This window comes from Canis aureus, chromosome 5 (assembly GCF_053574225.1).
Source record: "Canis aureus isolate CA01 chromosome 5, VMU_Caureus_v.1.0, whole genome shotgun sequence".
NCBI classification, from domain to species: Eukaryota; Metazoa; Chordata; class Mammalia; order Carnivora; family Canidae; genus Canis; species Canis aureus.
In genome coordinates this window covers 61,015,140-61,157,516 of record NC_135615.1, presented here as the reverse complement: position 1 = coordinate 61,157,516, position 142,377 = coordinate 61,015,140, and the positions used below count along the sequence as shown (strand labels likewise).

At 49.2% G+C, this 142,377-nt stretch overlaps 3 protein-coding genes across 4 annotated transcripts; 1 reads left to right on the top strand and 2 right to left on the bottom strand.

The window, feature by feature from the left end:
* Positions 1-12,897: 12,897 nt before the first annotated feature.
* On the top strand, positions 12,898-60,453 carry SLC6A2 (solute carrier family 6 member 2). The gene is made up of 14 exons (XM_077898388.1): positions 12,898-13,450; positions 24,061-24,192; positions 26,102-26,339; positions 38,227-38,365; positions 46,107-46,241; positions 48,085-48,188; positions 49,400-49,524; positions 50,307-50,419; positions 51,636-51,764; positions 52,267-52,366; positions 53,711-53,811; positions 54,231-54,398; positions 55,782-55,853; positions 56,450-60,453. Exons 1-14 carry the CDS (start codon positions 13,177-13,179, stop codon positions 56,471-56,473), a joined length of 1,854 nt encoding a protein of 617 aa, XP_077754514.1. The 5' UTR covers positions 12,898-13,176; the 3' UTR covers positions 56,474-60,453.
* A 9,342-nt stretch (positions 60,454-69,795) lies between these two features.
* On the bottom strand, positions 69,796-99,274 carry CES1 (carboxylesterase 1). The gene is made up of 14 exons (XM_077898382.1): positions 99,051-99,274; positions 94,603-94,807; positions 91,103-91,247; positions 89,118-89,251; positions 86,754-86,907; positions 84,946-85,050; positions 83,859-83,963; positions 81,096-81,134; positions 77,389-77,529; positions 76,105-76,185; positions 75,683-75,830; positions 71,454-71,585; positions 70,394-70,466; positions 69,796-70,157 (listed from the first exon to the last, which is right to left on the bottom strand). Exons 1-14 carry the CDS (start codon positions 99,100-99,102, stop codon positions 69,974-69,976), a joined length of 1,698 nt encoding a protein of 565 aa, XP_077754508.1. The 5' UTR covers positions 99,103-99,274; the 3' UTR covers positions 69,796-69,973.
* An 11,056-nt stretch (positions 99,275-110,330) lies between these two features.
* CES5A (carboxylesterase 5A) lies at positions 110,331-140,827 on the bottom strand. 2 transcript variants are annotated; one of them, XM_077898380.1, is made up of 13 exons: positions 140,561-140,825; positions 139,233-139,437; positions 137,231-137,369; positions 135,549-135,682; positions 132,442-132,595; positions 130,709-130,813; positions 128,785-128,889; positions 127,289-127,429; positions 124,722-124,790; positions 120,897-121,044; positions 113,624-113,773; positions 110,912-110,984; positions 110,331-110,778 (listed from the first exon to the last, which is right to left on the bottom strand). In XM_077898380.1, exons 1-13 carry the CDS (start codon positions 140,661-140,663, stop codon positions 110,547-110,549), a joined length of 1,758 nt encoding a protein of 585 aa, XP_077754506.1. In that variant the 5' UTR covers positions 140,664-140,825; the 3' UTR covers positions 110,331-110,546. The 2 variants fall into 2 exon arrangements, with proteins under 2 accessions (XP_077754506.1, XP_077754507.1); XM_077898381.1 differs by lacking the exons at positions 132,442-132,595; positions 135,549-135,682 and having other exon boundaries at positions 140,561-140,827.
* Positions 140,828-142,377: the final 1,550 nt, after the last annotated feature.

The following is a 142,377-nucleotide window of genomic DNA, read 5'->3' as shown; positions in this document are numbered from 1 at the left end:
TGAGAAGAAAGGCCATCCTTCGATTGCACTGGACACTGTTTGGGCTGGAAGATGGTCCCCAAGCCCAGCTTCCCTCTGGTGAGATGGGGATCAGCCGTGAGACCAGGTTGGAACTTGCTTTTCAGCAGTCAAGGTTAAAGGGACCGGGAAATGTGGCCAGCCTCTCCCCCAATCTGATTCTAGGTCCCCCTAGAGCAGGACTGGTGTGGCCCTCAACCATGGACCCTCTCAGTGACTGGCTGGGCCACTCTGCTTCAGGAGAGTGTGGTGAGGCCCCTCTAAGCTCTGGCTGCCCCAGCCTCAGGGTGATCTGGAGTGTCAGAGGAGGTCCTGTTAGGAGTGGGGTAGAGGACAGGGAGAAAAAAAAGGAGGGAGTATTACTAACAAAATGAATAGCAATGATTGGTGAAATTTGGAAAACCTTGGGGAGAAGCATCGTGCCCTTGCACGGCCCCTTCCCCAGCCCCAGGACTGCCAGGAAAACTGTCAGGCAGACAGTCCCCACGCTGGGATTTGTTGCCACAACCTAGGTAGCACTCAGTCAGGCCTCTGGGGGCAGCCTTGGCTTCCCAACGCACCCCCTGAAAGCCTCCTGTGCTCCCGGGCCCCGGGCTCTGAAGCCCTGCAGCAGGTGTCCTGGGCTCCGAGGCCCTGCTCTTGGGCCACACACAATAGAAGTACGGTCTCCCCTTCTCTCTGACGGCCTGTCCTCTGAGGCCAGCAGGTCGGCCCCGCATGAGTCACTCCCCACGCACGCACAGCGGGTGCTGGGGCAGGGCTGGGGCAGCACCAGGGCGATCGGAGCTCCAGCCCACACCTCTCCGTGGGCAGCACGCGACTGTCCCTTGGAACAAGCAGGAGTGACCCGATGCTGACCTCTCTTGGGCTCCATCAGCACCCAGATCCGGCCCGTCTGAACATTCTTGGCCTGGCTCCGCATCTCAGCTTCCCCATCCCATGTCTCCTGCCCTCAGGTGTGCCCAGTCTGATAAACGCCCCACAGAGAGGCTGTGGGCTGTTTGGCTGTGGGAAGAGGAGCCCTGGACCATGTGTCAGGAGCCAGGGTCCAGGTTCCTGTTCTGTCACTAACCTGTGTGACTTGGGAGGCAGGGGCAGGGTGCAGGAGGCATCGAGGGGAGGGTTCTTGGAGCTGCAGGAGGAGGGGAAGTGAGCAGGACACAGCACTAAGTGGAGGAGGCTTGGACAGATGGGAAGGACAGCGATGGGGGGCGGAGAAGGAAAACAGGAGAGAGGGTGGTGTTGGGGCAGGCCCCAGAGGCAGTGGGTGCGGTGGGTGTCGGGGAGCGGGGTGGGAGGAAAGACTGGAGAAGACAGTGGCTACCAGCAGACCAGGCTGGGGTTCAGGCTGCATCAGCCACAGACTCCAGGTCCCCAGCCACAGAGGGAACAGGGCCCTGCTGAGATGGGGAGCTAGCGTGGTGGTGGGGGGACAGTCAGGAGGTGGGGAGGATGAGGAAGGTGGGGACCGGAGATGGAGATGCTGAGCCACCAGAAAGAACAGTGAGTAAGAGTGTGTGCCCTGGAGCCAGCCCAGACCTGGGTTCAAACTCCCCTTTTCTGTCCCATCCTATCCATGCAACCATGAACAACCATGAACCATGAACCATGACATTTAACAATTGCCAGCATCAAGTCTTTAAACTGTAGAATGGGGGGGGGGGGGCGGGCGTGGTAGGAGAACCTGGGTGGCTCAGTGGTTGAGCATCTGCCTTTGGCTGCCTTTGGCTCAGGTCCTGATCCTGGGTCCTGGGATCAGGTCCTACATCGGGGCCCCCACAACAAGCCTAATTCTCCCTCTGCCTGTGTCTCTGCCTCTCTCTGTGTGCCTCTCATGAATAAATAAATAAAATCTTAAAATAATAATAATGGTGAGTGTTATATGAAATAATACTTGGTACTTACAACCAATAAATGCTCAATGAAGGAAGGACTGCCAAAAATGTTGCAAGGACCCATGGGTATTTAGTACGTGCCAGACACTGCAGAGGCACTTCATCATCATGAGGCTTTCACGCCTTGCAACTACTCTGTGAGATAAATACTACGATAAGCCCCACTGTATATAGAAGAGAAAACGGGCACACGTCAGCCCAAGGTGACACAGCCAGTAGGCGACAGGGCCAGGATCTGAAGCCCCCACTCAGTTAGTGTGGAAGTTAGTGTCACTGTGCTGGCTTATCATATCAGGGAAGCCAGGGCTCAGCAGTCTCCTAAAAACTAGAAGGTGGGGCACCTGGGTGGCTCAGTCGGTCAGGCTCAGGTCATGATCTCAGCGTCCTGGGATCAAGCCCCACATCGGGCTGAACAGGGAGTCTGCTTGTTCTTCTGTCCCTCTCCCACTTGTGCTCTCTCTCTCTTTCTCAAATAAGTAAATAAAAATGTTGGGAAAAAAAAGAAACTAGAAGGAGACCGTGATGGTGTTTGCCATGAAGAGGGGGGAGAGAAAAATCACTACCCTGAGCCCCACTCCCTAGTTTCCCTGCCCTTGCCCCAAGACCACCTGCCCTTGCCATAAGACCACCTGTCCCTGCCCTAAGACCACCTTCTCTTGCCCCAAGACCACCCACTCTTGTCCTAAGACCATCTGCCCTTGCCCTAAGACCACCTACCCTGGGGTTAAGACCACCTGCCCTGGCATTAAGACCACCTTCTCTTGCCCTAAGACCACCCGCCCTGGTGTTAAGACCACCTTCTCTTGCCCCAAGACCACTTGCTCTTGCCTTAAGACTTACCTGCCCCTGCCATAAGACCACCGGCCCTTGCCCTAAGACCACTCAGCTTTCACCTTGGGGGTAGAGGGTATAGAAGGAGGAGGAAGATATGCCTCGGGCAGGGGGTGCTCTTTGTGAGGTCTACAGAGTGTGGACTACTGCTTGCCCTGCCATCACTGACCACCTTCACATTCCCACCTCTGTCCCCTCGCCCATCCCACCCACCTGCTCTGGGGACTTTATGGCCTATCCTGGTACTTCCAGGTCTGTCGCCCTGAAGATGAGCATGAAGCAGCTTTTCTCCCATCCATGCCCTAGAGGGCACCCGTTCACGCCTCCCGGGAACGGACAGCTCAGCTAGGAAGTGGCTGTGTGCTTTTTGCTAAGTGCAGCCAGAGCAAAAGGAAGAAGTACCAGTTTGAGAGAAAGAAGGCACTTCGGTCAGCAAAGCAGGTGTAAATTGCTCTGGCCACGCTCAGCCTGGCACTGCGGTCATGAAACGCGACTCTGACACTGGAATTCTTTTATTTTTTTTTTAAGATTTTATTTATTTATTCATGAGAGACAGAGAGGCAGAGACACAGGCAGAGGGAGAAGCAGGCTCCCTGCAGGGAGTCTGATGAGGAACTCAATCCCAGGACCCCGGGATCACACCCTGAGCTGAAGGCAGACGCTCAACCACTGAGCCACTCAGGTTCCCTGAATTCTATTTTTTTTTTTAACAGGAATTAAACATGTTATAAACATGCAGATTCCAGGACCCCACTGCAGATCCACTGAATCCAAATTTCTGGGATAGGAGCAGTTTGCTAGACTAGTGTGATCTGCAATCTGGAAAAGTGGCAAAGAAGACAAAACCCCTAGGAAGCAGCAGTGACCTCTGGGGACATGGCTGCAGCTGGCATCACAGAGTCCTGATAAATGAGTATCTTCCACTAGTGTAATCAAAGTCCTCATCATCAGTTAGTTTATCAAACAGGCATGTTACCCCATTTTGCAGGTGAGAAAACCAAGGCTTAGGAACCAAAGTCACTCTGCATGCAAGTGGTGAAGCCAGGCTTTGAACCCACCCAACTTTTTTTTCTTTTTTAAAGATTTATTTATTTATTTATGATAGACAGAGAGAGAGAGAGGCAAAGACACAGGAGGAGGGAAAAGCAGGCTCCACCCTGGGAGCCCGACGTGGGACTCGATCCCCGGGACTCCAGGATTGCGCCCTGGGCCAAAGGCAGGTGCCAAACCACTGAGCCACCCAGGGATCCCCCCCACCCAACTTTTTAAAAAAATTTCCCATTCTGGAACACATGGGTGGCTCAGCAGTTGAGCATCTGCTTTGGCTCAGGATGTGATCCCGGAGTCCTGGGATCAAGTCCCATGTCAGGCTCCCTGCATGGAGCCTGCTTCTCCCTCTGCCTGTGTCTCTGCCTCTCTCTTTCTGTGTCTCTCATGAATGAATGAATGAATGGATGGATGAACAAATATAAATAAAAATAAAAAATTTCCCATTCCCCACTCATAATTATTATACCAACCTATATCTGCTATGCCATCCCAGTCCCAAAATGCAGAGTCCAATAACCCTATCTTAAAAATCTGGAGAACAGGGGATCCCTGGGCGGCTCAGCGGTTTAGCGCCTGCCTTTGGCCCAGGGCGCGATCCTGGAGTCCCGGGATCGAGTCCCACATCGGGCTATCAGAGGGTCAGAGGATGAGAGGGAAGGAGGTGGGAGGTTGCTGTAAGAATGGATCCATATGCATTACTGGAAAAGAGGGCATGGAGACCGGCAAGCAGTAATGTTAAGAGATTGTGGGATGGGTTTCATGTGGGAATCTGCAAATCCCCCCAAAATCTGTTTATAATGCTGTGTATAGGGTCGCCTGGGTGGCTCAGCAGTTGAGCGTCTGATTTGGCTCAGGATGTGATCCCGGGATCTGGGATGGAGTCCTGCATCAGGCTTCTCACAGGGAGCCTGCTTCTCCCTCTGCTTGTCTCTACCTCTCTCATGAATATATAAATAAAATAGTTTAAAAAATAAAAAATAAAATGCTGTGTACATTAAAGATGGGAAATACAGGGAGATATGTGCTGTGTTCCTGGACAGAAAGGGACAGAAAGACTGAATACAGTAGAAATGTCAGATGTCCCCAAACTGATCTATACATTTGGTGTAATCACAGTTGAAATTCCAATGGGATTTTTCAAGGAACCCAGTAAGCTGATTCTGAAATTTGTAAGGAAGAACAACGCCAAGATGCTCCTTTTTTTTTTTTTTTAAAGATTTTATTTATTTCTTTATTTGAGAGAGAGAGAGAGAGAGAGCACAGGTAGGGGAGAAGGAGAAGCAGACTCTCTCACTGAGCAGGGAGCCTGATGCAGGGCTCAATCCCAGGACCCTGGCACCATGACCCGAGCCGAAGGCAGGCACTTCACCCACTAAGCCACCCAAGCATCCCGTCAAGACATTCCTGAAGAAAAAGAGCTGGAGAAACTTGCCCTATCAGATAGAAAAACACATTATAAAGGAACGCTGTTTGTTTTCCCAGCTTTATTGAGGTATAATAGACAAATAAAATTGTATACATTTAAAGTATACAATGTGTTTATTTGATATACATATACATCATGATGTGGTTACCATAATTAGATTAATTAACATTTCCATCACCTCACATAGTCACCTTTTTGTGTATGTATAGGGAGAGCAAGTTAGATCTACTCTCTTAGCAAATTTCAAATACATAATATGCTGTTGCTACTATAGTCACCATGCTGCACTTGAGATCCCCAGAACTTATTCATCCTATAACTGAAAGTCAGTACCTAGAAAGTAATGTTAGTTAAACCATTGAAAGGCAGTATGAAGGGAAAAATTGTCAAATTTTAAATTGTAATTAAGGAAAATATCAGGTAGGGAAGGATTTCTTCAATGAAACACAAATACATAAACCAAAAGAAAAGTTAAAGTAAGGGGATATTAAATCACATTAAAATTAATAACCTTTATTCATCAACATCACCATATAGAGAAAAAAGACATAATACAACCAAGAAAAGATGTTTGCAATGTACCTAACAAATATTCATGCTCAGAATATTAAGAACTTCTGTGCATCAAGAAGAAAAGACAGACAAATCAATAGAAAATTATACAAACAAAAAATTGCACAAGCGACGTGCTACCATTTTAATAGGAGAAAAAGAAACACAACTGGCCAATACGCATGTAAAAAGATGTTCCACATCATTAGACATGCACGTTAAAGTCACATTTAAAAGAGTAGTAAAAATTTAAATAACACCAAGGGTTGGGGAAGATGTGAAGAAAATGGAAGTGAAGAAATAACTCTGCTAGGGAGTTTTCATTGGTACAACCATCTTAGAAAGTAGTTTGACATTCCTTGAAAAAGCTGAACAAACTAGCAATTTGCAAAGGATAGAAACTCTAGAAACTCTTCTATACGTGCATAGGAGTTGTCTGTACAAAAGTTTATAGGCAGAGTTGTTCAAATGTAAAATAACTGGAAATAATCCAAATGTCATTACACATACATTATTACACATACAATAGAAGGAACATAGGCAGCCATGAAAATGAGCAAACTCAGAGCGCCTGGGTGGTTTGAGCATCTGCCTTTGGCTCAGGTCATGATTCCCGGGGCCCCGGGACGGAGTCCTGCATCTGCCTATGTCTCTGCTTCTCTCTGTGTCTCTCATGAATAAATAAATTAATTAAATCTTAAAAAAAAAAAAGAAAGAAAGAAAATGAGTGAACTCCACCATCATGGGTGTGTCTCAAAAATATTACAGTCAAAGAAGTTATAAAAATATCTGTAGTGTGATTCCTTTTATATAAAGTTCAAAGAAGGACAAAATTTAATCATGTATTGTTAGGGAAATATTTGCAGGTGGTAAAGGAAGACAAAGAAATGACTAGCTGCTGAACACAGTGCGGTGGTGAGCAGTGGTGGGGAGCAGTGAAGGGGTACGCTGGGGGAGGGGTACACAGGGCTGGGAGGGTCCTGGGACTGGAAATGCTCGGTTTCTTTTTTTTAAGTATGTATGTATGTATGTATTTATGGAGAGGCAGAGACATAGGCAGAGAGAGAAGCAGGCTCCCTGCAGAGAGCCTGATGCGGGACTGGATCCCGGGATCCTGGGATCACACCTTGAGCCAAAGGCTGACCCTGAACCACTGAGCCACCCAGGCGTCCCGAAATGCTCTATTTCTTATCCCATGGATAGGGGTTCTTATATGTTCATGTCATTAATATTATTTACACTGTAAAACTGTTCATACTTGCTTTATATACTTCTCCTGAAGTGTGATACAGTTCAACTAAATTAGAAGTGCTGTCGTGTATGTGCATATTTCTGGGAGATTCCACGTTTCATCAGATTATCTAAGGAGAGACTAGTCTTCTAACAGAGGGCAGCTGGGCATGAAGGTTTCTGGGGCTCCCTCCTGCTCTGATATTCCCCGGAAGGGCAGAGTCCATGTGCCAACCTGACAATGGCTCATCCTGGTCAGCCAATCGCAAGTCCCCTCTGGCCTGGAGATAAACGCAGACTAAGTGTGACCATAACTCACCTGTCACCGTAACTCATGTGACCACTGTAAGGCCAAAGGATGTGTTAGGGGGCTCCTGCAGAGGAGAAAGGGCCATTCTTTCCTCCCCAGAGGCTGAATCCCTTTGCCTTGGACCTCTCCTTCCCTGTCTCCCTCCCCAGCTCCTCTCCTGACCTGCCCTCTGTCTTCTCCCTGCAGTCCCCATGTTGTCATTGGACTTGCCCATGATCCCAACACCTGAAACCAGCAGAGCAAGAGTCAGGACCTGGGTGCTGACTCCCCAGCCCAGTGAGCAATCTTTCTGCTACACCACCTGATGATCCTGTTCTCTTTTGGCCCAGCCCCTCTGTCCTTGTCTGATTCCCATGCGTCCCCACCCCCGGGGGCCATGGGGTTTGGCTTGGGTTTGCACTGGCAAGTCCACAAAAGGATGCGTTTACTCATTTGTCCATATCACCCATGGAAGTACTTTGGTTTTATTCTGAATGAGACAGGAACATGAGAGAGATAGAGAGGGACAGGATCTGAAGTGGTTTCCAGAAGGTCTGGCAGCTGCGTAGAGCTTAACCTTCAGAGGCAACGGGAGTATAGGGGAGGCCACTCAGAGGCTGTGGAGTAATCCGGGCTCCGATGGGGGCAGACCATTCCCCGTGGAGGCTGAGCAGAGGTAAGGCAGCTTGGACCCACAGAGCTTGTAGTCTCATTGGATGTGGAAGTATGAAAAAGAGGAGTCAAGGCCAACTCCAAGGTTTTTTGCGTTGAGAAGCTAGAAGAAAGAAGATGCCATCACCTGGAATGAGGGAGAAGCTTGTTTGTGGGGATCAGGAAGGGGAGCATAAGAATTCTCTCATGGACACAGTAGTTCCAGATGCCTTTTATCACCCGTGTAGAGACATGCAACCTGTAGTTAGAACCAGGCAGAGGATGTAAACACATACGTCAATGACAGATGGATGTGCTTTAATGTCAGTGCCTGGATGTGGCCCATTGGTGTAGGAGCTCAGCAGAGAAGAATCTAAGGCCTGAGCCCCTCTGGGTAATTTGGAAGCTTAAGGACCAAGGTGGCTCCTGTGGGACAGGTTCTGGAGGAGACAGATTTCAGCCTATGGGAGTCTTTTATTGATATTATTTGTAAATGCAGTCAGTATAAGTTGTATCAGGGACCGAAGGCCCGAAGGCAGTTCAGCTGCAAGGATGTAGGTCTAACGCTGTGGTTCAAAAAAGAAGAAAAAAAAAAGAGAGAGAGAGAGAGGAAAGAAGGAAGGAAGGGAAGGAGGGAGGGAGGGAAGAAGGGAGAAAAGGAAGGAGGGAAGGAAGGCAATCTATAGGCAAACCTCTCCTCTTCTCTGGCCTTAGTCCCTCCATCACTGCAGTGAAGGTACGTATCCTCAAGACACCCCCAGGACCCAGCCCCTTGGATTCCAAATGTCCTCCAGCCTATCCTTTGTGTGTCAGGGTCTTGGCGTCTGCCGGGAGATGTCCCCAGAGCTGGACTGACAGCACTAGCCATCACCTTGTGCCCATGGCCTGTGTCACCAAGTGCCATGGTAAGTGGAAGTGACGCCTCCCCAGAGATCAGGTTAGCTCTGATAATGCTCCAGCCGTCTGCCCACCCGCTTGCCCTCAGGCCACCTGGAAGGGCAGTATGCAGGGTACAGAGAGAAGCCACATGGCCCCATGGCTCTTGGAGTGATGGTCAGGGAGTCTGGGCCAGAAATGGAGAGAAATGCCTTCCCCTTCAGCCCAGCCTCAGCCTGGCATTCCCACTGCTGTTCCCCAGAAGTCTCAGAAACACCAGGCGAACTCTCAGGGCCTGCTGATTGGCCCTCTGAGGGCATGCATGAATGGGGGGATGCCTCCCTCTGTCCCTGTAGCAGACACTCCTGTGCCCCTCCCACCCTGTTCCTGCCAATGCACCCCACCACCAGCTCCCTACTGCCAGTACCTAGGACTCTGCTAGAAGAAGCCTTTTCCTGGCGACTAGAGCATGCTCAGCCCACACACCAGGCAGGCTGGAAATGCTGGCAAGTTAACACCCTGGGCACAGACTAAATGGATAAATATTCCAACTTCCTTGCCCAGGAGTGGGACAACAGAGGCATGCTCTGCGCGGTCTCCCAGAGGTCCCCGGCAGGACTGAACACCAGCTGCCCACAGCTGCAACTGCTCCTTCATGTCGGCTCTGTGGGTTCCCTTTCTTGTCTGCCCTCCCGGCTCTCTACAAGCGCTTCCAGGAACTGTCTCCTAAATAAAGTGCTCAAATTCAAATCTTTGTTTCAGATTCTGCTTCTGGAGGAATCCAACGTAAACAACCGGAACCAAAGATATCAAGCCCAACCAGTGGTGGAGATCTCTTCTAGTTCTGTTTTGTACACACTTCTACAGCATGAGCTATGTGGCAGGATATATTGGGCACCGTCCTTGTCCCTAGTAGGGAAATCACACAGATAACTGTACTAGACAAATATATAAAGCATGATAAAGAAAGTGGTGGGGAGGTGGTTATCAGGGAGGGCCTTACAGTGGAGGTGACATCTGAGGTTTTGAAGGATGAATAGGAGTTCTCCAGGTAGACAAGAGGAAGATGGGAATAGCATAGTTAACAATCCAGAGGTGTAAAAAGGCACAAGGTATAAGAGATTTGATCAAACAGACAGAGAATCTTGTCTGTACTGCTAAAGGTATTTAGATATTATCTTGAAAAGATAGGAGGATTTTAAGAAATTGTGGGTTATCTTTTTCTGATTGCATAAGCATCAAATGCTCATTGTAGACAAGTTGGAAGATAAATAGAAGTATAAAGAAGAAAATAAAATTACCTTAAATCCAGGGTTAATTAAATCACACTGGTGTGTTGTCTCTCGGGGGAGGAGAGGAGGAGGCAGAAGAGTGAGGTGATCAGACTCAAGTTTTAGAAAGAGCTCTGGTGGCTGGTGAACATCATGCGGCTGGAAAGATACTGGACGTGAGGTGGCCGGCTGGGAGGATCCTCCACGGGGATGCTGGGTGGGGGGAGGGGGGAGGCTGGACTTCCCAGGGTGCTCAGAGGTGGGAGTCTCTGGACCAGCTGGGTGGGGCATGGGGTAAAACAGAGGAGGGAAACATGATCACTAGAGAGACTCCGAGGGTCTCTACCCGTCAATGGGTGGGGGTGACAGGGGCTGGGAGCCAGGAGACCTGGGTTCTCATTGCAACTTTGTCATTTCCACTCTGTGGGACTTCAGGCAGGTCCCTTGAATCCTCAGAGCCACACTTCCCTGACCTGAAAATGGAAAGACTATTTCATTCCTACTTTCCTCACGGGCTTGTCAAGATAGTCCATGGGTCAAAGGGGACTGCCAACCTTGATGGATGAGAACCTGTGGCTCCAGGCTCTCCTGAAACTTTGGCTCAATCCTTTCCCTGATCTTCTCTGCCTCTACTCACCAGCCCCTAGGAGGCCAGGGCAGACTCACCATCCACTAATTTTCCCTCCCTCTCTACATCCTTCACAGAGGATATGTCTACTCTTCCCTCTGGCAAAAAGGCTCTTGACACCCCCATGCACCACCATGAATGCATTCAGTTTCCATACTAATTGGTGCCCTAGTATGTTCCAGGTGTTAGGAATACAGTGGTGTACAGGACAGTCAAGATCCCTGCCCTCCTGGCGCTCATATGCTACCCAAGGGGAAACATATCATAAACAGATAAATTTGTATACTGATGTAGTGAAGGGGGTAAAATAGGATGGTGTGATACAGAGAGTGGGGTGTATTTTAGACTTGAGTGGTCCAGAAGGGACCACTGAACTAAGATCTAAACAATTCAGGCAGAGGAAGTGCAAGTGTAAAGGTCCTGGGGTGGATTTGGGCTTGGACTGTTTAAAGAACAGGAAGGTCAGCACTCCTGGGTTTGTCAAAACTCCTGCCCACCTCCCTTAAGTGTTGTCACCTCCGTGATGCCTTCTTGGATTATCCCCTCACCCCCAGTCACACACACACACACACACACACACACACACACACACACACACACATCCTTATCCTTTACTTGCTGATTCAGCTCCAGCCAGTGTCCATACCCCTGCAGTTACAACCAATCCTCACCACACTGGGTTGTGAAGGACTCTCCGCACACTAGACTGGCAGCTCTTTGAGGCAGGCACTATCTCCAGGGCTCCGCTAGCCAGCACTGTTCGGGCACGTAGCGGGTGATCATTTGACAAATGAAGAAACTGGCCAGTAGAGAAGTGAATACCAGGTAAAAGAGCTCACTCCTTTACTTGTTTAAATGCTGCCTTCTCCAGCTCCCTGAAGAGCTGCCTCGTCCCTCCCGCTACCCCACTCCTCATGCCCTTACCATGCTCCACTTTCCCCTTTGCACACATCACGGTCCCACATACCACAGGCCGTGTTTATTTATCATGCTACCTGTCCCACCCACCTCCTCACACGCACAGAATGTAAACCCCACCCATCAGAGTTTGGGGTTAAGTTGTGCAGGAATGTACCCCAAGAGTCTAGACCAGTGCCTGGCACATAGCAGGCATATGTAGGCACAGATGCGCACGAGGTAAGCGAAGGCGTGGATCACGGATGGGTTTCTCGGCCTCGGCCTCGCGGAACAGGAGGCACCCCTGCAGATGCGCGCTAGCCTGCCTCTAACAGAGGAGGTCAGGGCTGGGGGGCGACCCCTCCGCCCCGCGCCCGCCGCCCGCCCGCGCGCGGTCTGCGCACCCGTAGGCTCTGGACAGAACATTCCCACTTTGTGGCTGGAGAAACTCCAGCGGGGCAGTCTAAGTGGCCCGAGGCGGATGGCAGAGCGGGTGCTGGCTCGGGTCATCTGCTCTCCCTGCTCTCTCCCGGGTCCCTCGCCGACGCCGCTCTGACCCCGGTTCCGCGGTGGGAAGTCGGAGCCGGGTGCCCCCCGGGAGCTGCGCCTGGCGCGCCGCTGCGGGCTGGAAAGGGAGCGGGCGCCGGGTCCCCGCGTCGCCCCGAGCCCGCGCGCGCCCCCGCCCCTGCCCAGCCGCGGCCAGGCTGTCAGTCCCCATTAGCGCTAACAGGCTCCAGACGGAGCGGGCCCGGCGCGGGCTTAATGCAATCGGCGCGTTACCTGGGGCGCAGGCTACATTACCAGCCCGGCCCCCGCCCGGCGCGGCCAGAAGCAGCCAGCCCGCGCCCCGCCGGCCGCCCCGCGCCTCCCGCGTCCTCGGGCCGCGCCCGAGCCCCACGCGGCGGAGCCCAGCCCCGGCCCGCGCCCCGCGCCCCGCGCCCCGCGCCCCGCCGCCCGCCGCGGCCAGGCGGGCACCGGGATCGCGGCGAGGCCCGACACGTGAGTGCGCCCTGCGCGCCGCGGCCCAGGTGCGCCGGGGAGGCCCCGGCCGAGGGCGCCGAGCCAGAGCCGCCGCGAGTTTGAAGTGCAGAGGGGTGAGTGTCCGGGAGGCTCCCGGGGCCGCTGCACGCGGCGCAGATCGGAGCTGGGGGCGGGGGACAGGGAGCGGCGACCGGCACCGTCTTGGTCACCGCCCTGGGCAGCGTCTCAGCCTCCGCGCGTCCCGGCCCCGCCATCTGGGGGCGAGAGGGAGCGGGCGCAGGAGCGACGCGCGGCGGGTCCCGGGCCAGACCCACGGGGCGCGGCGCGGCCGTCTCCGCCTCTCGGTTCAGTCTCCGCTCCGCGCGCCGCTACGACTGTTCCCAAATTCTTCCGACAGACGCGCTCGGGTTTGGCGATCCCCGCGCCCGCCCGTGCGCCCGGCCGCTGTGTCTCCGCGCTCCGGGGGTGTCGGGAGGCGCAGGCAGGGCGGGATGGCCCAGTGACCGCGGCTCTTCCCTCCACCCGAGCAGGACCTCGGCGTGCTCCCAGGACCGCTGCGGTTCCCCTCGCCGACCGCACCCATGCTTCTGGCGCGGATGAAGCCGCAGGTGCAGCCCGAGAACAGCGGGGCGGCCCCGGGGCCGGAGCCGCCCGGGCAAGGGCGCAAAGCCGTGGAGCTGTTGGTGGTGAAAGAGCGCAACGGCGTCCAGTGTCTCCTGGCGTCCGGAGCCGGCGACGAGCAGCCCCGGGAGACCTGGGGCAAGAAGATCGACTTCCTGCTGTCGGTGATCGGCTTCGCGGTGGACCTGGCCAACGTGTGGCGCTTCCCCTACCTCTGCTACAAGAACGGCGGCGGTGAGCCCCCCCGATGCGCCGGGGTTGGACTGGGGAGGCCACCTGCCCGCAGCGGCGGCCCGGCCGGGACAGGGGCTGGGATGGAGGAGCCGGGACGCGCCGCGGGAGAAGGGAAGCACGTGAGCGAGTCTGGAGCGCAGCAAGGGTCTGGACAGGGCTCAGGGCAGAAAGGGATTGGAGTTCCCGATGGAAAGGGGGAAATGGAGGCTGGTCCCCGGGCAGTGATAGGCGCACGGGTAGAAGGACAGAATCTGAGACCCTGAAATGGGCGAGAGACCCTCATCTTTTGGTGGTTTGCAGGAAGAGGTGGAGATCTGGAGAGCTCTGGAAGGGGCGCCAGAAGTGCTCAGGATGTGACAGCCAGACACAAAAGTGACCCTAACTCCAGCACCCTGAGCCTTGGGGCAGGGACCTCTGGGCCAAAAGGGGAGAGAGGATGTGGGTTCCCTGACGGACTTGGGAGGCCCTGCACTCTTGGGGACAAAGACTCTGGAACAGACACACACCAAGAGTGGCTAGTGCCAGAGGGAACTCCACTCTCGGCTTGGTGGAGGCACCAGAGTGCCCAGCCTAGGTAGGATGTCGTCATTAGGTACCAGAAGCTGGCCCGATCCTTGAAGCAGGAGGCCTGGGGGTTTGGGATGAAGGCTTTGCCTCCTGGGGTCGTGGCCACGTGGGAGAGGGGCCTGGAGGAAACTCCAGGGGAAGTAGCCAGGCTCTCTCCCCTTTCCTGAGCAGGGTGACAGATGACCTACCTGCCTGGGGTGTGAGTCTAGAGACCAACCACAGCACAGTGAAAGGGTCAGAGCCCTGGAAAAAGTGGCTTGAGGGCGGAATACAAGGTGCTAAGCCCCTAGCTCCTTCTTGAGGTCCCATAGGCTCTGGGACCCAGCTGTTTGCTTCAGAATTTTCCCTGGACACTTGCTTTGGTTGAGAAATGGGAAGCATGATCCCAAGGTGACACTCTTCCGTGTGTGGTTGGCCCCGGGGAGGGAGGAAAGGCAGATTCCATGTATTTTTAGCAGATGGGGAAATGATGAATGAAAGACACACTGAGGCCCTAAGTTGCGCCACCCAGCATGTCCCCAGTTACTATCCGAGACAGTGTGTCCCTAGATAGCAGGAGGCCGTATCATTAATCAGCAGTAGTTATCAGGTTCCTCCCAGGGTGAGGCACAGTGCTAGGCTCTGCAGAGGCCACCTAGATATATTCATCACCAGGTCTGCCTGCAAGGAGCTTTAGTCACCCAAAGTGTCCCACCACCACACGCCATTTTCACGGTTTTAAGTATTCGTTGAAACTAAAAGCATCCCAGGTAGCCAATTGGACACATCGGCTAGCTGGATGTTTTGCAGCTAACCCTGGGTGCTCCCTCGGCCATTGCCACCAACTGTGAGCGCCTGCTGCATGCGTGCAAGGTGATACTCCAGGTGCTGGGGACACAGACACAGCCGATTTGTCACAGGCTCCAGTTTGTAGGCAGACTTGGCGGGAAGCTTCTCTCCTCGGAACCTGGCACATCACCCCACCCAAGTTGTTCGGTCACTTATCTCTTTGTGTATTGGTCACCCAAATAGACCGGGGCACATAGATGTGGCTTGCTCCTCCCTCTATTTCGAACACCCCAAATAAGGTCTAGGTCCTAGGAATGTGGTAGCAGGTACCCAACAGACTTCCACTGAATGAGTAAATGAATGAAATGATCCAAGCCCTCAAAGCCTTATGCCCACCCAGAGACATCGGGCACCCCGGCAGTAACTGACCAAGAGAGGGTGCTGCTGCTGGGCGGGGGGTAGTCTAGGGGTTCGAGGCCTTGGCTGTGCAGTCCCTGGTTCCAGCTCCTGCCAGTGGGACTTGGGGCGGCCTCATATGCCCCAGTGTCCTCATCCATCAAGTGGAAAGAATGGTTTTCATCTCTGAGGGTGAGGATGGGATGTCACACGAGGCTCGTGGAGAGCTGGGCATGGAGCAGGGCTCCTAGTAAAGGTAGCGGCAACTCTTTCTGAGCAACATTTTGATGATGTGGGAAATGGATGTGAGAGGTGACCGGTGCTCTAAAGGCCTGAGGAGGGGCTGTGTGGGCAAGATGGGGAGGGGGACTGTGCTTGGAGCTCAGCCCCTTGGGGTGGGAGGGGCATGGACAAGCCTCGAGAAGGTGGGAGGCATTCTTGTCGTTGGAGAATGCACACGGGATCATCTCAGAGACGAGGGGTGTGGGCTGGCCGGAGGGCAAGCCAAGTGGAGATAAGGGTGGAGAGGCAAGTCGGGGCCCAGCCCAGGAGACCTTGAATGCCAGGCTAAGGGGTGGGGAAGTTGTACCAGTGAATTTCCATTTCTGGCTCCGCTGTCCATGGTTGACACAACCTCCCCCTCCATCTCCTACTCGAAGAAGGTGGCTCCTTCTGTAAACTACTCCTCGGCCCCTGGGGGAGCTCAGCTGGCCGCTTCAGAGCTTTATCTCTGCTGAGCCCTCTGGGCTGCTCCTTCGGAGATCAATTCTTAACCTTGATTCTAAAGTCAGTCCCTGACATGGGCCAGCAGGTTGCACAGGTGGGTATCCTATAATCGTGGAAGCAGCCAGAAGACCCCAGTTTGAATCCCAGCTCCATTTCTCTGGGCATGGCCCAGCCTCTCTGTAAGCCCAAGCTTCCCGCTACAGCTAAAGATGAGCTTAGACGACCCCCAAGAGCTGTCCTTCTCTAATGGCCTAGCTCGGCACCGCACCCAGGCCGGGCCTCACCCGCCCTGTTACTTACTAGCCTGTGTACTCCTCTGGTTCCCGTTTGAACATAGTAACCTCCCAGCCTGGCTGTGCACACTGGCTCAGACTGGAGGATGTTTGGAGATGTTAGAGGTGCCAATAGTCTAGGCCCCCGGCTAATACTTTCTGAATAAATTCCTGGGAACCATCAGCCTGTCTGAACATCTTCCCATAGGCCAGCTGCTGGGACGACGCACAAGTGCAGGAGGCTGCCGACAGGGAAGGCCAGTCTTGGAAATTCCAGGGCTTTGTTCAGAACCTTCTCCAACAGAGAGACACTGCCAGGCCGTGGGGCTATTTTCAGAGTGCTAGAATCTCCCTTGCACCTGTGATCTTGGGCCTGGCCTGTGCTGGTCCCCAGGGAGGCGTGGGCAGCTCTGCTGGGTCCCTATGTCTGCCTCCCTGACAGGGAAGGGGTCTTGGCAACGGCTACTTCTGAGATGAGTCCTGTGCTGTCAGGCACGTGGTCCCTGGGTTCAGACAGACCCGGGTTGAATCTAAACCTGACACTTCCTGGAAATGTAGCCTTGGACTCATCCTCTCTGGGCCTCAGTTTTCTTGTGCAGAGAAGGAGAAAGAGTATACCTTCTGGCAGGGTGATGACATAGATGACATAAACGAAGGCCTCAAAATAGTGTCTGGTGTGTAGAAAGGGCTCAGTAAACGGACCTGTTCCTATTGTTGTTATCGTTTGATGATTTTTAACTACAGGCTAGAACCAGGAGGTCCTGAGTCTGGAGGGAACAGAACTGATTCTAGGAGGAAATTGAGGAAGGAGGGTAAGACTGGACAGCAGGCACACCGGGGAGGCCCGGAGAATCAAGAATCAAGAGCTGAGCTTTGCTCCGTGTTCTGACGGTCTAAGCTCATCCCACTGTGCTTTGCTCACCTGGAAAATGGGGACTAACATTCCCTGCACAGGGTCCTATGAGATGGGGCTCTGGTCCCGAATAGGGCTCTTCTCCTTTCCCTAGTAAGCTGAGGGGTTTGGTACCCACAGCCCACGGGGGTGGGAGCCCTCTTGGCCAAAATATCTGGGCCTCTGGAGGCTGGATGTGAAATGGTGGCTGGTACAGAGGTCAGAGGCTTGTGAACTCAGTGCCCTCACACCCAGCTGGGCCATGGGAGGCCGTCTACAACCCTGAGTGTGCCAAGCCTGGCTCCTATTGTTCAGCTCAGTTGCAGGGGAGCCAGCCAGCTGGCGTGGCCCTCCACTGATGAGTTTGCAGGAATGAGGTGCTCGTCAGGGGCTAGAGCTGAGACTTTAATCTGGGGTCATCAGCGTGATGTGGCTCATTGCTCTAAGCTGGCCAGGAAGATCTAAAGAAGCTGGTTTCCAGCAAGATGGGTTGCCATGGGGATAAATGTTCCACCCTTTCCTGTGGTCCCAGACCCAACTGCCTAAGTCAGGATTAGGTCACAGTGCAAGTGAAGGAAGGCCCTGGGGCTTTCCTTAGCTGCATCCTCCATGTGAGTCACTGCTGGGAGCCACTGATTTCATGAGAAAGCATTTGCAACATGCCCACCATATGCCAGGAACACAGAGATGAGCAAAAGGCAATCCCCCTCCCTCAGGGAGCTCATGGTCCATGGTAGATATCCTAAAAATCAATGTCATCTTCAATTCTGTTATTGGAAGTGTTGTATCCCGAATGAGGGAGACAAGGTTCTTTTGGTTTTTGGTGGGTAGTACTTCCCTCCACAGTGTAGTTCTGAGCATCCGGAACACCCTCTTAGTTCATTTTAATGAGGCCGGGACCGAGATGGGAAACCAGAACCTTCGAGGAGCTATAGGGAGAGCCCCAGCTTCATTCATAAAAATCAGGTCAGATGCTATGAGGTTGACAGCAGAGGGAGAGTGGTTAGATGAGGAGGAGTAGCCTCAACGCTAGTTTCCCTGAATTTCACCCCCATTGCCCTCCTTAAAGGAGCCAGGGGGGTTGATCAGGAAGGGGGCATGTTTCCTCACTGGGCATGTTCTCCGGTCTCAGAGACAAAGTCAGCTCCCAGGTCAGCTGGAAGTTCCTAACCTGAATGTGTAGATCACTTGGTGTGAAACTTCCTCCTGGAGCAGCAGGAGCTTCTGCAAAGGCGTGTGTCCATGCTCCTGGCTAATCTCAGGGAGAGGCAGGAGTCAAGGGCTGCAAGACTCCACCTGGGCTGAGGTTAGGGGGATCCTGAGGCCAGCGAACAGGAGCCCATGGGGGTCCTTGAGGCCCCCAAGGAGAAGACAAGTCTTGGGGAGGGGAAAACACAAGTTGTCACTACATGGTTCCAATACCCTACCCTAGAGAGAGTCTGGGTTGACAAACTTGAATGATCTGGGCTTGGTTTATTACAAGAACTGGAGTGTTTGCCTGAAGAAATGGCCGCGTGAAGCCAGCTGTTTAGCTGGCAAAGGCTCAGAAGGGGATGCTATGCCTGACCCCCGGGGTGCAAAGCATTGCTTTGGACAAGACTGATCAGTTTTGTTCTACAGGGCTCTAAGGCCAGAAGGAAGGCAGAAAGTGGAGGCTGCGGGCAAGGGATTGAGGGAAGGGGAGAAGGGGGAAAAGCAGTGTTGGCTAGATGGAGAGGTTGGCTGCCAAGTTCAGCAGGGCCTCAGCTGACCATGGGGACCTCTGAAACTGGGATGGCCCCACACACTTGTCCCAGGTTGAGGTGAGGAGGCTGAGACTATGTCCCGTAGTCAACAGATCAGTGGATACCAGCTGCCTGGGGAAGGGGCTGTGGCCTTGGGTGAGGTGGCTCTCTTCACCTGAGGCACTTGCCAAGGGCCTGTGACAGCTGAGGACAGAGCAGTGCCAGCTGCGGGGAAGCAGGTCCGTCATTCCTGAGGGGCTCTGGACAGCACTGTGGGACCCCTTTCTAGTCATGGGCTGCCCAGAAGCCCCTCAGTTATCACAGCACACCAGGATGCAGAGGCTGTCACCCGTACTTCCCCACACTGACCAACTCTCCAGGCCCCAGCCAGGTGTCCTACAATTCAGTCCTGACACCTGTGACCTGGATTTGGCAGGCCCCACAGGTTAAGGGCTCAGTTTCCGAAGATTGCCCCCCACCTCAGATGCTCGTCACAGGTCTCCAGCTGTCACCTGTGTTTCTGACCAACTGGCTATAAACCAGGGGTTTCCATGATCCCCTCGTCAGGTTCAGAAATTGGCTATAGCAGCTCCAAGAACTCAGGGAAGCGCTTACTTACATTTACCAGTCTGTCATGAAGGGTACGATGAAGGATACTGATGGGCAGCCAGATGAGGAGGTCATGGGGCGAGGTCTGGAGGAGTCCCATGTGGGGGGGTCTCTGCCCTTGTGGGCTGTGCCATCCTCCTGGAACATGAGTGTGTTCACCAACCTAGAAGTGTTCCAAATTCTGTAGTTCAGAGATCTTTCTGGAAGCTTCATCACGTGGGTGTACTCGATATTAGCTTCATCTCTAGCCCCTCTTTCTTTCCCAGAGGTGGGAGGCTGGGCCTGAAAATTCCAAGCTTCTAATCAAGGCCTGACCTTTCTGGTGACCAGCCCCCACCCAGGAGCTCGCTAAGAATTGCCTCATTAGAACAAAAGACACTCCTAGCACCTAGAAAATCCCAGGAGCTCTGTGTAGGACACTCCTATCACTCTCACTTGGAAAATTATAAGGATTTTTAAGGGCTCTGGGGCAGGAACCCAGAGCAGAGACCAGATATCTATATATCATATTAATGTCACTGGGTGGGTCTGCTCTGGGTCGTGCTTTATTTTTATTTTTTAGTTCTTTTTTTAAAAAATATTTATTTATTTATTTATTTATTTATTTATTTATTTATTTATTTATTTATTTATTTATTCAGAGAGAGTGAAAGAGAGGCAGAGACACAGTGGGCAGAGAGAGAAGCAGGCTCCATGCAGGGAGCCCGATATGGGACTCGATCCCGGGTCTCCAGGATCACACCCTGGGCTACAGGGGGCGCTAAACCACTGCGCCACCGGGTCTGCCCTGGGTCATGCTTTAGAGGGCCCGTTTCTGCCCTCCTGCCCTTCTCACCAAGGCCAGGGCCAAGAGGGCCTGGCCACCCAGAACACTGCCTCCCCACACCACCCCAGGCACCGGGGCCCTGGAATTCCCTGTGCGAACACCACAGCCCCCTTCTGGGTCTTCATGGGCCGCTCACCTCATTTCTTCTGCCATATGGATTGTGCTGCAGGTATGCAGGCCCTGGATCCAGGGGAGGCCAGGGGCCCGTTGTCTGCAGGGGTGTGGAGACATGCGGATGCGAGACTCCACACGTGTGTGCAAAAGGCCTTGCATGCCGCTGGACAGCCCTGTGGTGGGGAGGAAGTACACAGGGCAAGTGGGGCTCCCCCTATGCTACCACATTGTGGTGCAAAGCTATAGGAGAGGAGGGTTCCAGAATTGAAGCTTGTAACAGAACCGTCATGAAGGTTTAGTTGTCGAGGTAAGAAGATAAGGCACATGTGATTTAAAAGGTATGGCTGATTTATTGAAAAAGGTGGCCACATACGGCGTACTCTTGCCCCGTACTCTTGTCCCGGCCCCAGCCTTGCACCTGCTGGGAGCAGCGCTGTCTCCAAAGGAAGCTCACCCTCTCTGGCACCCTTACATCTGCTCTGCCTTTGGAGTGTTCGGAGAAGGGGCACAAATCTGGCTACCCTTGGCACTGGCCAAGATTTTCATGGAAATCTGGTGCAAGCTGTAGGCAGTGACCATCCATAGCTGAGCTACAGGCACCAAGGAAACAGCTCTGTGGGTTTTCCCTTGTTGGTATATCAGGGTGTGGCCACAAGGCACAGTTTGAGGAATCTGAGCATTAGCAGACTGGGAAGTGGGTTCCACTAAGCCTCAGGGGACTCTCTTTGCCTTCTTGCAGCCTGTTCCTGATCATACTCTCTCCACCTCACCCCAAATCCCCAGCAGGCCCAGGGCCCCACCGCCACTAGCCAAGTCCCCTCTAGGCATTCACTCCCCTTTCCTGAGCTCCATATCTGCCCTGGTGCATCCCACTCAGAACTTAGTGAGCACTGGGCTTCCTTTCCTGAGGACTTGGCTTTTGCACAGAAGACTCCAGAACCCCTCGGTGACCAGTAGGGTCACTCCGTATAGTAACGGGATTGTCAGAGTGCACCAGGCTAGAGGAGATGGGACAGATGCTTTCCTTACAAAATTCATCCAAAGGCCATTTATCAGAGCCCCTTTCACAGCTGGTAGTTCTTTTCCTCGTGTGTTTGTGTGTGTCAGGGTGCAGAAGGACCATGAGTGTGCACAAGTGTGCATCTGTGTACATGCATATGTGCTGAAGGCTCAGCAGGTATGCCCTGGAGGCATTTCTCCAGGTCTGCACACCAGCACCTGCACAACCAGAGCATTCTAGAATCAAGACGGGATCCCAGGCTGTGGCCCCTGAGGTTCTCAGCTCTCAGACCCGTGCAAGGCTGTCATGCATGAAGATACAGCTGGGCCATGGGAATGTGGTGGCTATAGGCCTTGCAGGGCATTAGCTTCCAGAAAGTTTGCAATCAGGCCTCAGTTTCTAGGACCTGCTGCCGGCCTGTTTCTAAGAGAGGCCTCCTCAGCTGACCTCGGTTGGCTGCCCCCGACATCCCTTACCGGCCCTTCAGCTCTACCCCAGCTTCCTCCAGATCATTCTGCAAGGGCACTTGGGCCAACTGTCTGCCTCAATCCCTCTTTGGCTCCATCTCCTGGGGGCCATAGCAAGTGCCACAGAGAGGGACTCAAAGAGATCCAGGTGTGACCCCCAGCTGCATACTTCCCAGTCTGGACAAGCTACTTGACCAAATCGGTGGTAATCATCTCTCAGGGACGGTTTTAGATGCATAGTTAGCATGTGGCTTGGCACATAACAGGTGCTTACTGATATCACCATCACCGGTGACCTCCATCAGCATCACCAGCCTCAGCGCCGTCCCCCCCGGGATGCTGTCCTACCGTGGACAGACGTGGGTTCAGGTGCCAGATCAGCCCTCTCTGTGTGTGAGAGGGACAGGGCTGGAGTTTGAAAGCAGATGAGGAGGGGAAGAGCGAGGTGGGTGCGTGGGCATTGCCAAGTAGTCCAGTGTGGAGCAGCGGATGGAGTATCGGACCACTGCAGGACCAACAGACTAGATGGCTAAGCTGGCTCCAGATCCCCAGTTTCCGAATATCCTCCCCTCTAAGACCCCGTTCAACTCATGTCCTTCATTTAGCCAGAATGTTCTGGAATCTGCAAAATATGTTGGGAATGGCTCTGGAGCTCTGGAGGCAGGCAGACCTAGGCCCGAACCCCAGTCCATTACTGGCTAGCAAGTGCTACCTCAGATGTTTCTGGATAAGGTAGCTGAGATCATAGATGTCCAGTGCCCAGTGCCTACTTGATACATAGTAGGGACTCACTTTCTGGGACTTTCCTGTGCCCACCATCTGTTGCTACAGAAGGGGAAGGGTTTCTGAGCACCGGGGCCAACCCTTCATGCTTTGTCCTTAAGAGCCCTTGGCTTCCTGAGGAGAAGCCCTGGGAGGGAAGACTGGAACTGACAGTCTGAGTAGCCGGGTGCCATGTGACTCTGCCGTAATTCTCTATAAAATCGAGATGGTCATCATCTCTGCATCTTAGAGCTGGTGTGAAGATGGAATGAGACCTTGCCTGGAAAGTGCCTGGAACAAAGCACAGGATGCTGCACTCCTCATGCTACCATTATGAAATATTTCCCAGTTTTCTGCACTTTGCTGGTGTGGGCGGGCCAGAGAGTGTTTGGTTTCCAAGGTTACGGCATCTCAGCCAAAGGCCAGAGGCGGGATGAGTGTGGATCTGGCCTGGCCACCTCCAGCTGCGTCAGGAAAAGGAGCTGGCATTTTGCTTGGGTCACGCTTGTAGCCGGGGCTGACATGGCACGTATCCCGGTGAGTCACCTTGCGGCTTCAGAGCCCGGTAAGCTCACCCGGGCTGCCGGGCAGAAGGAGACTCATCTCTGAGACTCACCCATGTCTCATCCCACCAGGAACTCTCTCGGGGATGAGTCGCTGCCCGTTGCCAGGGGCCTCCTCTAGGGCCCCCTGACTTCCCTGGTCAGAGACTTGTTCCCGGGTTTACCTACCTTCGGCTGCCTGTAGCAGGGCAGGGAGCCTGACATGTTGGAAGACCTGAATGCGAATCTTGCTTCTGTCACTTAACAGCAGCACAAGAGTTCAACTCTCTTCTCTGCCCTCATTTTCCTCCAGGTGGCGTGGGGCGGGGGGCACATAGTGACCCAGTCTGGTTATGTCTCTTAGTGAAACTAAGAATCCAGTGAGATCGTGTTTAGGAAAGCCCCGCGTGACATTAAAATGAGACAAATACAAGCAAAGTTAGAAATTCAATCATACATAACTTTGGGCTCTGTCTCTCCTGCTCTCATCTCAATTTTCTGACCTATACTTGGGGTGACTGGCATTCCCCAGAGTGACAGTTCATGAAAGAAAAGGTTCTGCAGTTACATGAATTTGGTGACGACTGTACCTGTAAGCGTCCTCGTGGTGCTTCACAGTGTGTGCTCAGGTATCGAAGGCCAGAAGAATCCTGCAAGGAATAAGCCCATTCAGCTTTGATGAGCCAGATTTTACTGAACCTCATTTTATAGAACCTCATTAGCATGGGTGGTGGTTATTCTTGGTGCCACAGCAAAGATTACTACTGTGACAATTATTTGTAATCATTGTGCTGCATAATTCTATTTATTTACCACAGAGCACCCCATGGGAAGTGGCTGGGGAACAGGTGAAGAGAACCCAGAGACACTCTACAGGGGGTGTGGGGCTGGGCACAAGGCTGGGCAGGGCCCCAGGGAGTCACACTCTACCTCTGTGCCTTCCAGGTGCCTTTCTGATTCCATACACCCTGTTCCTTATCATTGCTGGGATGCCCCTGTTCTACATGGAGCTGGCTCTGGGCCAATACAACCGAGAAGGGGCAGCCACGGTGTGGAAGATCTGTCCATTCTTCAAAGGTAAAGAATGGGTTCTGGGTGGGGGTGGGGTGGGAGGGTTGGGTGTCAAAGGTTGTCCAAAAGATTTCCTTGGAGAAACTGTTCCAAAGGTGGGATCTCAGGTAGACCAGCTCTCTTGTGGGATTCACAGCTATTGGTACAGTCAAGAGCATCCACCGTTCAGAGTGACATGGAGAGCATTTGGTGTGTCAGGAGCGGCTTAGCCTAGAAAGTCTAGAAATCTGGGTACCAGTCCAGCCTCTACCACTGAATGACCGGAGGGTGTCTGTTTTCCGTATAGGAAATACTTACAGAAATGTCAGAAGTACCCAGCACACATACAACTACTCTCCCCTCACACTCCCATGGCAGACGTGGTAAACTGATCATGGGCCTTTCTGGGCTCAGCTAGAAACCTGTCCCACAATCCTTAATATAACAGCCATGACTGATTGACCACATCTGGGATAGGTGATGAGGCCTGCTTGCATTTGACTAGGAGCACAACTGTAGAAACTAGCCATAGCAGCTGCCATTTCTTGGCCCCTGTACATCTGTAAGGGCATGGAGGCTGATTTAGTGCCCCCCAAGCATTGGTTAGCAAACCGGGCCCAGATGGTACAGAGGGCCATGATTCCTCTGCACCTCTTCTCAGCTGGCACATGTCTCCCGACTCTACCTTCTATGTACTCAGTCCCGTAGTAGACATGGGCTGGCACAAGAGGCTTATTAGAAGTGCATTGGTTAGGAGTTTTTAGTTTAATTTCCAGAAAGCCCACTCAAAGTGGCTTCAATGTAAAAGAGAATCGATTGGCTTATGATACAGTAAAGTCCAAGAGTTTCTGGTCAGCTTCTGGTGCAGCTTGATCCAGGTCCTTGAATAGTATCTGGACTCTCCACCTCTCTCCATCTGAAGTCAGTGTTAGCATCATCTCCAGCATATTCTACTCAGGCGCTAGCAGAACTGGCCATTAGCAACGACAAGATGAACTCCTACCAACTTTAACAGTGACAAAATAAATCAATGATACCTTCTGTCCTCATTAAAGTTTCCAGAGAAGAGTCATTGGTTTTTACTTGAGTCATATGCCCATCTATCAACTGATCCTTGTGGCTGTGGGGAAGCAGAACTCTGACTGGCCAGGCCTGAGGCATGTGCTTACAGCTAAATCAAGGAGATAAGGGATTAACCTCACAAGCTAAGAATGCTTAAGGCTACTCCCTTAAAGCAATGCTACACAGGGGGAAAAAAAAAAAAAAAAGTATACTACGGGTAAAAGCCTAGAACGAGCTAGCCCAAGAGGAGCTTCCAGTATATTTAGGAAGATGAGATTGGCACATGCACGAAACAGATGGTTGAAAGTAGGGCCCAGAGAGCACACAGGGCTGAAGTACTAATCAGGGAGTTTGTTTGGGGTTCCCTGGAGGGTTCTGAGACAAGGGTTTGTGTAGGGAATTATTTTGGGAGGTGATTCTAGGAAGCACTGTTAGAGGACAGAGAAGGGGAGTCAGCCAGTAAAAGGTATGTCACCGAGCCAGTTCCACCAGGGCCCAGGGGCTCATCCCACTGGGAGAGAGTATTAATGTGCCTCACTGTTATTCTGCCCAAGGGGTCAGGGACCTGGGATACTTACACCCTAGTGTCTCCATATACTCTAGTGCTTACACTCTGGTTGCTCCCTGGGAGCATTAAGGTCCTGGCACTTCTGGCCTGCCTGATAGGTGGGCCAAGGGGCTCCAGTGGCAAGAGAGAGCACTCAGGCAAAGGGATGGTGGGTTCCCAGGACACAGAGGTGGGCTCTGACAATCTGACACAGGGTGCCTAGGGGTCTGGTCGTGCAGTGCCAGTTGGAACTGGCTCCCCGGGAGACATGGCTCTGGGACTAGGCCTGGGGAAGCCCCTGCCTGACCCCTCTCTGCCCCCACACAGGAGTTGGCTATGCTGTGATACTCATTGCCATCTATGTTGGCTTCTACTACAACGTCATCATCGCCTGGTCGCTCTACTACCTCTTCTCCTCCTTCACCCTCAAACTGCCCTGGACTGACTGTGGCCATTCCTGGAACAGCCCCAACTGCACGGATCCCAAACTCCTCAATAGCTCCGTGCTGGGCAACCACACCAAGTACTCCAAGTACAAGTTCACGCCAGCAGCAGAGTTCTATGAGTAAGTCATCAGCTCCTCGTCCTATTCACACGGGCACACCAAAACCTGTACTGGGTAGGACGTGGGCCAAAGACTAATGAAAACCACAAGAGAGGAGGGGACACCCCAGCCAGCATTTGTAGGGTGCACTGAGCAGCCACTGGAGGCCTGACCCTGGGCTAGGAGCTGAAGATACGGCCATGGACAGGGCAGTGGAGGACCTCGTGTCTGGCACAGAAGTACCACAGTGGAGAGAAATATAGGTAGGGGAGGTAAGCAGGTAGGGGAGGAAGATCACTTTAGAGAGCCAGTGGACCCTTCAGGAAATGAAACACATTTTAGGAAGCGCAAGTGCTCCTAAGGAACTGAGACCAGATAGGTATGTGGTAGAAAGGGATGATGGGGGAGAAAGGAACATTGGCTTGGGTGGTCAGGGAAGGCTTCTCTGAGGAGGTGCATGAGAACTGATGAAGCCAGCCAGGGGAGCATGTAGGGAGCTATAGCTTGAACCCAAGTGGGAACTGATCCTGATGCTGTCGCCTGACCCACCCCATGCTGCCTTCTTTCTCTGGGGCTTCCGACGGGGCAAGCAGCTGGAGCTTGTGAATGAAATTCAGGAAGCGGGAGGCAGGCCAGCTCTGTGCAGCTCGGGGGAAGTATTTGGACCACGTGTGCATGAGAGTCACTGACTGGTGGTAGAAGACAGGACATCTTTTTTGAAAAGACACTTTTTCATGATTTCAATATTGAAATCATTTCAGACACAGAAAATTCATAAAAATAACACCTAGAGCTCTTCTTGTATACCCTCCATCCACCTGGCACCTTATGTAACCATAGCACAATGATTGAAATCAGAGAATTGATGTTCATATACCGTTAAAGACCTTTTGTTGAATTCATCAATTTCCCACTCATGTTCTTTTCTGGCCCAGGATCCAGTCCAGAGTGTCGCTTGCCCTTCATCTCCAACCTGTGAGAATCCTTTGCGCTTTCCTTGGGTTTCATGACCTTGACACTTCTGAAGAGCACTGGTCAATTATTCTGTAGAATAGCCCTCAGTGTGGATGGGTTGGCTGTTTTCACCTAGATAAAATGAAGTTAGGCATTTTTGACAAGAATACTGTCCTCGGGCACCAGATCGGGGGTATGTGACGTCAGTCTCTTATTACCAAGGGTGTGAACTGTGATCACTTGGCAAAGACGGTAGCTGCCAGCTTCCTTCCGTGTGGAGAGAGCATTATTCCTTTTGTCCAAGTGTCTTCCAGGGAACCACCTGATGTTATGTAAATATCTTGTTTCTCATCATACTTTTACCCACAATTCCTGAGCATCCATCAATGACACATGCGAGGAAAGATTATTGTTATAGCATATATCTAATTGTGATTTCCTATTTCCATCATTCCTTCCAGATTAATTGATTGGAATTCTCCTGTAAGGAAGAGTTGTCCCTTTCTCCCAATTTATTTATTCATCTGATCACTCATTAACTTATTTTTTTGAGATATAATTGGCATATAACATTGTTAGTTTCAGGTGTACAGAGACTTGATACAATGATATATTGCAAAATGGTGACTACAAGAAGTTTAGTTAACATCCATCACCACACATAATGACACATTTTTTCCCCTTGTGATAACTTTTAAGATCTAGTCTCTTGGCAACCTTCAAATCTACGGTATAGTATTGGTAACTGGAGTCACTGTGCTGTACCTGGCATCCCAGGGACTTATTTATTTTATAGTTGGATCTATAGTTTGTATCTTTTGACCCCTTTACCCTGTTTGCCAACCCCCAACCCCTGACTCTGGCAACCAGCAATTTATTTTCTGTCTATGAATTTGTTTTTTTTTTTTAAATTAACATTCCCATTAAATGGGATTATATAGTATTTATCTTTCTCTGTCTGACTTATTTCACTTAGCATAATACCCTCAGGATCTGTGCATGTTGTCACACATGGCAGGATTTTCTTCTTTTTTTTTTTTTTTTTTTAATTTTTATTTATTTATGATAGTCACACAGAGAGAGAGAGGGAGGCAGAGACACAGGCAGAGGGAGAAGCAGGCTCCATGCACCGGGAGCCTGATGTGGGATTCGATCCCGGGTCTCCAGGATCGCGCCCTGGGCCAAAGGCAGGCGCCAAACCGCTGCGCCACCCAGGGATCCCGATTTTCTTCTTTTTTATGGCTGAATAGTGTGTGTATTTATGCCATGGTACGTGTGTGTGTATGTGTGTGCATGTCACACTTTCTCCCCCCAGAAACACACACACACCATCATTTTTTATACATTCATGCATCCACAGATGTCTTGTTTCCGTGTCTTGGCTCTTATAAATAAGGCTGCAGTGAACATAGGGGTGCAGATATCTTTTCAAGTTAATGTTTTCACTTCCTTCAGATAAACACCCAGCAGTGGAATTGCTGGATCATAGGGTAGTTCTATTTTTAACTTTTTAAAAAAGATTTTATTTATTTATTTGACAGAGAGAGAGCGCGTGAGCGAGCATGAGTGGGGGGAGAGAGAGGGAGAAGCAGACCCATCACTGAGCAGGGAGCCCGACATGAGCTCTATCCTAGGACCCCAGGATCATGACTTGAGCATCCCCACCCACAGTGCAGGAGGGGTCCCTTTTTCCATCCTCACCAGCTCTTGTCTTATTTTTTGATGGTGGTCATCCTAACAGGTATGAGGTTATGATACCTCATACTGGTTGCGATCTACATTTCCTCATTCATTCATTTATGGCTGAACAGGCTTGTGCATGGTTATTTAATTCTGTGGTTTTAATCCAGAACCATCTACATTGATCTTGTGGTTCCCCTGGATCCTGTCATCCTCTAGTCCATCCTTTTATGTCTTCAGGTGGGTGATGGTCAGCTTGTCTTCAGCCACCTAACGAAGAATGTTTGCTCGTTGGGCTCTTGAGAATGTAGCACATACTGTCTCTATACCTCGGGTGGGAGGTGAGCCCCCCCCACCTTTAGCAATCTCGGCACAAGTGTTAGCAGATAGGCAGGAAGTCCTGTTACAAGCTGTGGGATGGGACAGGGAAATCCCATGGGGACCTCACTTTCACAGTGTCCATGGTCTGCAGGAGGGTCTGGCAAAACTGTTCTTTGAAAGACCAGATGACAAATATTTTAGGGCTTTGAGGGCCTTATGTCTCTTTCATATTCTGCTTTATTTCATTTTATCCTTTCAAAAGATAGAAGCCATTCTTAGCTCACAGGCCACAGCCTGGACTTGGCATGAGGGCCATAGTTTGCTGCCTCCTGTTCTAGAGCAAGGCTGCGCTGCGGTGATAGAAAACTTCTCCATCTGTGCGGTTTAGTGAAGGAGCCACATGTGGCCAGTGGAGCTGTTGAAACATGGCCAGTGTGAGTGAAGAGTTAAATTTTTAAATTTTATTTCTTTTTAATCAGTTTACCTTTAAAGAGCTGCATGTGGCCTGTGGTTACCACATTGGACAGTTGAGGTCCAGAGGATGAGAAAAGACAGATTCATAAAAGACGAAATGCTAGGACCATCAATCCTATGGATTCTCTGCTCCAAGGACCTGGAGTGAGTCCTGATTATCTGGAGATTGGGGTCACTTAAGGACAGTTTCCACCCTTGCCATCTCAGGGCAGTGGGGTCAAGGAGATATGGTTTGGCTAAAAGTGGCCTCTGGAAAATTTGCTGCTTCCTGAGGCTTGGGGGACTGAGGGGCTTAGGGCCCAGGATCACCCTCAATGAGCCCTCACAGCAAATTTGCTAAGGGTCCTGGCCGTTCCTGTCTACCTCCCTCTATACGTGCTCCTTGAGACCTCCAGCAGCCATGTTCAAAACCATATAGGTTTCAGGATTTGAGGGGAGAGGGGCCATAGTTGTCATAAAATTCGAAGCACATCTGCAGCCCCCCGAGGGTGATGCACTGCTGTTCCTTGCAGTGGACATCTCTTTGCCCAGCAGCGTCATTCCTGTCCCCCTCACTATCCCATGAACAGCTTATCACTTAACCATACGTGTCCAGCTTTCTGCTGACTTCCTGGTATGTATTACTTCAATTGAAGTCTCACCACCAGCCCCACAAGGGTTCCGTCACTCTTCCCCCAGTACCCACACAAAGGGGCTGTGAATTTTAGCTTCATTTGCAGATGAGACCATGGATTTCTGGCCCACGGCACCATGGCCAGTGCTGTGCAGAGCCCAGATTCGGGCCCAGGCAGCCCAAGGTTGCAGGACTCTCTTGCACCTGCTTCCTCTTTGCCCCCCTAAGCACCCTCTCTCCCCACCCCAGCCCCTGCCTCACCAGGCAGTGAAATCCAGAGCCTGCCATCCTGACCTCTGGCTTGTATTGCCTTTCCGCCTTTCTAAATGGCTATTATTTACAAACATTGTCATCATCACAATTCACATTTGTCCAGCTTTGATTATATCCCAGGCATGGTGCACAGTGCCTTTGCATTCTGACCACTGTGGTCTAGAATTATTCTTGTTCTATGAATGAGGAAACAGGCACAAGCAGGAAATGACTTGTCCAGGGTCACACAGTTTAGAAGTGGCATCTGAAGTGGGTTTGAACCCAGGTGGTCTGGGTGGAAGGGCCAAGCTCCCAGCTCAGTGGAGCGATTCAGAACCACCCAGAGAGCTTTAAAACACACGGATGCCTGGACCCTACCATCCAGAGGCCCTGATTCCACAGGTCTGTGTGCAGCCAGGGCACGGGGACTCCACAGCTCCCGTGGAGACCCTGGTCTCTTAGCCACTGTGCTTTCCTGTCTCGGAGCAAGATTCTCCCTGGTTCAGGCTGACATCCCAACGGTGTCCTGTAGTGGGAAATCCAGGCCCTCCTTCCCCCTTCTGATGAGCGCGGCCTCAGAAAATCCCCATGCCTTGGGAAGCTCACAGGGCAGGAGTGAGCTTTTAGGCCTCCCTGGTTTATGAGTGTGGTTGGGACCAGGAGACAGCAAAGAAGCAAGGGCAGAGGCTGCTTCTGATACATGTTGTAGGCTCCACACTCGCCCCTTCACCATCTCGTGCTAAAGGAGAAGACGTGACTCTTCTTTTTGCTCTTGGCAACCCTTGTCCTTGTAAATTAAAATGGAAAATGATAGTGCCTGTTGTCTCTGGTCTAGTCATTATTTGGTTCCTCCGCTGGCGCCTAACTGGCCAGCAGGTCTGCCCCAGCGGGGACGCCCAGCAGGAGAGAGTGGCCAGTTGGGTGTGGAGACCCAGCCCCACAGTCCCCCAGGCCCAGCCGTGAGCAGAATGTGGTGGAGGAAGATGATTTTCTCCTTGCGGGCCAGGGCTTGGGGCATGCGGTGGGGAGCAGCCCCCCCGCCCCGGGGGGGGGGATTACTCCTATCTCACAGATAAGAAGGTGGCAGGTCAGGTTTTTAGGGAAGTGGTGGAGCAGGGATCCCAGCCCCGGTGGTCTGGGCCAAGGCTCCCACCTCCACACCCCAGGCTTTCCTGTCTTCCTCCCCCACCCACTCGGGATGGGACGAGTGTGCGGGAGTCTCTGCAGGTGGATAGAAGCCCTTCTTATGCCCCTCTTTCTCACCTTAAGCTGGCTTTTGTGTGCTTCTGTGTCAGGAGCTGCCACTGGATTTTTTTAATGGCACTTTTTTTTTTAATGGCACCCTTTTATCTAAACGTTTCTGCTTTAAAAGAGTCACCCCAGCTCAGTCTGGGGAGCCAGCAAGTAGGACTCTCAGTGCCAACCCGGAGGAGTCTAGGTCCTTTTTTCTCCTTCCCCAGAGCCTGCTGGCCAATTTTGTTGCCATCTTGTACTCATTTAGGCTGATAGATTGGAAACCTCATCCAAGGGAACAAAACCAGTCTCCCCAGGCCCCAGGCCTGAAGCCAAGGAGCCGGCAGCTGAAAAGAAAGCATGATGCTCTGTAACTTTATCTGTAAAAGGGCCCCATTGGTGAACATGTTCGGGAGACGGAAAACCTCTCCCCCCTGCCTGTCCCTGATGGGGCAGAGAGGTCCCCCTCCAGCCCAGCACTAACCCTCTGGGTTCAAATGTGAAGCAACAAATAGCCCGCTTGGCCCACAGACTTCAGAAAGCCTGGACCGTATACTTACGATGATTCATTTTCGCTAAACGGCTGGAAAAGTATAACAAATCCAAGTTACTGGTACTAGCCCTGAAGCTTGGCCTGCTGAGGAGAGGCTGGGTTCACATTTCTTTTCCCAGGAATCAGCTCAGGAGTCTGACCTTTTCACTGGCAAGAAGTATCTAGACCAGCCCTGAAAGCCTGAATGTGGACATCACATGAACCGTGGGGGCCTTTCAACTGTCCGGCTGGACACTGGTGTCATTTTAGCATGTTTCAGGCCAAGTACAGTTGGTCCAGTGCCTTTCTTCATCATTTTAATAGTCAAGTTGGCCAAATGGTTAGCAACACCACTCAACACTCAGCCCATGATACAATGAAGAAGCCAGAATTAAGAGGCAGATGGGTTCAGCACCTGATTCTGGCTCTCTATCTTTTTGAATTTGCCTACCCTCTCTTCTTCTTTGTTTTCTCTTCCCTTCAGCTGTTTCTCCCCTTCCCCCTCCATCTCCCCCACTTCCCCCAACCATCTTCTGGCCTCCCTCCATCTCTTTGTCTCTCTCAAGGCATAAGAGAGGAGCCTAAGTGAGGGCATCATTTTGAGTTGAGACTAAACCAGGCAGACAAATTGGGCCAGGAAGTGCATTCTAGATGGAAAGGAACAGAAAGTTCCAAGGCCTAGCGCAGTAGGTGCTTCATATGACGGAGAAACGACAGTGGTTGGCCATGGCCAGGAGCCCAAGGCAGGATGTGGTGAGACGGGGGATGCCTCGGGCAGGGGACAGCTAGGAAGGGCCTCAGGTTCTGGAAGGCTTATGTTTTTGTCCTTTAGATTGGGATTTCGTAACCTCTACCCCTTTAGTGCCGCAGGTTGGGAAATTCTCTGCTGGGGGCAGGGCAGTCCTGTGCACTGGGGATGTTTAGTAACATCTCTGGCCTCTGCCCACAAGATACAAGCAGTATCTCCCTCACTCCAGATGTCACAGCCCAGACATTGCCAAACATCCCTGGGGAGGCAGGGGGCAAAACTTCCCCCATCAAGAAACACTGAGGTGATGAGGAGCCTTTGAGGACCCAGGGGTGGGAGAGCGACATATTAGAAGGGCACGACAGACAGATGGATGGCTCTACAGCAGCGCAGCCTGGAGTGCAGCGGGGGAGTGGGGAGAGGGGGAGACTTCTCTACCAGCCCTGGGGGGGAGGGGGGCGGGGGGGGGGGAGGAGAGTGTGGGTCTGGCCTGGGACAGGCTGAAAGGGCGGGGGCATCGGTAGGTAGAGACCAGGAAGCAGGGTTAGGAGGGGCCAGGCACGGAAACTGATTGCATGGGGAAGCTGATGCAGGGTGAGTAGTTAAAGCCACATCTGGCCTGGGGGCCGCAGGGCTGGGAGCCGTCCGGGGAGGGGTACGTGGGCCTTTGTGGGCCGCACAGCTCTGCCCATTCACTCACACTTGCTCACCTGCTGACACACGTGTCCGTCCACACCCCCTCCTGTCCGTCTCCCTCCCCCCTCCTCCTGCCACACCTGTGCACTTCCTCTTAGCTCACCTGCTCTCGGGCACCCAGCAGAGATGGCACCCACCACCCCTCAGGGGAGCCTGCCAGCTGACTCCCTGAGGCTAACTCCCTCGGACATTTTGGGGGCACTCCTTAGTTCCTTTGCTGCTCCTTGAAGGCTAGGACGAGATTGTGATAGTTACGATGACCATTTGTGGAGCATTTCTTGAGTTCTAGGCATGGTCTTGCGTTCTGTGATTTCATCCTCATGAAAGCATCATATTGAGAAGGGAGAGGGCCCAAGATGGAGAATATTTGCACCAGCTTCTGTGCACCCCCCCCCCCAAACCCTGCAGGAGATCCTTGTGGCCGGAGCCAGCACCTGCTTGTCCACAGCCTGGCCCCCAACACTGCCTGGCTCACCGCAGATGCACAGAACGAGTTTGCACAATCAGTGAAAGGATGCAGGCCGCCCGTCGCTGGTGGCAGGGCCAGGGCGGGAGCCCAGGTCTGTCCGACCCCAGTTAGGGCCCGTGGTCTTCTATTTGCCTTCATGTTCTTGCAAATAATAGACATGACAATCTGAAAGGGTGAATACCTGAATGTGTGAGTTCGTGCACAAGGTCAGTGGTGGCCTCCACAAGTGCAATCACCTGCCCAAGGATAAGATAACCAGGTTTCCAGACTCAGGGTACAGTTTTCCCCACAAGTGCAGCATCTCCCACTGTCATATGCACTGCTCCCAGGGAGCGCAGCCATCTGCCTCTGATTCTGTGGGCTCCTCTGACACCCAGGCATACAAAATTTTCCAAGCCCACATTTTATGAGCCTCTCTGAGCCTTTTTTCTTTCCCCTTAGGCACAGAAAGCCAATATTATTTTGCCGGGAAAGCAAAGACAATTTCTGGAAGACTCAAGCTTGCTCTAAAGAAAACCTGTAATTTAGGCAGAACCTCTTGTTCGAAGGGTCTCAGCCTTGGCTGCCCAGTAGAATCGCCTGGGGAATTGAAAAGACGCTGGCACTCTGCATGGGTTCTGAGTTCATTGGTTGAGAGTAGGGCCCAGACATCCGTAATTGTTAAAAAGATCTCCGCGTAATTCAAATGTGCAGGTTCAGAAGCTGATAGGGCTCCAAGTTACATTCTCCATACCTCGTATTTCTCTTTTGGGGGGAGTGGGTAAGTGAGGAAGAGGAGGGAAGGGAGGAGGGTTGGTAGGGGGAGAGACTGATACAGATAGGCAGGGAGACGACTGACTACCCCCCAGTTTATCCACTGTAGGTGTGCAAACTTTTGCAATTAGTGATGTCCATCTTTTGAGTTAAAGCCCTCCTCTAGGAAAGGACAATATATATTAAACTACTTTAGCCTTTAACAGTAGTGTACATTTATCAATCAGCTGCTCTCTGAACAGACCTCTGGCTGAGAGCAAAGTGCTATAGGATGAGACACAGGGAAGTTAAGTTTCTTCGTTGGGGGGAGTGGATGGTCGCCCTGGACAGTGTGAGGAACGTGAACGGAAGGCTGAGGACCTCTCCAGGTTGGGGAAGAAGCTGCTGAGAGAAGTGAGGGCATGAGAAGCTGAACCTCTGTGCTCCCTGGTTCCTCATGAGCGGGCCCTGGGGTCTCATTTTTTAGAAAATGGATTATTGAATTTAGCAAGAAAGGGTGTGAACAGGTGTTTCTGATCCAACACTCTGCTCTGAGCTAACAGGCCTGGATGTCAGGCCTGGGCTTATAACTGGGACCCAGAAATGGCTCATTCACCTCCTCACCCTGAGAGAGCCTTACATGCAGCCAGCCCTCACGTGGTAGGAGCAGGGATGGGTTGGGAAATGAGACAAGAGCCACAGGAACTGGAAGGATTGAAAGATCCATGCCAAGAGTAATCATGGAGGCCTCCCAGAGGAGGTGACATTGGAGCAGGGCCTTGAATGGTGTTGGTAGTTTTCTGGCATCTGAGTGTAGGGTGCAGTGGAGGATGGGCAGGGACCAGTTCTGGGTGCCCTTGAAGTTCTCTCAGTTCCCAACACTATCCTTTTAATGCTGTGTCTGGTGCTAGAGTATAAGCCCGCCATGCAAGGCACTGTGTACAAGAGTCCCCAGTGTATAGCTGAGGCCCTGGATGAGCCTGCTCCCAGTGGGCCCTCCCTGACAGATGAATGACCTGGGTGCGGGGCGGGGGGGGGGCACCTTACCAAGCTGTCCTCTCTTCTGCGGAAACAGTTCGGCTTTCTTTGTCTTGCAAGGATGCTGAATTGTGAGAGGGTCCTCCTGCCCCTGGGATCTGGTCTACTATCTTAGCAGTTGGTCTTAATCGACCTTTGGTTAAATTCTAAGGTCTTTGATTAGATTAGTAGCAGCTGGTCATTTTGTGTGCAATTCTATTTACTCCTTCTTCACTGTAGATTGTAGGAGAGACCCCAGTAGTCTTAAACCTCATTTTATTCTTTTTGTCTTCCTTACTTTAAAATACCCCACTTTTTTTTTAAGATTTTATTTATTTATTCATGAGAGACACAGAGAGAGAGGCAGAGACACAGGCAGAGGAAGAAACAGGCTCCCTGCAGGGAGCCTGATGTGGGACTCCATCTCAGGACCCCAGGATCATGACCTGAGCCAAAGGCAGATGCTCAGCAGCTGAGCCGCCCAGGTGCCCCTAAAATACCCCACTTTTTATTGAAGGATACCATATTAGAAAGAAGTGCATATCCCTAAGGGAAATGTCAGGAATGTCACAAACTGAATGCAGCCATGTTACCAGCACCCAGATCAAGAAACATAACCAGTATCCCAGAAGTCCCTATGGTATCCCCTCCTATTCAGCAACCCCGTCCCCACCTAGGATGTACCTGCACTTCCTGACTTCCAACTCCTTAGATTAGTTTTGCCTTTTGTAGTTTAAATGAGTGTAATTAGACAGAATTAGACTTTGGCTTTGGTTTTGACTTCTTTCTCAAAGTATTTTGTGTGAGATGTCTATTCATAGAGAACTAGTTGCTTTATGATATTCCATTTTATGAATATATCATAATTTATCCATTCTACTGTTAATGGATATTGGAGTAACTTTCAGTTTGAGGCTATTGTTATTAATGCTACTTTGAACATTCTAGAACATGTGTCTTGATGAACATATGTACACATTTCTATTGAGTAAATACCCAGGAATGGAATTGCTAGGACACAGGGTATGCATACCTTTAGCTTTAGTGGATATTACCAAATAGAAGAAACATTTATTCTCATCTTAGTCCCTAGACAGGGATCTATAAACTCAGCAACATGAAAGTCTGGGATTAGATAATTCCTTTTTGTTGTTAAAGATTTTATTTATTTGGAGCACGTGGGTGGCTCAGTCAGTTAGGCATCTGCCTTCGGCCCAGGTCATGATGCCAGGTTCCTGGGATGGAGCCCTGCATTGGGCTCCCTGCTCAGCAGGGAGTCTGCTTCTCCCTCTCCCTCGATGCTCCTCCCTGCTCTCACTCTCACTCTCACTCTCAACTTGAGATTGAGAGAGAGAGAGCATGGGAGAGAGCACAAGCAGGGGGAGGACCAGGAGCCGGGGGAGGGGAAGAAGCAGACTCATCACTGAGCAGAGAGTCAGAAGGGGGGGCTGACCCTGGGACCATGACCTGAACCAAAGGCAGACACAAAGGCAGAGACAGAGAGGCAGGCTCCTCATACAGAGCCTGATGTGGCCTCTGATCCCAGGACCCCAGGATCATGACCTGAGCTGGAGGCAGATGCTCAACCACTGAGCCACCCAGGTTCCCCAGGACTGGATAATTCTTTATTGCTAGAGGCAGTCCTGTGCACTGCAGGATGTTAAGGCCATCCTGTACATTGTAGGATGTCCCCAGTCACGATCTTCTAGCACGGCCTCCTCCCTAACTCATGACCATCAAAGGTGTCTCCACACCTTGCTAAATGTCCCAGTGTCCCCCTGGGGGCGGGGACGTCAAAACTGCCCCATCACTCCTATTGAGAACCGCTGCGCTGCCGTGAGTGCTCTCAGGGCCAGGACTTTTCCTGTTATTTTACCACCATCTCCCCAGGACCAGGCATGCAGGTAGCACTCAAGAGATTTTTGTTACATTGAAAATTTTTGTTAAAAAACAGATGTGAGCGGGAAGACTTGCCAGACAGATGATTTGCAGGCCCAGGCCAGGCCAGTCCCCGGCACAGGCTATGACTATGCGGAACAGGCCCAAACAATGCAGGGCACTGGCCGGGGCAGCCCAAAGCTGGTTTCCAGCAGTTTGCGCCTTCGGGGACTGGCCTGTGGGCCAAGGCCTTGGTCATCCTGTCTGACGACATTGTCTCCCTGGTCCCCTCTCCTCTCCTCCGGGCAGGCGTGGCGTCCTGCACCTTCACGAGAGCAGCGGGATCCATGACATCGGCCTGCCCCAGTGGCAGCTCCTGCTCTGTCTGATGGTCGTCGTGGTCATCCTGTTTTTTAGCCTCTGGAAAGGAGTGAAGACATCAGGAAAGGTAATCTTTGTTTCTATTTAAGTTGGGAAGTTGGCCTAAAAAAAAGATTTTTTTTTTCTAGCTGTAACTAGGTAGTTGGCAAATAGCAAATGTGGAAGTGGAAGTAGAGAGCTGGGGTTTGCACACTCCCCAGCTCTGCCACTGGCTAAGTGGGAGACCTTCCCTAAGCCCAAGTCTCCCAGCAGTAGGGTGGAGGTGTGCATCAGGGCTCCATGCTTTTCCACCAAAGCTCCCAGGGATTGGGACACCCCAAGTGTCTCAGGCAAAAACCTAAAGCAACCTATTCTTGTGTATTGGATAAATCATGAATTCTGGCCTAGAACTTGATGCAAATTTGCATCCTTCTCTGGAATATAACCATCTCCTTCACTATGAAACCAGTGTACTTCATCCAGCAGAGTGGTGAGTGCCTGCAAAGAAAGGTCTAGGTTTCCTGGGAAGAGGGCTATGGGGAGGGGGCCGGGGACATAAGAGGGCCACCAGAGTCTGCATTCTGACCTGTGTGACGCTTCCCCACCCCTGTATGGAGCCCCTCATCTCATGGCCCATGTTGATTCTGAGCCTGGGGAACATCATGAGAACAACCGCATTTGGACCCTATGGGGTCCATGTGGAGCTTGACTGGTCCTAAAGAAGCTATCATTGAGAAATTCTCCTTGTATTGTGATCAGCTACTGCTGCATAACAAAACACCCCAATGACTACCCCAAAGATGTAGTCGTTTAAAATAACCATTTTGTTCTCGTGATGGTGTGGGTTGACTGGGACCAGATAGGTGGGTCCTCTGCTCCTTGTGCTGTTGCCAGGCTCCATATCTGGGGGCATGGCTGAGCTGGAATGTCCAAGATGGCACACACTCATGGATGGTGGTGAGTACTGGCTGGGAGCCCAGCTGGAGCTGTCAAGCGGAGCGTCTTGGGTAGTTTCCACAAAACCTCTCCAAGTGGCTTGGGCTTCTCACAGCATGGCGGCTGAGTTCCAAGAGCAAGTTCCAAGCAGACAAGCCCCAGTGTGCAAGTAGCTCTTCCAGTCTCTGCTTGCATCATGCTTGCTGTTGGCCCAGTGGCCAAGATAAATCTTATGGCGAAGCCCAGAATCAGTGTGGGAGGAGACTCACACAGCTGTGGGTTCACTGGGGGTCATGAGGCCAACAGTCTACCATAATCAAGTAAGTGTGAATTTGTAAGGAGCTTCATTAGACAAGTGATTTGGCAAGTGGCATGCGTCAGGGGAATGTCTGGTATTCCTAGAGTCCGTGGGTATGCCAGTGAGAGCAAAGACAGTGACAGGGAACCAGCAGCCAGTGGGGATGAAATCAGTCAAGAAAGGCTTGAAGTGGAACTTCCTAACAGCATGGTGGAGACCCAGAGTGTACCCCAAGGAGGAGCCAAATAAAATGCAGACCAGGGCTGCAAGAAATTCTGTGATAGGGCAAAACCAGGCTAGGACCCCTACCATTCTAGCACCTGGTATAGAGTAGGTCTTAGTAAGTATTTATTGAAGCATTCATGAGGAAAGGAAGGAAGGTAGGAAGAAAGGGAAAAGGGTGGGTGGATAAATAAGTTGGGGAGCCTCACTGAGTGTTCCTTCAAATTCAGTACAACTTATTAAGCATTTATGGACATTTATGGACGCACCTGCGACATGCCAGGCTTGATACTAGTATTAGTGACTAAAGAATAAAGACCAATTCCTTCTCCAATTGCGTATCTTCTTATATGTATTACAGACAGGCATAGGTCAACCCGTGTTGCTAGTTTCTTGAGTCTTCATCCAGAGACATGTGTGTCCTTCTCTAAATAAACAGTAATGGTCACAAACTGTACAACATACTATTCTAGGTCTTGATTTTTTTTTTTTTAATTTTTGACTTTAAGATCCTTTCATATCAGGGAGTCAGGTTACATTTTAACTGAAATACAAACTGTATTTTGCACCAGCCCTTGAATCAATTTAGCGGATCGCGACAATTTTCTAAGAAGGAAATGGACTGGAATGCATTGTGCATGGTAAAGGAGCAGCTGGCTTTCGGAGTTTGGATTTTAGCTATAGCCATCCGCACGTGTGTGTGTGTGTGTGTGTGTGTGTGTGTGTGTATTTTGTGTCGATCTACAAGTTGTTTGTTAACATGAGTTGTCATGGTGAAAAAAAGTGAGAGATCCTGCATTAGAATTAGCTCTTTAAACCAAAGACCATGGAGAAGGTGGCATTTGGCCTAGGTCTCTAAGGACAGGAACAGATAGGGATGCGGAGAGGGAGGGGGTTTTCAGCGGAAGGTTTTCAGCGTCAGTGAAGCCACTGAGGTGCCGGAGCCCCAGGCCAGCCTCGTCCAGCCCCTCAGCTCCTCTCCTGGGTCTCAGGAGCACGGCTCTCTTGGCCTCTGCAGGCAGCAGAATTGCAGACATCTGAGCTTTACTACTCTCCTGGCGTGGGCGCGAGGCCACCGCAGCTCCTGATGTTGCATTCCAAGATTAAGTGCCCTAGAGCCATTGCCAGGGCGAGTACAACCGGCCCCAGCTAGTGTAGCACTTGGTCCGATGGAGCAGGAGTGGCTGATGGGAGATTGATGGGAAGAAGGAGCAGAGCTGAGCATGCTCAGTTCCTCTGTGCAAAGGCACCTTCAAGGAGTCATGCCCCCCCTTCGGCCCCTAGGGGAACCCCACCCCCCACCAGGTGGAAACTTGTCAAACTGAAGCCACAGCCCACATTTTCCATAAATCCCCCCAAACCAAAGCCACAGCCCACATTTTACGTAAATCCTCCCCCAGCATTCTGCTGGCGGCTGAGCAGGAAAGGGCCCCTGGCTGTCCATGGGGGAGGGAGCTTTCCAGAATAGGGAGCTTCACTCAGGACATTCCTGTGCCCGGTCTTTAATTGTTTTTATAAACTGGCTCAGGAGAAAATCAAGAACACTGCTGATTTCTGGCCAGACTACATCTGGAACAGGACGGAGCTTTTCTTAGCAGGCTTCCACAGCCGCAGAGCAGCCTGAAATGAATTGCGAATGTTCACACTTCCCGGCTTGGCAAATGAGGGCTCTGTGCCCGGGAGGAGATGTGACTCCATTCCACGGTGGCAGCAGGGATGGTGGAGGGCGGGGCACAGTCTGAATCAAGGTAAGGGGTGACCCCACATCACGCACTCTGACCTTGCCCATTGACCATCTCAGGGTAAAGGGCAGAGGTTGGAGTGGGGAGTTAGCCTCCAGGGAGTCAGTTAGGGAGCATGCGTGCTGCTGCTTGCAATTCTAGAGTCCTGCCTGCCTCTCCCATCTCCCGAGTCTTTGGCTGAACTGGCTTTTAGATCATCAGCCTAGTCACCGAGCCCCTAAATGTCAGACAGAAGGCACACAGAGGCCATCTACGCCAACCAGCTCATACACATGGGGAGGCCGAGGCCTGGAGGGGGACAGGGTGTCACCAAAGTCTCTGGCATGGCTAGGACTTGACCTTGACTCCCAAATACACAGGGAAGTGAGTGATTAAGAACATGGCTTTGTGACCAGAGCACCTGGGTTGGAGTCCAGGCACCACTGTTTCCTGCTGGGTGACCTTGGAATTAATGCTGCTCCCTACGGAGGGCAGTTAGTCATCGTGCCAACCTCCAGGGTCATTGGGAAGATGAACAGGAGGTCCTTGGTCCAGGGCTGGCAGATGGAAATTGCTCAATACATGATCCTTGTCCTGCCTTTGTGTCCTTCCTCAGCACCCCTTCCAATGCTCTGTCCCCACCCCAGAGGTTTGCAGACTCTGCTGAGGAGGCTCAGCGCAGCTCTGGGGGGAGTGGCGGGCCCAGGCTCCTACCTGCTCTGCCTGAATTTTCAGAAGCCTTGGGCTCTCCTATGCCTGGAGATAAACCAAGACAACAGAACTGGCTAGAGATGGCCACCACGTTCCGCCACTGCACTGCCAGGCTGCCGGCTGTTTGGGGGACGGTAAAAGACAGAGCACCTCTCAGATTCTGGCAAGAGTGGTAGGGTTGGGGAAAAAGCCGGACCAATTAAAAAAAATGAGTTTTAGAATTTTTAAATAGAAAGGTCATTTTGTTGTTTGTGAGTTTCAACACCTAGTTCTTCTACCCAAGTCTTCCCACTAATGGTTCAATACAAGCTGGTCCTGCCTTGCCTTAGCTACTTAATTGAGCCCATTATTGGAACCATCGGTGGGTCCAGTTAGTGACTTAATTGGACCCATTGCTCAAATGCAAATGATATTTTTATAGTGAAGAACATCATTTGCATGGGAGTGATGAATATGCTAAAATATTTACAGATCAGCATTTTCTTAATGTAACATCAGTACAAGCCCTCACCCCATAAATCTTGTATATTTTCATTATTTGTGCAAATGTCCTTAAAACCCAGTTCAGAAGATGATACATTCTGAATCATTAGAGGCTAAATCAGTGCAGTTTTGTACTGATAAAGCACAGACATTTAGCATCCCTGTGTTAGAGTAGACCTTCGTGGTGACCCCGCGCAGTGCTTCTCAACCTTTAATGCAAGTAAGAATCACATGGAGGGAGGGCTTGTCAAAACTCAAGAATGCTGGGTCTCTCCTTGACCGTCTGATTCCACAGCGTGGGAATTTGCAATTTTGACAAGCTCCTTAGGGGTGCTCATGTCTCTGGTCCATGGGCCTCACCTTGCTCTAGGCAATCTTGTGCCTAATGCCTGGATCTCTGGCAATATTTGCACTTTCAATGATGGGGGCCTCACCATCTCCGCATCTCTCCTGGAAGCTCATTCTCTCTTTAGAGAGCTCTGTTCACTGGAAAGTTCTTCCTTTTATAGAGCGAAGATTTTCTTCATTGTGATTATCAGCTGTTGGTTTGAGCGTGGTACCCTAGAGCCAAACAAATCCTAGCCCTGATCCGTAGAAACACAAGGTGGATGAGAAGTTGGATTGAGGTGATAGAAAGCAGTGGCCTCCCTTGGGGACTGAGGACATTTGGCTAAACAACGGGCTGCTCTTCACTCTTTTCACGTCCTGCTCAAAGATGGACTAAGTCTGGCTTTTTGTGGCCAGAGATGCACTGCAAGTTAAAATTTTGAGAGCAGAGAAGCCTAGGGTGGAGATGACAAGAGCCCAAGTGTCCCTTCCCTTTGCCCAGTTTGCATACTGGGCACACGTCAGTAGGAGCTAGTGGTTGTCCAAGGATCCAGGGAGCCTTCCTTTTTGCACAAGATTTTAGGCAGCTGAACTCACTTCCACTAGCAATTCTGAGAACTTTCCATAAGACTCAGATGATTTTCCTTTCAATACATGTGCAAGGACAGGACAAGCTCCTCTTTCTTTTTTTTTTTTTTTAAGATTTTATTTATTTATTCATGCGAGATACACAGAGAGAGGCAGAGACATAGGCAGAAGGAGAAGCAGGCTCCTCTCAGGGACCCCGATGTGGGACTTGGTCCTAGGACTAGGATCATGCCCTGAGCTAAAGGCAGATGCTCAACCTCTGAGCCACCCAGGAGTCTCCAGGTTCCCCTTTCCCTGGTGCAGTCAGGGTCAGCTCCATCATGCCCTGATGTTCATTGTGTCCTCATATGTTCCAAATTAAATCCACGTTAGAATCTCAGACAGGACCAGTGAGTGCTGCTTGCAGTCCCCCTGGGAGATTCCTTGGAGTCAGAGCTGAGGATGTTTTTTGATGGTGGAGTATGGTCTCACCTGGCCTGCTGGGCCAACCATTGGGCCTGCAGCTGTTGACATGAGTTTTAGGGGAACACAGGTTAGGGCTCAATACAAAGATATGTGAAGGCTCCTCCTGTGCCTGTCACTAAGCACTCGTTTGTCCCAGTTTGGGAGAATAAATCCAGGATTGATGTGAGGTCAACCAGTTGCAATGGCTCCACTTTCCAAGTCATGTTTTCCTTCTTATTTGTTTTTGGCAATTTGTCCTCCTGTTCCTGCACTTCTGAAAGAAAACAGAGAGCTAAAGCCTGTATCCACAAAGACTACCCCTCAAAATAGAATGAAGGAATGATGGAGGAACAACTGGATACCATGAAGCAGAGGAGTCTGATGCCTCTTCTGATTCCCTGAGAAGACATGACCAACTATTGAGACGTTTAATTACTCCCTGACTCATTTGCTCATTCATTCACTTGCTCATTCTTTCATTTGTTCCTGGACTAACTGACCCTCAGAATTAACACTGACTCACTCATCTGTCTACCCATCCATGTGCTCAACAGTGTACTTACCTACCATCCATCTACCATTTAACTATGTATCCAACCATCCAATCATCCATCCATCCAATCATTTATCTATACAACTGTCCAATCACCCATCCAATCATTCCTCCATTTAACTGTCCACTGATCTGTCCATCCATCCATCCATCCATCCATCCATCCATCTGCCCATCCATCCATCCAGTCATTCATCTATACAACTGTCCAAGCATCTATCCATCCAGTCACTTATTTATACAGCTGTTCAATCATCCATCCATCCATCCACACATCCAATCATTCATCTATGCAACTGTCCAGTCATCCATCCCTCTATCCAACAAATGCTTCTTAAGCACTCATGTATGCCATGTGCTAGAAATACAAGTTTGAAAAATGTAGGGATTTTGTGTCCAAAGAGCCCCTGGTCTAATGGGAAAGACAGACAAAGAGGATAAATCCCAGTCTTCAATGTAAGCATGGAAAACAGAACTTGGTTTTTCATATTTCATTTTTTGTGTTGAGCCCACATCTTTCTATACCAGTAAAGAACTCTACCCCTAGTCATGTTTCAGGCTTCCATATTCCCCCCAGAGATATGTAAAGATTCTAAGGGCTGCATAGTGCCAGGACTTTGGGAAGAAGGACCCTCTGGCCCTTAAATCATGTGCTTTCTTTTGTTTTAGCGGAGTCTTCTTGGGTCTGGCTAACACAGCCCTGAGCAAATTCTTTTGCTGGGGGCACTGTCTTCTTTCTGCAAGGCTCTCCATGGCTGCATCTGCCTATTGCAGTGATTTTTAACCTTGACTGCACATTTACATCACCCGGGCGATGTCGTGGACTGGAGCTTTCAAAACATACTGAAGTGCAGGCCCCACTCCAGACCAATTAAATCAGAAATCCCAAGAATAAGATCTGAACTTTGACATTTTAAACTACAACTTTCTTCAGAGTATTCTAATGTGTAGTCGGGGGTGAGAAGGGACAGCGAGGAAGCCCATACAACCTTCCCCTCTCCCTACTTTTCGTCTCTATTTTTCCAGCTTGGGCAAAGGGGTGAGAGAAATGTCACTTTTTAGTCTAGGGATAATCTCTTTCTATATGGGGTTCTGGATGAGACAGTTTGTCTTTGTCCAAAATCTGACCCAAGATAAAGAACAGCCAGAGATTCTGCTTTCTGCCCAGCCACACCCCTTCTTGGACAATGAACCCCTTCTTGGCCAATGAGTTGGGAGGATATGTTTGAATGAAGGTAGATGGAGAGAGGCGGGAAGGACAGACTGGAGGGAATGCGGCAGTGGGGAGCATAACGGTGGGTGCTTGCCTGGGGCCACTTGAAGGGGTCAGTAGAGGCAACTCCTAGAGGAGGAGGTGCTGGGTGCTGTGAGAACCTAGTCTTTGTCCTGGCTGCAGGGCCGCCTCCACGTGCGGCTCTCCCGCCTGGTTCCGAGCTGCTGGAGGGCATGGCCTCGCCTGGAGATGGAGCTTGTGGCCCATGCACCGTGTGGCCCGTGCACCTTCCCAGGCGGGGGCCGGACCCACAGCAAGCCTGTCCACCGCCAGGTTGTGTGGATCACAGCCACGCTGCCCTACCTTGTGCTGTTTGTGCTCCTGGTCCACGGCATCACGCTGCCCGGCGCCTCCAACGGCATCAACGCCTACCTGCACATCGACTTCTACCGCCTAAAAGAGGCCACGGTCAGTGCCCAGGGATCACCCACGCTCGGGCCGGGGTTGGGGCGGGTTCTCAGGGCAGTGGTAGGAAATCTGGTCCCAGCTCTGATGCAAATTTGCGGCGCCGCCTGGGACGGTGGACGGGGCTACAGCTTCTCCATCTGACCGATGCCCGTTTGATTTGCACCTGACGGTCTCCCAGCTCTGATGGCCCGGGACGCTGTGGCTCCGTGGTGTCCTTGACAGACCCCTCTTTCCAAGGGGAGCAATACCCTGTCCTAGTCCTGACACCTGCCATGGCCTCCTAGTCCCCACTGAGTCACCCCAGCCTAATTCTACGCTCTAGTCCTCGCCCTGCCCTCTGCTGCCATCTCACGGTGTTGGCAGAAGCAGCCGCCTCCACAGAGGGCTCTGGGCCCTGCTGATTCCCTCCAGGCTGCCACAGCCTCCTCCACTCACTGTCCTGCCCAGAGACATGAACTAAATGAAGATGGGATGATGTGGAGTGCAGGGGGATGAGGTTGGGATCAGAGACAGTGTCGGAGGTACCCAGGGCCTTGAGCATCTTCCAGCCATGGCCGAGATCATCTCTGCCTCCTCCCTGAAGCCTGTGTCAGTGACAGCACCTCAGCACTTCCCTTCACTATTCCGAAAGGCTTCTTTTTCTTTTTTCAAAGATTTTGTTTATGTGAGAGAGAGAGAGCGAGCGCACACAAGCAGGGAGGGGGCAGAGGGAGAGAGAAGCAGACTCACCACTGAGCAGGGAGCCAGATGTGGGGCTCGATTCCAGGACCCCAGGATCATGACCTGAGCCAAGGGCAGATGCTTAACTGACTGAGTCCCCCAAGTGCCCCCCAAAGGCTTCTTCACACTCTCTGAAACCACAGTAATCCTGGCAGGTGGGAGCAACATAGGAGGGGCACGTCTCAGTACACACCTCCCATAGCTACAATGTCCCAACACACCAGTGTTACAGTCCAATGACCAAGAGGGAAACCTATTTCCTTAGTAACCGTCAGAAAGATAACGGAGCCTAAGACTCGAACCAGTCTTGTAAATCCTGAAACAAGTCAGAGTTCTGTTTGTTTGGCACCTGTTCAAATATCCTGTTCTTTCTGATGAGTAGAAACGGAGCCTGCATGCCATCTCCGGGAGCAGACCTATCCTCCTCCATCGGATTGCTTCTCTGGGTCCAGCCTCTGCTTTAGAGTAGGGGAAGCCTAGGATAACATGGTGACAGAAAACTTGCAAGTCCAAGTTGCGTGGGCCTCTCTGTCCCAGTGGGCTGGGTGTAATTACCCCCACTGTGCAGACAGGTGAGATTGGCCAGGGCTAGAAACTGGCGGGAGTAGGGGTGGGAAGGGTACCCAGATCTCCGGGCTTCCAGCCATGTGCTTTCATCACCCAGTAGTTGGAATAAGTAACCCCAGCATCCCACCTTCCCCGAGGAGTCAGCGCTGGCTGTGGGCTGGTTGAAGCTGCTGGGAATCCTTGTCCCTTTCCTGAGGATGCTGTCTGTGCAAACCCTGAGATGGTCAGACCCTTTGCCCTCACTCCATCCACGTTCTAGCCTAGAACTGTGAGTTTAGTCATTTTCTTTGAAAATCTGGGCATCAGATGACCCAGTGAGTTCCTCCAGGTTGAGCTCGTTCATGGCCACCAGAGCCAGGAGCTGCTGGAGAGGCCGTGGTCTTCTCTCCACCGTAGCTTCACGCAGGCTTCTGGGGAGGAGTTGCGTGGCTGCCCATCGCTGGTTCAGACCTCACTTCCTTGGGTCTCAGACACGCCCCGGGGCTCCCCAGCCTTCCTGGAGCAGCCTTCCCCACTCTCTAGGAAGCAGGGGGTGATGGCTCTTGGCCCATTTCAGGTATGGATCGATGCAGCAACCCAGATATTTTTTTCCTTGGGGGCTGGATTTGGAGTCCTGATTGCATTTGCCAGTTACAACAAATTTGACAACAACTGCTACAGGTAAGATCCTGGCCAGGGCTCCGGAAAGCCTTAGATCCTGGGGACTGACCCCTGCAGGGATGGGAGGGAAGATTCTGGTCTGTGGACAAATGAACTCTTCTAGGGACCTTCCATGAACTCCAGAGGGGGTGTTCTGTGCACTCTGGCGTGGCCTGTGGGGGTCCTAAGGAGGGCCTCCCAGTCCAGGACACCTCTTAGACACTCAAGGTGAGAGGCTGGGAAGGTTGAGGCTACTAATGCTGGGAGGTCATGGGGACAGGGAGTTGACACAGAGGAGCACTGTGTGGCTCTCAAGAGCAGACAGCATTGTCTGTCTGTCCATCTGATGCCCAGACAGGCAAGGGCTGGTCACGCGAGAGGTGAGGGCCTGGCAGGAGCAGAAGTAAAACCGCAGGGCAGACTGGGAAGTCCACCCGGGCGGCAGAGTCAGAAGACCACATCCCGGCCCGGGTCTAGCTCAGCCTCTGACTCTGCCTCCCGAGGGCTTCGCGCTGCGAGGGCTCCGCACAGGAGCATGTGTTGGATCCGCTCCCGTCACTCTGTCGAGGGCTTGAGATGGAATCACACCACCCTCTGGCATGGGACAGAGTGAGTGGGATGAGCGCATGCCCGGGGGTCAGGCTGGAGGCCGGCCCGGGAAGTGGGGGATCAGCCTCTGCAGGAGATCGGCAAGAGCAGGGAGGGGAGGTGGAGGGGAACCTTGGAGGACAGTTGGGATTGTGATGGGTGGCCACAGAGCAGACGGCGTGCACGGTGGGGACAAGCCCGAGAGGAGCCAGCGAGGTGGGATGTCTGTGGGCCAGTGAGTTACTGGTCTGGGTTGTTCCAAGACTGCGTGCTGGGGAGTCACGCACGGGAAGGAAGCCCGGAAGGAAGGTTGGGTCGTCTCGACAAAGCTCTTGAAGGCCTGGGTGAGAAGCTGAGAAGCAGCAGGGAGCTGCGGACAGTTTTGCTGAAGGAGGAGGCTGGTCATGTGGTTCCCCAACAAGAGTTTGATACCGGCCTCTGGTCTCAGAGTGACCCCTGGGAGCTGTCAGTCTGTTCCCTGCACCTGCAGGTCCTGAGCCAGTGGGGCGCTGGGGTCCCCGTGGTGGCAGGGAAACTGACGAAACGGTGGCATTGGAAGCAGCGGTCCCATAGACAGTGCGGGGCTGGGGGAGCCGGGTGGGGGTGTCGGGGGACTTAAGCAAATGGTGCCTTCTCTCCCCCAGGGACGCCCTGCTCACCAGCACCATCAACTGTGTCACCAGCTTCATCTCCGGGTTCGCGATCTTCTCCATCCTCGGCTACATGGCCCATGAGCACAAGGTCAACATCGAGGATGTGGCCACTGAAGGTGGGTGGGCAGAGCCACCCGCCGACGGGAGAGGGGCCAAGAGAGCCGGGAAGGGGCTTTCCCGAGGCCGTGGGAGCACGAGGGCTGGACCTGGAGGCTTCCACGCTGTCCGCTTTCTCTGAGGCCGTTGGTGGCCGTTCCAGGCCGGCCTGGCTCCTGCATGTGCCACAGAACCTTCCCCCCGTCAGGCTAGCGGGCCGGACTGTGGAGCCCCTGTGCTGAGCCCCTGGCATGCCTGCTTGCGTTCTCACGGTGCTGTGAGGCACGTGTGAGTCAACTCACTTTAAAGGTGAGAAAGCTGAGACTCAGGCCCCGTGAGTTGTCCCAGGTCACCCAGCCAGTGAGCCATGGTGCTAGCATTCAGGCCCTGAGCCATCCGACTCTGGACTCTGCCCTTCCCTCCTGTTGCTCCTATTCTTATGGCCACGGAGAAGCTGAGGCCTGGGAGGAACTCATATGGACTCTGAGGACCACAGGCTTTTGAGAGTTAGAGGCTCCCCGAGGGTGTACGGGGTGCAGGGCTTGCAGCCCATAGCCTACAGCTGTCTGAGTGAAGCCCAGCTCTCAGGCCTGGCTGCTGGAGGTGAGCCTCCTTGGGACCTAAGAAACTAGGAGCTGGAGCAGCCGGTGGCACCTGTCATCCACAAACCCTTGGTCTGCCCCAGGTGACTGACCAAATATTGTGGAGTCGGCTGGGCTGATTGGGCCTCGGCTACTCTTCCGCCACCCGCATCTCAGACCCGAGGAGCCCGTCACTGACAGGTCCTCGGTGCTTCTTACAGGAGCTGGTCTGGTTTTCATCTTGTACCCAGAAGCCATTTCCACCCTGTCAGGATCCACGTTCTGGGCGGTCGTGTTCTTCATCATGCTCCTGGCTCTGGGGATTGACAGCTCAGTGAGTGACCCTGCTCAGGAGACCACGCCACACACACTGAGGGAGGGAGGCAGGGTGGGGGTGAGGTGGGCACACTGGGCCTGACCCTCTTCACCCCACCCCACTGACTACTCGGCCTGAAGTTCCCACCTGATTCCTAGTTTCCAAGAAGCCCTAATTAAATACAAGATAGTGAGTCCTCATTCACAAAAGCAAGACTTAGATCAAGGCCGAGAACCCATAAAATCTCCAATGGCATCAAGAAATCCATACCAGAAGCTTCCATCAGATGAGCCAGCCCAGTGCCCTCCTCTCACACCTAGGGAAACTGAGTGCAGAGAGGGCGTGGGTGGAACTTTTCTCGCACCAAGCACTGTTTCCATTAGAGTTCATCACCAGCCACCAACGAAAACACTTGGCGTCTCATTGGTTTCTTAGAACCTTTTATTGTACCCACACGCAAGAGTAGATTTCCTGGCCTCTCTGTGTCTGTGCCCATCTTTGGTAAGTTTGCAAGAAGTCTTGGGGTAGCGCTGGCGAATGAGGGTCCTCTTACGCCTCTTCCTTTCGTCGGCCCATCTGCCGGGAGCAGTGTGTTGAGTAGGATTGTGAGGCCTCTTCCAGGCTCATAGGAAGGAACACTGAATGTGGGTAACATGGTGTGCGGAGGGTAGAGGAGACGCGTAGAGGTGGCATGTGTGCTTCCTGTCTGCCATCCCAGGCGTGCGGTGTCACTTAAGTAAGCACATGACTGTTACTCACCGGTGACCCTTTCAGACTGGCCTTTGAGATGCCCTTGCTTGACAGTTGGAAAGGCAGCCAGAAATCCTTGTCAGACTCTGCTGCCTAAAGTTCCAGGAAGCCTTTTACTTATATGCAAATAGATTACAGGGGTGAGTGGTTTGGCATTTTACCCTCCCCCCGCCCCACACACCCTCCTGGGCTCATCAGTCCCCCTCTCAGGTCAGGCAGGGCCTGGGGCAGGAGACAGGGACCTGCTGATCAGAGGGAGACAAGGGTTGCCTCTCCAGCCTCCTTCACATAGTTTCTGAGTTCCAAGTTGGGTTGAGAGCAAGGCAGAGTGGGGTGAAGAGGGGGAGGAGGGCGAGGCTGCCACCAGGGTGCCTGAGTCCCCCTACCCCCCAAGGCTTCGGGAGGTCGGAAGGAGCCTGGGACCTGAGACTCAGGTGTGGGCAGCCCCTCATACCTGCTCCTCACTCTGCCTGGCTCCGTCCAGATGGGAGGCATGGAGGCCGTCATCACCGGCCTGGCGGACGATTTCCAGGTCCTGAAGAGACACCGGAAGCTCTTCACATTTGGTGTCACCTTTGGGACCTTCCTCCTGGCCCTGTTCTGCATAACCAAGGTGAGGGGGCCTGGGCTCTGGGTCACCTGGAGCTCCTGGGGCTGCAGTTCAATCCAATGCAGCCAGGAATTCCCAGTCTTGGGGCTAGGGAGGGGGTCAGGGTGAGTTCAGGGGAGACCACGACGTGATGGTGGGACCTGGCAACCTCAGCCCTGCAGCCTGACCACCCCCCTAACCCCCGGCTACACCCAGGCGTCCTCAGTCTCCCAGCTCTGAGCCTGAAGAATTCCAGGCAACTCTTCCCAACTGCTGATCTGTTTGAGGGGCAGCAGAAGCCCCTGTGAAAGCCAGCTCACTTGTTACTGGCGGAAATACCCAGCCTCAGACCTTTGCTACAATGCAAATAAGTAACATCAAGACAATACCCCCACAACCCTGTCACCCGCCTTCTCGGACAGGGTTCTGAGCCAGTGGGACAGCGGACAGGTGAGTCGGGATGGATGTGACAGTCGGTGGCCATTTCTGGCCCGCACGGCCTCAGGCTCTGTGTCCCCATGCCCAGGGTGGGATGTACGTGCTGACCCTGCTGGACACCTTTGCGGCGGGGACCTCCATTCTGTTTGCTGTGCTCATGGAAGCCATCGGAGTCTCCTGGTTCTATGGTACGTGGGGGGCCCGGAGCGCGTGGAAGAGCCTCAGTCACCACCTGGAGATGCGAAGGGGCTGTCCATTTCCAGGGGAGCCACTGCTGATTCCAGAGCAGAGCAAGTGGCTTCTTGGATTCAGCTCTCCCACCCCCCAGCTCATCTTTGCATTTTAACAGGAAGCTGCAGAAACCTCCAGGGGCACCCAGTGCCAGCTTTTAGGGAGCAACGCCCAGGAAGCTGCTGCTCCCCAAGCCGTGCAATCCCTTCTAGAATAGGGTTGCCACACTTAGCAAATAGAAGACAAGACACCCAGTTAACCTTGAATTTCAGATAAACAAAGAGTAATTGTTTTAGGGTGAGCGCGTCCCAACTATGGGATGCACAACTAAAATTGTTTTTGCTGTCTCTCTGAAATTCAGCCGTAACCGGGTGTCTCGAATTTTCTCTGGCAGCCTTATTCTGGAGGTGAATGGGGAGCACGTGTCACAAATTGTCACATGCGTCCCAACTGTTCCTTTCTTTCCCCCACGGGTCACACCAAAGAGTTAATCAGTGTGAGGCTGGACTCTTCTGTCAGAGAAAGGGCAGGCCAAGAGCCGTGCACGCTGCGGTCACTGTTCTAAGCGACCCGGAGCCAGGCTGCCCGGCTCTGTTACCTGGGCATGTCCTCCCGCTCCCGGGGCACTGCTCTCCCTCTGGAAAAATAAATCGGAGTGGCACATAAAAGGCGATATGGTGTATTTTTTAAAATCTTTAATTGAAGTATAGCTGACCCAGAGGGTCGCGTTAGTTTCAGGTGTGCGACGCAGTGATTGGACACCCCGTACGTCCCTCGGCGCTCGCCACGCCGAAGGTGTTACCATCTGTCACTCAACGGCTTTCCCGCAGTGTCAGTCTTCTCTTCCCAGGCCCCACGACTGACTTATTTAGAAGCTGGAAGCGTGTGCCCCCTCATCTCCTTTATCTGTCGCTGGTGCCCCCCCACCCAGCTCCCCTCTGGCCACCACCAGTTCATTCCATGCAGTGAAGCCTCTGGTTTTTTGTTTGTCTCTTTTTTGCTTTGTTCCCTCGTTTTGTGGTTTAGATTCCACCTATGAGTGAGGTCACGCGGCGTCCCCTGTCTGTGACTGACCCACTCCACGTAGGGGCGTCCTCCACCTAGGCCCGGCTGTGTCCTCCGCGCCTGCCGGGTGGCCGGGCCCGGGTCTCCTAAGTGCCGGGGAGCCGGGGTCTTGCCCCACACCCCACCCCCTCCAGGGGCCTGGCCCTCACGGAGGGCAGCACGGGCGGCCCCTGGGGCTCTTTGGGGCAGGGGGTGGGCCGTGTGACCGGCCCGCCCCGTGTCCCCTGTGTGCCCAGGTGTGGACAGGTTCAGCAACGACATCCAGCAGATGATGGGCTTCAAGCCGGGCCTCTACTGGAGACTGTGCTGGAAGTTTGTCAGCCCCGCCTTCCTCCTGGTGTGTACCGGTGGCCGTGGGGGCTGGGTCCGGGCTGGGGACACGGGCATCTCTGCTTCTTAGGGAGGAGGTTCCGGGACGCAGAGCCTCCAACCCCGGTCACGCCCGTGGGTGCTCCCAGCCGGGAGGCTTCCACGTGGCCGGGTCTCAGGGGGCCGGGTCCCCAGGGGGCTGTGCGCGCCACCCCTCGGCCGGCTCCACGGTCGCCTTCTCATTGCTCTTGTGTCCTTGTAGTCATCATTTGCTTCTTGCTCTCTTCCTCCTTCTCCACCTCCTTTTCTCTGTTCCCGCCTCCCTTCTTTGCTGCCCTTTCTGTGCTCCCTGCGCCCACGGCCTCGCCTCCCGGGCTCCCCCCCCCCTTTCTGTCGCCTCTCCCCATCCCGGTCTCTCCTCCCTCCGTCCTTCCTCTGTCCCCGCAGTTTGTGGTGGTGGTGAGTGTCATCAACTTCAAGCCGCTCAACTACGACGACTACGTCTTCCCACTCTGGGCCAACTGGGTCGGGTGGGGCATCGCGCTCTCCTCCATGGTGCTGGTCCCCGCCTACGGCATCTACAAGTTCTTCAGCATTCGGGGCTCCCTTCGGGAGGTGAGCTCGGGGCAGGGACTGGGAGGGCGGCCATCGCCAGTCCCCCGGTGACATGAGAGAGGGTGGACACCCCGACGCGGACCCCAGAGCCCCCCCCCCCCCCCCCGTGTTCTCACGCGTAGAAGTACGGACCTGGGGAAGAAGAAGGGAGCGCTTGGCAAGGTGCCCGCCAAAGACGGGGTTCACCGCCTGCCCCCTGCTGTCAGGTTCTGTGTCACAGGAGCATATGGCCTCCTGCGTCCCTGCCATTGTATTTACATGAGGAGGGGCCACTCACCCCTCGAGCCCCCTTCTGAGGTTTGTCGGGTCCCGCATGTCCCCATCTCCCAGTCTGAGCTGAGCTGGCGGTGGCCTGGCCATCTCGGCTTCTTGCCCGCCTCCTTCCTGAACCTGACGCCTTCCAGCCTGGACCAGAGATTTCCAAAATACATCTTCTTCTTTTACTTGTGTGCACGTACACGGAGAAGGGTTTAGGAAAGAGTGCCTTTGCTCTGAAACCATGTCTGTCCTATTTGGTTTTCTAAAAATGCCCTTTCTTTTATAAATATTCGTGCCAGTCTTCGCCTCGCGTCCTTACTTTGCAAGGTGAAGCGTCCACTCCCCCACCGCCATGCCTCACCTCCCAGCTCCTTGCTGCCAGGCTGCTGGGCACTAGATGGAGCCCCCAGAGCTCACATTCTAACCAGGGGACGGGCAGACAAATGAGGACGTCAGGAAGCCAGCCGGCCAGGGCCAGGGACTGAGGGAAGAGGGTCCGGGCGGGCTGTGTCTGCCCCTCCCCCAGTGCCTTGTGACCTGTTCCTGCCCTTGAGCCTCTGGGCCACCAGGGGGACCTGTGTTCTGTGAGCTCATCCTGGAGGTGGGAACCAGCATCTGCCTTGAGCTTTTCCTTTTTCACACTCCGGGAGGGCTTCCCACCGGGCCAGGATGTGTCATTGATCCAAAAGCATTCCCTGAGTCCCCGCCGTGGGAGGCCTGCCCGACCCCCTGTACCCCCACTGCGCTCCCAGCTTGTCCTCTGCAGCATCAGTCCCGACCGTGGTTTCGGAATTGCCCGTGTGTTTCCGTGGCCCAGGGCCAGCCCTTCCGAGGCACCGTGGGCTCCCCCAGAGCAGAGGCCGCGTGCGGCTCCCTGGCTTCTGGGGCCCCAGGGCCTCACCTAGCGTCTGACCGCAGTAGTTGGCCCGATAAACCTTGACTGGGTAGTTGACTCAAAGGGGACGCACCTGCGCCACAGACAGGGCCAGGACGTGTCTCGTACGGACCTCACACGCTGTTCATGCGGGACTTCAGGGCCAAAGAGCAGGTGGCCTTTATCCGGGGGTGGCTGCTGGGCTGCCCCTGGGCCTGGCTGAGACCTCCTCCCCGTCCATCTTCTCACAGAGGCTGGCCTATGGCATCACCCCGGAGAACGAGCATCACCTGGTGGCGCAGAGGGACGTCAGGCAGTTCCAGGTAGGTGGCGGCCGGGGCGTTCTGCGGAGGGGGCTGCGGCACGGGCCCTCCCTGCTGCCCGCCGTGTGCTGGCCGCACACCCACCCGCTACAAACCCCGGCAGCTGTGGGCCGAGCCTCGGGGGTGTGGTGCCAGGAAGGGGGGGCTGTCTTCTGCTTCCACCAGCTTCTGCCTGCCCCCCTGCTCCTTGGTCCTGGGAACCAAATGCCCGATCTTTCCTAAGCTGTATTCTCCCTCCGAGTGGCCGTCGCACCAGGCTGGGGATCTCTTATCTTGAAGGAAGAGCGGCAGGTGCATCAGTAACACGTTGACCTAAGCCCTTCTCCCTTAAAGTCCTTGGGGCTGGGAAGTGGGGGAGGGTCCTGGTGAGCCCCCTGTTTCAGACTTGCCGTGTGACATTAGGAGGCTGCTTCGCCCTTTCTGGGCCTAAGTGACAGTCAGGTAACCAGCCTGCGTGTTCCCGGGGGACTTTGGAGCGAGTGGGTGTGTCCCCCGCCTGTCCCGTGCTCCTGGCTGCCCTTCCCGGCGGGCCCCTGGTCCTCTGGGTCCCCGGCCGCCCTGGCCCTGCCGTAAAGGCCTGTCGTCTTGGTCCGCAGCTGCAGCACTGGCTGGCCATCTGACCCGGCCCGAGGAGGAGGCTGCTGTGCCCACGCCCAGGTCCAAGGCTTCGCTACCACCCCGGACACAGCCTTGGCAATCCTCTCCTGAAAGATGTTCTTTCCGTCCTTCTTCCTCTTTCCCAGTTGCAAATGGTTCAGTGACCTGGTTTTTATTCACCTTCTGTTCATCTGGCCTGGGGGCTTTGGGTTTCGATTGGAAAAGCCTCGAGGGAGAAGAGGAGGGGAGGGAACAGGATGAAGGACTTCTGCAAAACCTCTTTTGTTTTGAGAAGGTCTCGCGCAGCCTGGGATCTGGCCCAAGCTGAGCCCCAGGCTCGGGAGCGTTGCCCACCACGTTTGCTTGCACTTTGGGTCACAGGAGAAATCCTGTCCGCCAGGTCAGAGAAGGGATGTTCCCTTTGGTCAGATGCCATAGAACCAAACACAGACAAAAAGCCCAGCTGGGTCTAAGGCAGTGGATCCTCTTTCCCTTGCCACCCAGTCAACGCTGTGGATCTGAACGTTGGTCAGGGAGCTTGGGTTGGTTTGTCCCCATCAGGGGCCTGTGGACAGGTGCTTTGGGGGATCGTGAGCAGAAACCTTCATAGTTAGTTTTCACTCTGGCTAAGCTGAGTCTGACGTGTGTGTGTTCTGGAACATTCTTCCAGCTTCTGGTGGTCAGATGGTCCAGAGCCATGGATGTCACGAGGCAAAAATGTAGATGAGCCCCAGTGAGCAGGTTCTGCAGATACTTCTGAGCTCAGAGAGGCCACATGGGGGTCTTGCTCTGTCGGGCACACAGGGCCCAGAAACCCATATGTGGCTTCTGAGACCATCTGGGGGACTTGGGACAGGAAGTCAGCAGAGCCAGAAGTGTGTCTCTACCATGGAATTTTCTGCCATCCTCACAGGGCCAGGCGGATGCCCAAGGGCACCCTGACAGGCTCTTTGTTTATTTGTTGTCCACAGACACCTGCAAAGCCTCCCCTGGGGGATCCCACCCAGCAGGGTCCCCGGCTCTCACGTGATGGGGGGTTGGCCCTGAAAACTCTCTTTGTGTCTCTTCGTGATCTGGACTTGGCATCTGAGGGCAGAGTGGAGCCAAGTACATAGCAACCGGGTCATTCAAGTCAAGGGGAGAATATTCTGAGTTGATGGAGCAGGTGGGTGGTTTTAGAGAATTTCCAGCTTGACTTCTGCTACACTTCGCGCCTGGCGCCCTCTGGTGGTGGTAGTGGTTCGTTTCAGCTCATTCAGAGTACGGATTCGGAGTTTGGAGGCATCTGTTTGGGGTTTCTGTTTGGGGTTTGAATCTCTTATGCCCTCGCTAGACATCGAGATTCAGAGGTTCTTGTTGTGACTGTGGAAGCCCCTGTTGAAGACTCTTGGACCATAAATAAATAAAGAGGCCATTCATCCTGGGAGTGTAGGCAGACACACATCTGGAAGGTGCTTTGCGTAAAGCTGGGGTGTCCCTGAGCCCATCAATCAATCGTCCAGTTTGCAGAAGAGGGTTATGTGGGGGCCAGCTGGGGCAGGGAGACGGTTTTCTCTCTGAAGGTCTTGAGATTTCCCTGCTAAGTCTGTGTCCTTGGGTTTTCTTCTTTTCTTTTCTTTTCTTTCTTTCTTTCTTTCTTTCTTTCTTTCTTTCTTTCTTTCTTTCTTTCTTTTTCTTTCTTTCTTTTTTTTTTGAGAAAAGAGGAAAAATCAGAAGACTTTTGATCTTTTCATGTAAAAAGGCCAGCTCAAAGTCTAAGGCAGTCCAGGTGGCAGGGGTCTTGGACCACTATGGAAGGGGGGACCTGGGAGTGAGTGGAGCATCCCACAGAGTGGAGCATCCCACAGAGTGGAACAGTAAGGTGGGAGTTTGGGAGGCAAGGGTAGGGTGACCCATCATGGGTGCGGCCTGGTCCCCTAAGTGACTTTGAATCCTCCTGTGCAGGGCAACTGCTCTCTTGGTGTTACAGCTGGTTTTCCACAAAGTGTTTTCATCCCTGTCTCCTCCCATCTTCTCAGTGAGGACAGCAGGGCCGGTCTCTGCCCCCATTTCCCAGATGGGAACACCAAGGCCCAGCATTTCGGGCACTCTTGGTCAAGCTTTCTCAGCTACCAAGGGGTCAGTCAGACCCACAAGTCAGATCCCCTGCCTCTCAGCCCAGAGCCCTCTGAAATCCCCTGCACACTATGGTTTACACCACCCAGGGCTGTCGTTAAAATTAAAACCCCCAGTCAAGCGGCCAGGGAGGGTTTCTTAGCAAAAGAACAATGTGTGGGAGGAAGGGAAGAGGGGAGAGGATGTCATTTGTTCTCAGCTAGCTGGTTGCCAGAGGAAACCATGTAGCTGCCCCCTTTTTGATGAACGCGATCGCTCTGGGGAACAGCGGGGTGTGCAAGCTGAGTCTAGCTGGCTGAAATGAGGGTGAACAGAAAAACCTGTAAATATATCAGAGTCGGGACACACTACAGAGAGAACCTGCAGTTTTCTCTTTGCCACCTGCCCGCGGCCTTTCTGCTGCCAGACATTTGTCCCAAGGGTGAATCGGAGATGTGGTGCTAGCTGACCCAACACCAAACCAACGCAATGGTGCTGCTTGTGGCAGGAGTTGGCTCCTGAGCCTGGAGTGAGGGAGGGTCTGGTCCCAAGCCCAGGACTCCCCCTGCGGGGGTAGGACCCAGGAAGCCCTTGGAAGTTCTCATGGAGGTGCTGGCAGACACTCTGGGCTCACCTTCCACCCACACTTAATGGAGGGGAGTATGTCCTTTATCCTAAGTAATGTTTGGCTTCTTTTTTGTGGCCTTTTTTTTGATAGCAGAGGTGACCCGACACGAGGGTGCTCCTGTGTACTGTATATGACCACTTTTGCATTATATCAGATTTTTAAAGGATTATTATTTTCCATGAAACGTACAATATCTGTTTAAGACCACCGCCGTTAGCATCTACTCAATGTCTAGTGCCTCCGTGTCCACCTGTTAGTGGGTCTTCCTTCTAGATGCAAATGAGACAAAGGAGAAAGGGGGAGCTGCTAACTCTTGCCAAATGTCCTGCTGAATACAAGTCCCCGAAGCTGCCTTAATTCTCAGGCGGCGGCCCCGCCCATGGGGTCAGCGGCCTCTGGGGCCTCTGGGCGTAGGACCAGTGATGCGGCCCTGTGATGGAGACCGGGGCATTCTTACCAAAGAAGTCATTTCTTAGCAGAGAAGCCCGCTGAGCTTGTTTCATGTGTTTATTTCCTTTGAAAGCCGTGGGATGGAGAAGAACAGAGAGAGGTGTGGTGCAGTAGACCCAGCACAGCGTTCAGAGCTGCTCGGGTCTGGATCTGCAGCTGCCCAGCCGGGCTCCTGGGGAGGGGAGAGCTTTGTCTCTCGGGGCTTCAGGGCTCTTTGTCTGCACAAGCAAGGGTTGGATCAGATAATCAAAGGTCCCAACCGGCTAAAAAAAATTCTTGTCTCCATGACAATGTTCTTGTGCTAAATTTACAGTGAGGGAAGCACATCGTTTATTGTAGGACTTTCCAGAATGATCTGGTGACCAACAATCTGTTGAGTAGAGAAATGCCAGATTTCTGACCTCCAAAATTTAGATTTTTCTGGACATTTCAGTAGTTCTTCCTTCTCCGATATGTTTTCAACTGATGCCAGAAACACTTGGTATTAAAAAAAATCCAACCCTTTTGTTTTGAGGATTTTGAGGGTGACATGTCATGCCCTTGTGAGTCCCAGGATCCATAGCTGTGCGGGTGTCAGCATAGTTACCGCTGCAATGTCAGAAGCCACCAAGACACTGGTGAATGTGAAGTTGCTTTTAGGGTACCTGCCCTCATCCCTCTGTTTCTCCACTTCTGTGTAAATAAGGATTGTTCCAGGGGTGCCCTCTCTGTGTCACAGACTGTTCCAATGTCATGCAGGTTTTATGTCTGGTGTGGATTTATTTTAAAAGCTGTTCTCTTCGTGGAAAAATAAGTGTACAGAATAATAAAAGATATTTCCTGTGCCATGTATCTGGTAGTGGGTTCTTTCTGTCATGGAGGTAAAATGCTATGAATTATGTAAGGCCAAGAGGTGTGTCTGTGATCGGCCTCCAGCTAGTAAAGAAGAGCTTCTGGTCATAGTGGTCCACCTCTCACCCAAATAACTCTTTGTATAACCCATGGAACAGGAGGCTGGAGGGGTTAAACCTATAATCCCAGCTCCCAGAGTCACATATATTTTTATTTTTATTTAACTATTTTTTGAAATGCAAGCTACTAAAATAGCTACATTGGTTTTATTTCCGAAGATGTGTTTTTATTTAAATAGAAAATGGATACCAAGTAACACCAAGTTAGGTATCCAGCTTTGCTTTTGCATTTCTAGGACTGAATTTCAAGGGGATCAGAACCTTCAATTGAATTACATTCAGTGCACAATCTTTTATATCATGTGTGTATTTTTCTAGGGAGAGAAGGATACATTAATGCATAGGTCCTTGTTGCTAAGTACTATTGTTACTTTTAATAATCATTGTTATTAGTTTCTATTTTTGATTATTATTATTGACAAAAAAGCAACCCAATCTAGGTCTCCAAATATGTAAAGGCTGTCAGGGAATGGGTGGTGAACCCCTGGGCTGAATTGAAACCCTTAATAGGAAGTCCAAGAAGAGAGCTTAGAAGATTAGACCAGAACAGAGAATGGGCTGGAAGTGGTAGGCTTCCCATCACTGGAGATTTGCAAGCAGATGGCAGACAGTGTGTCTTGGGTAGGTTAAGGAGAGGACTCGGTGTCCCACAGGGGTGGGGGAGAAGTTGCACAACCTCTAACGTCCCTTCCATGGAGCTGCTTTTTGGAGCGTCACGAGCCCAGCCTCGTGCAGCAGCACTGGGACAGGCAAACACACGCCCGCCGAGGAGCTTGGGTGGGGAGTGATTTGGCCTGTCCGGTTGCAGTTGGGCAGACATCCCGGGGAGGGTATTAGGATTCTGATCATTTTGTTTTAACTCCAGAATCAGGGTTAGCGTTTATTATAATGAATCAAACAAAAAGCAGCCACGTTTCTAGCCTTCCCTTTGTGCGTGCTGACATTTAGTGAGTAAGTGGCCCTGCGGGGGTAGTGGAGGGAGGTTGGGCCAGAAGCAGAAAGGGCAGCTCTGCTGGGGACGATGGGGCACCTGGCAACCCTGGCTGCCACCCTGTGCCCTAGGCTGACAAGTGTGGCAGGGGAAGCCTCACAGGTGAGCTTCGCTTTTGGCAACCAGTAGGCTTTTCAGTTTTTCCCCAATTTAATCACACCCCTGTCCTACTTCCAGAGAGACAGTTCCATTTCTGTCCCCTTCCAAAGGCACCGATGTGTGTGAGGCACTCCCTTTGGGCCTCAAGTTGTTCATCTGTACAATGGGTTGGGAGTTATTAAAACTATTTATGAATGGACTTCAAAAAATTTCGGAACCTTTTGGAATTAAATGCAAATTTTGTCTGATGGGTTTGTGTCTACTCCTCCGGGAGAGAGAATGCATACGTTCATCAGATTCTCAGATGGTTCCGACTCACGAAGATATTTATCTATTACCGTTGGGGGCCTCTCTCTCCCCTGGTGAGATGCAGTATCTGTCTCTGTCTCCAGCCCCAGCCAAACCAGGATGACAGCAGAGCTTATTTCTAAAGTCAGTCACCTCATTCATGTTGAGTTTTCATTTATTCATCCCACATCCAACATGTCCTTTGTCTTCCCAATAGTGACCCCGTGAGGTAGGTGGTGACAAGCACAATGTGCCCACTGAGCAGATGGGGAAATTAAGGGCTTGGGGCTGACAGGTGACCCACTCAGGGACACACAGCCACTGAAGGACAAGTGCTTGCTCTCCGCATTGTGGGATGTCCTCTGGAAATGAGGTGGGGAGAACCTGGCAGGTTCCCTGAGCTGTGGGAAAGGACAGTGGGGCCATGATGACTTGGATTTCAAGGGAGGACGTGTTGCAAGAGGAGACTGGGCAGTTGATTTTGTCACATAGCCTCCAGCGGAGTAGTTAAGGTGGTGTGGATGGGTCACTGTTGTTAGGAGTCAGGCTATGGAAAAGTTTCAGAGCCCCCTTGGGATCAGCTACTCTGATGTTATGACTGAGTCACATTAGCAAAGTCAACATGAAACGCTGGTTTCCCCATCAATAGAATGAAAGAGTTGGATTAGGGATATTCTAATTAGGTGAGAATATCGATTTTGATGCTATAGTCTCCAGGAGCTGTCACAGTGCTGATGGACTAATTCACACTAAGATGTGAATGACTACTTTTCTAGGCAGACACTAATAGACAGAGGTGTTTGTTGCTGCCTTTCATTCATCTTACAGATTCCATGCAGTGGTCAGCATTTTCTGTAAAGGCCTCTGACAACTATTCACCTCTGCTATTATAGCATGAAAGTAGCTTTATTTATGAAACAGGCCAGTGGCTGGATTTGGCCTGTGGTTTGTGGTTTGCTCCAATCTGGTGGGGCTTGGGGTCAGACTAGCCCTGGGTTTGAATCCCCCTCTTACCACCTCCTGCCATGGAATCCTGGACACAGTTAAATACCTAAGGCTTCCTTGTCTCTGAAGGCAGAATAAGCCTGCATGAGAGTCATCAAGAGGGTCAGATGAGACATTGTGCCCTTACAAGCAACCTCCCTGAAGCCGCGGTGGCTGCCTCCAAACCCTGGTTGCATCACTCTGTAGTGTGAAAACTTGAGCAAGTTTCTCTAGCTTCCCTCTGCTTCAGTTTATCATTTCTGCATGAGAGTGACAGTAGTGACACCTGATGGGGCCGTGGGGAGGGCTGAATGTTAATATTGTGTCCAGAATGGTGCCTCTCTGCAGTTCGTTGTTTTGTGTCTGGTGCACGTCAGCCCCGTGATGAAAGTCCACCTCCTCCCTGTCCCCATCTCTGCCCATTTCAAAGGCAGAGCAGCCATTGCTGTGTTTTTCTGCAGCCAAAACAGTGTCTCTGTTCCTCTGTCCCCTCCTTCAGATGGTGCCACTGAGGTTTGAATTGGGATCTGGGGCACCAAGTGCCCCTGGACCCCAGTGCCTGTGACCACCCGGGCAGAAAGTTCAAGCTTCAGGAAATACCAGGGCCCACAAGCCTTGCCAGGCAGCAGCCAACCTTCTGTAGGACCTGCCTGCCCTACAAGCCTCTGCTGTCAGCCCCCATTAGGCCGCTGGCATGGGAGGGGCTCCCCCAGTTGGGCATCAACTCAGCCAGGCCTCGACCTCAGCTCCAACCCAGGAGAGGAACAGAGAAGTGTGGTGACCAGAGACTCCTGGAAGAGCTGGTGGCTAAGTGGCCTCTGTCCTGCTTATCAGCTTCCGGCTCTGCTGGCCTCAGGCCTGGGAGGGGCTGAGCTAGGCCAGACCAGCGGGGCACAAAGGTAAGGGTTTGGGCTGCAGGAAATCAAGGAAGACCATCTCCGTCCCCAGAGAAGACCCAAGCAAAGTCCATTGCCTGGACGTACCCAGGAGCCACAAAGGGATTGTTTCTGCAGCAGAGAATGTCTTCATATGAGGGACCACCCCCATCGCCCCCCCGCCGCCCGTAGCTTCAGGCTCCAGTCCAGAGGGCTAACTGAGGAATGGAAGACTCAGAGTCAGAAGAGCAGGGGCCTGAAGCAAGCCCAGCCCCTGACCTCAGTAAGTCTGGTGCAGACTTGAAGGCCATGGTCAGCCCAACATCTACCTGCTGACCACCTGAGCATATTCCCAGGTCCCTGCTAAATTTCCGTTCTTGCATCACAGCCCCCCAGCCTCCCCCTGGTAAAGGCCATTGCACCCTGACCCCCATCTCCAGCCACACATGGTGATAATACCCTACGGATGGAGAAGAGTGAGGAGGTGGGGTTATTCCCGCCCGAGGCACTCCCACTTCACAGGTAAGGAGGGAGAAGGCAACTCTGACATTTCACATGAGCCACAGAGTCAGATCAGGGAGCATCAGAGCCAAGATCAGAATTGTTAGCAAGCCTGTTTCACGTATGGAGCCCCCACCAGAGGCTCGGAATTGGAAGGGAAAGGTGGCACGAGGAGTCCCTGCCTTTGCTAAAGAGAGAATGGGGCCCTTCCAGGCTCCCAGCCAAGGATTCCCCAGGGGGACCGAGCCCTTAGGAGCAGACGTTTAATTGGCCGACGCATTGGCTTATCCGGTGCCAGTTACGGTTCCAAGTGCTTTGCAAATTTCATCTCCTCTCGTTCTCCTGATGAGACCATGAGGTGGTAAATATTATCCCCCATTTACAAATGGGAGAAACTGAGACACAAAGCATTGAAATTACTCACCAGTTGGTGAGGCTGGGGTCGGAACCCAGGGAGTCTGTGTTCTTAGCCACTCTGATATGCCATCGTCCCTGGTCCCTGGCCATACGTAACACGGTCCAGCTGGTAGGGGTACGGGTGCCCAACTAGTTCCAGCAGGCTCTTCATTACAATCTGTAGTCTGTGCGCACATATATAACTTATATACACGTTACATCTGTATATATACACACAAACGTACTCAAATATGTATGCATTTAAATGTATGCAGATTTAAGTGCCTACAGTGTGCAGGGAGCAAATGGCTTGCACTAGGTCACTGCCACAAGAGTTTATCTTGAACAGAGGTTTCCCGTCTCCCAGAAAAGATACCTATGCTGGCTTTCTCCAAACACACCCCAACCCCACGCTGTCTGGTTCTTTATGCCAGATACAGGTTCCACTCGGGCTCCCTATCCACATCCTCTGTAGGTTAGGATGACAAGTGTAACAGGAATCTAATGATGGTCCCTTAACAGATGAGGTTTCCTCATTCTCTTGTCACAAGTAGGCAGTGGTCAGGGAGAGGGGTGTTCCTCCGCGAGAAGAGGAGAAGTGTCTTTGGTCTCCGGGAAGAACTTTAGTGAGGGTCTCTGCCTGGACATGCCCAGAAGCCTGGGATGGCTCTGGGGACACTTGAGAAAGTCATCAAGGATTTGGACTACTTCTCGCTTTCTGTTCTTCCATCCATAGCACGTGGTTCTCATGCTCATGGAGGAAAAAATCAAAAGGCCAATCCACATGCAGACCTCTTGCCCGCCTCTCAGGCAGGAAGGGGGACAGAGAAAGGACGAAAGGCAGAGGCCAGCTGGGCCTGCGGCTCTTGACTCTGGGGAAGAGCAGGTCTCCTGGGCCCCTGCCCAGATGCCTGCCTCCGTGTCACCGGCCTGACCCACGTATCATGGCAACTTGTAGCGGACAGGGTGTCTGGAATTTGTAGCTGGGCACAGTGCTGCCCCAGACAAAATCGGGGTTCTCTCGGGAGGAGGACAAAGAGGATATGGGGAGAACACTGGTCACTGCCTCCTGCCCCGTGGCTTCTTCTGCCTGGATCCCATCGTCTGCTGAGAACGGCGGGGACCCTTGTGGGGGAGGCGCAGCCCGGCCTGAGCAGCCACAGATGAGGCTCCTCGTCTTGTGGGCCGAGATCAGTTACTCTTTGCAGGGGGGCGCGGTACTCCGGGCTCAGGTCTTGCAGGGCGAGGACAGCCAGACCTGGAGCTGGCGTCCGGAGGCCCCTGGAAGCTGGCTGAGCGGCCGGTAACGTAGACTGTGGGCGCTGTGGGCGCTGTGGCCGCCAGGTGGCACAACGTGCACTCCTGCTGCAGCGCGGGGGAGGGGGAGCCGGGAGGACTGGGGTCTTTGTTTTCTGCACCCTCCTCAGAGCCTGTGTGAACCCTCCACACTTCCCTGAACTAGAGTGAAAAGTAATTCTGATCTGGATGAAAAGATCCATTTTGTTTGTTTTGTTATATCTTGGGTGGATTTATTTACTCTTTCATCCAGCCATCTGTCCATCCAGCCATTGATGAGAACCATACCTGGTCCTAGTATGTACCAGAAAGGATCTGGAGTGGACAAAGAAGGAACAGCCCTGTCACTGAGAAACTGGGTCTGATGGAGGACGCAGATGGTATGCTTATAAGGAAACATATATAGAGCACCTACTGCATGCTTATTTGGTGTTTCCCCCAGTGCCTTCAAGGCAAATCCAGACTCTTCCCTCATTTCATCCCCCCTCTCTGCTCCAGTCACCCTATACTAGCTGCAGATGTGTCCCCAAAGACACCCCATGCCCCTGGGCCTCATCCCTGGGCCTTTCCCCATCTCTCTGAAACTGGCTGACTCTTGGCTGTCCTTCCTGATGTCACCCCTAAAAAGTAGCCTTTCCTAACCTGTCCTCTCACTGAGCTTAACCACAGTTTGTTGAAATGATCTTTCAGGGGAGTGGCAACCTTGGGGACAGAAGGCAGCAACCATGTCTATCTATCTCTCCAGAGTCTAGATGAGTTTCTGGCACACGGTTGGCCCTCGGTAGATGGCTGGGTTTACAGACATGAGTGAGACGCGGTTATCTCAAAACATGGCAGAGAAATCATGCACAGATCCCCACCCTGGGAGATCAGGGAGGGGTGCCCACCACAGGTGATACTTGAGCTGAGTCAGGAGGAAAATTCTAGGTCACAAGAAAAGCAACAGTGGCAGCACAGATGCATGACGGACCACAGGGAGTACGAGGATCTGAAGGATCTGAAAAAATTCACAGTGGAAATTTCCAAGTGCAAGAGCTGTAAGGAAAAGCAAAATCCAGATGATGAGGGCCCTCCCAAGCTCGGGTAGGGACATGGAACTTTTTTCAGAGGACGATGAGGAGCCATTAAAAAGTTTTAGATCGGCAGAGTGATATGATCATACTTGGATGTCACATAGTGTATCTGGAAGTGATTGCTGTGTAACAAACTACCCCGAAACTCAAAACGACAGCCATGTACTTGGCTGAGGGGCCTGTAGACCACCGGGGAGTTCTGCAGCTCTGGCCGGTCCCAGCTGACCTTGACCAGGCTCACCCAGGTGCCTGCAGCTGCGGGTCAGCGGGAGGCCGGCTGGTCGGCTGGTCTCAGACAGCCCCTCCTGGGATGGATCCCCACCGTTTGGTGTCTCGTTCCCAGCAGCTGGCCTGGGCTTGTTCACGTGGCCGTCACGGGGGTTCAGGAGGGTACATGCACACGTGCAGGGCCTCCCGAGGCACAGCATCGCTTCTGCCATATTTTATTGACAAAGCAAGCGAAGAGGCCAGCCCAGACTCTTAATGAGTGGAGCTGCAAGATCAGAGGGCCGCGGCTACGTCCGTAGCAAGGTGCCAACAAGGGTGGCCATCCAGATGGCTCCCTGGCCCCCTAGCATGGGGAGTAAGGGGAGGGAGACTAGTTCACCAGCCCAGGTGACAGGCAAAGGACAGGTCCTGCAGGGAAGCGCTACGTGGGTGAAGTCTCCTGAGTGCTCCTGAGGTGCCCGGAACTGGGGGAGTTCTGTGGAACTCCTGGGCCGAGGGATAGTCAATCTCAGTTTGAGGAAGGATTACGACTTGGGGAGCTGCTCCCCAAGCCGCCCTGCACGGTTAGGACTCCGAGGCTGCAGGAGACCCGGAATGCCGCCCCAGGAAGAGTCGCAGCGTCAGCTCAGGCATGGCCGCCACTCGGGGACATTCTGGGGACATTCTGGGCGTCTGCCGGGGGACAGGGTCCTGAAGCAGGGGGATGATGCGGGAGTGATGCGGGCCCTGCAGGCAGAGGGCAGCCGGGGCATCAGTGGGGCAGCGAGCCCGCGCCAGAGGCCGGGACCAGCCCAGGACAGGATTTGCCAACTGTCGCCTTCAGGAGGGAAGGGTTGCTTGGCGGGCTCAGTTCCAGAGCCAGACTGCTAAGGTTTACACCCCAGCTCTGTCGCCAGAGCGGGCTTCACACGTGTGAGACCTGGAGCTCCCGGCTCACGGTCGCTTTAATGCTCTGCAGTCGCCGTCTGGAAATTCTTTAAAAAAAAAAACAAAACTTTATTTATTTATTCATGAGAGGGAGGCAAAGACACAGGCAGAGGGAGAAACAGGCTCCATGCAGGAAGCCCGGCGTGGGACTTGATCCCGGGTCTCCAGGATCACGCCCTGGGCTGAAGGCGGCGCTAAACCACTGAGCCACCAGGGCTGCCCGCCATCTGGAAATTCTTAATAATGTTTTCAAATAAAGGTAATTTTTATTTTGCGCAGCGAATTATGTACATAGTCCTGTTGGCCACTTATGCATTGAGTTTTCTTGAGCCTCGTGTTCACTTTTCATGGGATTGATAGCAAGGATTCACCTCCCAGGGTTGCTGTGCAGATTATTTGGATATGAAAAGTACTTTATGATGAAGACACATAATAAATATTCAATAACTTTTAGCTGCTGTTATTATAGGAATCAAAGGTATAATCTACGGATGACGGAAGGCCGATGCCCACTCTGACCTTGGGAAGTTCTATCTGACCACCATCTATCACTCTGCCCACCTAGTCTCCTCCCGTGGGAAGGCCTATATTTTTTGCAATCTCCAGGAGCCTAGCAACACTCCTTTACTCTCTTGCTTATGCATTCAAGCCTCCGTCCATGCACATATTCAGCACACACACTGTGTAGTGCCCAGGAGTCCCAGAGACCTCTAGAAAGGGTCCCCGCCTTCAGGGACTCATGGAGCAGCTCAGTGGTTCTCAATGCTGGCTGCACATCAGCTAAACATAGGGAGCTTTAAAAAAAAAAAGTCCTGATGCCCAGGCCCTTCCCACGACCAAAGGAATGATAATCAGGACAGGGCCTGGGCAATAGCATTTTCAAAAAGCTGCTCGGGGGATGCCTGGATGGCTCAGTGGTTGAGCGTCTGCCTTTGGCTCGGGTCGTGATCCCAGGGTCCTGGGATCGAGTCCCACATTGAGCTTCTCATGGGGAGCCTGCTTCTTCCTCTGCCTGTGTCTCTGCCTCTCTCTCTCTCTGTGTCTCTCATGAATAAATAAAATATTTAAAAAAATAAAAATAAAAAATACTGCTTAGGTAATTCTAATGGGCAGCCAGCCCAGATGGGCTAATGAGAAATCCTGAAGTGGTCTAGGCTACAGACGGGGCCCAGCCAAGTTGCTAGAAGAGACAGCCTTAAGGAGGGGTCCGGGAGGATGCTGCGTATGTTGAAGAAAAATTAAGGGCCCATGGGAGCGTCAGTAAGGGCCACTTAACAGTGCCAGAGGGTCACCATGGCACCTCCCCTCTTTGACACTGCAAGGGTGTACATAGACTGTGCCACCTCCATCTCTTCAGGTAGCTCCACATGGAGGAGAGGGACACTGCACTCTGGCCACCCCACGTTCTGTTGTTGGAAGATATTGAGGGCCCAGAGACATGGAGCAGCTGCAGAGCAACCCCTGGCAGGTCTCAGGGTGGAGCCAGACCCCATCAGAGGCACCCTCCAGACAATGGCACCCACCCTATTCATCCTTCTTTCTCTGAGCCCAAGACACACACTGACTTGATCCAAAAGAACATTTATTCCCCAAATTGAAGCCACAATTCCCTCTCCCAGACCTCTTCCCTCCTCCACCAGACCATCCCAACCTCCACAGTAAGATCCCTCTTTGGCTCATAGACACCCTCTGTAGAATAGCCCTGTCTGGCTCCCCAGGCCCCGAGGCCAGGCAGCCGCCCATTCACAGCTCGACGTGTTCTGTGGGACTCAGCTTTTCTGCTGCCCGCTTGGCCAGGAGCTCAGTCCAGAAAGCCATTTCCTTGCTTTTCAGCTTCTGGGCTGGCTGAGTGGGGATTCCAATCTGTAGGTACCCTTCCTTCTGGTCGTAGGCGGGCCAAGAGGGCAGCCCTTCCCCATTGGGGTTCCTGGGAACAGAATCAAGTGAGGATTACCCAAAGCTACTGTGGCGTCCCAACAACACACCGAGATTTGCAGGACTCCTTGGTTTCATTTCCACCAGGAGGCTCGTCCACCTCCAGAGGCCAGGAGCTCACCAAATCCTAGGCAGCCTGTCTGCTGTCAGAGAACTCTCATTGTCAGGTCACAGGGCCAACACGCCCAGCCCTCCCCACCCCTGTTCCATCTTTGCCACCAGGCTCACCCGCTCCGAGCGAAGTTGGCCCATAGTTTCATCATCATCTTGCTGAGTCTTATCTCCTCTTCTGAGGCACCCCCTGTCAGGAGGGAGAAAAAAGCCTTTGCAACTCAAAGCATAGTTTATGGTCAGCTGCACTGGACAGCTTGTTGGAAATTCAGACTCTGAGCCCTTACTACAGATGGACTGCATCAAAAACCCACATTTCAGGAAGATCTAGGTAAGCTGTGTGCACTTCAAGCCTGGGAGTTACTGAGGGAAGACTCAGGAGAGGGCCACAGTCAGTCCCTAAGCTGGCCACCTTTGTCATCTGTGCCTGCACATCCCACACTCCCTTCACCTACTGAGGTCCCAGCACCACCCCCAGTGTCCACCACAGCAACCCCACCTCAGGATTGCCCCCTTCTGGGCCTTTCCTCAATCTCCTTAACCTACCCACATTTTCACAGAATCTGAAAACTGGCCAACGTGCAACGGCCCTACGGAGTCAGTCACCCGAGCGGTTAATGCCAAGGCACTGGTATGTCGCAAACAGCCCTGAGGCGGGTCACACACTAGTCATCTGTAACTGCTGCTAGTTAAGACACTGGAGACAGTTGTTAAAGGTCTTCTTTAAAAGTATTCTATTATTAAATATATTGAGTTTAGAAACATGAGTTTTAGGTTAGGTGGATGGCTGGATAGACAGACACACACATGCACTTCAGCCCTGATTCAAAGTCAACACCAATTCTAACCTTCCTCTTGCTCACATTCAGATATGCTCTTGTGAGTGGGGGCGGTGGCATTCCAGCCCTTGAACAGGGCACTGTGGGTGACCTGCCATGTGTCTTATCCATATCCGGGCCTGAATTCTTAGAGACAGGACGAATGGGGGCACATGGCTCTACCTTCTCTATCATGCATGTCTGAGCCAGAGAAAGATTGGAAATCTTTGTAGTTCAGCTCTACTCTGGTGTAGCTGGGTAAGATCTAGAGAGAAAGGGGAACTTGCCCGAGCCCACCAAACAGAGACCTGGACCTGGACCTTCTAACTCCAAGTGTGTAGTCACCAAATGGCCATCACCTTTTAAAAGTGGGGCCCCGAAGACTGAGAAGAGCTCATCCCCGTGGTCCCCAACCACGGTCTGGGGTTTCATGTCCGATGAGAAGCTTGGATGATACTGGAACTCATACATGTAGGTGGGGGCTCCGGCATCTGGGAAGACAGTTCACACATAGTTCATTTCACAAGACGCACACCTGGATGGCACCAGGTCTGTCCTCTCAGCACCCGGGGACAGGAAGCCACACCCGGGTCCTGGGTATGCAACAACAGCAACATTAATAGTGGCTGCCCCCTGTCAGAGCCGACTGTGCACTGGTGTGACCCTGCAGGAAACCCCTGGCTACCAGCATAGCAGAGAAATAGAGCTCTGGGAAAGGTCCGTGATTGGCTCCAAGATGCACAATTGGTGAAGGTGAAAATGGCTTTGAGCCAGGTATTGAGTGAATTAATGAATGAAGGTAGAATGAATGAAATATTGAAATCAGTGGGGGTGAGGAGTGTAAATCCATTCAAAATGATTATCACTGGGGCACCTGGGTGGCCAGTGGCTTCGGATCAGGGTGTGATCCTGGGGTTCTGGGATCGAATCCCGCATCGGCATCCCTGCGGGGAGCCTGCTTCTCCCTCTGCTGTGTCTCTGCCTCTCTCTTTGCGTCTCTCATGAATAAATAAATAAAATCTTTTTAAAAAATGGCTATCATTGTAGGGGCATTGGGTCAATACACACAGACACTGTTGCCTACCGATGTGTTCACACACAACAGCTATATACACACTGTTTACTCTGCTGCATTTCACTGGAAACAGGCTGGGTTTGATTCTGCAGCCCCAATGGGAACCTTCTGTTCTGCTCAGTTTGGACAGTTTCCGTGTTTTTCTCATCCAATTTCTAGGCAAGAGTGAAGTAAACCTGAGTTGCTGGTCTGACAGCTCTGATATTTAAATACAGACATAGGGAAAGGGGCACAATCGGGCTCTTGTATCTGGGGAAACCTCAGAAACCTTGTATCTGGTAAAACTCAGCATTTTCTATTTCTCCATTGCCTCGTGTCTTGCTTCCTGCTGGGCCCTGGGTGGTGGCAGCAGAAAGAAGGGTTCTCTGAGGGAGGATAAAGGTGGCTTTCTCTTGCTCCCCAGCCCCCGCTCTTAGAACCCCCTCTCCAAGCCCCCAAAAGGTGGCAGTTTTCCTACAGATGGCTTCATCCAGAGCTGTCCACCCGCTCCTTCGAGGCTAAGTTGGGGGCCACCAGCCCCGGGAGCTCAGCGCTTTACATGGACCCTAAAATCCACAGGGGAGTGAGTCTGATGGGGGAAAAGTCAGGCCCCCAGTCAGGCTGAAGGAGAAATTGTACTGCTTTCTACCCCCCTTGAGTACAGTAACAAACTTAGAGTGCAGAAAAAAAAAGGGTGAACAAAAAGATCACTTAGGGACGTCAGGGTGGCTCAGCGGTTGAACGTCTGTCTGCCTTTGGCCCAGGGCGTGATCCTGGGGTCCTGGGATCGAGTCCCACATTGGGCCCCCTGAAGGGAGCCTGCTTCTCTGTCTGCCTGTGTCTCTCTGCCTCTCTCTGTGTCTCTCATGAATAAATAAATAAAATCTTTAAAAAATCACTTATGATCCCACCACTCGAGGGCACCTCTGTTAATATATTAGCATATATCCCTTCTATGCATAGAACAATGGGATGATGTTATATATATATGTCATTTTGAAATATACTACAGTCATTTCTCCATATCATTAAATATCTGTCCAAAAATGACTGAACAATATATGGCATCCCCTCATGAGGATGCAGAATAATTTATTGAATCACCTCCCTCACCCCTGTCAATGCGCCCTTGATTTAGTAAGAGATGTCTGGAAGAAGCAACATTTCTGTGGGTCTGCAAACCACCTGTTAACAGCTGCCTCAAGGCCAAGCAGAACCCTCTGAGAGAAGGGGCTGTAACTTAGCCTCCATCACTCAGAAGTTTTAGGTAGGAGCTCCTCAATCGCAGAGGGAAAACTTTTCATGAAGGAGAGAACTTTGGGCAGCATGCCACACAAAAGATTATTCTCCTTTTTTTTTCCTTTTTTTTTTTTTTTTTTTTTTTACTGTTTACCTAAAACCATAGAGGTATATCAAATTCCTACAAGCACAACACAAGTTTCCAAAGGAACGTAGGGCACAGATTAGGATAACAGGAATATGGTAGAAGCAGAGAGGACAGAGTTAATAAACGAAGCATGCCATTGAAAACATGGGGATGGTCTTTTTTCTTTTTTTCAAGAAAAAGCTTATGAAATAAGTAGCATTATCTTCATTTTAAAATCTGAGCTTCCAAGTGAGAGAATTAAGAAATCCCACTCATACACTAGAAAGCAATTTCACAACATGTGTCAAGGATTTTGAAATGCTCTTACGGCTCCCCCTGGGAATTTCACCTCTAATAACGAATCCTAAGAAAATTTTTAGAGACCTGGTTAAAAATTTATGCACATAAGGCTGAGCATCATGTTTTTTCTCGCATTAAAATACTAGCAACGAGACTAAATATCCAATAGGACAGGAATACTAAATTTTGATGCATCATTCTGTGAAATAGTGGATGTTTTTTGAAGACTTTTCATTGATACAGGACAAAGGCTTACAAAATAGTGTTTTATGAACAAACACATGATTTAAAATTAATTTCTAAGTTATATATAAGACATGGAAAGATTATTCAAAGAAGTATGTCAAAAACTTATAGCAGATGTTTATAGGTGAAGAATTCAGAGTAGTATCTGATTTTTTCTTCACATGTTTCCATATAATATTCCAGGGTAGGATATTAATTTTATATTCAGAAAAATCCTTTCTTATCAAAAAGAGAGTGAGACAAATATAAAACGAAAGAATAACATTGATGAAATCTGTGTAGTCCTGGCAAAAGACTCGGATACCAGATGAAACAACACAAGTCCAGCGTGGCTGGGACCAGCAAGTGACATAGAATAAGATACCATAAATCAGACAGGTATCCAGAGGCAAGAGACCAAGTTTATGAAAGAGCAGATTTGACCCCAGGTGGCTGGCCCCTGGCTGAAGTGTTTCATCAGGACCTTGGGAGGAGGAAGCAGCACCAGTACCTCACTCTACTGATGCTTGGGGACAGAGTAGGTCAGCTCTAGCTGCTTTTTGTCATGCATAGAAAGTCCTGAAAACCCTTCCAAGGGTTTTAGAGAGAGAGGGGTCTGTACCAAGAACCATTTCCTGGCTTGCAGACTAGGTGAAGGAAGGGTCCCATTAGGACCTCAAAAAGATACCCAGAAAAGGATGCATCCTCATCCTCTAGATGAGCTAATCCATCCCTGACCTCACTCCACATACACAGCCTTGGATCAATGTGGGACGGTCCTGTGGTAGACCCACCACATACCAGGATGCCAGAAGCCAGCTGTAGACATGGATACTCTTGAGAACACCTGCCACCACACCTCCCACTGCTCAAGTTTTTTGTCTTTTTGGTTTTGGACAAGCCTAATTCTATGCTTGGTTTCAGTCTACCCCCAGCTCCACTAGTTAACAAACAAGCTTGCCCCTGGCTCTGATCTTGGAAACCTTCCAAGACATGTCTTCTAAGACTTGCCCACTGGCCCCACAGACCACAGGAACCTCGGGGAGGAGCCCCAGTGGTGGATGCTCTGGGTCCTTCCCTCATCACATATCCAGCATCTGGGCACGCCAGCCTGACTTCTACCTCTGCTGTTCGTAGCTCCCTGCCTGAGGTCTTTGGCCACTAACTGGCCATTCTGCCCATGTGTGCAGCAAGTCAGAGCTTAACAGCCCTTGGGAACAGGCTTCAACCCATGACTCCTGGGAGTGGGAGGCTAAATACCCCAGTTCCCTTGCCCCTCACATGGAATAATCCCGAGACATGACTGGAGATGTGACAGCTGCAGGTGTCCACAGAGGATACCAGCTTCCTAGGCAGCTCTGGTTGGCTCCCTTCTCCTCTCTGTGCCACTTCTCCATTTCTCTACTGGTGTGTTCCGGGGTCATCTCCCAAACGAGCTGCTTGCATTCAAATGCTCTTCTCAGAGTTGGCTTCTGGTAGACCCAAAGTAAGACAGAGTGCCCACCCCAGACCATATGGATCTGGCCCTGGAGGCCTGACCTTTTGTGGTTTCCACATATGTGTCTATGCTGAGAAGTGGGCAGGACAGACAGGAGAAGCTGGTGAGGTCGGTGTCCCTCTCCTGTCCAACCTCTGAGACTCACCTCTGTGGTGACGGGCTACAGTCACGGATGGGACACCAAACACCACATCTCCTAACATGTCCAAGAACAGGGCTTTCTTTTTGACAGGGTCATCTGTTCCTCCTAAATACTTCTCGCTAGCCAGTGGAGTCAGTTCCTCAGGGATGTTCTGAAATGGAGCAGAAGTAAAAGTGACCCTCGCCCCCTGCCCCCGTGAATGATGCTGCTTCTAAAGCCAAAGAATGGCTTGCACGAATGAGGGAATCTCTTCAGCCCTATGCCACCACCCACACCCTGGGCGGTGAGGTGGAAAAGACAGAAAAATTGGACCAGAGCCCTCCATCCTTGGGCTTCGCTCTGCCAATTAATTGCTCAGTTGTTTGGGGCAAGTCTCTGGCCTTCTTTGGGTCTCAGGTAGTTGCTGTGGTTCCCTAGACTCTTACAGCAATGGGGTAGGACTTCCACAAGAGTGACGTGGCCGTCTTCTGGTCCAGCTTGTCTTCAGAGAGTGGGTAACCCATCATCTGTTAGGACAACAGTGACACAATTGTCAATCATCAAGAAGTAGCAGAAAGAAGCAAACTTACCAACCAATCAGACCAATGCAGGCTAACAGTCACTTTGTTATGACTTTGATGGCATGAGTCCTCGACAAATTGGGTAAAATCAATGAAATAAATGGGATTATTACATCCAGAAACTCAAGCAGTGCAAATGAATAAAGTCAATGTGAAGAGAAGCTGTCCCAGGCCTTTGCACTGTGTGTGTGTGTGTGTGTGTGTGTGTGTGTGTGTGTGTCTATCTTAGGCAAGAATCCCCACCCTGGACATGGAGACATACAGGAAAGGTTTAAGCCTGGCTAATGTTGAAGCAGAGAGCTCTGGGGCAAAGAACACAGACCTTACAAATACCCCCACCTGACTGTCTTATATGACCAAGGAAGTCCCAGATCCCATATGGCTTTGGTCCATCAATGACCTCTGAAATACTGTGAAGTGAGAATGGCAAGACTCTGCACATAATGCTCCATCCAAACCTCCACATTACAGGACTTGACCAAACTCTAGCTTGGTTGCCAGCAGCTTAAGGTTTTGTCCCTAGGATGGATGGAGAAGATGTCCCAGAGTCCCTTAAAATGCTTGCCTGAGAAAGCTCCTGGCCACCAGGGGAATTTACTGCTGATTCTGGCCAAAACCTGGTAATAGGTTGATAGGTCCCCAGCCCCATCTTAGAGCAGTTACTTTAGAAAGCTTGCAATTACAAATCCTTCGCTGCCCTTTGAGATGTAAATCTACCAGCCAAAACTGTTTCCTCCAGGACTTGAGAGCCCCCTTTTGAAATGCAGTCATTCAGCCGGTAAGTCCCCTCTCTCTCCTAGTCTCTGTGGGCGTGGAGAGCCCTGACTGGTGGGCACCTTGCTGCAACCTGCACCACTGTCTCCTGTCTTAGAGACAAAAATTTGTTTCTAGATAAATGCCATTTAACAAACCGAAGTGGCCTAGCCACGTGGACAAGCTCCCCACCCCGTCACACCCCGTACTGCCTTCCCCTCAGCACTGTCCAGGCCTTTGACTAGGGCTCCAGTCTTTGTTGTAGGGATTTGAGTTCAGTTCACACTGGTGTCTTCTCCCTGATGCAGAAGTAGAAGTGAATAAGACCCTGAAAGCAGAGATGGGGATGACGTGATAGGTGAGGGAGGAGAGCCTAAGGGGCCCCCACATTCTCACCATTGGAAGAAGCCAGCCAAACTCCTGCTTGTTGATTCCGATAATGTAGGGAACAGAGTTGAATTTCTTTTCAGCCAGAATCTCTTGGGGCATCTTTGGCAGCAGCACTCCATCAACCACCGTGGGCAGGAAAGGATAGCTCTGGGGAGGAGGGCGTCAGGTGTCTGTCTGCGCTTCCCCTCCCGAGGCCAAACCCACATCTCCCTCCCAACCTGTCTGAGCAGGAAGCCAGCAGCCCAGACTTACATGGCCATGGCTGGTGGCAATAGAACCCAGGCTCCTTAACAAAGGGCCCAAGTGCATGTGACCCAGAGGGCAGAACGTGGACTCCAGAACTGGCCGTGGTAAGATGATGGGGACAAAACTCATTCAAATTGAAATATACATACATAGGGGCTCCTGGGGGGCTCAGCGGGTTAAGCATCTGACTCTTAATTTCAGTTTAGGTCATGATCTCAGGGTCATGACATCAAGCCCCGAGTTGGGCTCCACACTAGGCACGGAATCTGCTTAAGATGCTCTCTCTCTCTCTCCCTGTGCCCCTCCCCACCAACCCCCTCTCGCTCATGCTCTTTCTCTCTCTCCAAAAAGAAAAACGAAATATATGTATACATATGTACATATTTTCACATATTTATATGCATATATACATTAAATTTATTAAATATAAATAGATTAAATTTACAGATATATAAAACATATATGTGTATATATTTTAGTATTGAAATTTATAAACATATACATTTTATGTAAGTTTAATAGAAATACATAAAATATATAAAATATGTGTATACCTATTTTTTTAAGATTTTATTTATTTATTCATAAGAGACACAGAGAGAGAGAGAGAGGCAGAGACACAGGCAGAGGGAGAAGCAGGTTCCCTGTGGAAAACCCAATGCAAGACTCAATCCTTGGGCTCCACACTCAGTATGGAGTCTGCTTGTCCTTCTTCCTCTGCTCCTCCCCCCACATCCCCGTGCTCTCTCCCTCTCTTTCTATCTCTAAAATAAATAAACAAATAAAATCTTTGAACCTAAGCTGCTACAGATAAACAGTGCTTCAAGGAGGTAGTGAGCTCCCCATCACTCAAGGTGCTTACGCAGAGACCTGACTTCCTATTAGAGACGAAAGGCGGGACTAAAAGCATCAAGGATGGGCTCACATTGCACTGAAAAACATCTTCATTTTAGGTACTACCTTTGCTGAAAATTACTCACATGGGCCTGGATTCGATGGCACCAGACTCTCATGACAGCACTCAGGAAGCTGGTTATAGTTAGATTGCGTACTTGGCTACGATAGCTATTATAAGAGCATCAGTTTGGGAGCTAGACTGTCTGGACTTGAATCCTGGCTCTGCCACCTACTAGCTGGTCATTCAGGACAATTTCACCTGTTTGAGCTTTAGCTTTGTCATCTGTAAGATGAGTTGTTATGAGGATTAAGTGCCAGGACTCACAGGACGCTCAGCACACCACCCGGCACCCAGAGGTAGCTCAGTACCCCTTAGATGTTACTCGTTGGCAGTGCTATGCAGCCCTCCCATAGGCACCAGCTCCATGAGCCATGTTTCCAGTTCCACACACCATGTGCCTTATTCCCCGCCACCAGATAAGGACAGGTGGAATGGGACGAATCCCAGGCTTTGAGACCTGTGGCTCCGGACACTTGCTCTGCAAGGGCCACTGAATGACAGGCCATTCCTGGCAGCCACAGGAGAAGCTCTGCCAAGCGACTGTGACTCAGCGGAACAGGGGCGCAAAGCCCCAGCCAGTGTGGGCCTGGCCTAGGAGGGTTAGGCGGTGCAGCACATGCTCTGCACAAAGCCTGGCACATAGCACCACACCGATATGTTCTGGAGGAATAATCCTGTAGGAGGGAGGGCATTTGTTATGTAAGGAAGGTCAGTCTTTTAAGGAGGTGATATGCCCTGACCTGTGTTTCCAAGGGTCAGCCCGGCAGGGCAGCATCGTGGGGCAAGGGTGCAGAGGAAAAGTAGAGGTGGAAGACGGTTGGAGTCCAGGAGAGAGGCAGCGGGGGCCCCGATCCGATCAGGCTGACCGGCACCATCGCTGCCTTCCACGGTGCTTGCGAGGGGCTGCCCCGTGTGGGCCTTGGGCGCCGCCAGGCTGAAGTCCAAACCCCAGGGGCATGCTCACCCCCCTTTGTCTCTTCTGCCCCACATTCTGTCCATTAGCAAATCCTGTCAGCCACAACTTTAAAATTATCTGGATTCTGGCCCCGTTTTTCCACCCCCTCTGCGATGGGCCTCCCAGCCCGGCTCCTGGTTCCGGCCCAGCCCGGGCTTCAGCTCCCGCGGCAACCACAAAGCCCTTTGGTAAACTCACAGTCAACGCACTCCCCTGCTCAAAACCCTCTCAAGACCCCATCTCCACCACCCCTAGTTCGTTTCCCAGAGTTAGGAGTCTCTCATGTTCTGGTAGAAAGGGAGGTGGGCGGGGGGTGGGGGTGCCTGGGTGACGGGCACCGATGGGGCACTTGACGGGATGAGCACTGGGGGTTATGCTCTATGTTGGCAAATTGAACACCAATAAAAAATAAATTTATATAAAAAAAAAGACTTCCCATCTCACTTGAAATCAAAATCCGAGTCCTTGAAAGGAAGCACCCTCAGCTCTCTTTCCTCTTTGGCTGTTCTCCCCCGGCTTCCTCCCCGCCTGCCACCCGGGCCTCCTGGCCCAGGACCCTGGGAGCTGCTGGGCCCTCTGCCGGGAACACTCTTCCTCCGGGGTTCCTGACAGTTGCCTCCCGCCCCACTGCCAGAACTCGGCCCCAGGGTCCCCTAGCTGGGGCCATCCCCTGCCCCCCGCGTGCCCACCCAAAGCACCGCAGTTCCTCACCTTCCCATCCTCCGTAGGGGGACCGTCGCCCAACACGGCAAACCTTGTTACTGAGCCCTCCTTTCACTCCGAGGGGCAGGGGATTAGATTGGTTTTGCCTGTTTTACTGCTATTTCCCCAGCTCCCGGATCAGGGCCCCCCCACAGGGAATTCTAATAAAATCTCGCTGAATGAATCTCAGGGAATCCTGACAACACGTCCTAAGGGAGGTGCCCGTGGGCCCAGGAGAGCCGGGAGCTCAGGACTGGCAGCCGCGGCGAGATAACGGCTCAGAACCTGTGGAGGTGCTGGAAGGCAGGAGGGGAGGAAGAAGGTGGTGGGGAGGCTCCCGGAGTTCCGGGGGTGGCGGGGAAGGCGGTGTTCTCAGGTCTGAGGTTCTCGGTCCCTTCTGGAGGGCCCTGCCAACAGCGTGGCTGGCACAGCTAATCGGCTCTGCAGGCTCCTGGGAAAGACCTAGCTCCTCAAGGAAGACCCCTGAAGAAACTCGTCGCCCAGCTACCTCTACCACCCCAGAGTGGAAGTTTCTAGCCCAGTCCTTTCCCGAGGGGCATTTTTGGGAGTGGGAAATGTAAACAAGGAGTAGGGGGCAGGCTGGGCCCAGGGGACACAGAGTTGATAACTGGGAGCACTGGACCGGGAGTCGGGGGAATCTGCTCCAGTCCAGCATCTGGTCCACCTGCTGTGTTATCCAGGCAAGTCGCTGGCCCTCTCTGGGCCTTGGCAATGTAGACACAAGGAGTCACCATGAGCCACGGGGGAGGATTCTTTTCATTCATATTTAACTGGAGCATAAATCATACATCAAGACTTAAAACCTGTAATCAAGAAACCAAAAAGCCTTACCTCTCTGGGGTCTCCAAATAAATCAAGAGTGAAAAATTTCTGTGAAGACAAAGACAGAGGGTGTGCATGAGAAGGCTTCCAGGGACAAAAGCCGATCTTTGTGAACAGTGCGCCAAAGGTGTCATGTTCTCCCTCCCGGTGCCAGCCTGGCTGGGCAGAGAGGAAGTGGGCAGGATACTGGCTCCCCTGGGTAGAGGTACAGGTGTAGGTGTGGGTTGGGGGAGGGGACTGCTGGAGAGGCCATCTGTCTGCTGTTCCTGCCTGCCCTGCCCTCCACCCATTTCCCATGGCAACCACCATGTTCCCCTGGCAACACTACCCCAGTCATCCTTTGGGGCGCCTCCCTCTTCGCCACTCTTGCCCCACAAATCCAGGCATCTATAAATGACCGGGGGTGCCCCATCTCCCTGATCACAGAAATTAGTTCAGGTATGGGCACGTACCCATGTCAGTCCAACAGACTTTACCCCAAAACTTTGGTGGAATTATTGTGAATGGTGTCTAAACAGATACAGTATAAGTCTAGATGCTATCGCTGTCTTTAGCCTCCCCAGGGAACAAACTTGCCTGACAGTGAAGCCAATACTAGAGAGAAAAAAAAAAAAGCTGAAGGATAGAGCAGATATATTCTTAATAATGTCATATGTGCATCTGGATCCAGCCATGCCTGAAGCCATGTACTCCTGAACTATAGTTTTCAGTTAGTTACCTGAAGATTTTGTTATAACACTATTCTTTTTCCACTCAAGGTACTTTGAGATGAATTTCCTCATCCTGCATCAGAAAGTCCTGACTTACACAAGCTTACTTATTGGTCACTCAGTGCTGTATGCTGGCAGACCTATTAGCTACAGGGTAACATTACAATCAGTGTAATCTCAGCAAATATGCAATAAAGAGAAGCACAGAGTGAGGTGAATTTCAGTGAGCTTGTCAGCTCACTATTCCCTCTTGGGAGAAGGGTGTGAATGTGACCTCGGGAATACCCCTCTCTCCTGAGGAGACTCCTGGACCCCTGGGCCAGGCCTCTGGCACTAGACTCTACTGTCTGATCTGATTCCAATGTAGCCTTGCAGCTTGCAGCTTGGTTTCTCAGGCTCAAATAAGGTGATCAGTGCATCCAAAGAATGCCTTACCAGTCAGAGGTGTGTGTGTGTGTGTGTTGTGTGTGTGTGTGCCTATGTGTTTGTGTGTGTTTTGGGAGAGTGGATAATCATGGAAACACTCTACAGGATCTCAGAAAAATCTCACAAGGATATCATGGGCTCTTATGTTCTCTGGGGTTTTTTTTCTAACTTGCCAACTCTCCCTTATAAGCTGGGTCCTCTGAAGCCAATGGAGAATTGCTAAAATAAGCCTGCTTCTTCCCAGGAATCAGAGACGGTTGTGTTTTTATTCTTTGAATAAAGAATATTCCCCCACAGTGGGAATAGTTTCTATTGTGCCTTCCTTTAAAAAAAGATTTATTTATTTATTCATGAGAGACACAGAGAGAGAAAGGCAGAGACACAGGCAGAGGGAGAAACAGGTTCCTCACAGGGAGCCCAATGTAAGACTCAATCCCGGGACCCCAGGATCATGACCTGAGCCAAAGGCAGATGCTCAATTGCTGAGCCACCCAGGTGTCCCATCTTATTGTGCCTTCCTGCTGTATTCTCTGCATGTCCTCATGATGACACACTGTCATAGCCATCCATCCAGTCCTCAAATGTCACCTCCTCTGTGAAGCATCCTTGCTGACTATTATGAGCATTTCCTCCCTCTATACTTCCATCACCCTTAACCCATGAAGTATATGAATGTCTTTCTCCTTGGATAGCTCCTTGTCAGCAGAGACTATATCTGATTAATGTCTGCATCACCCACCCAGTTATCACCATTCACCTAAAATGGATGGATGGAGGGATGGACAGATGGATAGATAGGCAGATGGATGGAGGAATGGCTAGATGATGGATGGAGCTGGTCAATAAACAGAATGTAAATGAACTGGATGGATTGGTAGATAAATGAATAATAACTAGCAGACTAGGTGATGGATGGGTCATTGATTCTGGATGGTTGAATGATGGAGTGAAGCTGTATGGTGGTTGGATGAGACATAGATGATTGAAATGAATGAAAGTTATGGATGGATTGATATTAAATGGATGAAAGAATATTGATGAATTGGATAGACTGGTAGATGAATAGATGGATATTAAGATGATGAATAGATTGATGGATGAATGGTGGTTGGATGGAAGGATAGATGGATGGGTGGGTGGATGTATGGTTATCCATACACAAAAGCACAATTGAGGCAGAGTCTCAAAAAAGTTAGAAAACTGAGCCTCCCCTGGGTTATAATTGAGGTAGTTTCTAAATTAAGCAAGATACATTGTGACAACCTTTCTTAAACTCTTTTTTCTTAATATCCCATCCTCAAAATTCAGAACAGTAATTACCTCTGGGAATATGTGATACTTAATTTCTTAAAAATACATTTAGAAACAAGAATGGAAAAATAGTAAGCTTTGATTGAGGTGAGAGATTATTTTACCATTTGTTCATTATATTGTTTTTCGACTTTGCAAGTGTTTGAGATACTTCGTAATAACAAAGAAAAAAGAAATTCCCATTCAGATCCAGAAGCTGATACTGTTCCCTGGTGGCCAGACACTGTCCCAGGTAGTTTTTCCAGGGCAGAGGCAAGGGGAAAGTTGAAATACTGAAGACTATCTGGGTGGGGGGCTTGTGTGTCATTCGAATGAATACACCTACCAACTTCAGTGAAACCTCCAAGAGCTCATCTTCCGTCTTCTGGCGCAGGCAGTGAACAAGGACAGCCGACGTGGTGCTTTTACATCCAGCAAAGACAGCAATTTGCTGCAGAGATCACAAGCAACGGCAGATCTCAAGAGCCATGTCCCTTCCCTCAATCAATAAAGAGGTGTTCTTCCCCAACCTTCATTTCCAAAGGCTGCAGGGTGGGGGAGCGGAAAATACTCTAGACCAGCAAGTGACAGTTCTGAGTCCCACTCATGCCAATTAAACAAGCTCTGTCTCTGTTACCTTATGTCTGTTAAAATGGGCAGAAGGATCTCAGAACGGAGCGTCTAAAGGGAGGAACACAGAGTGGGGCTTAAGGGCGTGGAATCCAGAATCACACTGCCCGGATTCAAATTTCTTTTCAGGAAGCCGTTCATGATAACCTCACCCTGCACGGTAGATGAGGGGCTCCTTTTGGATTGCATTATGACATCAGATACCTCTGCTTACTGCTCTTGTCAGTTGAGATTTTATCATCTGTGTGATTACACAATCACTAATCTGTCTTCTCTGATAGAATGCGAACTTCATGAGGCTGCCTGATGTCTGACTGTATCAAAATTATGTGATGAATAAATGAATGAGTTCCCCAGGAACCCACCCCAACCCCGAGGCACTTAAGGAAGAGCCACTCCAGGCTCACGTGCTGCAAATGGGTTCATCAGAACTCAGATCCTGAGAGAGACAAGACCCAGTGGCGGTCCACTGCCTACTGTGCGGCCTGGCACCCGCCCTGGCACACTTTGGGAAGAGTGCTCAGCGGACAGCGTGCTGCGCTGGCAGCCCAGAGTCCTGTGTTTGAGTTCCCAGCTCTGCCCTGATCACTCAGTGACCTTGGCAAGCTGCTTCCACTGTCTGCCCAGGTTGCTCAGTGGTAAAACTGGGAGGCTGGCTGAGGTGTCTCTTTGCCCTTCCACTCAACTGTTCTGACTTCTGTGATTCCTAGAGGATGCCAGCCAGATCCCATGGCCAGAAAGGCATCTGAAGATTCCAGGAGAGCAGGGCAAAGGGTGTGGAGGTGGTCCAGCATGAGACCTACCTGAGCTGTGTCCTTCATGTCTTTCTTAACCAAGGCAGCAGTGAGGGCCACACCACTCTCAGAGATGGCCCGATGGAAGAGGTTCTTGGCCAGAGGAGATAGCACCTGGCAGGAGAGTGGATCGGAAGAGAGTTTATGCTCATGAGGAGGGGATCTTCAAGAGCTACTTCATCCTTAGCTCTGCCCCACCCGTTCCCCTGAAGACTCTGGCATTCAGCGAACACGACAGGTCTTCGCCTGGCCTGGCCTGTTCCCAGGCTGACACTGGGGCTCAGCTTCTCCCAGAGAATCTGAGCTGGGAGCCAGCAGGACAGTGAAGGAAGGACAGGAATTGTGCAGCATGCGCTGATTCTAACATCAGAAGCATTGAAAGACAGCGTGGTAACTCCTAGCAACACTCTGAAGACACAGCTCTGATTCCCCATTTCCATTATTTGGGATTTATTCTAAGAAGAGAGATCATGGAGGCACACAATGATTTCCAAGAATGCTCATAACGTTTATAAGATAATTGGAAATAACTCAAGGTTCCAATATTATGAGATTGAGAGAATAAACGATTTTTCATTTTTACTGTGGAAGGCTATTCAAATCTATACCATGGAATCCCACGGAACATCTAACAAAATGATATTAATGGAACAGTACTTAATGTTTAGGGAAATGTTTCTGTTATAGGATATGCATGTGAAGGAAGGTTTTTGTTTAAAAATCTTAAGAGGGGGACACCTGGGTGGCGCAGTGGTTGAGCAACTGCCTTTAGCTCAGGGTGTGATCCCAGGTCCGGGGATCAAGTCCTGCATCGGCCTCCCCACAAGGAGCCTGCTTCTCCCTCTGCCTGTGTCTCTGCCTCTCTTTCTGTGTCTCTCATGAATAAATAAATTCTTTTTTTAAAAAAAATCTTAAGATAGGTAGGCAGATGATAGATCAGTAGATGGCTAGATATGTGAAAAAGAACTAGAAAGATAAGTCCCAAGATGTCTGTGGTGAGCTTCCCTGGGTAATGCTTTTTTTTTTTTTTTTTTTTCTTCTTTGGACTCATCTATACTTTTCCTTTTCCTCCACTTAATAAAATATAAAAACATTTCCCTCTGAATATTCAATAAGGAAACTGATACATATGTCAAAAAATACAGTCATAGCTGACCCTCTGCTCAACAGTGAGGGAGCTGGAGGGTATTTAGGGCTCCTAACACTTTCTCATCTGGTTCCCATCCCTACTTCCCTCAGTAGCCCCCCCACATCCCCACTCCCCCAACACCAGGACCCCAGGAGCTCCAGGTGCCTACACCGCTGTGCCATCCTCCCTGATCCCCCCAGCTTGGCTCCACCTCTCAGTCCCAGAGGTGGCTGTCCTCGTGGGAGGCCCCGACCTGTTGTTGGTGCTCCTACCCCCTGACATGCAGACCTGGCTTCTGGCTGAACAGTGGCACTTTGTCTAACTCTTGCTCAGAATCTATACCCACCTCTACTTGCCAGGAGAAGTGAAGTGAGTCCCAATGTTAAAATGAGTAGGAAGGTGAGAGAGAGAGAGAGAGAGAGAGAGAGAGAGAGAGAGACTGCTCTACCACGTAAGAGGAGGAGTATCATTGCTGTAGCTGTGGCCAGAGATTCTTAAGGCCCAGGATGCTAGCCTGGGCTCTGAGCCTCCTGGGGGCCAAGGAGAGTTTCACCATGAGCCCTCCACCAACTGATCCTGTGCAGAGTAAGGGTAGCCCTGAATCCAGGCCTTGTATGTAAAGGTGCTAATTGATCAAAAGGCTCCCAGGGGTCCCAGGAGCAGCTATATCAGGGCTGGGAACACTTACAAGAACGGAGACGCTTTCACCTCCCGCCGACTCTCCGAAGATGGTCACAGAACCTGGATTCCCTCCAAAGTTGGCAATGTTCTCCTGAACCCAGCGAAGTGCAGCCAACTGGTCCAAGTGACCCCAGTTTCCGCGGCCATGTTCATCCCCTGTGCTGTAAGAATGGGGCAGTGGTGCGAACACAGATTTCATGGCATAGGTGAAGCTGAGGGCTCTCAGTGAGCCTTCTAGAAAAAGGCCAGCCTTCCACAAGAGTCTTCTTCTGTCTTCCATTCCTGTAGCACTGTTCTGTTGTAGGGTTCTAGATTTACTCGCCTATTTACTGAACATCTGTTTTGTGCAAAACACTGTTCTAAGGACTAGGGGTACATCTGAGAACAAAATAGGCAAAATCTCTGACTATACAAAGCCCACACTACAGATCACAAACAAACAGATAAATAACATCAGGTAGTGAAAGTACTTCCAGGAAAAATAAAATGGGGTAAGGGAAAAGACAGAGGTGGAGCAGTGGGGTCCTATTTCAGATCACATGACCAAGAAAGGTCTCTTTGAGGGAAGCGTGGCACTTGAAAAGAATGAATGAATGAATGAATGAATTCATTCATTCATTCATTGAATGAATGGGCACATGAGCCTTACAAAATATCCAAAGAAGGAAATTCCAGGCTGAAGGAACAGGCAGTACAATGCCCTGGGGTCTGGTGGATAGAAGTGTAGGACATGCAGCTAAAAGACTCTGTGGGCCTTGGTAAGAGCTTTGATGGCATCGTCAATAATGTGGGAAGCCATTTCAGGGCAATGACAAAATTCCATTTATGTCTTAAATGATCACTCTGGCTATTGTGTGGATCAGACATAGCATCAAAGTAGCAGGTTATAAAAGTAGGTGGTTATTACAACCCTCTAGGAGAGAGACACAGAGGGCTTTGATTAGGGGGCATAAGGGAGGAGGTGAGAATGGTTGGATTCTGAATATATTTTAAAGGTCGAACCAAGAGGATCCGCTGACCCTGACTGGATGTGAGGAGTGAGAAAAAAAGAAGTCAAGGCTGACCACAAGCCTTCTATCTCACGCAGGTAGAAGTGGGGTGTGGTGTTGCCAGCAGCCAAGAGGAGGTGCTGTGGGCAAAATAGGAAAGTGTCAGGGAAGGAACAGTGGGAGTCAAGGGTCAAGTTGTCCCCGTGGAGTGAGGTACCCTTCTGAGGTGGCAACAGGTGCAAGGTGGTAGTTAGCGAGGTACATCTGGGTTTCAAAGGAGACACAGGGGCTGATAAGGGAGCTCCGAGTGTGGCTCTTGATGTCACCCAGGGAACCAGTGGAGACGGGCAGAGAGATGTACACAGAGGCTGGAGGACCATGTGTGAGGAATCACATGTGGATGTCCCCAAGGTTGGCCCAAACGCTGTTGGGTCACCAGTGACCTCGGCCAGAATACAGCAGGATGTTTGGAGCTGAACCCTGACCAGGGTGGGCAGGGGGCAGATGGGGAGGAGGAGTGGCAGGAAGAGCTAACGTAGCAGTGTTATTGTAATGGGGAGCAGAGACAGGCCACAAGTGGGAGAGAAGAGGGGTCTCAATGAAGGTGATATACCCTGGGGATATGACTCACCTGAGATAATCCTCCCTGGGTGAGAAGCCCACCCCTCCCCCAGCCCACCCAGCACCCATCTCAGGGTCGGAGGTGCAGTGGCCAGTGAATTCAGGAGAGGCTCACGGTACCTGTGTCCGGCGGGAACACTGGTTCCTGCCCCAAGGACACTCGCTGGGGAAGCCTCTTTGCCTTCACCCATGGGTGTGCCAAATTCCCAAAAGGAAATGGGATGAGTGGGCCTGACATGCCTCCCAGGAGGGTTGTCTGCTGGGGTCAGGTGCTCTGCCAATCTTCAGCTCCAGGCACCTGTTCCTTTACCCACAAGGATGCACTGAGCTTGTGCCTCAAGGATGCTCCTTCCTTCCTTTCCTGCCAGGTAAGACACGTAAGCCTCTAAGGGCTGTACTGCATGCTAACTGCTTCTACAGAGGTGTGTGATGTGCTGGGACAGCCCAAGGGGGAAAAAAGAGGAGTATCTCAGAGGGGTGACATCTGGGTGGGGCCTTGCAGAATGAATAGAAGCTTGTCATCTAAAACAGGCATTCCAGTTAGAGGGAACAGCACCTATGAAAAACTCAGAAGTGGCCCAGTGTGGCTAGGGGACGAGAAGGTAAGTAGAGCCCAATTACAAAGGGACTTGGGACCAATATATCCCAATTTACTAGGGACCCTGGCAAAGATCTCTCTGAGGGCTGACATGGCTAGAGCTGAACACCTAGTACCCTTGCTTTGGGGGCCAGTGTGCAGTGAGGGCTGTCCAGAATCTTACCTGAAGAATCCCCAGATGCCCAGGCGGTACTGAATTGTCACCACCACCACGTTTTCGTGGGCAGAGAGGGCCAGCCCATCATAGGTTGATGCCCCGCCCACCACCAGACCCCCTCCGTGGATCCACACCATCACCTGGACAAGAAGGAAGCAACCGAGCCCGTTAGAGGAAGCAGCACCAGGCAGGACCTCAGGAGGTTGTCTGGTTTCGTTGCCCACCTCTTGACAGTGAATCAAGGAGGTCATTACCGGAAGTGCACCAGTCCCCAGCAAAGTTGGAGCAGGCAACTGTTCTCCCCAGTACCCCCAAGTGGGGCGCAGGCCACTACCCCACCCAGTACATCCTGGCTACCCCTGTGTCCCCAGCCCTGGTGCCACCAGGCTCTTCACACCGCAGAGCATCGTCATGGGAACAGTCATGGTGTGTCATCTTGTTCCCAACACTGTCATCACTCTCATGCCCGGACTCCTCCCTTGGGCTTACTCTGCCCGCCAGAGCCCTGTACTTCAGCTTCATCTTAGTTATGTCTTGTGTGGTGAATTAAACTGCTCTCAGGCCCCCAATGGGATCTGTTTTGAGTATGCCTTCCATCTGCCTCCTCTGCATCCCCAAATCCCACCCATCCAAAGCCCAGCCTAAAATCCACCTCCTCCAGTAAGTCTTCAATCATTTGACTAATGTGATCTGAGGACCTACTCTATGTCGGGGATAGTGGTAAGAATTGAGGGTGAGGGTAGATAGAGCTATTCATCATGCTTGGCTCTGGCATTGTAAGAGCTCAAAGAGCCAGGAAAGAATTTGTAACACAAACTATGTGCCAAGTACATTCCATGAGGGAGGGACTAATACTGTACCCTTAACAGATAAGAAAACTGAGGCACTTAACCTGCCTGAGGTCACATAGCTAATAAACAGCAGAAGCAGACTTGGACCCACATGGTCTGGCCCTGGAGCCCACCTGTTGAGCCACCCAGCACGCTGCAGCCGTTGGCCATGGTGCAGTGGGCCTGCTGCTAGGATAGGAGTAAGATCCTCCCTTTGACTCTAACTAATGCTTCAGGAGTGCTTGCCCTGCGCACTTGCCAGCAGAGACAAAGCCTGATATGCATCACTGAATACTCCTAGGTGATTAGCCTGTTCTAAGGAAGCAGGGCCAGGTCCCATCTCATTGAGCCAAGCATGTGCAGTGCTAACTTCTGCTCACAAGTTCACAGGTGCCCTTCCCCACAGGTGTGCTTCTGGAAGCTGGCTGGGTGCTAACAACCCCACACCTCTCCACCCCAAGGATCACCTCCTTTTCCAGATCTCCTCCAAGCCCCAGCCTGGGTCTGGAGTTGCCCCCATCTCTGGGCCTCCTTTATTCTAGAAATGCTGACTCACTGTGTCATCAGCCGTGCCAAAGGCCATTAAGGAAGGAATACAATAAAATCCCAGATATTTGGCCAGAGGCAAAAGGATGCATTGCCTGGATCGCCCGGGTTCTTCGCCCAACACCTCTCAGGGACCCTGGAACTTTCTTAGAGAAGTGTCTTAATGTGCTGAGGAAAGGGCTCCCACAGGCTCACTTCCTAGTCTGTGTCCAAGAGCACTGGTGTGAATTCAGAAGGCCTATGCTCTGGTCCTGCCCATCCCACCGTTTGATCTCAACACCCCCGTCCCTGCCTTTCTGGGCCTCAGGCCTTCTACCTGTACAGGAAAGATTGGCTTATCTCTGAGAGTAATCATTCTGGTCCTTCTATCAGAAAAAAAAAAAAAAAAAAAATTTGGAAAAGCTACGGTACGCATGGCAGAAGTACAGCTACTTCCCTCCAGAGCCCCTACGTCTGCCACTAGGGGAAACTGAGGTACGGAAAGCTTGCATTTCTTGTGGTCACGAGGTCTGGCTGTGGTGGGTTAGGAAGCCCTGGGGTCCCCAGAACAGCTCCCACCCAAGCTGCCTTCCCCCTCTTACAGTCGACACCAGAAGACTGGAACCTTCTGCTTACCGGCAGCCTGCTGTTCTTTGTCAAGTCAGCGGGAGTGTAAATATTGAGGTAAAGGCAGTCTTCAGAAAACTTGAGAGGAATGTTGTCCTTTCTGTTGGTAAAGAGTTCTGAGAGCACCTGACCTCCCACTGCGTCCTGGGAGCACCTGGGGAGGGGAGGGCAAGGAAGTTCTGAGCTGCACTCAGAGCTGAGCAAGATGTCTCCTGGCAGGTTGAGGCTACTAAATAGAGTTTTTCCTACCAGGCTGGAGACGCTGGGATGGTGAGGAGGCTTCCCGGGTGGGGGGTGGGGGTGGAGGCCCCTGAGGCTCACTCAAGTATCCTGGGACTGTGTGTAGTAAGAAGGCTTAGTACCTGGCCCCTTCCTAGAGTCTTTGAGATAACCTGGGTCAAGGACAGGAGGCTGTCCCCACACCGACCACCTGGGAGTGGACCATTTCCTATACACCCAGATGCATCCCAGCTGGGTTCCAGGTAAACAGGTCTTCCACCAGGTAAGCATGTTCTAGTCCATGGCAGCCTTTCGTAATCCCTGAGAAGTCACTCAAATGGCAGACCTTTAGGACCCACAGCAGGTCAGGGATGAAATACATATGGGGCAATCTCAGGAGAACTGTGTTCTAGTCCTGCCTCACTTGCAAATCGTCTGGCTGACCTTGGGCGAATTTGTTGCCTGCTTTGGCTTCAGCCTGCCAGGTCTATGTGAGGGAAGTGATTTCCAGAAGGATCTTGAAGTCCTGAGTACTGACATGCTAAAAATCTATCCATCCTAGGCAAGCACTATTCGTTTCCTTGATAAGGGATCTTAAAGATCCAGCACAGATTAAAACTGGTAAGATTTATGACCCTCCCAGCATGCCAGGTGCTGTAAGTGCTGTAAGTGCTCTTTATGTACTAACTCACTTAATCCTCCCATGGCAAGCCCCCTAACACAGAGTCTATTATTTTCCCCATTTTACAGTTGAGGACACTGAGGCACAGAGAGTTTAGAGGACATACCCAAGGTCACACAGTCAGAAAGATCTGTACTATGTAGTACATGATATTTCTAAGGACATTCTAAAGAACATTTCCAGATCTCAAGGTACCAGAATGTGGATATCACTGGCCCCATTGTGTTCAATGAGGCCACTGAATCACTCTGCTGCCAAGTGGCAAAATCAGAGCCCCCAAAAATGACTTCTTAATTTTTATCCTAAGGGACCTTTCCCCTGATCACCAGAGCAAGGAGCCAAACATTCATAAAAAAAGAAAATCAAATGTCAAAAAAGGGAAAAAGAGTTCAAGGTCACTAGTGTTCAAATAAATGCAGAACAAATAGGAAAGTTATATATAATTATAATGAAAATAATAATTACTATTGTTTTGCCTATCCAATAGCCAAAAGGCATTTTTTTCAAATAACCCCAAGCATTGCCAAAGGTCTGGCAAGTGGAGGTTTTCATATATCAATGGAAGGAGTGTTGCTGGAACGTTTCTGGAAGGAAATGTAAACAGAAGGTGCATACTCTTTTACTCAGAAATGTCATTTCTTCAAACTTATCCAAAAATATTCATGAGTGTGCATGAAGATTTAGCTGCGGGATATTCATTAGAGTGCTACTTATACTATCAAAAACATCAAGAACAATTTAATGATCCCAAACAAGAGACCAAGATTATGATCCAAGACCCACTGTAATTCAGCTATTACAAGTTCAGCTACAGTATTTAATGACATAGAAGGATGTTCCTAATATATTTGTAAATGAGCAAAATAGGCATCCAAACTATCTGTATCATGTGATGCAATATTGTGATTTACAATAAATGTATATCTTGCTTCCAACCCATTTTGGGCACAGGCTCCCTAAAACCCTTAGTGTTTCCTTTGTGAAGGAAACAATAAAGATATCTTTATTATGTTAATAAGGGGACTTCTAATCACTGTTAAGACTAGGGGCTGGTTGCCAGATGAACTACCCAGTGATTAGAGGGTTGGACTTGGCAGTTCTTTCTCCCTGACCTCTGGGGAGCAGGGGTGGGGCTGGAGGTTGAATGGTGGACAATGGCCACTGGTTTCATCAGTCATGGCTACATAACAAAGCCTCCTTAAAAAAACACACAGGACAGAGTTCAAAGAGCTTCCAAGTTGGTGAACCAAATAAAGCTTCCACAGCCACTACACTGGACCCCCAACTCTAGAAGGACAGTAGCTTCTTTATTCAGGACCTCCCCGCCATGGATCTCTTCATCTGGCTATTGATTCATATCCCCTGATAACCTTTGTAATGAACTGGTAATGTAGTGAATTAACCAGTTTCCTGAATTCTGTGACCACTCTTGCCAACTGATGGAACCCAAGGAGGGAGTCATAGGAACTTATGATTTATAGCCAAGGTCACAAGATGGCAACTTGGACTCGTGATTGATATCAAAAGCAGAGAACAGTCTTGTGGGTGAGTCCTTGACCTGTGGGATCTGACACTATCTCCAGGCAGAACAGTGTAAGAATTAGTTGAATTATAGGAGAAGCAGCTGGTGTTGAATAATTATTTCTTGGTGTGTGGGGAAAAACCCACACATTGGAATTGAGTGCAGAATCTTACGGATTCTATTTTTAAGGGAGAAAATATGCCACAGATAAAAGACTGGAAGAACAGAACCTAAAATATGATTAGCGGTTCTCTCTCTGGGTGGAGGAATTGTATGTGATTTTCATTTTCTTACTTTTACTGACCTGTACTTCCTTTTCTGTAATAGGTAGGTATTACAATGGCAATCAGGAAATAAAAAGAGCAAATATTATTTTTTAAAACAAAAGAAAGGAAGGGAGGGAGGGAGGAAGAAGAGAAGAAAGGAAGGCAGCAAAGAGCAGGACCTGGGAAATTTCCAGAATGCCCTTGCTGAGGTGAATAAGGTCGGAATGGATACATGGAGGCATCTGAGGTGCCAGGGGAGGCATCTGTGGGCATCTTTGCCTAGTCTGGTCATGGTAATTGGGACACACCAACCTTTGCTCTGCTCCATGATTAGGTACTTAGACACACTTGGGAGTTGAGAACTTTACGGATCAACTCCCCAAAGCATTCTCCACCCACACACGCCTACTCCACCCCTGTTCCCCAGCTTTGGCAAAGTTCTAGGCAGGAGAATAAACAGAATCATTAATCTGATCTTCCTCACTTGCTCGATTTCTTTTTTGTCCCCAAGGCACATATTGCATAATTTATTCATTGATTTGTGGGTTTTTTTGTTGGTCATCTATCCTCCCTCACCCACGCTGGAATGCAAGCTCCATGAAGGTAGGGATACTTTTCTGTTCATTCATGGATCCTAGGAAACCTAGAATGTGCTCAATAAGGAGGACATTTTGTTGAATAACAAGCTCTAGACTGCTGTGAGTTCTGGAAGGTTTTTCAAGATTTACAACAGCTTGGGGATTTCAGAACAAAGCCACTCAGCACTTTGCCTTGGCTCCTCCTGCCTCACGTGGAAGCCCACTGAAAGATGCCAACTTACATAGGAGGGTATGAGGTGGTATTCTTCACGAAGTTCCATGGCTCTGCAGCCTGTGGTGGAGCAAACCTCAGTGGTCCAAGAGGAGGCTTGGCAAAAGGGACTCCCAGGAAGACGGCCACAGGCTGTGCAAATCCTTCTAAGCTGACATACTTGCCCAGGACTTTGCCTTGCACAGTGTCCACCACAGGTGGCAAGGACGGGTACCCTGTGGGACATCCAGAGTTAAGAGGACACATCAGCCGCAAGAGGTCTGACCTGGGCTCCAAGTGGTTCTTCTTGCTTTAAGCTTGTGACCTTGAATTAGTCACCTAAACCCTTGAGGCCTCAGTTTATTCCATGTAAAGAGATGAGGTTAACTGTCATTCCTTACTTGGCATGATCTAGGGGAGCAAATTGGAATTGGAGGTAGAACTGCATCAGGTAAAAAAGAAATGCAAGAAGAAGAGCTGCTGAGAGGAATAAGCCATTTGGTTGCCACTCCTAGGAGCCTCTGGAAACAATTATCCATTGGGACCTGGGCACTGAGGTGCATGTTGGCTGAAAGCATGAACAGAAGGCAGTCTCTTCTCTCAGGATCTCTGACCCTTGTATGGAGTATGATTCACAAACATACACGACCCTACATGGGGGAAGGAAAGGGCCAGCAACCTGAGAGAGGTACCAGGAAAGTCCCACAGGGATCAGAAGAGGCAGGGATGCCTTCAAATTGGTGGCATCAGTGGAAGCAGTGCCCTTAGAGCTGGGACTGGCAGTGGGAGAGGTTGTACCAAACAGCAGGAGATAGAAGAGGGGATGATAAACAAATAATCCAATCAAAAAATGGGCAGAAGACATGAATAGGCATTTCTCGAAAGAAGACTTACAAATGACCAACAGACACAAGAAAAAATGCTCCACATGACTTGCCATCAGGGAAATACAAATCAAAACCACAGTGAGATACCACTTTACACCGGTGAGAATGGCTAAAATTAACAAGACAGGAAACATCAAATGTTGGCAAGGATGTGGAGAAAGGGGAACCCTCATACACTGTTGGTGGGAATGCAAGCTGGTGCAGCCAATCTGGAAAACAGTGTGGAAGTTCCTCAAGAAGTTAAAAATAGAGCTACCCTATAACCCAGCAATTGCACTACTGGGTATTTACCCCAAAGATACATATGTATGAAACAACAGGACACCTGCACCCCAATGTTCATAGCAGCAATGTCCACAAAAGCCAAACTGTGGAAGGAGCCTCGATGTCCATCAACAGATGATGGATGAAGAAGATGTGGTCTATGTATACAATGGAACATTCCTCAGCCATCAGAAAGGACAAATACCTACCATTTACACCGATGTGGATGGAACTGGAGGGCATTATACTGAGTGAAATAAGTCAGTCAGAGAAGGACAATCATCATATGGTTTCACTCATATGTGGAATATGAGAAATAGTACAGAGAACCATAAGGGAAGGAGGGAATCTGAATAGGAAGAAATTAGAGAGGAAGACAAACCATGAGAGATTCTTAACTCTGGGAAACATGCTGAGGGCTGCTGGAGGGGAGGTGGGGGGATGGGGTAACTGGGTGATGGGCATCAAGGAGGGCATGTGATGTGATGAGCACTGGGGGTTATAGGCAACTGATGAATTATTGAACAGTACATCTGAAACTAATGATGCACTATATGTTGGCTAATTGAATTTAAATTAACAAAAGAAAAAGTAAAAAAAAAAGAGAGAGAGAGAGAGAGGGATAAAGGTGTAAAGCAGAGCAGAGGCTAGGCTCTGAGGGCAAAATGCAAGGCTGGCCCAAGGAAGAACACAGGGCCCATTCGAGCCAGAGGGAGTCCATGGGGATGTGAGAAAGGATCAGGCCTGGGAGGCCTCAGTACCAGGCTAAGGTTTGGGGCTTTATCTAGTGGGTAAATGAGCAGCAAAGAACAGTTCTGGAATATGAGAGAGTGACACCCATCATCTGGCAGGGGATTCTCCTGGTGGCTATGAACAGGGTTGTCCAAAGGGGAGAGAGACCTGGGGTCAGATTCCTACCTCTTCCATCCTTGTGGGGCAGGCAACTCTTCCCCACTGAGCTGCCCCTGTCTCCCTGCCACTCCCACCCCAGTCCTGGCTCCACCTGTTGTGATCTGCCTCAACTTGCATGTGCAAGTGGCCACTCAGACTCTTGATCATGGCCCCTCAACAGCCTCCATGTGTAAGTTCCCTCATCTGGAATGATTTATAGCATGGTATCCTTCTAGTCACTCCCTTTTAGACACAGACTAAAGGTCACCCTCTCCCTCAAAGAGTGTGGGCAGAGCAAGAAAGGGTAATCCAGATTAGGTTTTACAGAAGAATATCCATTGGTAACCTGCAAGAGAGACAAAGTGGACAGAAGCCCAACGGGCAAGGCTGAGGAAGTGGGTGGATGGAAGTAAGAGGTATAACAGTTATGGCAAGAGGAGCAGTTAGCAAACATGTTGTGTTACATAAGTACACATTAAGATTTACAGTATATTGCATAAGTATACTTGTAAGATTTATAGGCTGAGCACCTTCTAAGTGCCAGATGTACATTCTGGTTCAATTAAATTCACCTTCACAACATGCCCATTTGATAAGAAGGCAGGAAATGGAGATATAACCCATATGGGCTTTCTAAAGCTGGAAATGGGATGGCCTTGCCGGGAGGTAAGCAGCAGTAAGGAAACAAGCCACTCCTAATTCGGTTCTTGCTCTGTCCTTGAGTTCAGTACCAGGTTTCTGATAGTGTTACTATTAGAATGTAGGTCAAGTGCAGATGGGGCTTGGGTCCCCACGGTTCTGATGCTCATAGCCCTGGCTCTCCATTCATGTGCCACAGACAGATTCCAGAGCATGATTTTCCAGCAGACCTTAGGCAAAGACATTTCCCTCTCTGAGTCTGTTCCCCTGCCTATAAACTGGCATAGAAGCATTCTGAGGTCCTTACACTCTTGTAGTAATTATGTGTCTTAGTTTGTGGATGCTGATGCTTGACATCTAGAGCCTTGCTGACAGCCCCTCTCAGAGTTAGCCAACCCTAGTGAAAGAAATCAACCTCCTTTCCAGCAAGCAGAGCCGGTACCCCAATCACCTTCTTTAAAAATCTTCCTCGGATACCCCAAGCCACTACCATCCTGCCCTCATCGCTCCAAGGCCAGGTACCTGGCAACGATGGGCAGCCTCTGTGCCTGAGAACTCACTGAAATTGGTTAGTTTGCCAATTCTAAACCTGCTTATCCTGTCTCACCTCTTCCTTCCCCTGGCAACCATGATAAGGGCTCTTCAACAAAATTCCTCCTCCCTTCTCCTCTTCCCTCTGACCCACCCTGATCTTGCACGTCAGGGTGCAAGATGGTGGTGGGCATGCCTCCTCCTCCTGGCAAGTTATGGCAGCTGGCTCCTGATCTGCTGGGCTTGTCATACTTCAAGTTTTCCACTACTGCACTATACTTTAAAACAACTCCTTGGGCAGCCTGGGTGGTTCAATGGTTTAGCGCCGCCTTCAGCCCAGGGCATGATCCTGGAGACCTGGGATTCAGTCCTACGTCGGGTTCCCAGCATGGAGCCTCCTTCTTCCTCTGCCTGTGTCTCTGCCTCTCTCCTCCCTCTCTCTCTCTCTCTCTCTCTCTCTCTCTCTCTCATGAATAAACAAATAAAACCTTAAAAAACACAACTCCTTTATTTATGAATCTTTTGTTTGTACTCTCCATACCAGGCACTCTTTAGAAACAACCTTTTTATCCTCACAGCAGCCCAATGACATAGCTACTGCCATCATTCCCGTGTTGGGGGTTGGGGGGCCAAGACACAGAAAAGTAACACTTGGTGCCTGAGGACAGCCAGCTAGTAAGTGCTGAGCTGCGATTCAAACCTACACACTCTAGATCCACTCAGTCCACACAGGTCCTCTGCCTGCCGTCTGCAGGTTGAGCATTCCTATGAAACATTTCCTAAGCTGAAATGGCACAAAGCAAAGACTATCTATCCTAGTCTTTCTGCATGTTGCATGAAGCCACTTCACTTTTAGGAAAGACTTACATTAGTACTTGTTATCGTAGCCCAAAGAAATCCAAGGAAGATTTTCGTTTTTCCATTAGTATGCTAATGTAGGTCTTCCCTAAAGGTAGAGTGACCTGATGCAACTTGCAGAAAGCCTGGGATACTACTATTAATATTCTCCTAGGCCACTGTCCATGATCTAGCCATACACAGATGAATAATTAAGAAGAAAATACACCGAGCCCTCTGGAACCCTCATCCGGGAGGCATGAGATTAGCTCTTTGCCTTCCTGCATGGGATGGGTGAAGTCCAAAGGGCACGGGCTGCTGCAGAACCAGACCTGCCATTACCCTTCCCCTCCCAGCCTTTCCCCCACCTTGTGCCCGAACAAGTATTTACAAATGTGCCCTGCTATTTATTTATTTCAGGAAGACTTACCCCAAGCCATGGAAGTGGCGAGGGAGGTCAGGACCAGATCGAAGAGCCACATCGTGGTGAGATTGCAGCTCCAAGGCGTCAAGCAGCCCACATCACTTAAAGAGTCAGTGCAGGTCCCACCCCTCTGCCCTGTTGCTCTGGACCGCTGCAGGGCCTCTAGGACACGCCCACGCAGAGTTTACCCTCTTTCATCCAAACAGGCCTGAGTCTCTGATTACAGATAGCCACAGACCTGTCCAGCAGCCTGTTACATAAGGGTTTCTCCCTTGCAGGACTCTAACCTTAGGGCACTGTGAATTTCCCAAGGCAGGCAGGAGCAGACAGGTGCTTTTAGAGAGGGAGAGGCTTTGGTCCAAGGTTCTCAGAACAAGCTTGAAAACTTCTAGAGCAATTGCCAGTCCCGTAGCTGCTCAGCAGGGGAACTCAGGACAAACGTATCTTTGCTGCTTGGGCTACTTTTCCATAATATCTCAAGTTTGGAAGCACCTTGAATTCATCAGTTCTCCCCCCTCCTTTTTAAAAAAACAGATTTATTTATTTATTTGGAAGGGGAGAGTGTGGGGGATGGGAGGCAGAGGGAGAGAATCTTCAAGCAGACTCTCTGCCCAGGGCAGAGCCTCACGTGGGGCTTGATCCCATGACCCATGAGATCACGAACTGAGCCAAAATCAAGAGTTGGATGCTTAGCCGAGACGCCCAGGTGCCCCATCTGGTTTCCCTTTTGATGTCTAAATTAACTTTACAATATTTATGCCAAGTGACTCAACCTCCTGTCACATACCTCCAGGTTCAGGGAATGCATTATTCCTCCAGGCAGGGATCTTTGGATAGAATGTTTTTACAGTGAATGAACCCTATGTCTCCACAGTCCCTGATTCTAATCATCCATCCATCCTTCCATTTATTTATTATTCCATTCATTCTCCATTTACCAAATGTGGGACACTAGGCTAGGTGGTATGGGTACAGAGATGAATGCAAGTGATATTCCTTCTCCTCAAGGGGAGCTCACCATGAAGTGGGTAAGACATATGGTGTGTGTTTGGTAGGCTGCTGCACAGGGTGAAAGAACCAAAACAGGGATGCAAAGTGCCCTAGGTATATCTGGGAGAGTGTCGTGTATCTGCTGAGGGCACAAGGCAGATGTTCAAAGCCTGTTTCATAGAATCATTAAATGTCCAACAAAAGGGAATTCTTCAAATGCAGTTTGGTACAGCTGGCTAAGGAAATACTGTGCACTCAGACTAGTGATTCACGCCCCATTTACTGACAAGGATGGACAGTCATGATTTCTTATGAAGGGGGGAAAACAGGTTATAAAATACTTGAGGTTGCTTTAGGATACAATTTTGTGGTTCCTCAAAATTGAAACATAGAATTACTATATTCCCAGTAATTCCACTCTAGGTATATCTACCCAAGATAACTGAGAACACATCCATTCAAAAACAAGACCCAAAGAGCAGCATTATTCCTAATACCCCCAAAGGGGGAACAATCCAAATGACCATCCACTGGTGAATGGATAAATAAAACGTGATCTCTCCACACAATGAAATATTATTCAACCATAGAAAGAAACGAAGTATGGATCTTTGCTACAACATGAGTGAACTTGAAAAACCATATACTAATGAGAGAAGCCACAAACAAGAAGGGCCACGGATTATATGATTCTATTTATATGAAAAGTTCAGCATAAGCAAATGCATGGAGACAAAAAGATTAAAGGTTGCTCAGGGCAGAGGACAGGGCATGCGAAATGACTAATAACAAGTAGGAGGCTGCTTTGTGGATTGATGAGATGTTCTGGGTTTAGACTGCAGTGATGATTACACAACTATGTGAATATACTTTTAAAAAAACACTGAATCGTAGACCTTAAAAAAGGTAAATTTTATGGCATGTGCATTATCTTTTTTTTTTTTAAGATTTTATTCTTTTTTTATTTTAGAGGGAGGGAGAAGAAACAAGGGGAAGGGAGAGGGAAAGCAGACTCTGCCCTGAGCTCAGAGCCTGACACCAGGCTCCTTCCCAGGACTATGAGATCATGACCTGAGCTAAAACCAAGAGTTGGATGCTAAACCCACTGAGCCACCCCAACGTCCCATGAATTATCTTTCAATAAAATAAAGAAATACTTAACAACCCAGTCATGTATAATATCCCATTTTAGTAAAAGCATACCTTTGTGTAGAAAACGTCCTGTAAGGTTATACATCTAATTTGTATTACAGCAGCCATTTCCTGGCTCTTGTGTTGTGTTTTTACTTATTTATATTGGCCACTTCTAGTCATCCAGGCATTTGTGTGACAAATAGTCATTGAGGGCTCACCGTGTGGCAAACAAGATGCTGAGCGCTTTGCATGCAGTACCTCACTTGGTTCTCAAAGGGACCCTGTGAATTGATACTATTAATTTCTTGGCACTCAGCCAGGCAAGAGACATCAAGTATTGGGAGAACTGGAGATTGAGCAAAAAACTGTGTAATGTTCTTAGACACTCTGCTGTGCTGTCAAAACCTTGTTGACAGAATGACTTTGTTGGTTTCTTAAGCACATGTTTGATTCACCTGTGGGTGAGTTCCTGTGGTTTCTCTCTCCTGGTAACTTCTCTACCTCCACCCTTCAAAGCTCCCACGCTTCCCTGCTGACCCCTGCTGGACCCTCAGGTTGCCTGGAAGGATGGGTGGAAACAGGAGTGCTAGGGTTCTTGAGCCAGGTAGGGATTGGGCAGCAGAGGTGCTTGCTGCTAGCTCAGTCTTCATGGTACCCCTCTCCCAGGGAAGATGGACTTTCTGCTGAGAAGTCATTGTCCAGCCTGGAATCACACACCCCAATCCTCCTGCATTTAGCTGAAGACATGAGATGTGTTCTTGTCAATGGAGAGGAAGCAGATGTGGAACAGGGTTACAGGCTGGTGCAGTCAAGAGGTGGCTGTGCCTTCTCTATGTTTGCACTACTTTCCCGGTGTCACTTGGCAAGCCTGCTCTTGTCCAGGCCAGATCAATATTGACATCTGAAAGAACTGGACAACCAGCAGCCAAAAAGTACATGACACCATTCAAAAAACTTCATGGGTTCTTGGCCAAGGCCATAGGTTATAGCTAAAATGAAACATCTGGCCACCCAAATTCAAAAAATTATGTTAATTTGCACTCATTCTAGCCATTGCGGCAGGCCAGTGAGGGGAGCACTGTGACAGAGGTGAGGACTTTGTGACAGCATTAGAGTCAGTCCCCAGGGGTGACTATTTCCATGATGATTGACCTAGGCTGGGGTTCCTCCTTTTCATCCAGAAAAGAAACATGAATCATAAAGACCACCCTAAGAAAGAGGACCCCTATCTCTATCCACATGAGACAACTGGCTTGTCTTCCTAAGCAGACAACAAGACTGTTTCAAATCCCTTAGCACAACACACACATACACACACGCACACACACACACACACACATTTAGGCATAACCATTATACCTTTTTCCCTGACCAGCTCATCTTTGCAGCCTGGGAATATAGCCTTGGTTCTCAGCCTTAAAAAATAAAACAAAACAAAACTGTAGGGTGTCTTGGTAAAATATAAAAGGTAGGGATTGATTATTCTCTCAATCCCACTGTTTAATCACATGTCTGCTTGTGACATTAGCCAGTTCGGCAAACAGAGGCAGCCACTCCCAGACCTTGCCATGTCTGGCTGCAGCCTGGAAGCCCATTCCTGACTCATGATGATTCTGCAGAGTAATGGGTGAGGCTGGAGCTTACAAAGCCTCACACCAGACCTCAGTTTTGCTTAATGTGTATGATCTCCTTGCATCTTATTAGCTCTGTAAATAATATAGCTCTTCTTCTTCAGTGGGAATTATTGCTTTTTCCCCTGGGAAACTCTCTAAGGTTTCTCATGTGGAGATAGATGTTCTGAGGAGTAAAATCCTAGAAACTGGCCTTAATTCTCAAGCCAGATCTTAGGGGAGAAGACACCTCTGAAGCCTCCAAATTATCCCCCAAACCTCTCCAACAAATTATGCAACAGACGCATGGAGAGTACCTACTAAAATAAGCACACAAAGAAATATGAGCCCATGTCCTAGGATTGACAGAGGCAGAGGACCTGTGGGAAATTTTGACCTGTGGGTGGCTTCTGGAAGGGAGTGCTTCACTAGCCATGGGTCATTCCAAAAGGCACAAACAACTGGAGATGTTTCGTCTCCAACTGTTAACACTCATGCCATCTCCATCAAGCAATCACATGGGATTGCCTAATTAGCTTCTGCAGAGTAAGAGTATATGGTGAGAGTAGGGTAAACTATGGTTGCAAATAGTCCCAGAATTTCAGTGGCTTATTTTGGCTTTTGTAGAGGAATATGGTGCTGTTCAGTGAACAAGGTAGCTGTCCTTCAGTGATCTGACCAAGGTGTCAGAAAAAGTTTTCTGTAAAGGACCAAATAGTAAATACTTTAGGCTTTGTGAGTCATATGGTCTGTGTGGAAACCGCTCAATCTGATGTTGTAGCAAAAGCAGCCATAGATAACACCTAGGCAAATGGACATGGCTGTGTTTCAATAAAATTTTATTTGAAAGACAAGTGGCAGGCAAAATTTGGCCCAAGGGCCAGTTTGCCAACTCCTGATCATGGCAGCTTTACCACTTTTAACTCATAATTTCTAATGTTGTCATGGGTGCCAATTCTTATCAGTTGGAATTAAGAGAAGCACAGAGGAATGAACAGGGGGGTTGGGCCAGGCCTGGATGTGGCACTCCTCATCTCTACTCACATTCCATTGGAAAGAATGTAGCCGCATGGCTAATCTAATTGCAAGGAAGACCAGGAAATCTGGTCTGGTTGTGTGCATAGGAAGCTTGGACAGATTTTAATGGCAATTCCTGCCACAGATAATAATATCCACTAAATCACAAACTTGATACTAGAGATATTTTTCCAACATATAGCAAAATAAATACATAACCATTATGTAATGCTTTAAAGTTTATTTGTGCACCATCTAAAGTCATCTTACGTAAACTGCAGGAATAAGTTACTATACTTTGGTAAACAATGAGTATCTGTAGTTCTTTTATTTAAATTGTAATAGCCTGATTTTAAACCTAGTCCCTGCTTGCTCAGGCTACTCTATAAAAGTCTCCTTCAGCCTCTTAAGAATAAAGAAGGAAAAAGGGTGAATCAGAAAGACACATAAAAATGGAGGCCCTGGAAAGTTAAGATTGAATTATATTCTGGGAAGGGTCCAGCAAACTCAAATTGTTTTTATAGATTGTGTTATAGACATCTGGGTGCTACAGTGACCTTGAATGAGAAAAGTGTTTTGTGTGTTTTCTTACTCAGAGCACTGTTAGAGTTTATGTCTATGAATCCCCAAACCACCCATGACTTCTGATTATGCAGGGCATTAAGAGATGAACAGGATTTGCAGCAACAAAGAGGAGAGAATGTTAGCACTGGTACAAGATAGTTCTGGAGACTTCTTGAGGAGGTCATTTGGTCCAGAAAGGCAAATGGAGGACAGAAGGCTTAAGTGGCAAGCTAAGGAGAGCTGGCTTTCATGCTGGACAATTCAAAGTCTTTAATCCTGGGAGTGACAAGAGGAAAAGGGTGTTTCCGAAAGTAGAATCTGGCAGAAGCAGGCAAGCCACTGGAGAGGTCAAGAGGGTGCCTCTTAAATATTCACTGGGAGGTGGGAGGTGAGTTCTCCTCTCCAGAGAAGGCTAAATTCTCTGCATGAGAAAGCTTGCCCACTGGGTTCCCATAGGCCTCAGCCAAGAATAACGATAGCAGCATCTCCAAAATGCTGGACTGCACAATGGTTTGCCCAAATCCCAGGATCTACCAAGGCTGGCCCTCGGTTCTCACTTTAGAAGGTCCTGGGGGTCATGAAATCTTCAGAATGCCTAGTGAGCTCGTTGGCAGCTGGGGGTAGGGAGATGTAACCCCAACCCCAAGTCACTGTCTGCCCTGTGCCTCCTTGTATTTCTATGGAAGCAAGTCAGACATCGGGGGTGGAGGTGTGTGGTGGAGGAAAGGGCCCAGGGACCCAGGTCCCAAGGGCCTTTCAGGCTACACACATGTAAAGTGTCATTTCAACATGTTCTGGTAAATGCAAACATCAAGACATGTAAATTAAAATCACACACTCAGATGGCCACCATCAAAGTGGCAGGGACCTCTGCCACTGTTAAGCTTAATGGTTGTGCCAAATATTGACAAGAGTAGGGAAAAACAAGAATGATTGCCATGAGTGAGAAACTTGGTTCAAGCTTTCTTGGGGACAATTTGGCAGAAACCATCCAAACACTCCAAAGGGGCGACTCCACTGTCCACACTAGTCTCTAACCAGGAATAATTCTGAATGAGCCCAAAGATGTATACCTCAGATGGTCCACCTCCGTGATGCTGACAGTAGTAAAAACTATGAAACAATCTGAGTCACCAGCTATAGTGACCGGCTGGATAAGTTATCAAGTATCCCTACTATGGAATGCTACGTAGCTGTGGACAAACATATATTGATGACATCATCATTTTAGAAGCAAGAATGTGGACAGAGGAGTGACAACTGCTTTAGAACAGAGAAAGGGAAAATCTATGCATGAGGGGGGAACCCTCCCACCCCAAGCCAGACTAATACATTCAAAGTTGAGGCAGTAGAAAACCCTCTGGATCTAGAGCTACTGGGTATCTGTGAAAGCAGGGGTACAGATAGCCCCTAATTATGCAAATTATGGGAATCCAGCTCTCCCCTCTTCCTATCCCCAGACCAAAGTTCTCATATGTGCTCTGCCTCTGCTAGTTCCAGAATTGATGGCATCTGGGGAATCCAATCACTTGATTACAACAGAAGATCATAAGAGCCTTGGCAACATCAACATAGTGTGGCTTCTGTCCAGAGACTTCAGTGTCAAAAGGAAGATGTTCCCTGAGGATCAAAAAACCTTTGATGAAGCCAATGCCTGGTCACCTAACTAGTGGCCTGGATGGTGGTCAGAGTTGTCCCTGCACTTCTATTACTAACTGACCATCAATGGTCCATAGGAATGCAATTTTGTAAAGCAATTGTTGCATTATAGCAAAGCTAAGAAAGGGAATATACAGTAATGAATAAGGATAAATGTGGAAGAACCTTTTAGAAAAATACCAAGTATGACAACAATATGGAACAGCTGGAAATTTCTTACTCTGTTGGTAGGAGGGCAAGTCTGCACGACCACTTTGGAAAACTTTTTGGAGTGCCTACTAAAGCTGACATACAAAACCCTGGTGACCCAGCAAAGTCACTCCTAGGTAAATATCCAAGAGAAGTGCACGTATGCAGTCATTAAAAGACATGTTCTAAAATATTCACGGCAACTTTTTCCATAATAACTGGACACTGAAAACTCTCCAAATGCCCAATACCAGTAGAATGGATAGACTCTGGCATATAGTCACACAAATAATGACTATACAGCAGCAATAAAAACCTACAACCACAGGGACGCCTGGGTGGCTCAGTGGTTGAGCATCTGCCTTTAGCTCAGGGTGTCATCTCGGGTCCAGGGATTGAATCCCTCTTTGGGCTTTCCATGGGGAGCCTGCTTCCATGTCTCTGCCTCTCTCTGTATCTCTCATGAATAAATATTTTTTAAAAAACAAAACAAAACCTGTAACCACATACTATGTGAATAAATGTCATACACGATGTGACAATACACCCCCTCCCATCTCTGCCCATCTGTTACCTGCAGCCAGGACCACGGAGCAGGGAGTTGGGCTTTGGGGTTGGCCAGAAAGGTCTGGAGTCTAAAGGGCCCTTGAAGGAAGAGGAACAGGGAGGCACCAGGGAGGGACCCCACCACTTTTCCGCCCATTTCGGGTGGGCTCCTCAGATCTTGATGAGAAAGTACAAAAGTTAGGAAAGAAAAAACCTGCTAGTTCCAACCTCTGCTCTGCCTGTTGAGTGTATTCATTGAAGTCAGACTTTTCAGGTTATAATTTAGAATTTTCCCTTTTCCAAGTGCCACAGAAAAAAAGGAATAATGATAAATAGAATTGTTTATAATGTAACTATTTTGTTTGGTCTTCTTTACCTTCCAAGTTGTGCAGTATCACATCACCAGCACCTCAGGAGCCTCGGAGGGGAGGAAAGCAATTTTTCCCCTTTTATAATGCTGCCCTCTGCTGCACGTTAGGGAGTTCACAGGCAAAGATTTGGTTTGTCTCCAGAGTTGTGTTCGATTTGATTTGACTTAGTGATTCAGGTCCAAGATTGTACGCGGGGGTGGGGGGTGGGAGATTTTCTATAAAAAAATAAGTTGTTTAATTTACAATAAGAAAGTAATTAACTATTTTCTGTTTCTATAGTGGTGGGCTGTGTAGCTGATGAGAAGGAAGTGAAGAGACTCTTTGGGGAAGTGAATTTGTAGAACATAAGAGCAATTTAGGGGCACCTGGGTGGCTCAGTCAATGAAGCACCTGCCTTCGGCTCAGGTCATGATCTCAGGGTCCTTTTAGGGGCACCTGGGTGGCTCAGTCAATGAGGCACCTGCCTTCAGCTCAGGTCATGATCTCAGGGTCCTGGGATTGATCCCCACGTCGGGCTCTCTGCTCAGTAGGGAGTCTGCTTCTCCCTCTCCTTCTCTGCTCTTTCTCTCATCTGCTTACTCTCTTTCTCTCTCAAATAAATAAACAAAATCTTTTAAAAAACAAAAAGAAGAGAAATTTTAAAAGGGCATGGCCTGTGATGGGTCCATCTTCTGCAGATCCCAATGCCAGGAATAATTTTTAAAAGTAAAAGTACTCCATTCTCAGAGCTGCTTATCAAATTATATCCATAAATGTTCCAGGAGCAGGCCACTGGCTAGAAATGGTGATATCCACATCAGACAGATATGAAAGCTGATTCTTTGATGATCCTCTAGCGACTTGAAACACATACTACCCACCACACTGTGAATACTCAGCAGTTCTTAATCAAGGGAGTGCATCTAATGCCAAAAAAGTGAAGATATATGTTTCCAGGTTCCATCTAAGAAGTTTCAGGTTTGGCTGGACTGGGGAGTGGCTTGGGCATTGGAATTTTGGAAAAACCTTCCGGGTGATTCTTCTACTTACACTTCTGATAGGAAACCCTGAATTAAATGGGAAAAAAACCCAGGATGCCAAGTGGCATTTACATTTCAACTTTAACTCAGTACAACATCTGGTGGCATGTGGACAGGAATAAAGAGGAAAGAGGGCCCTGTATCTGGATGAGTTAGAAATATGCTCCCTCTTGCAAGACACCTACCAAAATTAGAACCATATTTGAAGATGCCGAGACTGTGTACAGTATATAAATAAGTGTAATGTCATTTAATATGATAGTATTTTAAAAAATGAGTTGAGTGGTGTTTTCTAGCTGTGAGTAGAGCCAAATATCAATGTAGAAATTAGCCTTCTGCAGCTGCAGAGGCAACTGAATTTCCAGCTTGCTTGTGTCTGGCTTGGTTCCTCTTCCTAGAACTAGAAAATGCCCCAAGTATTATTGATTCAACCCCTTCCACAACCACCTAAGCCAGAGACAATCCAACAGATTTGGACCATATGCTGAGGGAGGCAGGCAGCATGGCAGAAAGAGTCCTGCTCTGGAAAGACAAGAGACCTGAGGCCTGGCTTTGACTTACTGCTAATCACTGAGTGATCTTGGGTGAATTCCTTCACCTCTCCATAGATTTCTATAAAATGAGAGGCTGGGGTCCAAACCTGAACATCTTCAGGGGTTGGGTAATATCAATAAGTGAAATGGACCAAGCACAAGACAAAGGGGAATAGTGAGGACTGTGAAAAGTTGAGAGCTTATGTCTTTGCAAAGGGTGGCCACAACTCAGTTCCTGCAGGTGGTTCCATCGGGGTCACTGAGAACAGTTGTGTAGGTTGTGCACTGCACAAGGGCACTAGTTTAGAGATGTACTGTTCATATCATAGATGTAGATACTTATCAATGATGATGATGATTTCCTGGAAGATGGCTGGGTTTTGAAGAAAGGATACCTTCTAATTTGCACAAAGGTGTGTATGGACTGTCAGAAGCCCTGGATACCATATGGAAATGAAGCACCAATGTTGCCAGGTTTCTTCTCCCCCTCACCCTTTCTCCTCTTTTCCTTTTCCTTCTTCTCTGGAGGGGCTGGAAATATGGCTTTTAAAGTGAAATTCCCCTAATTTCATATTAACTGAAAATTAATTTCAATATGTTGTTGACATCGTAGGCTAAACAAAACATTTCTGGGGGCCAAACTGAGCCCAGGAATCCGAGATCTCTGACCCAGAGAAACTCTACACTACTGACATTTCAGAAACTCTCCTATTCTATGCACCTCACATGTAATCCTGAGGCAATCACAAAGAAAAATTAATTACCCTGGTAAATTACATGGATAGAATAGGGATTATGTAGTTATACTATGAATTAAATTAAATATTAAATTATATTAACTATATTAACATATTAAATATAAATTATAAATTAATATGTAAATATATTGAATATTAAATTAAACATTAAATTATAATATGATACAAAAAGTAAAAGTGCATCTTTTGAATATTGGTATGTCCAGCATTCTCCCTATCATCTGGTTGACTTTAATTTGTCCTTTCTTCAGAGAGAACTTTCTAAGACTCGCACCTAAATTAGGTCCCCCTTTTACACTTTCATGAAACACTTCGCTCTCCGTTAGTGAGCTTATCAAATTTGTGTGAATATTCCCTTGTGTGAATGTTTGCTTGCTGTCTCTGCCTACCACTGGTGGACAGCGTGTCTTGTTCACCTCTGTAGCCCCAGTGGGGATATGCCTGATAAACACCAGGCACCCAGTGTGGTTTACTGAAGGATGGATTGGTCTCCACCCCATCAGGCAAACCTTTTCTCCTTGATGTTCTCCTGACCTGACTTTGCCACCAGGGGTCTTGACCTTGGGGGATCTCTGGTTTCCACTGCTGAGGAGGAGGCTCTCTGGCCTCCTCACCCCTCCTCCCATACATACGTCTTGAGCTGGAGAAAAGACCCAGTTCAAACCATTGATGTTCAGGACATCCATGCTTCACTGTGGCTGAAACCTGCCTGGATTGGGAGTTGGAGCACTCATATTTCCGGTAACACACACCGGCAGTGATAGGAAGTCCACCTCGTCTTGGATGCTGGGGGCTAGGGGAGAGTTTTGAGCACAGAATTAAACTCTGCTCCCCTGTACATATTTTACATTCTGATTTTGTTTCCTCTTAGTAACAAGATCATTATGATGTCAACCTATAGGCCAGCTCTCCTGCAGGTTTATTGAAGCAATCTGGTGGCATTCCAAGGCAAGCAGCATTATTTGATATTGAAAAGAAGTCCCCTAAGGATCATCCCCACGTCCATAAAACATCAGTAAAAAGCAGCTTATCCACAAAGTAGCTAAACATAAAAATGGAGCTAATGATTGCAGGGGAAACTGCAGAAGGAAAACCAAATCACCGAGAATTTCTCAAGGAGCAGAGGAGAATAAGAAAGGCAGGAGCACAGAAAGGGAGAGTAAGGGGACAGGAGGACCAGGGGGTGCTGTGGACATGGACATTATCAGGGGGAGAGTATCTGACCAAAACTCCACCTCCTGCTCCTTCAGTTTCTGTCCCACGCTTATGTTCAAATCCAGCTTCAGGTACTGCTCGCTCTGACTGTAGGCCGGCCACAGTGGCAGGCCTTCCCCATTAGGGTCCCTGGAAGTGAGGGCAGAGGGTGGGGTGAGATTTCCATCCTCAGACACCTGACTGTGGGGGAGGAGGCCGGCGGGGCGGTGGGGCGGGGCTGGGGGCTGGGGACGGGTCGGGGTGGGGGTGGGGGCTCACTTACCCAGTCCGAGCAAAGTTGGCCCAGTACCTCATCATCTTCCTGCTCAGCAATTTCTCCTCCTCTGTGGCTCCTTCTGAAGGAGACAATGGCAAACTCTGGCTCTCACACGGATTCACCAGAAGGCCAAGGTGACTGAGATCTGCTGAATCACCTTCACATCTCCCCACTGGATCCTCTCACCAGCCCACCAATCAATGCATTCGTTTTGCATCTGCACATACTGAGGCCCAGAGCAGCCACGGCTCACCCAAGGAATGGTGGCTTCCAATGGCGCAGGAGGCTGTGCTCTTCCAGCTTGAAGCTGTGAAGCTGCAAGTTCCCTGGGGACAGAGACCACCCCCCCCTTCCCTTTCCACTACTTCTCCATCAAATAATAAATTATTATATTTCTCTCTTTGAGAAAGTAATATTTGCTCAAAGTACAAAATCCAAAATACAGGTAGGATAATCTAATGACAATGAGTTTCTCTCCCATCTCTTTCCCCCGACACCCAGTTACCAGCCTCAGAGGCAACCATGGCTACCAGCTTCTTGAGTGTCCTCCAAAGGCCAGCTAGACATGCACAAGGGTTTAAGTGGACACTTTTTTATACATTCAGTATTATATGAACACATGTTCTGCATCTTTTTCTTTCTACTGAAATCATATCCAGGGGATAGTTCCACCCTGTCGCCTATTAACCTTCCATTATTGCCATTTATTGTTATATATGAATATATAATTCATACATCCAGTACGCTGTTGCTGGATCTTTACATCGTTTTCAACCTTTTCCTGGTAAAAGCAATGCTTCGGTGTGTGCCTATACTTTTGCCTGGGTGTAAGTATAATTGCAGAAAAAGATTCTAGAAGTTGGTTGGATTGCTCGAGAAAACACTATCTGCACTTTAAATATGGTAGAGTCCAAAGATACAGAAGCAATGAAACGCCGGGACACCTGCACCCTGATGTTTCTAGCAGCAATGTCCACAATAGCCAAACTGTGGAAGGAGCCTCGTTGTCCATCGAAAGATGAATGGATAAAGAAGATGTGGTTTATGTATACGATGGAATATTGCTCAGCCATTAGAAATGACAAATACCCACCATTTGCTTCAACGTGGATGGAACTGGAGGGTATTATGCTGAGTGAAGTAAGTCAATCAGAAAAGGACAAACATTATATGGTCTCATTCATTTGGGGAATATAAAAAATAGTGAAAGGGAATAAAGGGGAAAGGAGAAAAAATGAGTGGGAAATATCAGAAAGGGAAACAGAACAGGAGAGACTCCTAACTCTGGGAAATGAACTAGGGGTGGTGGAAGGGGAGGTGGGGGGGGTGGGGATGACTGGGTGACGGGCACTGAGGGGGGCACTTGACGGGATGAGCACTGGGTGTTATTCTATATGTTGGCAAATTGAACACCAATAAAAAATAAATTTATAAAAAAATAAAATAAAATAAATATGGTAGAGTTTTACATTAATATATCAGGTTGTCTGTCCCCCCACACCTACACAAATGCATTATGTAAAATGTATTGCTCTTCCCAACATTGATAGATGAAAAAGGCTCACTCAAAGTTACTGTGCAATCTTCTTGTTATGGGTGAGGTTAAGTGGACTTTCATGCTTAAAAATCACTCATGTCTCCTTTTCCAGAAACTGACTATTTGTATCTGTTAGTCAGTTTTCGACGGGATTGTTCTTTTCCCACTGATTTCAGGAGCTCTTTGGATGTTAAGGAATTTAACATTTGACACACACGTAGTTCACTTTCTCCCGTTTGGAGAGTCCTGTGCCCGTCCCACAGTACGAGCTCAGTGATGGCTGCTGCGTAATAGTAACAGTGACATTATTAAGCACTTATTGTGTGCCTTAGGAGAATTGTTTCACTTACTCATTGTGATAACCTAAGAGGTAGTCGTTGTGTTATTATCTGCATTATAAGGATGGGAATTATAATTAATTATAATAATTATAAGTGACATAACAAATAAACCTCAGCACACAAACGTACTTATGCAAAGGCTCTGTCCTTGCCGAGGCGCCAGCATGAAGTGGTCAAGAGCCGGTATTGTGCAATTCTTTAATAATTTTAGTGCTATCTATAGCGTGTAGTTCCTATAATTTTTTTTCCCTATGGATAACCTCATCTGATTGGCTTCTTATTTTAGGCTCTGAATAGGTTGTAAATTCAAGAATCAATGAGCTAACCTCGCCAGTAGCAGTTCACAAGCATCTACATTAGATCACCTGGGTCTAGAGCCCTTTGGGCTGGAATTATGAAAAACATGTTTTGTTTTGTTTTGTTTTTCTTTTCAAAGTCCTGGGTGGTAGCCTCATCGACAGTTCTGGAAAGGGCAGGGAGGGTGAGACCAGTGATGAGAGAGAAGCAAGAAAGTGGTTCTAATTTAATTTAAAAAATTAGATTGCCTGAGTGTCCCCCAAATGTCCACCCCTTTAGGCTTTAGTACAAAGAGAAACACTCATCAAGCAGATGCTGGCAACTCCTTTTCACCTTGGTTTCTAAAAATAAGAGTGGGAGCATTTTCCAAGGAAAGGTTGTGTCTGTAAACCATAGATTAAATTCTAACCACCTCTGGGCTCTTGCATATTGTGGGATGGGAGAGGGACTTCGTGCTGACAACAGGCGAGTCCCGTCTTCTCCCCAGCTCATCCCAAGCTCGAGTCCCTGCACCAGCAGAAGTCCCCGTAGCCCATTCCTTACCGAACATGACAATGTTGCCTTTCAGGAAGGCACCTCCAAAGACAAAGCGGATTTCATCAGAGTGATCGGCTTTGACAAAAGCTGGCCTCGTGTCCTTTAAGCACTCAGGTGGGTGTTGAAACTCGTAGAAGTAGACAGGTGCACCAGCATCTGCACAGAGGTAGGAGAGGGCCTGTGGCCAGTGCGAAATTCAAGGGAGCGGGGTGGGGTGGGGGGGCTGGCCCCACATCCCTACCCAGCTGGCCCTCCATACCCGTGGGTGGGACGGCGCAGAGATAATAGTGACTTGGAATGTGCCAACTTCCCTTTTCCTTATCAGAGGCTAGAACTTCCTGGCACAGCAGCCCTTGCACCCCGGGTGACAAGAGTTTACTACCCCTCAGGGTAGTCTAAGGTGGCACTAGTTCTTTCCTTCTCTAAAAGCCTTTCTTGCTGAACAAAGATCTACCTCCCTGTGCCTTCCTCTTACTGATTCTGGTTCAATTGTCCAGAGGCAAACCACATGAAGTTATTCCCTGCTTCCAACATCCCTTCACCTGTCTTCTGCTAAAGGTCTTTGCTTTGTAATCCCCCCTCCCCCCACTGCCCACCTTCCCTACATCATCAATTTTTCTCTACTGGACCACCGCTGTCAGTAGCCAACATGCTTACAAAGTCTCCCGTTAATGCACGCGAGCGCGCGCGCACACACACACACACACACACACACATACACAGGCACACACAGGCACACATACTGTTGGTCTCAGCTTCCCCTCTGCTTACTGGCTTATCTCTCTAAATCCCTTCTAACAAGACCCTACAATACTCATTATCTCTGCTCCCTCTCCTCATTCTCTCCCTCTTTCCCTCTCTTTTAAAGATTTTCTTTATTTATTTGAGAGAGAGAGAGAGGGAGATAACAAGCAGGGAGAGCAGGGAGGCAGAGGGAGAGGGAGAACCAAGTTCCCTATTGAGCAGGGAACCCGACACGGGGCTCCATCCCAGGACTCTGGGATCATGACCTGAGCAGAAGGCAGATGTTTAACTGACTAAGCCACCCAGGCATCTCCCTCTCGCTTTCTCTCTTAATTGAAGTATCATTTATGAACAATAAAAAAGTATAGATTTTAATTATACGGTTTGGTGAGTTTTTACAAAGGTATACACATTCCTGTAACCACCATGCCAAGGTGTACAGAGCATTTCTATCACCCTGGGTGTGTCTTTGTAGTCACTCTACCAGGAGACATGAGTGTTTTTATTGATTGTCATCACAGATTAATTTTGCCTGTCCTTGACCTCCCCATAAATGAAACACAATATATATTTTTTGTGTGTGTCTGGCTTCTTTTTCCTCTGTGTAATGTTTTTGAGATTCATCCATGTTATTTCATGTATTAGTTGCTGATTTCTTTTTATCACCAAGTAGTATGCTATTTATGAATACACCACAATTTATTTACCCACTAACCTGGTGATAGACTTTTGGGTTCTTTTTAGTTTGGTGCTATTATGATTAAAGCCACTGTGGATATCCATAAATAAGTCATTTGTAAGGACATATGCTTTCACTTCTCTTCAGTAAATACCTAAAAGTAGAATGGTCGAGTAACAGGGGAGGTGTGCATTTAATTTTATAAGAAACCAGGAGTTTCCCAGAATGGTTGCACCAGTTTACATACCCTCCAGTAGTACATGATTCTGAATATTCCACATCCTTGGCAGTACTTCTGGTTTGTGTTTTCAATATTAGCCATCCCAGTAGGTGTAAATGGTTTCCTCATTTGGGGTTTATTTTGCATTTCCCTGATGACTAACAATGTTGAGTACCTTTTCATGTGCCAAAAGGCTTTCATATATCCTGTTTTGTGAAGTGTCCTTTCAAGCCTTTTATCCGTTTGCAATTGGATTGTATTTTCATTATTGAATTGTAAGAGTTCTCACATGCTGGATATGTATTTTTTGTCAGATACTTATGTTGTGAATATTTGCTTCCAGTCCGTGGCCTGCCTTCTCATTTTCATAGCAGCATTGGTTTTATTTGTTTGTTTTAGGTAAAATACACATAACACAAAATTCACCACTTTAACCATTTGTAAGTACGTAAATCAGTCGCTTTTAGTACATTCAGAATGTTGTACAACCATCTATCTAGACCCAGAACATTTTCAGCACCCCAAACAGAAACTGTGTGGGGAATGACTTATGCAGTCATTCTCCATTTACCCTTCCTTCCTGCCCTTTGGAGACTGCTTTCCGACTGTAGATTTGCCTCTTCTGGACAATTCATATAAATGGAATTACACATGTAGCCTTTTGTATCTGGCTTCTCTCACTCAGCATAACGTTTTCATGGTCCAATCGTGTTGTAGCACACATCAGTATTTTATTTCTTCCTATGGTCAGATGATAACTCATTGTATGGATTCACCACATTTTGTTTATCCATTCATCAGCTGATGGGCCTTTGAGTTGTTCCCACTTTTTGGCCTCCCTAAATAAGGCTGCTATAACCATTCATGTATAATTTTTGCTTGAGCATCTGGTTTTCAATTATCTTGGGTATATTCTTAGGAGTGGAATTGCTGGGTTACATGGCAATTTTTATTTTTTTGAGGAATAGCCAAACCATTTCCCACATTAAATGTACCATTTAGCATTCCCATCTGTAGTATATGAGATTTCCAGTTTCTCCACATTTTCAATAACATTGTTATTTTCTGTTGTTTGTTCTTTTATTATAGCCATTTTAGTGGGTATGAAGTGGTATGTAACCGTAGTTTTGATTTGCATTTTCCTGATGGCTAGTAATGTTAATCACCTTTTCCTGTGCTTAATAGTCATTTGTATATCCACTCAATCCTTTGCCCATTTTTGAATTGAGTTGTTTGGCTTTTTGTTGAGTTAGAAGGTCCTTTACATATTCCAAATAATAGACTCTTATCATATATATGATTTGCAAATATTTTCTCCTATTCTGTGGGTTGTCTTTCACTTTCTTGATATTGCCCTTTGATGCACAATAATTTTTCATTGTAATGAAGTCCAATTTATCTGTTTTTTTTTTGTGTATCTAAGAATTTGTTGTCACTTCCAACCTATTTGTATCTTTAGTTCTAAAGTGAGTCTCTTATAGACAGCATACAGTTGGACTGTTTTTACAATCCATTCATTCTGTAATTGCTGCCTTTTGAGAGAATCCATTTATGTTTAGTGTAATTATTGATTATGCAGCACTTATTTCTGTCATTTTAGTATTTGTTCCCCATATGTCTTATATCTTTTTTATTCTTCAATTCTTCCATTATTGTCTTCTTTTGTGTTAGATAATATTTTCTAGTGTACCATTTTGATTCCCTTCTTGTTTCTTTTACTATATATATTTTTAGTTACTTTCCAAGTGGTTGCCCTGGGGATTACAATTAACATCCTAATTTAAAATAATCTATTTCAAATTAATACCAACTTTGTTTCAATAGTACGCAAAAACTTTCCTCCTTTATAGTTTGTGCCTTTATGTTGTTATTGTCACAAATTGCATCTTGATGCACTGTATGTGAAAACATGGATTTATAATTATTATTTTGTTGTCTTTTAAGTCATATAGAAAAACAAAGAGACATTAGAGAACCAAAAATAAATTAATATTAACTTCTATAAGTAAACATAAGTAATATGAGTACCTGTAGTGGAGTTTTTTCTTCTTGTGGATTTGAGATACTGTCTAGTGTCCTTTTGCTTCAGCCTTAAGGACTCCCTTTAGCATCTCTGGTCAGATAGGTTTACTAGTGACAAACTCTCTCAACTTTTGTTTATTTGGGAATGTTGTGATTAATCCTTCATTTTTAAATATATGGAAATCTGGTTGGCAGGCTTTCCTCCTTATCCCCCCCCCCCCCCGCCACGCTTTGAATATGTCATTCTATTGTCTCTGGCCTCTGTGGTTTCTGTTGAGAAGTTGGCTGTTAATCTTATTGAAGCTACTTTGTACATGATTAGTTGATTCACTTTTACTGCTTTTAGGAATTTCTCTGTTTTTGGTGTTTGACTGATTATATGTCTCTGTGTGGATCTCTTTGAATGTCTCCTACTTGGGATTCACTGAAATTCATGGACATGAATATTTACATATTTCATCAAATTTGAGACATTTTGATCATTATTTATTTAAATATTATTTTTACCTCTTTTTTTCTCTTCTCTCCTTCTAGAAGTCCTAGCATGCATATGTTGGGATGTTGATGGTGTTCCACAGGTCTCTTGGGTTCTGTTTATTTTTCTACATTCCTTTTTCTTTCTGATCCTCACACTGAGTAATCTCCATGAATTTATGTTCAAGTTCTCTGTTTCTTTCTTCTCTATGCTCAAATCTGCCATTGAGTCCCTCTAGTGAATTTTCCATTCCAGATGTTGTATTTTGCAATGTCAGAATGTTTATTTGGTCCTTTTTATAATTTTATAAATTCTCTATTGCTTCTCTATGTGGTGAAACATCATTCTTATGGTTTCCTTTAATTTTTTATATGTGGTTTCCTTTAGCTATTTGAGTATATTTAATAGTCGGTTTAAAGTCATTAGTAAATCCAATGTCTGAGGTTCTTCAGAGACAGTTTCTATTAATTTCTTCTTTTCCTGTCTGTGGGCCATGCTTTCCCATCTCTTGGCATGCCTTGTTGAAAACTGGAGATTGTGAATATTATAATGTGGCAACTCTGAACAACAGATTCTATCCCTTTTCTGTGGTTTATTGCTACTGCTTGCTCTGGTAGCTGTCATCTATTTGTTTAGAAATGTTTTTGTACTAATTTTGACTATTTTTGGTCATGTGTGGCCACTGAAGTCTTTCTCCTATTATCTTAGCGGTCAACCAATAATTTTATGGGTCAGCTGAGATTTTCATAAATGTCTAAAACAAACAAACAAACAAAATCCCCCAATCTTTGAAGATGGGCATTATGGTTGGAGCATGCCCTCAACACTCAGTCAGACAGTTTACAACTCTTACTTAGTTTCCACCTTCTGTTTGAACAGAGCCTTCAGGTCAGCCAGATTTAAGAGCTTAGGGCATCTCAGGCCTTTTCTGAGCATGCTCCCCACTCTGGACATACACAATGCCTTCTAAATTCCCAGTAATATGAGGGAGATGTTCAAATCTTTATTCCCAGAGCATTATATAGCCCAGCTTTTCCTCCCAAGTATTGTCTTTTGTTTATTTCAACTGTTATTCCTTTCCTCTGGTGGCAGCAGCAAATGCATTTACTTTTTCTTAAATTTCTTTAGAGAGAGAGCATGCATGTGTGCACATGTGAGCAGGGGTAGGGAGGGATAGAGGAGACAGACATAAAGAATCTTAAACAGGCTCCATGCTCAGTGAAGAACCCGATACAGGGGTTAATCTCATCACCCTGCAATCATGACCTGACCTGAAATCAAGAATTGGACTCTTAACCAACTGAGCCACCCAGGTGCCCCAGCAGATGCACTTCCCTTTAAATGTTTATGAAAAATGCCCTCAAGGCAGTGCCTAAACCTTGAGATACTTCTGGGTTAGGTGAAATAAAAGCAAATCCTTTGAGCCTAGTTGTTTAGGGAACCACTAGATAGATCAAAGCAAATAACCATAATTCTTTGAGTATAAAGTCCTTTTTTCTCCCTCCAGTACTAGGAGTCTATACTATAAATGTGGGTTGCTGTCTTTAAGGCCATTGCCTAGCTGGTAGCAGGAAATGGTGCAGAGCAACTTAAAATGCCACACTTTCTCACTGAGACTCGAGGATCTATATCTTGATTAAATGTTTACTTGCTTGCTGTAAACCCTTGATTTATTTCCAGAATTCTGGAAACTGATTCTTACAGTACTTACCAGTTTCTTCACTGCTTTTGTGGTGGAACAGATTTTTGGAGTTCCTTCCTCCACCATTTTTGCTAACATTGTTAACAATGTTTTTTTGATGAGCAATATATATATATATCATATATATATCATATATATATTAATTTTGCCTAAGTACAATTTTAGCTTTTACATTTGGATCTACAACTCATTTCACATTGATTTTTTTAGTATAGTGTGAGTTAAGGGTTGAGGTTCACTTTTTCTACATAAATATCAAGTTATCCCCGCTCTGTTTGTTGAACAGAATTTCCTTTCTCCACTGAATTATCTCAGCATCTCTGTCAAAAACTGGCTATTCTCTGGACTCTCCACTCTGTTCTATTTGTCTGTCTTTCAGCCAATACCAGACTTTCTTAATTACTGTATCTCAAAAATAAGACTCGAAATCAGATGACCTGTAAGTCCCCTAGCTTTGTTATTCTTCTTCAAAATTGTTTTGGCTATCCTCGCATTTCCATGTAAATTTTTAAAACCAATTCGCTCATTTCTCCAAAACCACTGCTGAGATTTTAAGATTGGGATTGTATTCTCAGAAGATCGGTTTGCGCATTTTCTCTTGAATCCATTTTAGCCAGGCTTTTACTTACATCACTCTTATCACAATTGTTCCTGTCAAGGTCACCAGTGACATTTGTGTTCCCAAATTCAAGAGTCACTTCTTGGTCCTCATTCCCTTGTCACCTTTGTAGACCTTATGATATAGAGTCCCACAGCACCCTACAACTGCTATCCCTTGCTCTGTTTTATTTCACGTATATTACCATCTAATACATATAGATTCTATCTTTACTTAATTTGGCATTGATCTCCCCAACTAGATTGTGAGTTTCATGATGGCAGGGTCTTTGTTTTGTTCACTGCTGTATCTCTAGAGCTCTAGAGCCCAGAAGACTGTCAGACACATAGTGGGCTCTCTTGATAAAAAATTGTGGAAATAGGAGGAAAGGGGAATGGAAGAGACAGAAAGAGATAGAGAGGAGAGAGAGGAGGAAGGAAGACAAGGTTTGTGTCCCCACAAGTAATACTCTCTTCTGATTGCCCCACTATTCCTTATAGCTAAAATGCTTGGGAAGACACTTCTAAAGAGAAAGGAATCTGGGAAACTAGGCCCCCCCCTCCCCAAATTATGGGGAGGCGGGAATTTTCTGCCTGGCCCTGGAGAAGAAACAGAAACATCAGAACGAATCAAAATCCCTGAACTCTGAAAGGCACAGGAATTGCAAAGGTCAGCATGCAGGGTTGTATCCCATGCATCCTCGGGAACTCCCTCTCACTGAAGGAAAGTAGGGTGGAGCAGGTGGCCAGTGGTCAGGCAATAAGACTTGCTGCAGCCACTGGCCTTGCTGGACTGTGACCCTGCTGTGGGGTGGGGGATTGGGGTGCTAAGAGACTCACCTCTGTGGTATCGAGCTGTGACCACCCCAGGGACCACAAAGAACACATCTCCAAGCAAGTCCAGAAAACTATCTCGAATCTCAACTGGGGAGTGCTTGTTGTAGAAGTATTGATCAGCCACAAGATATAAGTACTGGTTGGGGATGTGCTGTAAAAAAAATCATGGTCATAGGAGATTGAGGTCAACAATAGCCAACACATTGAACATTTGCTTGGGTGGGCATGATTCTGGGGTCTTTACATGCATTGTCTCATGTAACCCACACAGTGACCCTATGGCACAGGTACCAAAATTAACCCCATTTCACAGATGAGGGAACTGAGACTTTGAGAGGGTAAGTGGTTGTCCAAACTGGTGCAACCATGATTCTTGTGCAAGTCTACCTGCACCTGAATCACAGTGTGCATGTCTCTCTGAGATGTTTCAAAACAGTTATCCCTGGGCAGCACTGGCTACATGGTTTGTGGGGTGCAGAGCAAAGTCAACACGTGAGGCCTCGTGTCCAAAAATTATACCAATTTCAAGATGGTGACAACATAACATTCAACCAGGTGTGGGACTTTTCTCAGCATGGACCTTTGTGACTATACAGGTTGCATACCCATGAGGCCAGCCCTGCTTCTGGAAGCAGGACTGCCTTGAGTTCTCTGCTGTTTGATTTGAGCTCGTTGGTCTCTTGCTGGAGTTCCCTCATCTATAATAAGTGGGCGGTTCAGAGGATTACATGAGATATGAAGAAAGAAACATGCTGTCTGGCATAGAGTCCAGTCCTGTCAGTCCCCCTGAGGCCTGAGGCCCACTGCCAGATCCCTAAACAGGGCATTCCCTGCTTTCCTAATCCGGCTCTGGGCTGCCTCCCGGGCTTCAATCCCTCTACTTGCCCAAGCACAAATGCTGGATGGTGCAAAGTAAACTTCATGAAGATTCAGAATCTGCCACATTGGGGATGTTCTTGGGGATCTGGGAAATGCTGGGATCAGTTATGGCACCTCTACCATCACCGCCCTCAACCCCAGCAACATGAAAACAGGCTCAGCCCTGCAGAAGTTTCTTTGGAATTTGGAGACAGTATAGAGCACACCAGGGAATGCTGCTCAGACTCATTCATCGGGTCCCTCTGAAGGCTAAGTGTTTTTAATCAGACCTAGAGAAACTCCAGGCTCTGGGGCAAGTGCTCCTGACTTGGATCGTATGACCAGCACACCCCTAGGTACTCGAGGTGTCCAAGGCTCTGTGGAGCCTCTGAAGAGCCCCATGGGACACTCACAAGGCAGACTCCTGGGATTCGAGAGCAAGGCTATGCCTTCTGCATCAGAGAACAACTCTGCCACCTAGGAGAAACTATATGCCTTTCCAGTCCTCCTGCATCTTCCTGCAAATCCTACTTTCTTTTTTTTTTTTTAATTTATTTTTTATTGGTGTTCAATTTACTAACATACAGAATAACCCCCAGTGCCCGTCACCCATTCACTCCCACCCCCCGCCCTCCTCCCCTTCTACCACCCCTAGTTCGTTTCCCAGAGTTAGCAGTCTTTACGTTCTGTCTCCCTTTCTGATATTTCCCACACATTTCTTCCCCCTTCCCTTATATTCCCTTTCACTATTATTTATATTCCCCAAATGAATGAGAACATATAATGTTTGTCCTTCTCCGACTGGCTTACTTCACTCAGCATAATACCCTCCAGTTCCATCCACGTTGAAGCAAATGGTGGGTATTTGTCATTTCTAATAGCTGAGTAATATTCCATTGTATACATAAACCACATCTTCTTTATCCATTCATCTTTCGTTGGACACCGAGGCTCCTTCCACAGTTTGGCTATCGTGGCCATTGCTGCTATAAACATCGGGGTGCAGGTGTCCCGGCGTTTCATTGCATTTGTATCTTTGGGGTAAATCCCCAACAGTGAAAACCCAAAAGTCTCCACCCCAAGATTGCTAGAATTCATACAGCAATTCGGTAGCGTGGCAGGATACAAAATCAATGCCCAGAAGTCAGTGGTATTTCTATACACTAACAATGAGACTGAAGAAAGAGAAATTAAGGAGTCAATCCCATTTACAATTGCACCCAAAGCATAAGATACCTAGGAATAAACCTAACCAAAGATGTAAAGGATCTATACCCTCAAAACTATAGAACACTTCTGAAAGAAATTGAGGAAGACACAAAGAGATGGAACAATATTCCATGCTCATGGATTGGCAGAATTAATATTGTGAAAATGTCAATGTTACCCAGGGCAATATACACATTTAATGCAATCCCTATCAAAATACCATGGACTTTCTTCAGAGAGTTAGAACAAATTATTTTAAGATTTGTGTGGAATCAGAAAAGACCCCGAATAGCCAGGGGAATTTTAAAAAAGAAAACCATATCTGGGGGCATCACAATGCCAGATTTCAGGTTGTACTACAAAGCTGTGGTCATCAAGACAGTGTGGTACTGGCACAAAATCCTACTTTCCATTCCTGGGACCTGCCTTAAGACAACTTCTCCTCTTGAAATGCCCTCTGTTCAGATGTTTCCCTTTCCTAAGGCCCAGATCAATCACCTCCTTCTCCATGAGGCCATCTCCAATCCAGCCTGAGAGGTTCCACTGTCTGACTTATACTGCAAATATCTCCCAAACCTTAGTCTCAATTCTCATCACTAGACAGCAGAGACCCATCAAACATCCCCTATAGGCCTGAGGGATCCCCTGCCTGCAGTCTGGCTCACTTTGTGTCCAGAAGGCTCTTTCCAAAATGGGAATCGAATCATGTCACTCTTCTGTTCCCAGCCCCTGAGATGAACTTCATATTCCTTTCAGGGCATGTAATAGCTGTGAGCATCCTCCTATGCTGCAGCCAACCCCTGCAGTTGACCTCACCACACTCCTAACTGGTCATCCTCAGTCCTCAGGCTCCCCTGGTCCCTGTTCCTCCATGAGTCAGACAAACCTAACTCATTCTTCAAGACCCTCCTCCCTGAAGGAGCCATCTGCTCCCTCCCATGGGTACCACAGGGCTGTGGACATTCTTCTGCTCTGGTTTGTTTGACAGTATACTGAACTGCTCTCTCCTTCCACCCCATGATCTTCAGGTTCTGTAAGCATATAGGGAGTGCCTGCTTCTCATTGTAGCTCAATGCCTAGGGAAGTACTGGGACGTGTGGGCTCTCAACAAACATCCATTCAATGAATAAGTGAATGAAAGGAACATGGCACAGAGTTCACACTGGATAAATGTTTATGGCAAGAAGGAGGGAAGAAGCAAAAGGAATCCATCCCTACATCTAGTGTATGGCTTAAGACCTAATACTGATATATCTGTATAGTGAGTGAATGAATAAATGATTGAGTAATGGTCCTTGGTCTTGCTAGAACCTAATACAGTGCCTGGCTGGCATATAGTGAATATGGGTCTCTAGTCCCTAGTGTGTTTCAGAATTTAGAACTTCTTAGACTGTAGATAGATAATTCAGTACTGAGGCTGCATAGGTCACATGCTCTGGGGGTGGCCACACCAGACCCTGCTTTACCATGTTCGCAGAGAAGTACATGAGTAGTAGGATGAATGAAGTGATTGGGAACAGTAAGGACCAATGACCACATATGGGCTAGAGCAGATGTGGCTGCCCTGTGGGCTGATTTTCAGAACTTCTTGGATTTTGATATTGTGAATAAGGGGTTGCAGAACTCTACTTAGCAAAGATTCACTGAATGAGTGAACAGGGAATATCTACAGCCCCAGTCCCTACTCCAGAGTGTGACCCAAGGAGGTTTGTTAGACAGATGACTCTCTGAAAAAAATCACAGTTGCCCATGCTCACTTACCAGGACTCGGTGGATCAAGTGCAGGGCGAGAGATTTGTTGGAGCCTCCAAGGATCTCCGGAAACTCTTTCTGTGGAGAGATATAGGGCATCCCCTGTGAGCACCTTAGTTCACCAGAAGGGAAAGCAGTCTCTATGAGGGCCCAAGCGCCTGCCTTTGAGAAGAGAGGTTGGGAGCAATAGGAGTAGCTTCAGTGGGTTGGTGAAGCAATGATGTTTCTTCTTCCCACACTTGCTAAAATGCAACCACTCCCTGCCATACCTGTGGTTTTGTGGGGTCCGAGGGGCTGCTCTGTGGAAAGGCCATGTTATGAGCTCACATGCCTCCATCACATTCCCGAATTGAAGGTAGGTTTTTGTCAAGAAGTGATTAAATGAAAAAGAGGACATTAGCTGGGCCCTCATCCAATCTGACTGGTGGCCTTCTATGAAGAGGAAATTCTGACACACAGAGGGACACCGGGGATGCACGCACAGAGAAAAGACAACGTGGGGACACAGAGAGAAGGTGGCCACGTGCAAGCCTTCAAAGAGAGGCCAGAACACCTTGAAACTAGTGATTTACTCTCTCTTTCTAGAGATCTTTGCAACCAGGGCCTCTGAGATGCCAGCAATTTGCCAACAGCCAGCGAGGTGGCAAGGCTGGGGTTAAGAAACACTGCTCTGCTTGGTACAGGGTGTCTCTTAGTAAGAGCTACAGGTAACTATTTGCTAACTGACCCCTCCCTGGCCAGTACTACAGCTTAAAAATATGAGAGGGTAGAAATTCTCTTCACTTGTCAAATGAATTTCCCCTTGACATTTTCTGCTGAGAATCTTGGGATAATAAATTGCTAGGGTAAATATTTAAACATCTCTGTCTCTTGGAATCTGAGGGAAACTCCAGAGTCATTCAATTTGCTCACAAGTATATTTCAACTACCAAGAACCTCCCTATATGTTCAGGAGCTGAGATTTGTTTTTGGAGGATTACCCTTGGTCTCCAACGACCAGCAGTGGATGTCATTGCAAGGTCACATGAAATAACAGCACTGATCCAAGCACTTGAGCTAAGCATACCCGGGCAAAAAATCCCATTGTGCCACTTGAATGATTCCAACATCTAACATTTACTGAGCACTAACTATATGCCAAGCTATTTGTTGTTTTTTTTTTATGCCAACCTATTTGATGTGTATTTGTGAAGCAGGTAGTAAGATCAGCCCTATTTCACAGATTAAGGAATAAAAGGTTCAGAGAGGTTGGGCAGTTCACTTAAGGTCACGCAGCAGACTAACAGAGAATGCAACATTTGATAAGAGAGTCTAAATGCATGAAAAAAAATTCTACACCACGGTTTCCTCCCCCAGCTGGGAGGCTTTGGAAAGGAACTTTAGCCTTTCTGAGGCTAAATTCCTTTAACTGAAAGGATTAATAATGCCCGTTTGCAAGCTGTTGCACCAATGGCATACACTTGACACCCAGAAGCACCGAAGGGCCTTACTCTTAAGTAAGTCACAATCTGTGACTCAGTTGCCTCATTTACAACATGAGGAGAAAGATCCCTGCTCCCACTTCCCCCAAAAACATTGCTCTGTAGGTCAAATTCAGCATGCCAGAATGTGCCTTTGACAGCCCGGGGACCTCAGCATTATGGTTCCAAACAGCACAAACTAGTCTTGATCCCTGACAAACCTCTGTATTTCATTACCTCATCTCCCTCAGCTTAAAAAGAGGAGGTTGGTCTCTATAATTGAGCCATGGTGATATTATGAATTTGAGCAACCCACCCTTCTGAGAACAGATGAAAAGTTTATTTCAAATCAGGAGGGTCTTCTGAAATGGTAGAGTCAAGGAATCCTGGCTCCTTCTCAGCATTTGGCCTGAGCACAAACAATCCCTCCTCAGAGGACCTTTCCAGAGGAGCCTTCTCCTCCCTGAAGACTGTCTCTTACCAGTTTATGTCCTTCTTAGTACTTGCCCCTTCCTGAAACCATCTATTCAACCTCGCACTTAGTCTGCTCTCCCCAGTAGTATGTGAGCGGGCACAAAGCTGGAGCCCTGTGTCTTGTTTACTCATGAACGGTGTTTGCAAGAGTGTAGAGTATGTGGTAAACATTCCATTCATGCTTGTTGAGTGAATAAAGCGATTCAGTAAGTTTGCAACTTGGACAAGCCTAGGGAGCCCTCTTGGAAGTCAAAATGCCAGAAGTGAGGCTGGACATGAAAATGTAAAGGCCTGAAATTTTCCAAACCTGCATGAATTTCATCTTCAAAGTCGTAACTGTACTAATTTGAGATAATCATTCATAATGTTTTGAACAAAGCTCAAATGGACCCCATCCTCTCTTACCTTTTTATAGGGTTGTTTCTTTCCCCATAAACCTTATATGAGGAGCAGGGTGGACACTGGCTATGGCTGCCCCAATCCTCAGTTACCCCCCTTCAGTAAGAAGAAAGGGCATCCCTGTGTCCTTGGATGCTGGGCTCCCTCACAGCGCTTGGCGGCCTGGATGGGAGAACTCAGCTTGGAAGCACGCAGCTGCCTTGGTGCTGACAGAGGGGCAGGAAGGACAGCTGGGATTCTTACCATGGGCAGCAGGAAGCCACACTCGTGGTTATTGACTCCGATGACAGAAGGAATTGAATTAAATGTTTTCTCAGTCAATAGGTCTAGAGGCTCATCAGGAAAGAAAAAACCATCAACCACTCGAGTGAAAGACTTGGTTTTCTGAAATAAGGAAGAGAAAAATCAGTATCTGTTTCTGTTCACAAAATCTGCTGGCCCTGAACCCCTAGCCCAGCAGAGCCAACACGCTCCAGCAGTGGTCAAACTGCATTACGAAAGGAAAAATAAGCCACATCTGGCCTCTCCCAAGGCACGAATACTGCCTGGCCAGCCCTGCCACTTACTTGGGGTAAAGGGACTCAGCTTCCTGCCTTAGATTCCTTATCTGCTAAATGAGGATAATAATAATTGGTATCTAACTAAGAAGAGCAGTAGCTTACAACAGTGGTTCTTGAGGTATGGGTCCTGGACCAGCAGGATCAGCATATCACCTGGGAATTGTTAGAAATAAATTCTCAGGCCCCAGCCCAGGCCTACTGAATTTGAAACTCTGGGGGTGCAGCCCAGCCAACTTGTTTTGACAAGCCCTCCAGGTGATTCTGAAGCAAGCTCAATTTTGAGAACCACTGGCCAAATGCTATGGGCATTGTGGTGAACTGAGTGGTGGGGGAATAGGGGTGGCCAGAGTAGTGGGGGCTGGTGTGAGCATCTTCCTGAGACGTCCTCCTTAGCATTGTGCCTTCGATCTGGCTGGATATTTCTTGCGTCTCAGGAAGCAACACCTGGCTCTGTCCATGGTTTTTTTCGGGTCTCTTTTTAGGAGCAGGGGTGGAAGGGAACACACAGAAGACCTCTGACACTACATTGGGTCAAAGACTTTGTAACCAGCTCCCAGACTTCAGCACAGCTCACAGCAAACCCTTCATCCATGTCAAATAACTCTTTAACAAATGTTGGAATCTGACCGATAACGACCTCGTGCTTCCAAGGACCATTGGAAGCTCTCAAGATTGGAAAGGATGTAAAAGCTCATTTGGTCCAATGAATCATCTAGTGACTGAAATTTGTCAGCAGTCGTCTTGACTCTGCTTGTATACTTACAGAGGTGGGTGTCTCACTACCTTCTAATGAGCTGGCCCTTTTGCAGACAACTGAATTTTTAGAAAATCCTTGGTTATACCAAACCAAAATGGCTTCCTAACAGAATTCCCACTCTTTTAACATTGAATTTAGCTTCTGGCAGCATGTGGAACAGGCCCCTCTTCCCAGTGACTTAGAGATGATCTTTGTATTTTCCTGGACCTTCACTAGGCTAAGCAGCACCCCTGGCCCATCAAGTCCCTTAAATTACCTATCAGGGTTCTATAGGTTCGACCCTGTGTTTTTACAGCCATGACAATGAATCCCAACCTCCATCTTTCCAAGTCCCAGATCAAAGTAAGTGAAGAGAGTGGTGGGATTTGTCTACCACTCATTCAAAGCACCACCCTGCCCCAAACCCTCCTGCCCCTCTTCACCTTGTTGATGTCCAACAACTCCTCGGAGGATTTTGCCCTCAGGCACTGCAGCAGAGCTACGGAGTCTGATACATTGCAACCACATATACGTGCAATCACCTGCAACTATTTCCAGAGAAGGACTGAGTCAGAGCACAGCACTGAAAGCCGCCAAAAAAAAAAAAAAAAAAGAAAGAAAAAGAAAGAAAAAGAAAATTTGAAAGAATCCTTGATCCAGCCATAGGCTGGTTCTTTACATATGAAGGCTGCTGCCCCTTCCCGCTCCCACATATGTGTAACAGGAGGTACATATTAAGGATAGGCTGGCACTGGACCTCTTTGCTCTCCTGCCTGACCCTCCTTGCCATCTGTAGCAACTGCCAGAACTGGAGGAAGTAGTAGGTCAGCCTGTGGCTCTGGAATAAAGTCAAGCTTCCTGGTCATGGAGACACCAGTCCTAGGTTGTTGGCTCCATTAACACTGGGCCCCACTGAGCCCAGAAGCCCAACTCAGGAGCCCCAAGAGTGAGGAGCACCTTTGTAAGCATGACTTAACTGTCAGGTAAGGCATGGCTCTAGCTCAGTCTTAGCTTGTCAGCTCTGGTAAGCCCCAGCTTCACTGCAGGCTAGAATACTCCAAACATCTTTGCCTGTCTCCCACCAATTCCACTCATCCCCACCTCCTCTGAGATGTCCTTTCATGAACTCCTTCCTCTGATTTCCAGGCACCTCAAGGATTCCCACCTTCTTTTCCTAGCCTTTCCCTAAACACTGTCTTGCCTGGCCATTGAACTTTCCTTGGGAGCTTATCCCTTGAAGCTCTGGTCCTTAAGTGTCCGGGAGTCATGAATGCTCTGGGAATCCAATAAAAGCTACAAAGCATCTCCCTGTAAGAACTCACAAACCCACAGAATCCGCATACAACCGTAGGAACCCGAGGACCACGTCCCAGACTTTTCATGGACTCCAGGTTAAAAAGCCTTGTCATCAAAAGATGATGGTCTTCTCAAGTCAGTGTGGCCTGTCTCCATTTATAAACCCACAGGTCCTAACATAGCTGGGAAGACAAGGGATACTCAATATATGTGTACTAAATGAATTAGTATGTGTGCAAACCAGAAGATGATATATGGTATTCTCCAAATCAATATTCTCATTGCATTGCAGGTATCTTCACAATATTATAGCTCTATGTCTCTGCTCTTGGTGTACACTGTTATTGTCTATAAGGTGTTTAGGCACTTAAATGTCCCACTTAAATGTACAGTCCCCAGGAGATGGCTCCACAGCCCTGTGCTAATATTCATTGACTGAATCAGCTCATTTGTTAACTCATTCATTCAGCAAACATTGGCAGTCACCTACTAGACACTAGGCACTATGCTAGGACATGAAAGATCTAAAGACCTTGGTCTCCAGGTCCTCACTGTCTGGTAGAGCACTAAAACAAGATGACAGATGACAAAAGTCTGGGGTACATGTCTCACCGCCCCCTCACAGTCTCATGCCAGGTAACATGAATCGGTTACAGTGTTCTTTCCTATTGAACTGGAAACAGCCTCAGACTCTTTCTTAACGTAGTGTTCTAGGTGGAATGGAGTATGTACAGGAGATGAGCTGCATATGACACAGGGGACTGAGTTATATATCTCAGGTGAAGGATAGTGAATAAGAGGTAAGAACTATCACATACACACTCATGTACACACACACACATATTCACGCTCACCAGCATATTTCATTTAAGACCTACTTCTTATTGAACCAGGCCTTCCACAGAGCACTAAGATCCACCTTGGCCAGCACCGGATTCTTTGGCCTCAGGCAATGCAGCAGGGCCAGAGTCTGACACATTGCAATGGCTAAGCACATGGTCTATCGACACCTGACCACATTCTCCCCTGGCCAAGTAGAGGAAGCTAGCAAGGTGTTAACAATGTACCTACATCTTCATTCCTCTCATCATCGGGGGCCCGCAGGAAAGGGATGATGGCCACCCCACTCTCCATGATGGCTTTGTGGAATAAGCCACTGGCCATGGGGGACAGTATCTGGAAAGAGAACATAGGAGGCCAGGAAAAGTTATGCAGGGGACCCCACCCATCCACCACACATACCACCCATCCTTCCTTAAAGAAACCTTCCCAGGAAGTCTCCTTAAAAGCTCTCTGCTTATTTAAAAAAAAAAAAAAAAAAGCCCTGGTTTGGGGATTCAAGGACTAGCCATGAAGTTTTGGGCAAGTTATTTAATTTCCTGAGCCCCAGGCTCCTCGGGAACTTTGAGGTCAAACATTCTAGTGTGTGAATGCTAGCTCCTTTACTTCCTAGCTGGAGAACCTCAGGAAGGTTGCGCTCTATTTCTGAGCATCAATTTACTCGCTGTAAAACTGGAAAGTAAAAAGGAGCCCATGTCACAGAATTGTTGTGTAGAGCAGAAGTAACAAATATAGAAGGCTTTGTACAATGTCTGGTCAAATAGCACACACTCAGGCATTGGTGGCTGTTATCATACATGTAAAACTTGAGTTACTATAATTCATCTTATTGAGTTATTTTGAAGATATTAAAATATCTTATATATTGTCAAGTGCTATACAGCAGAAGCTCTCTTAACCCACTTCTGTGATTAATGGATTAGCTGAGGCCCAGGAGATGCCAACCATTCAGAGCCAGTGGGCTATTCTCTAGCCCACTACGTGTTTCTATTCCCACCAGTTTCTGGCCATGAGTCAGGTGCACTTGCTTTCAAACTTGTTTTGTCAGTTACACTTGCTATTGTGATGAGCTACTCAATGAAATATCATGGGAACCAATGAAGTATGCGTGTAAAAAGAAAAACAAAATTATGCTTGGGGAAAGAAACTTTTGATAAAAGCAAGTAGCTGAAAAATACGGTTGTATTAGGACACCTGGGTGGCTCAGTGGTTGAGCGTCTGCCTTTGGCTCAGGCTCCCAGGGTCCTAGGATCGAGTCCTGCATCAGGCTCTCCACAGAGCCTGCTTCTCCCTCTGCCTGTGTCTCTGCCTCTCTCTATGTCTCTCATGAATAAATAAATAAAATCGTTAAAAAGACAGCTGTATTAATTAACTTGGTGTGAACGAGGTAAGAATAAAATATGGGGGGGGTGCAGCAGAGCATTCCATGAGTGCACCACATTCACAGACTACAATGCAGGCACCTTCAGTTCATGCTTGCTGTAAAGAAGCTAAAGCTGCTATTAGAGGACAATGAGTCGGGTGGGTGGTGTATGCCAGAGAGCCCACATTGGACCTCCAGGCCAACCCTCAAACCACTGAGGGAGAAATGTACACTTTATGTTGGAAGCTGAAATAAAATGTTAGATGTTTTAGCTGAATTTTTCTATTAAATAAGTAATTATCAGTCCTGATAATTAGATAACAGGGCTTCTACCCTAAAAATATAAGAGAGTTTTTCTGTTTTTCTTCAAATTATTACTTACTATGTGATCTTGGGCAGTTTATTTAAACTCTTCCCGATGATGGCTTTCGTCCCCGAAATGAGACTGAGCCCCTAACTCACAATGTGAGGCTTGCGGGAGACGTGTATACAAGTGTTTGTTCAACATGAAAACGCCAATCAGCTGCAAGTGATTCATGGTCCTCGTTTTTGTGAGCTCCCCCACTGAGGTTGGTTCAAGCCCCCAAAGAGAAGAACTCACAAGGCCGGAAACACTTATGGCTCCTGCTGACTCGCCAAAGATGGTCACAGAGTGTGGGTCCCCCCCGAAGAACTCGATATTCTCCTGGACCCAGGTTAAGGCAGCCAACTGGTCCAGGAAGGCCCAGTTCCCCGGAGCGTGCTGGTCCCCTGTGCTGGGGCAAGAGGCAGGATGAGAATACTCAATGGCCTTCTATCTGTTTCCCGAAGCTCGAGGAACTCGAGGGGGAGGACGTGCGTGGGTGTCAGGGCATCACCACTCCTGCTGGCGGTGAAGGGTGGAAGGTCGGAGGCACAGGGCATTGAGGAGAACTGGGCTTGTTTCTCATCCTCCTGGGATTTGTTTTTGTTTTTGTATGTGACAGTCTGATGAAAATTACGTATCCCAGAAAAAGGCACAGTCTTGCACGTGCAATTTGAGGGTATTCAGAGGCTGCCCTGAATCCATGGATTCCAGAGAGTCAGTCTGCACCAAGGAGCAAGGCCTCCTGGGTCCAGAGGTTCCAGTGAATGACTCCGTGAGTAACAATGCTAATAACAGTGCAGTGGCAGCGTCGTGCGTGACACTGTCCTAAAGACTTTAAGGTCAATGCTCCTGTGATCTTTCCAGCCTGTGAGGTAGGTGGTGCTGATTTTTCTCCTTTACTCCTCTGGGTCCTCTCTGCACCCTTTTCTGCCCTCTCCCAAAAGGCTGACACCTTTGAAGTGCATCACCCAGGCTTCCAGCCGTGGGCAGTCAGTGGGAGCCACTGGCCCAGGGCTTGGAGGGTGGGCTACTGAGAGACCAGGAAGTTTATTCCACTGCCCCAGGCACCCTCCCTGCTGGGAAGTGCCTTGGCAATGGCTTTGTTTCCCCTCCAAGAAATCTATGAGCATGCCCTAAGGATACTGCCCAACACACGGTCCTGTCACAGACAGGAAACTGAGGCACAGAGAAGTTAAACCTCTTGCCCAAGAGCTAAAAAGTTTCGGGGCTGGAAGTCAAACCCAACCAGTCTGGCCCCAGAGTCCAAGCCCCTAACCATGCCTGCAAGTAGTGGCCCCTGCAGAATAGCATCTTTCCCAGGTAGGCAGACATTAATGGGGAAAGCAAGACAAAATAAGTAAGAATCAAAGAAATATCCCATGTGGTGCACAGCATATGTGAGTAGCCCTGGGACCACATTCTACTCTGCTCCATCCACCCGCCCCACATGGCTCCTCAGGCTGCTTCCCTGCACCTGTCCACGATGCCTGCTTCTCTCCCAACTGCCTCATGTCTGCCCAGGAGCCACGGCCTGCCAATTCCACCTCCATCCCATTGTGGCTTTCACCTTGTTTCCTATTCCTCCATTTCTATTTATCCAGATTCACAATCTGATCACTTACGGTCTGGGTGACCTTGGGCAAGTCACTTAACCGGCTTCCCATCAATGTCTCATGTCTAAAACACGGCTGGTGCCTGCTTCGCATGTGGTTGTGAAGACTGACCGTGCAGGCACACCGTAAGGCTGTGTAGGTGTTAGGGATCGCTCTGGTTATTCAACTACCACCCTGCTTTATCCCCGTGGCCGGCATCAAGACTGTGCAGTAGCCTCCTGACCAGACTTCTCCGCTGCAGCCCGGGCAGCCCCAGTCCAGCCTCCAGCTGCTCTGGAGTGACCTTCCTGATACACTGCCCTGAGAAGGGCACCGCTTGGTCCCTCAGCCTCCATTCATGACCTGGCACTCAGGGCCTTTCCACACCCATCTCCTGCCATATCCTCACCTCCCTGCCTACTAGAACCTGTATTTTATGAACAGTTTTTGGAAACCTTTCTAGCAGACAAATCTTATGCAGAGTGCCAATGAACCGAGCAGCTGAAAGTGTAATCTCTCTATCTCCTCTCCACCCTCCCTACCTCCACTGAGGCCCCAGAGTCCCAGTCCAGTGCCACAGGCCCAAAGCACAGCTTGCAAGTGTTGTCCCAGGCCTGCCCACATGTAGATTCATTTCCTTCCAATGTCCTAGCTTTTGCTCTGGTGGCGCCTTTGCTAAGTATACTCTTCTCCAACCTCTCCTCTCAACCCCAACCTCGTTTTGGAGGTGCAATTAGAATGCCGCCATTCTCGTGAAGCCTCCCTGATTGCTTACAGCTCCCTTCTCTGTGTGTACAGCCCCACTGCCTTGCACCCTCAGAGCATTAATCACATCCTGCCCAGTAGCATGGACACTTGTGTGCCTGTATTATCTCCCCCATAACACTGCTCCTCTTGGCTCACACTGCCCTGGGCCAGGGCTCAGGGTCTGCTATGTTCTAAGTAGGACAATAGAAGTTGTCAAGCTCTGCTCTGAGAGCTCTGGGAAGTTGCCTCCCCCACCCCACCCTCCCACCCCCGCTGTGTTTCCACTTTTCAACTGCAAGATGGGAATAACAACAATACGTTTCTTATAGGATTACTCTGGGGGTGGGTTGAAAATAACATATGGCCAGTGCACAGCACCATGCCTGGCTCCTAGTGAGTGCCTGTTCCATGTTGGATATTACCACAGAGAGGGAAGCCAGCACAATGGAGTGATTACTCTCAGGTGAGCATCCAAGAAGCCTTGACATGGGGCCCTATAACTGCTCACCCATCCTGCTCCCTCAAATTCCAGGGCACACCTCAGGGCTACATTTCTCCACCTCCCTGATGGTTGGGTGTGGCCATGTGACTGAGCTCTGCCAATGACATATGAATAAGAATGTTGAATACCACCTTCAGGCTGACCCAGAAAGACCTCCTTTTCATGATCTCTGTAGTTTGTCCATCTGCTGGCCAAATGCAGAGGGTTAGGTCCCTTAAGAGGGGCAGAGCCACAAGATAGAAAGAGCCCGGGTCCCTGATTGACCATGGAGAAAGATCTCTGTAAGTCAGGATCACTCAACTGGACCTTATTTGAGTGAGAAAGGGATTTTTGTTTTAAGCCACCAAGACTTAGGTATTTATCTGTTACAGCTGCAAAAATTACCTAACTCATTTGGGTCATATTTGTTCAATGTCACTGAAGGCTCATTCCTGCTTAGGCAGCTAGGCACTGAATCCCCTATGGCTGTTGCACAGCTGTGCCTTGAGGACTCAGAGTGTCAATCGCTTGGGGACACTCACTTGAAGAAACCAAATATTCCTAGCCGGTACTGGGTTGTCACAATCAGCACATCCTCATAGGCAGCCAGGGCGGACCCATCGAAGATGGAGGCTGAGCCAGTCTCAAAGGCACCTCCAGGGAACCACACCATGACCTGCAGAGGGGAAAGGAACTTTCCAGTCAATGTGCCAGCCATTCACATCCCCTCCCCATGCATTCTGAGACCTTCTTTCTTGAGGGAAATATAAGTGTCTCACTTTCTTTACTAAGTAGTATCAGAGGTTTTGTCTTTTGAAGAAAGCCCAGGAATAGGCATATGGGGTCTGGCATCTGAGTGTCTGGGTTTGATTCCCAGCTCTGCCACTGGTGAGCTGTGTTGGGTAGATTACTTAACCTCTTTGAGGCTCGTTTTTCTCATCTGTAAGATGTGAAGAATGAAGGTATCATACTTATGGGTTAGCATGAGATTTAAAGAAGATCCCACATCTAAAGTTCTTAGAACAATTTCGAGTGCTCAGAAAGTATTAACTAAATATCACTGAACTTGTGACCCACAGGAAGTTGGAAATCATTGTAAGCCATGCAGGAGAGCGCTTTGGCTGTTTTAACTTAACTCTATCCCCTACCTACAGAGAGAAGAGAAGTGAGGAGAGATAAAAGGGAAGAGAAGTATGAAAACTTTACTATATTGATTAAAGAAATTGGGACTGGGGAACATAAAATACTCACATGGTACTATCAGGATTGATATACTTATTTAAAAATTCTTTCCATTCTCTCTTTTTTGAAAGATTTGTTTATTTTAGTGAGACAGAGTGTGTGTGGGTGGGGAGGGGCAGAGTGAGAGAGAGTCCTAAGTCTGAGCATGGAGCCCAATTTCACAGCCCTGAGATCATGACCTGAGCAGAAACCAGGAGTCTGATGCTTAACCCACTGTGCCACCCAAGGGCCCCTCCCTTCTCTTTTTTTAAGGCCATATTAGGGACTACAACACTTGGGGCAGGAAAAGAGGATAAAGCCACTGAGAAAAAAGAAGGACCAGACAAAGCACTGGACCTGCCACTTACTGTTGTGTACAATGTGAATGAGTCATGTAATCCCTGTGCCTCATCTTCTTAATCTGTACTTTGGGTCCAATAATCCTTACCCACCTGTGCCTGGCACATAGTCAGTGCTCAATATATATTGCTACGATCCAACAGTTTCCCATTGCAGTGGCACATGGGAAAGAGGATAACGGGAGGGTGTAGTTAAAAATTAGCACCTTTCCCATTTTCTTATACAGAGATATTTTACATTCTTAAATGAAATACTGAATATTATTACCTGTCCTCATTGCCAACAGAAAAAAATGGAGGATGAAATTATCCTCTCTAGAAAAGGATTTCCCCAACAAACAAGCAAACAGAAAATCAGGGTCTTTTTAAGCAGTGTCTTTCTACAGGTTTACAGACCATTAAATAGTCAACAGAAGGGAAAAACAAAACAAAATAAAAATCAAAGGTCAAGTCACTGCCAACAAAAAAGCAATCAGGAAGGAAGATAAAGTGAATCTGTCATTAGCTAACTTTTTTGAAGAGTTATTGATGCGTCCCTTTTACCCAACAGGGTGTAGGTTTGATTCTAGACACGCAGCTACTCTGCCTGGGTCCCAGGGCAACAACCTGCAAGCTGGAGTCCCTGGCCTGGCAGGCAGCCTTACGGGGAGCTTGGAGCCGGTGTTCGCGTGGGCTGGTGCGTAGATGTTAAGGTACAGGCAGTCTTCGGACACTTCCAAATTGGGGTAATGCACCTTGAGAAAGTGTTGATCTGAGAGCAGCCACACTGAGTTCTGGAGGCACCTTGGAGGAAGGAAAATGAGATCTTCAGAGTTGCTGTCAGCAAAGTTGCCTGGGAGGGGCTGGGTCTTGTGATTGCAGGGAGGTCTGGTGGTCTCCTATGTCTGAGCAGAGGAGGCATACGGGAGCTATTGGTACAAAGTCTAATCATCTCCCCAGCCCCTGCCATATGGCACGAAGAAACAAACTATAATCCTTTTGGATCTGGTTTTTGGGTAGGAAAGTACGTTGTGCAGAATAATTACACCATTAACTTCCAGCACCCACTCATGCCTACAGCCACTACCCCAATCCAGACATACACATAAAGATTCAAAATGGCTCAGCAATTCCCCAAACTAGGGCACTCAAGACTCTGGGCTGCATATCAAGAGCTTTGTTCTAGCAGCTCTCTTTTCTGCCCCCCACAAGGACATTCCTGGGCCTTTCCACGAGGAGCCAGTGGAGGTAGATGTGCAGGGAGATTCCTGTATCCAAGGCTTTGCTCAAGCTCGTCCCTATGCCCAGACTGCTGTCTCCTCATATCTGTTTGCTCATGTTCTTCCCTTTCTTTCAGATCTACTCCAGGTCCCACCTCCTCCAAGAAGCCTCCTGAGATTTCTCCAGTTAGACTGCAGCTCTTTAGAAACACCTACATATTTTGTGTTCTTTCCTAGAAGTTCTCCTAGGCTTGTACATGAGTTACCATCTTCCCCAACTCAAATGTGAGCAACTAAAAGCTGTTTTAGTCACCTCGGTACCTCAGAGCCCCTAGCACTGAGCCTGTGACACAATAAGATTGAGACTAACATATGTGATTCCTAACATACTAAGTGCTCAATTACTGTTATTTTTTTTAATAGAAGAGTTTACAGCTTACACAGTGGGAAACCATCAGTGCAAATCTACCCCCTGACAAGTGCTTATACCTTTTTGCCCCTATGTATGTAGTTTGTATGTAGTTATGCAAGCCTTCACTGCTTTCAGCAAAGCCCCCAAGGTTAGACTAGGTGGTTCTTTCTCAATAAGGTTGCCCTTGTCACTCTGTATCTTAATTTTTGTTATTATGTATGCCCCTGCAACCCCCACCAGCCTATAGGTTCCTTCAGGGCAGCTGTGACCAGCCCATTATGTGTCCCCCAGGGCCTCACAGAGAGGCAGTGACTGAGTTGGTTCTCGATGGAAACTAGTTGAATGAATGCATGAAGGAAGGAACAGAGGAGTTTCAGCCTAGTGTTCTTGCTCCCTGGGCCACAGGGGGTCTGCTTCTCTGGCTTAGGGAGCTTCCTGGCACCAGGGTACTCCTTCTGCCTGGGACCCCAAAGCTAAGAACCAAGAACCAGTGTGGCCCAACCTGAGGACTTCACAGAATCTGAGCATCAGAAGATTCTTGGGGATTTTCAAGTCTCACCTCCCAACCTACGTTCAAGTCCTCAACATGATTCATCCACCTCAGCTTGGAAATTTGCAGTGACTGGGAGCCCCTGACCCAGGACACATGGGAGGGTGGGGGTGACACGGAAACACCTAGACAAAGATGCAGTCAGTCCATCTAACAGTTGTTCCCAAATCTGATGGGCCCTCAAATCCCTAGTCACCTTTCAGTGAACCCAGTTTCCTGGGCCCAGCTCTGGAGATTCTGACTCAGGAAGTCCAAGAAGGGAGCCCAAGGAATGTGCATGCTCTGAACACCACCACGGGGATCCCGCCTGTCAGCCAGCTGGGGAGCCATGCTATTACAGAAGCCTCGTCTACTTCCGCAGTCCTCTTCTTCCTCCTCCTTGGGGCCCCCACCTTGCCCAGGGAGCTGCATGACTTTGATTCCCCCTCAGTGCTCTGCCCCCACGCCCAGATCACATTGCACCATGGGACCGAACCTGCTCTTACAATTTAGGATAGGACGTGGCATCTCGTGAGTCATTCCAGAGCAATGCAGGCTTGGGTCTCTTAAATCGCAGGGGTCCTAGAGGGGGCGCAGCAAAGGGGATCCCGAGGAACACGTTCACAGGCATGGTGCTTCCCAGCACAGTGGCTTGCTTGCCCCGGACCCATCCCAGCCTGGTGCTCCTCACCGGTGCATCAGCAGCTGGCCCTGAGGGAACACACAGGGAGGAATCAGGGGCTGGCTAGGTAGAGAATTAGAATGAGCCCAACTAGGGGCTCCCCTCAGTGAGGGCACTCTTTCTTGGCCCAGAGGCTGGGCAATAGGAAGTATCTAGACTACCTGTCAAGGAATCCTTGCCCACTGCTTCCTTTAAGGTTGCCTTAGAAGCCACCTGCATCAGAGCACCGACTTAGTTTCTCCTAGGAGCATAGCATCAAGGCACAAAATCTTCCGTGGTCATCCTGGGGAACAATTAACTCCCCCCCACACACACACTCTGCAGCATGGATTTCCTTTACTCTAGAACTGATCGATGCCAGGCTCTGCAGATCCTAGGATCCCAGAGTCATCTGGCCTGGAGTCATTTTCACACCTACCAGCACATTTGCTGGCATGTCTGTGCATACCCTATACGACTATTAGCTTTTTAATTTTTCTTACAATAAAATTTAAATAAACTTTAAAAATCTTATCTAGAGGAATCCTTAGCAATAACATCTATGGAATTGTGCTTTTGAAGAGTTAGGTATATCTTTTTGAATACACATGAAAATATACATCAATGAAAATAAAAAGTTCTCATGTAGATCCCACCCGACATCAGCTCATCCACCTCTAGGGCTATGAGAATGACATTTTGGGAAACCGAGAGTGCAAGCTTCTCATTTTCAACATAGAATATGGAGTGTCGAGAAGGTCACTGCCCAGCTATTTACTTAGTAGGACTCAGCTGTCTTGGTGCTACCTGCTGTAATATCATTTTACTAGTGTAAGTCCTGTGCAGGAAGGCAGTAGTACAAAGCATGGGCTCCGTCCTATGCCCCTCCCCAGGGCTTGGGACAGAGGGCTCTCCAGGCTCTGACAAGGTGTGAGCAACCCACAGACAGAAGCGGGGTCTTCTGTGCTCTACCCACACCCACAAAGGAGACTCTGGAGGGTTGGCTTTCCGTAACACCAGGATATTGGTCAGGTGCCCTGAGGTTACTACGTGGCCTTTCACGAGCCTTCAGACCCCTGAGAAATATGTTTGCACTAATGGAAAATCCTTCAAGGTAAGGAAATCCCCCTACCCCATCTTCTGAGGGCCCTCCTCTCCCACTGGGTGTCTCACCCTCGGTGGCAGCTGCAAGGACCCAAACAGCCCAGATCAGAGTCTGGCCCAGATGCCCCCACTCCCCGCTCATCCGACTGGCCTGCCTGAACTCCCTGAACATCCACGGCCGCAGCTGGCCTCAGAGAGCTTCGGTCAGGGGCAAGAAAGGGCTTCCTGTTAGCAGACAAATGGTGAGCAGGCAGGCACAGGACACAGGGCTGGTGAAGAAAGGCATCGGACCAAGATTTTTGGAGGAATTGGCCAAGCAAGACTTTCCTGTTCTGATTTACATAAGGAGAAGCTGATGATTAACTTGTGGGCTGGGGAAGGATAATGTGGTAGGCTCTGGGCGTGAGGGCTGGAACAAATAGAAGGGACATTTGGGATCAGGTAAGTCAAAGACCTAAACTCCAATGCCTGGAGGGGCCAGGAAGGCAGCAAAGAAGCAGTGGATGAAGCTGGTTGGGAGAGCTCAACAGGCTGTGGTGGGGACTGTGGAACACAGGACAGCACATGCCCTGTTTTAAAGGGGCAATGACTTCTCAACTCCAGTACACATTTGCCTTATGACAATGTAGATACACCAAACAAGAAGTCAGTGATCTCTCTCCATTTTTATATGTGGCTTCAATTTTTAAAAATCATGATATGAGCCCAATGCACTATTTCCACTGGCTTGAGTTGTTTGCAGTTCTGATCTAGACCTAGCCCCCTCGTGTAAATATTAAGAGACAAGTCCAAAGAGGTGAAGTAACTATACACAGTTCTGTTGGAGCCTGTCCTTAGCACTCTGGTGGATCATAGAAGATCCACCACAGGACCCAGGAGCATCACCATCCTGCTTCCAGCAGGGTCCGCATCGCCCTGGGGGTAAGGGGTGAGGCTTTCCAAGTGCTTGGGGCCAGGTGGGTAGAATCAGAATTATCTGGGATACCTGAAATTGTCTCCTTCAGGTCTGTCTCCCTGGAGACATGGGGGCAGGACTTGAGCAACATCAATGGTGGGCTTGCAAAGCATCAATCTAATGCACAGGTTTCCCAAAGTAGTCACCACCTGAGAGAGGCAGGGTTGTCACGAGTAGGTATTATGTGCCTGCTGGATACAGAAGTCTGCACAACAGGTAGGGAAAGGCTTCCTAAAGGTCAGAGCAAGGGGATGCTGGATGTATTTTGCTAAAAGCAGGTGCTCTGTAAATCTCTGGATTAGAAGTCTTCCAGTAAATATCCTTCTCCCCAACTCCAGGGCCCTTTCTGATGTGTACCAACAATGCCAGGAATAATGGAAATAGGACTTGGGTGGAGTCCTTCCTGCAGGTTTGATTCTTAATTCAGCAAAAATCATTTCTGGTTCAAATGGAGCCTTGAAAACACCTTGAACTGCCCCCTGAAACCTAGTGAGCAGCTGTGGACAGCAGTCCCTAGGTATGACGATGAGGAGTAAGGGAGAAAGTGATTGCCTGTATCAGAAGTCTAGATGTTCAGACTGCCCACCTTTGAGGTGACCACGAATCCCAGGAGATGAATGGGGGATGGGGTGGGAATTTCTAAAATGTTTGCAGCATGCCCTGCAGACTTTCCTGGTATAGGTTAAATAATGAGCATACCAAAATCCCAATGCATGTGAATAGACATGTTGGGTTGCTGCTAGGTTCAAGTAGTTACTGCTTTTTCAACATCAAAGCCCTTAGCTTGGGTCTGGGTCATAGAGTAGGTGGTCAGTGGTGTTTGCTAGATTGGAATCTGACCCTTGCTTATTAAGACTCACCCATGGTTCTTTAAAAGGCCATCAAAACAAAGGCAACTTGTTTTCCTGCCTTTCCCAGCAGGCCATTCCTG

Coding starts and splice junctions, on each gene's coding strand:
- SLC6A2 (XM_077898388.1), top strand. CDS start 13,177: ATGCTTCTGGCGCGGATGAAGCCGCAGGTGCAGCCCGAGAACAGCGGG. Junction 24,193..26,101: donor GATCTGTCCATTCTTCAAAG/GTAAAGAATGGG, acceptor GCCCCCACACAG/GAGTTGGCTATGCTGTGATA. Junction 49,525..50,306: donor CGAGGATGTGGCCACTGAAG/GTGGGTGGGCAG, acceptor TGCTTCTTACAG/GAGCTGGTCTGGTTTTCATC.
- CES1 (XM_077898382.1), bottom strand. CDS start 99,102: ATGTGGCTCTTCGATCTGGTCCTGACCTCCCTCGCCACTTCCATGGCT. Junction 75,831..76,104: donor GGAAGTCCTACCCCATTGCT/GTAAGAGTCTAG, acceptor GCTCCATTTCAG/AACATCCCTGAGGAACTGAC. Junction 70,467..71,453: donor CGGGGCCCCACTTTTAAAAG/GTGATGGCCATT, acceptor CCCTCCTGACAG/GGGGTGCCTCAGAAGAGGAG.
- CES5A (XM_077898380.1), bottom strand. CDS start 140,663: ATGTTCAGGGAGTTCAGGCAGGCCAGTCGGATGAGCGGGGAGTGGGGG. Junction 132,596..135,548: donor GGAATATTTGGTTTCTTCAA/GTGAGTGTCCCC, acceptor CTCTTGCCCCAG/CACAGGGGACCAGCACGCTC. Junction 110,985..113,623: donor AGGCAACATTGTCATGTTCG/GTAAGGAATGGG, acceptor TGTCTCCTTCAG/AAGGAGCCACAGAGGAGGAG.